The sequence below is a fragment of the Hemitrygon akajei genome, unplaced genomic scaffold (genome assembly GCF_048418815.1).
Source record: "Hemitrygon akajei unplaced genomic scaffold, sHemAka1.3 Scf000059, whole genome shotgun sequence".
NCBI lineage: Eukaryota > Metazoa > Chordata > Chondrichthyes > Myliobatiformes > Dasyatidae > Hemitrygon > Hemitrygon akajei.
This window is the reverse complement of record NW_027331945.1, coordinates 3,099,609-3,243,787: the sequence shown is the minus strand read 5'-3', so window position 1 is coordinate 3,243,787 and position 144,179 is coordinate 3,099,609. Positions and strand designations below refer to the sequence as shown.

Sequence of the window (144,179 nt, the reverse complement as noted above, 5' to 3'; positions counted from 1 at the left end):
CTCATCCCAGAAACCCAGGGGTTCCTTTCAGAAATACAGGACAAGGTGTTTAACAAAAGGGAAAAAAAACGAAAATACATGAAATACAAACAAACAAGGCAGTAAGTACAGTAAATGCCAAGAGAAACCCGACACAATTCAACACATTCCAGGATCCTGCAGCAGTTTAACTCAATCTGATTACTTACAAAGGTACAATCAAGTGGCAAATACCATTCACCAAAACATTGTTTAAAAATAAAAACTCATGAATGCCCTCCATAACTGAATGAAGGCACCATAAATTCAAGCCTGACCCAGTTTTAGAGTCAAGATCTTACAAATTATATGATAATCAATACATTATTTCAAATAGGACAGTCCATAATAACCATCCGGATATCATATTGCAGGATAAACAAACAGGAACAACTCCCTCAATAGACAAAACCATTCCCTACACACACATGTTCCTCAACCTGTGGAGAACCTCACCACAGGCATTGTTTGTGTCATCAGTCAGACAATCAACTGATTGTCTCTGTCAATCAGCTTCCAGATGTTACTATGACATTTGTTGCCACGCCCCGCTGCTGATACCCTTCTCCTCATCATACGTTCGTACCCCGACCATTGCCCAGAGCCCCAAACTCTGCCCTGTGCAGACCCACCTCTGGTGTCTGACCCTACTCCGTTGAACATCCAACTGATGATTTCCCATTCTGCCTTCACTTCAGTCTTTTGAGGACAGTGATGTTCTCTAACAACCCTTTAGAAGCAGGGAAAATGACCCATAATGTGGAAATTAGTCGTGATTAAGGAGGTTAACTACCAATGGTATTCTTCCTCAGCCCAGAGATTTGAGGGGGGAAGAACATCACAGACAGAACTGCAATCAGCTCGACTTCTTCAGTCTACAGAAAATTCAAGGGAAACCTCTTCACCCACAGATGATGACTGTTTGTACCCATCACCAGAGGGAGAGTGAGAGATGAACAAAAGGGGAGGATTTAAATAGACTGTCATGGGACTGAATCACTGGCAGGCTCCAGCTGGGCTGAGTTGACTCTCTACTGTACACTAGGTGTGTTATAAATGCACTAAGTACCGGAGACAGAGTTTAAAATAGAACTGATTTATTTGTCTCAGATCCAGTCCCATTAAAGGTGAATGTGCAGCAGAAGGAACTCCTCCCATGCCCAGTGACCAGGGTGCAGAACTGGGTGTGGTGTGCATCAGCAATAATTGCAGAGTTCAGCACCGACAGTCACTCTCAAAATTGCATTCCACAACGGTGATGGACAAATATCCAGCATGCAGCTTATTGAAACTTACTCCCCAGTGTGAACCCAGTACTGTGTCACAAGGTTAGATTACTGAGTGAATCCCTTCTCACATTCACAGCAGGTGAACGGCCTCTCCCCAGTGTGAACTCAATGATGCACATTTGATGGAGATGGATGAGAAAAACTCTTCCCAATGTCTGAGCAGGTGATCGGCCTTTACCCAAAGTGAACTTGCTGGTGTCTTTGTAGATTGGATGACTGAGTGAATCCCTTCCCACGTTCTGAGCAGGTTAACGGTCTCTACCCACTGTGAACTCGCTGGTGTGCCAGCAGATGAGATGACCGAGTGTATCCCTTCCCACATTCACAGCAGGTGAACGGCCTCTCTCCAGTGTGAACTCGCTGGTGTGCCAATAGTGAGGATGACCGAGTGAATCCCTTCCCACAGTCTGAGCAGGTGAACGGCTTCACCCCAGTGTGAACTCGCTGGTGTCTATGAAGGTTGGATGATTGATGGAACCCCTTCCCACAGACTGAGCAGGTGAATGGTCTCTCCCCAGTGTGAACACGCTGATGTATCTGTAGATCAGATGACCGAGCAAATCCCCTCCCACATTCACAGCAGGTGAATGGCCTCTCCCCGGTGTGAACTCGCTCGTGTGTCAGTAGATCAGATGACCGAGTGAATCCCTTTCCACAGTCTGAGCAGGTGAATGGCCTCTCCCCACTGTGAACTGACTGGTGTGCCAGTAGTTTGGATAACTGTGTGAATCCCTTCCCACATTCTGAGCAGGTGAACCGCCACTCTCCAGTGTGAACTGACTGGTGTCTCTGTAGGTAGGATGACTGTGTGAATTCCTTCCCACAGTCTGAGCAGGTGAAAGGCTTCTCCCCAGTGTGAACTTGCTGGTGTCTCTGTAGGTGGGATGACTGAGTGAATCTCTTCCCACAGACAGAGCAGGTGAACGGCCTCTCCCTGGTGTGAACTGACTGGTGTCTCTGTAGGGTGGAAGAGCGAATGAATCTCTTCCCACAATCTGAGCAGGTGAAATCCCTCTCTGCAGTGTGAACTAACTGATGTCGCAGTAGGTGAGATGACCGAGTGAATCCCTTCCCACAGTCTGAGCAGGTGAATGGCCTCTCCCCGGTGTGAACTCGTTGATGTACCTTCAATTCAGATGATGCAGTGAATCTCTTCCCACAGTCCGAGCAGGTGAACAGCTGCTCACCGGTGTGAACTCGTTGGTGAGCCATTAGGTCAGATGACCGAGAGAATCTTTCCCCACAAATTCAGCAGATGACCAGCCTCTGCCCAGTGTGAACTGACTGGTGTGTCCACAGGTGAGATGACCGACTGAATCCCTTCACACACACAGAACAGGTGAATGGCCTTGTCCCAGTGTGAACTTGCTGATGTACCTTCATTTGAGATGACCGAGTGAATCAATTCCCACTGTCTGAGCAGGTGAATGGCCTCTCCCCTTGTAAAATAACAGGCATGGCGGTCGGTCAGATGACTGAGTCAATCCCTCCCCACAGTCTGAGCAGGAAGGATGGTTGATTGAATCCCTTGTTCCACTGCTTAAATATCTAGACAGAGACAGCGAAACTGGTGTGTTGTGTTTGAGATTCCCGTAGACAAATTCCTTGTCATTTTTAACCTGTAAAAAAATTTACAAAATCCATCAATGGGTGAAGTACAACATTTCAGATGAGATCATTTTAGTTGCTCACGTGTGATCGGATAATCACACTGTTACAGTGAAGCTCAACCCAAGCTGGAGAGAGAAGTCATCTTCTAACTGGGCACAATGCTGGTATCTGGAATGACCATCGAACTCTCTGATGCCCTTCCTGTCTATAAGATTGGGGCATTTTTTGCAATCTCCAATCTGTGACCTGGCTCAGTTTGACTCTCCCCATTGGTATTATTCCCTGTTCCCACTGAGCTGCATGGGTGCCTGGCCCCACAGTAACTGAAACACTCTCACACAAATAGCCTTGTCAAAGTGCAGCTGGGATTTTTTTCATGTACTGTTAATTTAAAGTGCCACAGTTTTAACGCCATGTAAATATGTCCTACTCAGATGTATGGTTGGTCTGAACAGCTGTTAAAAGGAATTACAGCAAATATTAGTATTATTTCAGGTTCTTGTAACAGTCATAGAAAGGTACAACACAGAAACAGACTTTTTGGCCCATCCAGTTTATACTGAACTATTTAAACTGCCCACTCCCGTACACCTGCCATCCAGGTACCTATACAAACCTCTTAAATTTTGAAATCGAGCTTGCATGCACCAGTTGGCTCATTCCACACCCGGATGATAGTCTGCGTGAAGAAGTTTCCCCTCATGTTCCCCTTAACGTTTCACCTTTCACCCTTAACCCATGGCCTCTAGTTGTAGTCCCACCCCATCTCAGTGGTAAAAGCCAGCTGGATTTACCCTATCTATACCCCTCATAATTTTGGTAAACCTTTATCAAATCTCCCCTCAATCTTCTCCGTTTCAAGGAATAAAGCACAGACCTGTTCAATCGCTCCTTATAACCCAAGTCCTCCAGACCTGGCAACATCCTTCTGAATTTTCTCTGAACTCTTTCAACCTCTTTTACACCTTCCTGTAGATTGGTGACCAAAACTGCACACAATACTCCAAATTAGGCCTCACCAATGACAACATAACATCCATCTACTGTACTCAGTACTTTGGTTTATGAAGGCCAATGTGGCAAAATCTTTCTTTCTATTCCCATTGAACTGTGACACCATTTTCAATGAATTATGGACCTGTATTCCCAAATCACTTTCATCTCGAGCACTCCTCAGAGCCCTACCAGTCACTGTGTAAGACATAGGTCCTACTAAATACAACACTTCCCTCTTGTCTCCATTAAATTCCATTTTCCGTTTCTCAACCCATTTTTCCAGCTGGTCCAGATCACACTGCAAGCCATGACAGTCTTCCTCGCCGTCCACTACACCCCAATCTTGGTTTCATCCACAAATTTACTGATCCAGTTAACCACACTATCATCCAGATTACTGATATAGATGACAAACAACAACAGATCCAGCACTGATCCCTGTGGCACACCACTAGTCACAGGCCTCCAGTCAGAGAGGCAACCATCTGCTACCACACTCTGGCTTCTTCCAAAGACAGTGTCTCATCCAATTTACTGTCTTATCTTGAATGCTGAGTAACTGAACCTTTCTGACCCACCCCCATATAAGACTTTGTCAAGTGCCTTGCTAAAGTCCATGTAGACAACATCCACCACCTTGTCTTCATCCACTTTCCAGATAACTTCCTCGAGAGACTCTATAAGATTGGTTAGACATGACCTACCATGCACAACGCCATGCTGCCTATCCTTACTCAATCCACATCTATCCAAATATTTATATATCCAGTTCCTGCGCATATGTCCCAATAACTTTCCTATTACTGATGTCAAGTTCACCAATGTACAATTTTCTCATTTATTTTTAGAGCTTTTCTGGAACAGCAGAACAACATTGGCTGTCCTCCAATCCTCCAGTACCTCACCTGTCACTAAGGATGATTCAAATATCTGTGCTTGAGCCCTGACAATTTCTGAACTTGTCTTCCACAGAGTCCCAGGGAACAACTTGTCAGACCCTGGGGATTTATCCATGGTAATTTGCCTTAGGACAACAAACATCTCCACCTCTGTAATCTGTACAGGGTCCATGGAGTTGATGCTGGTTTGCCTCACTTCTATAGACTGTGTCCATCTCCTGAGTAAATACAAATGCAAAAAAATTGAAAACCTCCCCCATATATTTTGTCTCTTCATATGGATTACCATTCTGAACGTCCAGAGGATTATATTTTTTTCCCTTGCAATCTTTTTGCTCTTAACATATTTGCAAAATCCCCCCGGATTCTCCTTCACCTTGTCTGCTGGGACAACCTCATACCTTCTTTTATTTCTTTCATAAGTGTTCACTTGAATTTCCCGTACTTCATAAGTACCCCATTTGTTCCTATTTGCCTGTACCTGGTATACACCTCCTTTTTATTGATCTGGGATAGGAAAGCCAAAGGGGTGTTAATGATGCTTGGTGGGAGGTGGGGGTAGGGGGTGGGTGTTTAAACTAAAGTTGCAGGGGGAATGGATGCCTGAATAACAGAACAGATAGTGGAGGTGTTGTGGAGACAGGTGTTGCTCAAACCTCAGACAAAGTCAGGAATGAAAAACATTGAGCATGGTGCAATGAATATGCTGAACCCTGTATATTTCAATACAAGGAGCATTGTAGGAAAGGTGGATGTGTTCAGGGAATGGATCAACATAGGAATTATGACACTAGGATCTGGCAGCTGTGGACTGGGACAGGCTGCTTTATGGCAAAGGTGTGCTTGGTAAATGGGAGTCCTTCAAAGTGAAATTTTGAAAGTACAAAGTGGGTATGTGCTTGTCAGAATAAAAGGTAAAGAAAGAAACTGTAGGGAACCTTGGATTTCAAGAGATATTGAGAGCCTGGTGAAGCACAAATTGGAGTTGCATAACAGGGATATCAGGTAGGTTTTTAAGGAGTTTAAGGAATGCAAGAGAACACATAAGAAATAAATCAGGATGGATAAAAGAAGGCATGAATGAGGTTGCCCTCACAGAAAAGATGAAGGATAATCCTCAGGGATTCCAGAGATAGATTAAGACCCAAGAGATTGCAAGACACAAAGTTGGTCCTCTGGAAGACCAGAATGGCAATCCACGTGTGGAACCAAAGCAGATGGGGGAGATGTTAAATATCTTTTTCATCTCTGTTTACTCAGGAGATGGACACAGGGTCTATGTGAGTGTGGGAAAGTGGCATTAAAATCGTGGACCCTGTACAGATAAAAGGAGATGTTTGCTTTCCTTAGGCAGATTAGGGTGGATAAATCTCCAAAGCATGACAAGGTGCTCCCTCGGAACCTATGGGAGGCAAGTGCAGAAATTGTTGGGGCCCTAGCAGAGACAATTAAATCATCCTTGGTGACAGGGGGAGGTACCAAAGGACTGAAGAACAGACAATGATTTTTCGCTGTTTAACATAGAACATAGAAGTCTACAACGTATTACAATGAATGACACAAGGCAAAGAGTGGTTGTGGATGGGTCATATTCTGCATGGAGGTCGGTGACCAGTGGAGTAACTCAGGTATCTGTTTGGACTCTTACTCTTAGTGATTTTTATAAATGACCTGGATGATGAAGTGGAGGGATGGGTTAGTAAGTTTGCTGATGACACAAAGGTGGGAGGTGTTGTGGATAGTGTGGAGGGCTGTCAGAGGTTACAGCGGGACATTGATAGGATGCACACTGGGCCGAGAAGTGGTAGATGGAGTTCAATCCAGAAATGTGTTAAGTGGTTCATTTTTTCAGGTCGAATATGATGGCAGGATATAGTATTAATGGTAAGACTCTTGGCAGTGTGGAGGATCAGAGGGATCTTGGGGTCCGAGTCCATAGGACGCTCAAAGCAGCTGCACAGGTTGTCTCTGTGGTTAAGAAGGCATATGGTGTATTGGCCTTCATCAATCGTGGGATTGAATTTAGGAGCCGAGAGGTAATGTTACAGCTATATAGGACTCTGGTCAGACCCTACTTGGAGTACTGTGCTCAGTTCTGGTCACCTCACTACAGGAAGGATGTGGAAACCATAGAAAGGGTGCAGAGGAGATTTACAAGGTTGTTGCCTGGATTGGAGAGCATGCCTTATGAGAATTGGTTTAGTGAACTCGGCCTTTTCTCCTTGGAGCGAAGATGACCTAATAGAGGTGTATAAGATGATGAGAGGCATTGATCGTGTGGATAGTCAGAGGCTTTTTTCCCAGGGCTGAAATGGTTGCCACAAGAGGACATAGGTTTAAGGTTCTGGGGAGTAGGTACAGAGGAGATATCAGGGGTAATTTTTTTACTCAGAGAGTAGTGACTGCGTGGAATGGGCTGACGACAACAGTGGTGGAGACAGATATGATAGGGTCTTTTAAGAGGCTTTTAGATTGGTACATGGAGCTTAGTAAAATAGAGGGCTATAGCTAAGCCTAAGAATTTCTAAGGGAGGGACATGTACAGCACAACTTTGTGGGCCAAGGGGTCTGTATTGTGCTGTAGGTTTTCTATGTTTCGCTGTTTAACATAGAACAGAGAAATCTACAACATATTACAGGCCCTTCAGCCCACAAAGTTGTGCCGACCATGTAACCTACTCTGGAAACTGCCTGGAATTTCCCCAACGCACAGCCCTCAATTTTTCTAAGCTCCATGTACCTGTCTAAGAGCCTGTTAAAAGAACCTATTGTATCCAACTCCACCACCGACGCTGGCAGTGCATTCCACTCTGTGTGTGGAAAAACTTACCCCTGACATCCCCTTGGCACACATTTTCAAGCAACCTAAAACTCTGTCCCCTTCAGCCCTGGGAAAAAGCCTCTGCCTATCCACATGATCAATGCCCCTCATCATCTTATGCACCTAAACAAGGCTCTAAATGTAAATAAGGAAATTATACAGTGCTTTGAGGATTTGTTAGAGGCATAGAATATTATGAGGGTATACATAGGGTAAATACAAGCAGGCTTTTTGCACTGAGGTTGGGTAGGATGACAACCAGAGGTCATTGGTAAGTGGGGAAAGTGAAAAGTCACGGGGAACATGTGGAAAATCTCTTCACTGAAATGGTCGTGACAGCACAAGTGGTTCCTGCCAGCTCAATTTCACTATTTAAGAGGAGTTTGGATAGGTAACTGGACGGTAAGGGTACGGAGGGCTGTGGTCCCGGTGCAGGACGTTGCATTAGAGATTTAAAATATTTTCAGCACTTTCTGGATGGGCCGAATGGCCTGTTTCACGGAACTTCTCCATGTCCCTATGACAGAGAAACTGGCCAAACTTGATTGGAAGGGGAAACTGGTAAGAATAACGGGTGGCTGGAGTTTCTGGGAGCTATTCGGGAGCTGAGTGATCGATACATCCCAATCTTTAAAGACTTTATCAGTCATGGAAGGGATAAAAAAATAATTAAGGAGAATGGGAGATGATAATGAAAAATTCGCTAAACCAAAAAATTTTCTAAATTGAGACCATATCCTTAAAGTTTGCTTAACAATTATGTTATCTGTTGTTTTATTTGCTGAAAAAGAAGAATATGATCCAAGAAGAGAGACAATAGAGGAATTTTTTACAGAATTAACTTCTAAAGAAACCCATGATGGGCAATCTTTATGATAAATATAATAGGACCAGAAAGTAATATTCCTTATATTAGCAGCCCAATAGTAAAACCTAAAGTTGGGTAGGGCTAATCCACCCATCTTTTTATATCTTTGTAAATAAACTTTACTTAAACGAGCTTGTTTATTATTCCAAATATAAGAGGTTAAAACCGCATCTAAAGAATCAAAGTAAGTCTTAGGAACAAAAATAGGTAAGGCCTGAAAAAGATATAAAAAATTTAGGAAGGATCTTCATTTTAATCAAATTAATTCGGCCAATTAGGAATAAAGAAAGCGTCTTTTTCACATAATTCAATGAGGGGTTTAAGTTTTCTTTGAATAAATTCTTGAAGTTTTTAGTAATTGTTACACCTCGATATGTAAATTGACTTGTAACAACTTTAAACGGAAATTTGGCATTTGATGATATTAGGTCATTTAAAGGAAATAACTCACTTTTATGTAGGTGCAGCTTATATCCTTGAAAAGAACTAAACTGGGAAATTAAAGAAAGAACTAAAGGTAAAGAAGTTTCAGTGCTAGAGATAAAAAGTAAAATATCATCAGCGTATAATGAAATTTTATGAGACATACCTTCCCTTAGTATACCAGAAATGTCCTTAGATTCTCGAAGTGCTATTGCTAAGGGTTCTACAGCTAAAGCAAAAAGTAAAGGACAAAGAGGACATCCTTGTCTAGTTCCCCGCTGTAATTTAAAGGTCTTAGAAATTTGGGAGTTAGTAATAACCTGAGCGGTAGGAGACAAGTAGATTAATTTAACCCAACGAATAAAATTAGGACCAAAATTAAACTTTTCTAAGGTCTGAAAAAGATAATTCCACTCAATCCTGTCAAAGACTTTTTCTGCATCCAAGGATAATATACACTCTGGAATTTTTTTGGATGGTGAGTATATAACATTCAATAACCGACGTATATTAAAATGTGAGTAACGATTTTTAATAAATCCTGTCTGGGCATGTGATAATATTTTCAAGTCTTCGAGTTAAGATTTTGGATAAAATTTTTGCATCAACATTTAATAAAGAAATTGGTCCTTATTAAGAACATCCAGCTGGATTTTCATTTTTTTTTTAAGAATAAGAGAAATAAAAGCTTCATAGAAAGATTGTGGGAGTTTACCTGATTTAAAGGACTCTGATAAAACAGAGGACAAAAATAAGGTGTAAGTAACATAGTGAAAGTTTTATAAAACTCCCCAGGAAAGCCATCAGGTCCTGGGGTCTTACCAGAATGTAAAGCACGTATAGCCTCAGCCACTTCCAAAGAAGTGGAAGCATTGGACAGGTGGGAGGACACAACCATGGCAGAAATGAGAAGCCAAAGCCAATACAAAAGCCAAAGAGAGGGCAAATAATAGAACAACAACTATTGGAAAGTTTTTAGAAACCAACAGAAGACAACTGAAAAAAGATCAGGTATGCTCAGGGCATTGAATTATGATTTGTAGTCATTACTGAGTCTTGGTTGCACCTAATGATCTGAGACATTTAGAGGAATAAAATATCCGGGGCCTCAATATTTCTTGAATATCTTCTACGAGTCTGTGATTGCCAGTGCTATCATGTTTGCTGTTGTCTGCTGGAGGGAACAGGCTGAGGGTAGCAGACACCAACAGAATCAACAAACTCATTCGCAAGGCCAGTGAAGGAAGTCATTCCTGCCTGTGGCCATCAAACTTTACAACTCCTCCCTCGGAGTGTCAGACACACTGAGCCAATAGGCTGGTCCTGGACTCATTTCCACTTGGCATGATTTACTTATTAATATTTAATTATTTCTGGTTTTACTTTGCTATATGTCTACTCTATTCTCGGTTGGTGCAACTGTAACAAAACCCAATTTCCGTTGGGATCAATAAAGTATGTTTGTCTGTCTGTCTGAAAAACGATATTCCCTGCACCAGTTAGCTTTCAACTTTTAACTTGGCAAGCTCATACAAACTCCACACCTTGAAAATTCCACTGCTGAAGGACGCCCATTTCCCAAGTACTCCTTCCACAGAAAACATCCTGTCCCAGTCCACACTTCTTAGACCCGTTCTGATACCATCAAAATTGACCTTGCTCCAATTTAGAATTTTAGCCTGTGTTCCAGACCTCTCTTTTTCTATATTTACTTGGAATCTCATGGCATTATGATCACTAGATACAAAGTGTTCCCATACGCTAATTGCTGTCACTAGCCCTGGATCATTCCCTAATAGCTTATGGCAAACTTCTATGCTGGGAATTCTAGGTGCTGATTAAGGACACATTTGACAAATTCTACCCTAGCTAGTCCTTTTACAGTATGGGAGTCCCAGTCAATATTTGTTAAGTTAAAATTGCTTACCATGTCAAAATTTGTTTCTTGGCACCGTCTGCAATCTCTCTACACATTTGTTTCTCTAAATCCCTCAGAATGTTACATGCAACCAAGTCCCAGTAATGGCGACAATATCATAATTCCCTGTCCTGAGCACATCTGGCTTTCCTACGATGCTTCTTGCATTGTGATATACACAGCTCAGCACATTCATCACACCATGCTCAACCATTTGATTGCTGACTCTATCTGAGGTCTGAACAACATCTGACTGGTGTCCAGAAAGCAACCTCTCCCTCAATGTCACAAAAACAAGGGAACTGGTTGTGGATGACAGAATGAATGGAGACAGGCTAACCCCTCTTGGCATCAATGGATCTGGGGTTGAGAGGGTGAACAGCTTTAAGTTCCTTGGCATAAACATCACCGAGGGTCTCATGTGGTCTGTACATACTGGCTGTGTGGTACGTGACTGTGAGCCTCTTTCACCTCAGAGGGTTTGGTATGGAGTCCCATATCCTAAGAACATTCTACTGGGGCACAATTGAGAGCATCCTGTCTGCCTGCTATAGTAACTGTACTTCCCTCAATCACAGGACTCTGCAGAGAGTGGTACGGACAGCCCAGCACATCTGTGGATGTGGATTTCCCACTGTTCAGACATTTACAAAGACAGGTGTGCATAAAGGCCCGAAGGATCACTGGGGTCACGAGTCGCCCCAACTACAAACTGTTCCATCTGAGAAACGGTACCACAGCATAAAAACCAGCTTCAACAGGCTCCAAGTCAGCTCCTTCCACCAAGTTATCAGACTGATTAGTTTATGCTGATACAATTGTATTGACTGTCCTTACTATAATTACTATATATTACACATTGCACATTTAGATGGAGAAGTAATGTACAGATTTCCACTCCCCATGTATATGAAGGATATAAATCAATTCAATACTCCCTCTCCACTATCTGTTCTGGCACTCTGACTCCAATCCCCCTGCAACTTTAGATTAATCACACAACCCACCCCACCACACACTAACACTAGCAAGCCTTACCACGAGGATATTAGACCTCTGCTGGTTTTAATTCCCTAACAAACAAATCCTTTATCAGCCCTTTGACATTCCTCTGCGAGGTAATCCCCCCTTACCGTTTTTAATGTGGTCTACCTGTTGTTGTTTGGGATAGCCAGAACAGTTCTCTGTGATGGCTATTTAACCTCATTCACCTTCCTAACTCTCAACCAGTTTCCTGTGTCCTGCACCTTGGGTTCAACTCACCTCTCTTCATGTCTTATCTAAAACCTCCTTTGACTTCCAGATGATCTGGATTTCATAGATTTCCAGCTCCAGCTCCCTAATGTGCAGGGCTACAAACTACAGCTGGATGCACATCTTGTAGGTGAGGGTGTCAAGGACACTGGAGGTCTCCCCACCTTCCCACCAATGTCCCCTCTAATTTGTAATGACCAGTGTGCCAAAAAATCTCGTGCTGTGCAATTTTTACCCAGTGACGACAACATGTGCACACTGAATTTTAAATAGAGAGGTACTTATTTTAACAGCTAGCAAATACTGTCAATAAGAACTTTGATATCCTCTGGGTTTGATCAAATTCATCTGCACTCTCATATAACCTCAGTAGCAGGCCTGTAGCGGATAATGAAGGATTTTCTCACTCCAGCATTTCCACACCATCCATATCTGATTTGCTTACTAAATATTGATTTAAAAAGTCAGATTTCCAAATATCACTCCATTTCTTCCCACTTGTCAAATTCTCCAGCAACTTTTGCATCACCACAATACACACAGGTAACACCAGTTGCTGTATTGTACATAAATATTTCCCCTGAACCCTCCACCTGACAGTGGCGAACTCAGTGATGGCAATGCCAATGTATATAAAGGGAAGGGCAGTACTCTGTCTCATTGGAGTCTGACACATTTATGATGTGAAAGCTACTTCTTACCCAGGGCAAAGGTGTTTGATATCATTATGTACCCAAACAGAATGGGTCAGAACATGTTCTCACTGGTAGAAAAGTTTAGAACAAGAGGAGGTAGAACAAGCGACACACACAGAATGCTGGAGGAACTCGGCATTGGTACTGTGTTGCATAGATGCTGCCTGGCCTGCTGAGTTCCTCCAGCATTTTGTGTGTGTTGCTTGGATTTTCAATGTCTGCACATTTTCTCTTGTTTGTGATTGGAGGTAGAACAAAGGTGATTTTCTCAACTGGTGATGGAAAAGATTTTGTTCCCTTTCTCCGAGTTCCCAATCCTTGCATTTAGATAGCTGGAGCTCAGCTCTGTCTGAAAGATCCATCGGTTCCCATTCCCTCATCAGCGAGAAGATCCCCGGGGCCCGTGTAGGGATCATGGGGCTGAGAGAGAGGGGGACGAGAGCAGGACGGTCCCGGGATTACGGGTCACGGTGTCCAGAAGTCACAGCAATGGCCCCGAATTCGCTATTGAAAAAATCCAGACCGCGAACCCTCTCTTACCTGGAGTCGGGTTACCGAGGCCTTTGGGTACTGCGAGTCGGGGAGAATCCGCATCCCTGACGCCTGCGCATTCGATCGGTGCTTCAGCGACGGCGAAAATTGGAACGCGGAGCATTCTGGGTAATCACGGTCCCATTAAAAGTTTCTGCAAGCACTGATTCCATGTTCAGACCTCAGATATTCTTTTGTGTAAAAAACTCTGCAGCTCTTTCAAAGCAGAAAGCAGCTCCTATAAACAATGCACTTAATATCAGCAACCTTTCCACGTGTCAAATGCCAAAGCAGAACCTACTTACAAATGCAGATTGAAAAGTCAGAGAGGAAGAAAGGGAGTGAGAGGGAGGGAGATTTGTTCACCGGAAGGAGAATTCGATATTCTTGCCAACAGGTGGTGGGGGGGTGTTACCCGAACGGAATATAAGGTGCAGGTCCTGGACCCTGAGGGTGACCACAGCTTAGCACAAGAGGAGGCGATGGGTTGACACGTCGGGACGGGAATGGGAATCGGAATCTAATTGAAAATGTTTGGACACCGGGAAGTCCCGCTGGGAGCGGATAGTTCAAAGATCAGTTTATTATGAAAGCAGGTATCCATAAACAATTCTCGCGGTTTTTTTTTTCTTCTCCAGACAACCACAAAACAAAGAAAGAGCATGAAAGTCGTTCAGAGAGAAAAATCAAACTCCCACCCCACCCCCGCATCAAAAAGAACGGCATCCCGATCATCAACCCCCAAAACCCACCCCCAAGCACAAAAGGGAACAATAACATTGATCCGACCCCGCAAAATACAACCCTACCCCGCACAACTGCGGAGGAGCTGGTGTCACCAGTGTAGAGGCGGCCGCATCGGGAGCAGCGGACACAATAGGCGACCCCGGAAGATTCACAGGTGAAGTGTCGCCTCACCTGGAAGGATGTTTGGACAACAGAGAGAGTTCGGCCGTCCGGCCCTTTCACTGTGACACCCCGAACTCCACATCAAATCCGTCCAAACGAATCTGGGCGAACTTTAATGACCAATAAATATAATTCCTCTCAGCGATCAGCTGTCTGAATGAATGACTGACTTTAAAGAGGAAGGGGTGTCTATGGTCCATATTGTCAGGGTGTTGAGTTTACCAGGAGACAAAGACTGCAGGGACGAGAGATTTTGTGTTGACTAATACACTGTGTGTGGACCCCGCTGGCAATTCTGGTGTTGTGACCCGAATCGAGACAAACACCACGCTGCCCACTCCACCAACAACACGGCATACCCGTACACATAACCGGGGACTTTACATCTCACAACACTGGATTCAGTGATGAAACCCGTGATTAATGTTGTTGTCCCACTGAAATCATCACAAACGTCCATTCAGGTGTTTTCAAATGGGAGCGCTCTCCCACAGGTGACGTCACATAGGTGAATCCACGCGACTGACGTCACATATGGGCTCCCCACACCGGGATCTGCCCTCACGTGCGCGGTGTCGACGTCACCCCCGCGCTGGAGAGCTCGAGCTTTATCGGTTTAACGGCTGAGCTACCAATCGCGTGACTATCCCCTCCCCCACCGCTAAAAAACAAAGCTTCAAGAGCTTCGCTTTTTCCATTGGTGCGCAGGAATGTCAATCACTGGTTACACCCAATAGCGAAAGCGGACAAGCCGAGAGGGCGTTACCCCGCTGAGTTCGTCTCTCGCTGCGGTGCCGGAGTCTGGACAGAGCGGAACAAATCTCAATGTAAATGTCCGCTTTCTGATTTCTATTTCCTTCCGTGGGATGGTGGGGCGTTTGTGAAGCGTCTCCTGCGGCCGGAGTCTGATGTATCACTGAGAGGTAGGAAGAGACCGCTCGGCCCGTCGGTTTGATGCCGGCTCCCCGTGGTGAGGGAGGGAGAGGGGTATTTTAATGAAAGGATGAAGATGGTGAGAGACGGGTCGGACAGGATGTTTGTCCCGGTGGGGACAGGAGGGACTCATCTGTGGAAATGTCTGAGCCCACGGTGGTGGCGACCAGAGGGATTCACCACATTGGGGGGCAAACACCGGCAGACTGTTGCCCTGCAAGCGGGGCCAATGGTCCGGGCAAAGTGACAATTATTTGGGATTTGTTGAGATTGTACCTGGAATATGGTGTAAAATCCCGCTCCCCATACTAACACGGGTTATACAGACCAAAGAACAAACTGCCGGAGGAACTCAGTGGGTCGGGCAGCATCTGTGGAGGGAAATGGACCGTCAACATTTCGGGCCGAGACCCTCCCTCTGGACTGAGAGTGGACGAGAAATATTCAGAGAAAAGAGCTGAGGGGTGGGGATGGGGCAAGAGCTGGGGAGTGAGAGGCGGATCCAGGTGAGGGGGGAGGTGGGAAGGTGGAAATACTGACGGGGGGAGGTGAGTGCTTGGGGCAACACAGGGCTGCAGAAGATGTAAATTAATTCCATAGAGGATTAACAAAGAGGTTAGAGAGTATTTGTTATAGAGAGTGCAATGAAGATTCACCAGACTGGTCCCTGGAGTGGTGGGTCATCATATGGAGAAAGATCAAATGTGATAAACCTTTCATTTAGAGAATCGAGGTCTGAGAGGTGAACACATTGAAATGTACAACATCATTACCGGTTGACCCAGGGATCCCAGTCATTGCAAAAGGGGATGGACTGTCCCGGACTGAGCTGAGGGGAAATGTCTCCACTCTGAGGGTGGGAAATGTCTGTAAGTCCCCACCACAGAGGGTGGTGAAGACTCGATGATCGTCCTCACATAAAACAGAGGCCGGCAGATGTGTGGAGATTGAAGGGATCGAGGAATGAGGATCGGGCAGAAACATGTGGCTGAAATGGGAGAGCAGCCGTCATCTTGTTGATGGTTAGAGGGGCTGAATGGCCTCCTCCTGCTGTTTCTCACTTGATGTCTCAGTGTTCCTGTCCCGTGAGGCTGGAGGAATGTGAATAGACTGATTTAAATGAAACCTGCACACTTCCTGTTTGGGTCTGAGTTGTGTGTTGTACCAAGCCCATGTGAATCGAGCCCATGACTTTGTGACCAGGGCGGTGGAGGGAAAGGGATGGGGAAGACATGGAGGGAAAAACTAAATATGTATCTGGTGTAAATATGAAATAATGTGGGAAATGCGACGGATGGGTCGGGCAGTGTGTGAGGGCGAGGAGCAGAGTCACTGGTTCAGGTGGGAGACCCTCCACCCGTCACCTGATCCCAGTTACCGCAGATCGTAATGCGAGATTGAGGCCTTTTCCATTTATATGCATTCCTCAGAAAAGGCAACAGATAGATAGATAGATAGATAGATACTTTATTCATCCCCATGGGGAAATTCAACTTTTTTTCCAATGTCCCATACACTTGTTGTAGCAAAACTAATTACATACAATACTTAACTCAGTACAAAATATGATATGCATCTAAATCACTATCTCAAAAAGCATTAATAATAGCTTTTAAAAAGTTCTTAAGTCCTGGCGATAGAATTGTAAAGCCTAATGGCATTGGGGAGTATTGACCTCTTCATCCTGTCTGAGGGGCATTGCATCGATAGTAACCTGTCGCTGAAACTGCTTCTCTGTCTCTGGATGGTGCTATGTAGAGGATGTTCAGAGTTATCCATAATTGACCGTAGCCTACTCAGCGCCCTTCGCTCAGCTACCGATGTTAAACTCTCCAGTACTTTGCCCACGACAGAGCCCGCCTTCCTTACCAGCTTATTAAGACGTGAGGCGTCCCTCTTCTTAATGCTTCCTCCCCAACACGCCACCACAAAGAAGAGGGCGCTCTCCACAACTGACCTATAGAACATCTTCAGCATCTCACTACAGACATTGAATGACGCCAAACTTCTTAGGAAGTACAGTCAACTCTGTGCCTTCCTGCACAAGGCATCTGTGTTGGCAGTCCAGTCTAGCTTCTCGTCTAACTGTACTCCCAGATACTTGTAGGTCTTAACTTGCTCCACACATTCTCCACTAATGATCACTGGCTCCATATGAGGCCTAGATCTCCTAAAGTCCACCACCATCTCCTTGGTCTTGGTGATATTGAGACGCAGGTAGTTTGAGTTGCACCATATCACAGTCCTGTATCAGTTTCCTATACTCCTCCTCCTGTCCATTCCTGACACACCCCACTATGGCCGTGTCATCAGCGAACTTCTGCACATGGCAGGACTCCGAGTTATATTGGAAGTCTGATGTGTACAGGGTGAACAGGACCGGAGAGAGTACGGTTCCCTGCGGCGCTCCTGTGCTGCTGACCACCGTGTCAGACCTACAGTCTCCCAACCGCACATACTGAGATCAATCTGTCAAGTAGTCCACTATCCAATCCACCATGTGAGAGTCTACTCCCATCTCTGTTAGTTTGTGCCTTACGATCTTGGGCTGGATGGTGTTAAAGGCACTAGAGAAGTCAAGGAATGTAATCCTCACAGCACAACTGACCCCCTCTAGGTGAGAGAGTGATTTGTGCAGCAAATACGTGATAGCATCCTCCACTCCCACCTTCTCCTTATACGCAAACTGAAGAAACAGTTAAGTTTCCTTCTGTGGTTCCAAAGCAGAAGCTCAGTCTGCCTAATGTTTCCACACAATTAAAATGGGGATATTGTTTATTCTTATCACGTACTGAGCTACAGTGAAAATCTTGCCTGACGTACCAGCCACACAGATCAATACATTACGACAGTACATTGAGCTGATATACGACAAGACAATAGCTGTAACAAAGCATTATGGCTGCAGAGAAAGTGTAGTGCAGATAGACATATGGTGCAGTGTCATGTCAAGTTACATTGTGAGCTCGAGTCCATTTTATCATACATTTGGCTTATAACCGCAGACAGGAAGTCGACCTTGAGCCTGGTGGTTCACACTTTAAGGCTTTTGTATAACTTCCTTGAAGGGAGAGCAGGTTTGCAGCAAGAATGTCCAGGTTGTGAGGATCTTTGAGTTCATATCCTGCTTTTCTGAGGTAGGGGAAGAGTAGGAGGAGTCCATGGAGGGGAGGCTTGTTTCTCTGATGTTCTCTGTTCTCCAAAGCTCTCTGCAGTTCCTTTCAGTCATAGGCAGAGCAGTAGCCATACGAAGGCGTGAAGTATCAACAAGATGCTCAGAGACCTCGGCCTTCACCCTGTCTTGTGTAGCTGGATCCTGCACTTCCTGTCAGATCGCCAGCAGGTGCTAAGTGTGGACTCCCTCACTTCTGTCTCTCTGACCCTCAGAACACATACCCCTCAGGGTTGTCTCCTTTACTCTGCCTTGTGTAGCTGGATCCTGCACTTCCTGTCAGATCGCCAGCAGGTGGTAAGTGTGGACTCCCTCACTTCTGTCTCTCTGATCCTCAGAACACATACCCCTCAGGGTTGTCTACTTGGCCCCTCCTTTACTCTCTGTGCACCCATGACTTGTGTCGCCACTCACAGCTCCAATCTGCAAATTAAATTTGTTGACGACACTACATTGATTGGCCTAATCTCAAATAATAATTTTCAATCAATTTTCTGACAAGGCTCGGTCCAAACAAACTTTTCGCCCTTCTTCAGGAGATTAGTCAGTGGAAGAGCAATACCAGCAAAGTTCTTACAGAACTTATGATAATATCCAACTGTTCCCTGAAACCATTCAAGAGCCTTGTTACCAGTCAGAATAGAAACTTCAGAAAATTGTCTGGACTTTTGCCTGAACAGGAACCAATTTGCCTTGACCTACAACATTGCCAAGATAGGTCACAGTGACATGGCCAAATTCACTCTTAGGTAAGTTAACTGTACGGTTGGCCTGGGAAAGCCTGTGAAACAGCTTTTCTACTTCAGAGATATGCTCTTCCCAAGTGTCTCTCCCTGTGACTACGTCATTAGTACAGGTAAATGTGTGTTCCAACCCTCGAATTACAGAATCAATCATTCTCTGCAACGTTCCTAGAGCATTTTTCATTCCAAAGGACAAAACATTGTATTCGTACAACCCAGAAGGTGTCACAAACACAGAAATGTCTCTACCTTTGTCCGTCAATGGAACACACCTATACCCTTTCAACAGGTCAATCTTTGTAAGAAATTTAGCTTTTCCAGCCTTATCGATGTAATCATCCAACCTAGGGATAGGATATGCATCTGTTTTTGTTACTGCATTTGCCTTTCCATAATCAGTGCAAAATCTAGCAGTGTTATATGTTAAAGTGCCGGGGTCAGGACTGAGCTTAAGTTACCATTCGATGTATTTCTTAGTAAACTATTTAAGAACTTTTTAAAAGCTATTTATTAATGCTTTTTGAGAGGGTGATTTTAGATGCATATTTATATTGAGTTAAGTATTGTATGTAATTAGTTTTGCTACAATAAGTGTATGGGACATTGGAAAAATGTTGAATTTCCCCATGGGGACGAATAATGTATCTATCTATCTAGGTGTAAATATATATTTCCCAAACTTAGCTGGTAAATGATGCAGTCTTACGCTGGTGTGGTAAGGATATTTAGTTCAGTTCACGGGATTGAAGTGAGTGAGAGATCTGGCATCCAAACAGGTGTCGTTGACCCTCTTCCGATGTCCTCCAAATCTTCCAAGTTAGCCAAACATGATCAACTTAAGAGCACGGTCTTCAAGTGACAATCTACCAACCCAGGCAAGGGTTTCCAGCAGATTTCACAGGGTCGCTCTTACATGCACTAATAGTCACAGACTGATTCCTCTTAACTGATCCTCAACCCCACCCTCGTGAGCATTTAAAACTTCAGTGACAACTCTTCCCACCAGCCTTTGTGTGTCTGCCTGTCCTAAAAAACAAACAGCAACTCTCCTTTAAATACCATTGTGCTGAACACCAGCTGTCCATCATGCAGGCCCTCCGCTCTATCTGTCTCTGTAACAAGCTGCTTGTGCTCTTCTCTCTCTCTCTCTCTTACAGACATGGTTCTTGGAGGCACAGTCCATAATCACAGGTCTAATAATACCATTGTTCAGCATATATTCAATTTCTTGCTCAGCCAATTTATACTTTTCTACCTTCATGCAATATGGGTGTTGTTTAATCAGTTTGGCTGGACCGAAATCTACGTTGTGTACTGCGACCGTGGTTTGTTTCGGAACATTGGGAAATAAACCTTTAAGCTTCTGAATTAATTTCTTCAGCTGTTGTTGTTGCTTTGGCTGCAGATGAGCCAACTTATTATCAATGTTTTCTTGAACAACTGAGTTCATTAGCCTAACTGGGACCGTGTTTGGCTTGTGAAAAGTCTCAGATGAGTTAATTGTTTCATTCTCAGGGTTGCCAGATTCATACGTTTTGATAACAACACCCACAGATGGTGCCTGCTTGTCAACATAAGTCTGTTTCATATTTATGTGTAGCACCTGTGTTGGTTTGCGTCGGTCGGGTGTCTTAATAACATAATTCACATCATTAACGAGAGACTATTTCATACGGTCCACTGAATTTCGCCTTAACTGGATTCATCCACATTGGAAATAAGGCAAGCACCTTACCCCCCACCTGGTATTTTCTTTCACAAGCCTGCTTATCAAACCAAAACTTCATTTTGCTTTGAGAAATCTATAAGTTTTGTCTTGCTAGGCTACAGGACTGGTGTAGTTTGTTTTTGAACTTCAAAACATAGTCTAAGAAGTTAACATGTACATCCCATCAATCCACTGTTCCTTTAACAAGGTCAAAGGTCCCCTCACGCAGTGACCAAATACAAATTCAAATGGACTAAAGCCCAGTGATTCCTGTACTGACTCTCTTACTGTGAACAAAAAACAAATATATTCCTTCATCCCAGTATTATCCATTTTCAACACAGTATGTCTTATTCATTGTTTTGAGGGTGGAATGAAATCTATCCAAAGCCCCTTGTGATTCCGGATGGTATGCAGATGATGTAATTCATTTAGCTCCCAGTTCATAAACCACCTGCTGGAATAAACCAGATGTAAAATTACTTCCTTGATCAGACTGGATTGCTTTAGGCAAACCAAATAGAGTAAAAATCTTAGTAAGAGCCTTCGTCACGGTTTGAGCTTTAATATTCCTGAGAGGTTTTGCCTCTGGGAATCTGGATGAGGTACTCATAATAGTTAGCAAATACCGATGGCCAGCTTTAGTCTTTGCCAATGGGCCAACACAATCCACAATAACTTTGGAAAAGGGTTCACTGAATGCAGGTATAGGCCGGAGTGGGGCCACTGGGGTGACCTGATTAGGTTTATCCACAACTTGACAAATGTGACAGGCTCTGCAAAAGATCACAACATCTTTCCTCAAATTAGGCCAGTAAAATTCGTTCATAATCCTTTTTACAGTTTAATTCACTCCAAAATGGCCACCTAAGGACATACTGTGGGGCGAAGTTAAATTTTCAGTCCTGTAAACTTTAGGAACTACAACTTGGTGAACATTTGCCCATTCCTCACTCACAGGTGTAGCAGGTGGCCTCCACTTCCTCATTAACACTCCATCCTTGAGATAATACCCGACTGGCACTTTCTTAATCTCATCATCAGAGAGGGCTGTTTCTTTTAAAGCTTCAATCTCAGGGTCTCGGTTCTGTTCTGCTATAAACTCCTTCCTAGACAGGGATAAGTCTTTCTCATCAGACTGTCTACATGAATCCTGTTGAAACAATGAAGACAGAAAAGTCCCTGACAAGTCAGCATAATCTGAATCCCAATTTTGGCTATCACTGGTATCAGAATCATGCTGCACAGAACTGTCTGCGTCGGCAGATTTTTTAGCCATACTGTGAGTTACTGCACAGGAAGGATAAATGATAAAATCCATCTGTGGGTCGTCAGTGGTTGGGTTAGTTGTCAACTGCACTACAGGAACAACTTTACCATCTGCCAGGTCATTCCCTAACAGCAAAGTAACATCTTCCACCAGTAAACTGGAGCACAATCTGATCTTAACAGGTCTGGAAACCAACCCTGACTGTAAAGGTACCTTGGGCAACGGCACAAAAACCACGCCGCCCCCAATGCCTTTAATAAGATTTACCTCACCAGTGTCAGTCTCATCACCAAACTTCAGAACGCTGTCTCATATAAGTGACTGAGAAGCCTCAGCATCTTGAAGAATTTTCACTGGTACCTTCGTAGACCCTTCCTTTACTAATACAAACCCATCAGACATAAAATATTCAAATCCCTTCTTAACTCGGTCATACCTCTCAGTACTTAACTGAGTCTCAACAGAATGTTCAGAACCCTGTGGGGTTATAGGTGCTTCAACATACTGAACACAGGCATTTGGGACTGCCTCCTTTTTCTTTTTCTTCTTCAGGATAGAACAGTTAGCCATCATATGAGCAGCTTCTTACAATCGTAACAAGTAAGACCAGAATATTTCTCCTTCAACTGCTTCCCTACATCCTTACTCGTGTCACTAGTCCCAGCTTTAATTTCTGGTTTACCCTGGTGATCCCTGCTACTCTTTTTGGAAACTCTTATTCTGGGTAAATTTAACATTATGAGTTAAAGCGAACTCATCTGCTAATCTAGCAGACTCCTGCAATGTAGCAGCATCCTTTTCATCTAAATACGTCTTTATGTCATCAGGGACGCACCTTTTGAATTCTTCAATTACAACCAACTCTTTCAAGCTGTTAAAATCATCATTTATATTTTTATATGTGCACCAGCCAAAACACAAACTTCTCACAAGAAAATTCCATATAAGTCTGGTTCACAGATTTCCTTGAATTTCTAAACTTTTGCCTGTATGATTCTGGGACCAACTTGTAAGTTTGAGCATAGCCTGTTTCACTATGTCATAATCAGCTGCTTCATCAACTGTCAAAGCAGAATAGGCTTGCTGAGCCTTCCCCTCAATTACACATTGTAAAAGAATAGGCCAACCATTTTTGGCCACTTTAAACTCTGAGCAACCTTCTCAAAATGCTGAAAGTATTTATCAACCTCTGCCTCGTCAAGTGGAGGTACCAATTTAACTTCCCGACTGTCCTCAAACTTATCACCAGTGTCTAACGCTAGACCCCTTTGCTGCAATCTCTCTATCTTTTCCAGCTCGAACACCCTCTGTCTTTCTGCTTCCTCCCTCTGTTTTTCTGCCTCTCTAGCCTCAAACTGCCTCTGCCTTTCCGCAGCCTCCATCTTTAATTTTTCTAACTTGTAATGGAGCTCAAGCTCACTAGGTTTACTTTCAGGAAACACCTCCAACTCCTCCACTTTAAACACACCTCAGATACATGATGTTCAGCTATAATCCTCTGCATCTGTGCCTTCCTCATTGTCAATTTCACCTTAGCAAGTTTAAACCTTTTCGCAATACACAACAACACGATCCTTCTGGCGTCCTCTAATGCCTCAGAGGTTGGTGCTTCCAGAAATTTATCAACATCCATTGCTGCTGATTTTGCACACACAAATAAATCAAAAGGGATTTCCCCAATGAAATCAATAATTAATTAATCAACACGCCCTCAAATTTGTTCATATCCCAGATGCAGGCCCCAATTTTGTTATGAACAAATATTTAGAAACTAAAGCTTTAGAAATTAACCAGCAGCAATAGACTACTCCTGGAGTCTAGTTTTGATGTTAAAACCACTATCTTTATTAGTATCTACTTATAATAAAGTAAATTAAGCAAGGTAAACAAAAGTTAACAGTGTTATGTGTATATATGTGTGTAAATTGTTACGTACCCCATAACTGGGTCACTTACCAGCAAAGATAGAGAGGTCCGTTGAAGTCTGATGGTACTATTTTTAACAGTATTTATTGATAAAAATACACAAAAATAATATCAATGCAAACATACAGATAATATACGTCGTCAATACTAAATCTAAAAGCGCGGGTATAATAATAATCAATAAGAAATAACTCTATCGTTGTGTAGGGGATAATGTATTGTCCGATGGAAATATAAAAGTCACTCAAGTTCATGCAGGCTGCAGCCTTTTGTTGGAGTCAAGAGAGACAGATATTTTAAACTTGCCGGCTTTCCTTTTTATGATGTCGATCCTTCGAGAGTTCCGTTTTTGTAGTCGGTCCTTTAGCTAAGCCATTCCATGGAAAACTCAATACACAATTCCGTCTCCAAGAGATAATGGCCATTTCCCGTGGCTTTGTATCGCTGAGGGGCCAGGACATTCCAAACCCCATGTGGATTCTGCGTGTCTTTCTCTCATTTCCTGCGTCTCCTGACCTGAATTAATAGCGATCTTACGATTCTCAAAAAGGTGGGGGCTACTTTGTACCCTTCAGCCCCTCAGAGTTGGGGCACAGGCGTAACAAAATATAACTCCCAAACTATTGAGCTCGGGGGAAACAAGGCTTAGAGTCTTGAGATGGTAAAGTATGGAAGCTCAGTTCATCCACGGAATAGGTGATGAGAGAGAGATATTTGTAATCCAGGAGAAATGTCGAGAGAAGGCAATTACGTCGATTTCCAAAGGTTCCATTGTGGTGAAACGAGAGAACAGTTGCTGTAGATTTTATGCTTCATCGTTTCAAATCCACATACGAATTATCACCGAAAGTGACTTGTCACAATGGGTATCGCCTTCAAGTGAATTATCACACCACACCCAGCCAAGCGTTAACACATAAGTAGTCTTCACAGGATACCCCAAATCCGATCCACACCTATGGATCAAATGAGGTGATAACCACACATTCGATGTATGGTGAACTGATACTTAACCCACCCTTGTGGGCATAGGAAAGCTCTAAACAGTGACCCTTGGCCACTAGTTCCCTGGTTTTGATCCTTCCATTTTTCCTCCTTCATCTCCATCTGACTCTGAGTGTCTGAGTCCTCGGTTAAAACTAAACAAGCTGTGAGCGATGTAAACAAGCTGCAAGCCCGACTGATTTGCCTTCTTAATCACTCTCTCTCTTAAAATGAATGTCCTCAGTAAGCAAAAGCAAGGAATTAATAAGAATGTGAACTGACTGGTGTGCCAGTAGTTGGGATGACTGAATGAATCCTTTCCAACATTCTGAGCAGGTGAATAGTTCAAAATGTGTGAACTGACTGGTGTTTCTGTAGGGTGGAGAACTGAGTGAATCCCTTCCCACAGACTGAGCAGGTGAACGGTTTCTCCCCAGTGTGAACTCGCTGATGTACCTTCAGTTTAGATGACCGAGTGAATCCCTTTCCACAGACTGAGCAGGTGAACGGTTTCTCCTCAGTGTGAACTGACTGATGACTCAGCAGGTTGGATGACGAAGTGAATCCCTTCCCACACACTGAGCAGGTGAACGGTTTCTCCCCAGTGTGAACTCGCTGATGTTTCTGAAGGCTGGATGACTGAGTGAATCCCTTCCCACATTCTGAGCAGGTGAATGGCTTCTCCCCAGTGTGAACTCGCTGGTGTGTCAGTAGGCTGGAAGAGTTGATGAATCTCTTCTCACAGACTGAGCAGTTGAACAGCTTCTCCCCAGTGTGAACTCGCTGGTGTGTCAGTAGGCTGGAAGAGTTGATGAATCCCTTCCCACAGTCTGAGCAGGTGAACGGACACTCCCCGGTGTGAACTCGCTGGTGAGCCATTAGGTCAGATGACCGAGTGAATCCCTTCCCACAGTCTGAGCAGATGAACGGTTTCTCCCCAGTGTGAACTCGCTGATGTACCTTCAGTTTAGATGATTCAGTGAATCCCTTCCCACAGACTAAGCAGGTGAACGGCTTCTCCCCAGTGTGAACTTTCTGGTGTCTCTGTAGGTCAAATGACCGAGTGAATCCGATCCCACAGACTGAGCAGGTGAACGGCCTCTCTCCAGTATGAACTCGCTGATGTCTCAGTAGGTGGGATGAGCAAGTGAATCCCTTCCCACAGTCTGAGCAGGTAAACGGCCACTCCCCGGTGTGAACATGCTGGTGGCTCAGTAGGTGACATGACCGAGTGAATCCCTTCCCACAGACTGAGCAGGTGAACGGTTTCTCCCCAGTGTGAACTGACTGATGTCTCTGCAGGCTGGATGACAAAGTGAATTTCTTCCCACAGACTGAGCAGGTGAACGGTTTCTCCCCAGTGTGAACTCGCTGATGTACCTTCAGTTTAGATGATTCAGTGAATCCCTTCCCACAGACTGAGCAGGTGAACGGCTTCTCCCCAGTGTGAACTTTCTGGTGTCTCTGTAGGGTGGATGACCGAGTGAATCTCATCCCACAGTCCGAGCAGTTGAACAGCTTCTCCCCAGTGTGAACTCGCTGGTGTGTCAGTAGGCTGGAAGAGTTGATGAATCCCTTCCCTCAGTCTGAGCAGGTGAACGGTTTCTCCCCAGTGTGAACTGACTGATGTCTCTGCAGGTTGGATGACACAGTGAATTTCTTCCCACAGACTGAGCAGGTGAAAGGTTTCTCCCCAGTGTGAACTCGCTGATGTACCTTCAGTTTAGATGAATCAGTGAATCTCTTCCCACATTCTGAGCAGGTGAATGGCTTCTCCCCAGTGTGAACTCGCTGGTGTGTCAGTAGGCTGGAAGAGTTGATGAATCTCTTCTCACAGACTGAGCAGTTGAACAGCTTCTCCCCAGTGTGAACTCGCTGGTGTGTCAGTAGGCTGGAAGAGTTGATGAATCTCTTCTCACAGACTGAGCAGTTGAACAGCTTCTCCCCAGTGTGAACTCGCTGATGTCTCAGTAGGTCAGATGACCGAGTGAATCCCTTCCCACAGTCTGAGCAGATGAACGGTTTCTCCCCAGTGTGAACTCGCTGATGTACCTTCAGATTAGATGATTCAGTGAATCCCTTCCCACAGACTAAGCAGGTGAACGGCTTCTCCCCAGTGTGAACTTTCTGGTGTCTCTGTAGGTCAAATGACCGAGTGAATCCGATCCCACAGACTGAGCAGGTGAACGGCCTCTCTCCAGTGTGAACTTGCTGATGTCTCAGTAGGTGGGATGAGCAAGTGAATCCCTTCCCACAGTCTGAGCAGGTAAACGGCCACTCCCCGGTGTGAACATGCTGGTGGTTCAGTAGGTGACATGACCGAGTGAATCCCTTCCCACAGACTGAGCAGGTGAACGGTTTCTCCCCAGTGTGAACTGACTGATGTCTCTGCAGGCTGGATGACAAAGTGAATTTCTTCCCACAGACTGAGCAGGTGAACGGTTTCTCCCCAGTGTGAACTCGCTGATGTACCTTCAGTTTAGATGATTCAGTGAATCCCTTCCCACAGACTGAGCAGGTGAACGGCTTCTCCCCAGTGTGAACTTTCTGGTGTCTCTGTAGGGTGGATGACCAAGTGAATCTCATCCCACAGTCCGAGCAAGTGAACGGCCGCACCCCGGTCTGAACTCGCTGGTGTGCCATCAGGTCAGATGACCGAGTGAATCCTTTCCCAGAAATTCAGCAGATGACCAGCTTCTGACTGGTGTGTCCACAGGTGGGATGACAGACTAAGTGCTTTCTTACACACAGAACAGGTGAATGACCTTGTTCAGTGTGAACTTGCTGATGTACCTTCAGTTGAGATGACTGTCTGAATCCATTCCCAATGTCTGAGCAGAAGAATGGGCTCTCCCCTGTGTAAAATGACGGGCGTGCCAGTTGGTCAAATGACTGAGTGAATCCTGCCCCGTTGTCTGATCAGGTAGGATGGTCGATTGAATCCCTTGCTTCACTTCTCAAATATCTAGACAGAGACAGGAAAACTGGTGTGCCATGTTTGAGCTTCCGGGAGACAAATTCCTTCTCGTTTTTAACCTGTAAAAAGATTTACAAAATCCATCACTGGGTGGAGGACAACACTTCGGAAGAGATTACTTGAGTTGCCAAGGTTTGATCCAGCATCACACTGTTACAGTGAGGTTCCACCCAAGTTGCACAGAGAAATCATCTTCTAACTGGGCACAGTGCTGGTATCTGAAATAACCAACAATTCCCTGATGCTCTTCTTGTTTCTATAGGAATGGGGCATTTCTGCGGTCTCCAGTTTGTGCCTTGGCTCAGTTTGGCTCCCTGCATTGGTATTATTCCCTGTTCCTGCTGAGCTGCATGGGTGCCTGGCCACACAGTAACTGAAAAATTCTCACACAAATAGTCTTTCTTGACGTGCAGCTGGGATTTTCTTATATGTATTATTAACTTAAAGTGCCACAATTTTAATGCCTTATAAAAATTTCTTGCTGAGATGAATGGTTGGTCCGCACAGCTGTTAAAGGCTCTTGCAGAAAAGTACCAACAAAGAAACAGGCCCTTTGGGCTATCTAGCTTGTGCTAAACTATTTAAACTCCCCACTCCCACACCCCAACCATTCAGGTACCTACACAAAACTCCTTAAATGTTGAAATCCAGCTCGCATTCACCATTTGTGTTGGCTGCTCATCCCACACCCAGATGACCATCTGTGTGAAGAAGTTTCCCCTCATGTTCCCCTTAAAATTTCACCTTTCACCCTTAACCCATGGCCTCTGGTTGTAGTTCCACACCATCTCCGTGGTAAAAGCCAACTTGCATTTTATCTATGCCCCTCTATCACAATCAAATCTCCCCTCAATCTTCTACATTCCAAGGAATAAAGTCCTAACCTGTTCAATTTTTCCTCGTAATCCAAGTCCTCCAGACCTGGCAAAATCCTTGTGAATTTTCTCTGAACTCTCGGAACCTCTTTTACAACTTTCATCTATCTACTGTTGTCAGTGCTTTGGTTCATGAAGGCCAATGGGCTGAAATCTTTCTTTCCGTCTCTATCTAACTGTGATACCACTTTTAGTGAATTACAGACTTGTATTCCCAGGTCCCTTTCCTCTACAACACTCCTCAGTGCCCAACCAGTCACTGTATAAGACCTACACTGGTAGGTCCTACCAAAGTGCAACACCTCACACTTGTCTGCATTAAATTCCATTTTCCATTTCTCAAACCATTTTTCCAGCTGGTCCAGGTCGCACTGTAAGCCATGATAGTCTTCCTCGCTGTCCACTACACCCCAATCTTGGTGTCATCCACAAATTTACTGATCCAGTTAACCACACTATCATCCAGATTACTGATATAGATGACAAACAACAACAGATCAAGCACTGATCCCTATGACACACAACTAGTCACAGGCCTCCAGTCAGAGAGGCAATCATCTGCTACCACACTCTGGCTTCTCCCAAAGCCAGTGTCTCGTCCAATTTACTATCTCATCTTGAATGCTGAGTGACTGAAACTTCTTGACCAACCTCCCATATGAGACTTTGTCAAGTGCCTTGCCGAAGTCCATGTAGACAACATCCACTGCCTTGCCTTCATCCAATTTCCTGATAACTTCGAGAAACTCTATAAGATTGGTGAGCCATGAACTACCAAGCACAAAGCCATGTTGTCTATCCTTAATCAATTCACATCTATCCAAATACTTATATATCCATTTCCTGCACATAAGTTCCAATAACTTTCCCCCTACTGATGTCAAGCACACCAATGTACAATTTCTTAGTTTATTTTTAGAGCCTTTCTTGAACAGCGGAACAACATTGGTTGTCCTCCAATCCTCCAGTCCCTCACCTGTCACTAAGGATGATTTAAATATCTGTGCTTGGGCCCCGACAACTTCTGCACTTGTCTTCCAAAGGGTCCGAGGGAACAATTTGTCAGGCCCTGGGGATTTATCCATGGCAATTTGCCTTCAGACGGCAAACCTCTGTAATCTGTACGGTGTCCATGAAGTTGATGCTGCTTTGCCTCACTTCTATAGACTCTGTGTCCATCTCCTGAGTAAATACGAATGCAGAAAAAATCTCCCCCATCTATTTTGTCTCCTCATATGGATTACCATTCTGATTTTGTAAAGGATTAATTTTTTCCCTTGCAATCTTTTTGCACTTAACATAAATGCAGAATCCATGAGGATTCTCCTTCACCTTGTCTGCTGGGGCAACTTCATGCCTTCTTTCATCAGTGTTCACTTGAATTTCCTGTATCTCATAAGTAGCCCATTTGTTCCTATCTGCCTGTACCTGGTATGCACCTCCTTTTTATTGATCTGGGAGATGAAAGCCAAAGGGGTGATAGAGCTGCATGGTGGGGGGTGGGGGTAGGGGGGGTTCAACTAACGTCCCAGGGGGAATGACAGAACAGATAGAGGAGGGGTTTTGGAGACAGATGTTGTTCAGACCTCAGACAAGGTCAGGAATGAAAAACGTTGAGCATGGTGCAGTGAATGTGCTGAGCCCTGTATATCTCAATGCAAGGAGCATGATAGGAAAGGTGGATGTGTTCAGGGAATGGATCAACACCTGGAATTATGACACTAGGATCTGGCAGCTGTTGACTGGGACAGGCTGCTTTATGGCAAAGGTGTGCTTGGTAAGTGGGAGGCCTTCAAAGTGAAATTTTGAAAGTGCAAAGTGGGTATGTGCTTCTCAGAATAAAAGATACAGATAGAAACTGTAGGGAACCTTGGATTTCAAGAGATATTGAGACCCTGGTGAAGCACAAAATGGAGTTGCACAACAGGGATAGGCAGGCAGGTTCTTACAGAGTATAAGAAATGCAAGGAGATGGTGGTGGACTTTAGGAGATCTAGGCCTCATATGGAGCCAGTAATCATTAATGGAGAATGTGTGGAGCAGGTTAAGACCTACAAGTATCTGGGAGTACAGTTAGACGAGAAGCTAGACTGGACTGCCAACACAGATGCCTTGTGCAGGAAGGCACAGAGTCGACTGTACTTCCTAAGAAGGTTGGCGTCATTCAATGTCTGTAGTGAGATGCTGAAGATGTTCTATAGGTCAGTTGTGGAGAGCGCCCTCTTCTTTGTGGTGGCGTGTTGGGGAGGAAGCATTAAGAAGAGGGACGCCTCACGTCTTAATAAGCTGGTAAGGAAGGCGGGCTCTGTCGTGGGCAAAGTACTGGAGAGTTTAACATCGGTAGCTGAGCGAAGGGCGCTGAGTAGGCTACGGTCAATTATGGAAAACCCTGAACATCCTCTACATAGCACCATCCAGAGACAGAGAAGCAGTTTCAGCGACAGGTTACTATCGATGCAATGCTCCTCAGACAGGATGAAGAGGTCAATACTCCCCAATGCCATTAGGCTTTACAATTCTACCGCCAGGACTTAAGAACTTTTTAAAAGCTATTATTAATGCTTTTTGAGATAGTGATTTAGATGCATATCATATTTTTTACTGAGTTAAGTATTGTATGTAATTAGTTTTGCTACAACAAGTGTATGGGACATTGGAAAAAAAGTTGAATTTCCCCATGGGGATGAATAAAGTATCTATCTATCTATCTATCTATCTATCTAAATCAGGATGGCTAAAAGAAGGCATGAGATTACCCTCGCAGAAAAGATGGAGGATAATCCTCAGGGATTCCAGATATAGAGTAAGAGCAGAAGGATTGCAAGGCAATCTGGAAGACCGGAATGGTAACCCACGTGTGGAACCAAAGCAGATGGAGGAGATCTTAATTTTTTTTACCTCTATTTACTCAGGAGATGGACACAGGGTCTATGGGTATGTTTGGAAAAGCAGCATTAAAATCCTGGTCCCTGTACAAATTAAAGAACAGGAGATGTTTGCTGTCCTGAGGCAGATGAGAGTGGATAAATTTCCAGGGCATGACAAGGTGCTCCCTCGGACCCTACAGGAGGCAAGTGCAGAAATTGTCGGGATCCCTAGCAGAGATAATTCAATTATCCTTGGTGATGGGGGGATGTACAAAAGGATTGGAGAACAGCCAATGTTGTTTCAATGAATGACACAAGGCAAAGAGTAGTTGTAGGTGGGTCATATTCTGCATGGAGGTCGGTGACCAGTGTTGAGCCTTGGGGATCTGTTCTGGGACCCCTACTCTTTGTGATTTTTATAAATGACCTGGATGAGGAAGTGGAGGGATGGGTTAGTAAGTTTGTTGATGACACAAAGGTTGGAGGTGTTATGGATAGTGTGGAGGGCTGTCAGAGGTTACAGTGCGACATTGATAGGATGCGAAACTGGGCTGAGAAGTGACAGATGGAGTTCAACTCAGAGAAGTGTGCAGTGGTTTATTTTGGCAGGTCAAATATGATGGCAGAATATAGTATTAATGGTAAAACCCTTGGCAGTGTGGAGGATCAGAGGGATCTTGGGGTCGGAGTCCATAGGACACTCAAAGCAGCTGCGCAGGTTGACTGTGTGGTTAAGAATGTGTATGGTGTATTGGCCTTCATCAATCATGGAACTGAATTTGGGAGCCAAGAGGTATTGTTGCAGCTATATAGCACCCTGGTCAGACCCCACTTGGAGTACTGTGCTCAGTTCTGGTCGCCTCACTACAGGAACGATGTTGAAGCCATACAAAGGGTGCAGAGGAGATTTACAAGGATGTTGCCAGGATTGGGGAACAAGCCTTACAAGAACAGGTTGAGTGAACTCGGCCTTTTCTCCTTGGAGCGAAGGAGGATGAGAGGTGACCTGACAGAGTTGTACAAGATGATGAGAGGCATCGATCGTGTGGATAGTCAGAGGCTTTTTGCCAGGTCTGAAATGTGCCACAAGAGGACACAGGTTCAAGATGCTGTGGAGTCGGTACAGAGGAGATGTCAGCGGTAAGTTTTTTACTCAGAGAGTGGTAAGTGTGTGCGACAACAGTGGTGGAGGCGGATACGATAGGGTATATTAAGAGGCTTTTAGATAGTTACATGGAGCTTAGTAAAATAGAGGGCTATAGGTAAGCCTAGTAATTTCTAAGTTAGGCACATGTACGGCACAACTTTGTGGGCCAAAGGCTGTAGGTTTTCTGTTTCGCTGTTTAACATAGAACATAGAAATCTACAACGTATTACAGGCCCTTCAGCCCACAAAGTTGTGCCGACCATGTAACCTACTCTGGAAACTGCCTGGAATTTCCCTAACACATAGACCTCTATTTTTCTAAGCTCCATGTACCTGTCTAAGGGTTTCATAAAAGACCCTATTGTATTCGCTTCCACCCCCGCTGCTGGCAGTGCATTCCACACACCCACCACTCTCTGTGTGAAAAACTTACCCCCGACATCCCCTTGGCACACATTTTCAAGTAACCCAAAATTCTGTCCCCTCGTGTTAGCCACTTCAGCCCTGGGAAAAAGCCTCTGCCTATCCACATGATCAATTCCCCTCATCATCTTATACACCTAAAAACGGTTCTAAACATAAACAAGGAAATTATACATTGCTTTGAGGATTTGTTCAAAGCATACACAATTGTGAGGGTACAGATAGGGTAAAAGCAAGCAATTGTTTCCACCGAGGATGGATGTGATGATAACCAGAGGTCATGGGTAAGTGGGGAATGTGAAAACTCAAGGGGAACATGTGGAAAAACCCTTCACTGAAATGGTTGTGAGAGTGTGGAATGAGATGCCAGCACAAGTGGTTCATGCCATCTCAATTTCAGCATTTAAGTGGAGTTTGGATGGGTACCTGGATGGTAGGGGTATGAAGGGCTGTGATCCCAGTGTAGGATGTTGCATCAGAGAGTTTAAAAATCTTCAGCATTGTCTGGATGGGCCAAATGGCCTGTTGCATGGAACTTCTCCATGTCCCTATGACAGAGAAGCTGGCCAAACTTGATTGGAAGGGGAGACTGGTAGGAATGACGATGGAGCAGTAATGGCTGGAGTTTCTTGGATCAATTCGGGAGCTGAGTGAACGATACATCCCAAAGAAGTGAAAGTAGGAGGACACAACCATGACTGAAATGAGAAGCCAAAGCCAACATAAATGCCAAAGGGAGGGTAAATAATAGTACAAAAACGATTGGAAAGTTTTAGAAACCAACAGAAGACAACAATCTCCGGATCCTGACAGGATATTCCCTGGGACGTTGAGGAAAGTCAGTGTAGAAACAATAGGGGCTCTGACAGAAATATTTCAAATGTTATTAGAAACGGGGATGGTGCCGGAGGATTGGCGTATTGCCCGTGTGGTTCCATTGTTTAAAAAGGGTTCCAAGAGTAAACCTAACAATTATAAGCCTGTCAGTTTGACGTCAGTGGTGGGTAAATTAATGGAAAGTATTCTTAGAGATGGTATATATAATTATCTGAATAGACAGGGTCTGATTAGGAATAGACAGCATGGATTTGAGCGTGGAAGGTCATATTTGACAAATCTTATTGAATTTTTTGAAGAGGTTACGAGGAAAGTTGATGAGGGTAAAGCAGTGGATGTTGTCTATATGGACATCAGTAAGGCCTTTGACAATGTCCCACACGGGAGGTTAGTTAAGAAGGTTTAATCGTTAGGTATCAATATTGAAGTAGTAAAATGGATTCAACAGTGGCTGGATGGGAGATGCCAGAGAGTAGTGGTGGATAACTGTTTGTCAGGTTGGAGGCCGGTGACTAGTGCTGTGCTTCAGGGATCTGTATTGGGTCCAATGTTGTTTGTCATATACACTAATGATCTGGATGATGGGGTGGTAAATTGGATTAGTCAGTATGCAGATGATACTAAGGTAGGTGGCATGAAGTAAGTTTTCAAAGTATGCAGAGAGATTTAGGCCAGGTAGAAGAGTGGGCTGAACAACGGCAGATGGAGTTTAATGCTGATAAGTGTGAGGTGCTACATTTTGGTAGGAATAATCCAAATAGGTCATACAAGGTAAATGGTAGGGCATTGAAGAATGCAGTAGAACAGAGTGATCTAGGAATAATGGTGCATAGTTCCCTGAAGGTGGAATGTCATGTGGATAGGGTGGTGAAGAAAGCTTTTGGTATGCTGGCCTTTATAAATCAGAGCATTGAGTATAGGAGTTGGGATGTAAAGTTAAAGTTGTACAAGGCATTGGTAAGGCCAAATTTGGAGTATTGTGTACAGTTCTGGTCACCAAATTATAGGAAAGATGTCAACAAAATAGAGAGAGTACAGAGAAGATTTACTAGAATGTTACCTGGGTTTCAGCACCTAAGTTACAGGGAAAGGTTTAACAAGTTCGGTCTTTATTCTTTGGAGAGTAGAAGGTTGAGGGGGTACTTGATAGAGGTATTTAAAATAATGAGGGGGATAGATTGAGTTGACGTGGATAGGCTTTTTCCATTGAGGGTAGGACAAATTCAAGCAAGAGGACATGATTTGAGAGTCAGGGGGCAAAAGTTTCAGGGTAACACAAGGGGGAATCTCTTTACTCAGAGAGTGGTAGTTGTGTGGAACAAGCTTCTAGTAGAAGTGGTAGAGGCACATTCGGTATTGTCGTTTAAAGTAAAATTGGATAGGTATATGGACAGGAAAGGGACGGAGGGTTTTGGGCTGAGTGCGGGCCAGTGGGACTAAGTGAGAGTAAGCATTCGGCACAGACTAGAAGGGCCGAGATGGCCTGTTTCCGTGCTGTAATCATTATATGGTTATAACTAAAATAAAGATCAGGTATGCTCAGGGCACTGAATTATGATTTGTAGTCATTAATGAGTCTTGGTTGCACCTTCCAGACTGAGGCATTTACAGGAATAAAATATCCGGGGCCACCATATCTTTTGAAAACCAAAGTTCCCTGCACCAGTTACCTTTCAACTTTTAATTTTGCAGGCACATACAAACTCCACAGATTCAAAATTCCACTGCTGAAGGACTCCCATTTACCAAGTACTCCTTTGACAGAAAACATCCTGACCCAGCCCATACTTCTCAGATCCTTTCTCTTAACATCCAAATTGACCTTTCTCCTATTTAGAATCTCAACCTGTGTCCCAGACCTCTCTTTTTCCATATTTACTTGGAATCTCATGGCATTACGATCACTAGATACAAAGTGTTCCCATACACTAATTTCTGTCACTAGCCCTCGATCATTCCTAATAGCATATTGCACACTTCTATGTTGGGAATTCTACATACTGATTAAGGACACATTTGCCAAATTCTACCCCAGCTAGTGCTTTTGCAGGATGGGAGACACAGTCAATATTTGGAAAGTTAAAATCGCTTACCCTATCAACCTTTGTTTCTTGGCATGGTCTGTGATCTACCTACACATTTGTTCCTCTAGGGGACTCCGCCTCCCAGCTATGGACAGGTCGGACACAGCCACTTCTTGTCCGTCTTTAATCTCTCCCTTTTCCGATTTATACTTAGAAATTTCAACTTTATTCAGTCGGATCAGATATAATTATGGCCACTCTCAGAAGCGCCATAAGAAATACGGACCCGGGCAATGGGAAAATCAAGAAAACTGACGAATTCTCGGAGGAACCCACTCCCGGGTAGAGAGACTAAAATCTCAAATCAGCAATATCAGCATTGAGATAACTCAACTAAAAGAGAAATTCGAAGGAAAAGTCGACTCTTTGAGCCTTGATTTTAAAGAAGTTAGTCGAAGTACTTTAGACCTTTCCTGTCGTTTGGAAAAAGCCCAACAACGGATCATCGATCCGATTGCTGATTTGAAGCTCGATCACATCGGAACAATATTCGAATTGTTGGATTAAAAGAGAAATCAGAATAGGCCGACACACTGGATTATTTCGCAAAAAATGCTTCAGTCTTTATTTCCAGAGGTTTGCTTACAGCCTTCAGATATCAAAATGGCTCACAGAATCGGCACTTTAAAATTTTTGGATCAAGGTAAAAACAGACATATTGTTGTGCGTTTTCTCCGTTTCAGAGACAAAGAACGTATTATTAAGCTTGTGAGAAAAAAAAAGATCTTTTCAGTATCTGAATTCAGACACTCGCTTTTTTGAAGATTTTCCACGTGAAGTTGTATTTTTCTATTTATTAAAATTTTAGAAAATTACAAAGAATAAATGTGATGATAAAATAGTGAGAAAAATAATATTAACCCTCCCCTTAACCCTCCCCCTCTTAACCCTTATCTAAAGAAAGAAAAAAAAGAGAAAGATTGCCTGGATATCGGAGGATCCCCACATGCTCCAGGAGTTCAAAATAATTTTAATATTTATTTTTACTTTCCCCAATTACTTTATAATTTTATCTTCAAAGGACCTATGTATTTAATCCTATCTTTTGTAGGTATGGGAGCCAAATTTTCAAAAATATATCATATTCATTTCTTAGATTGTATGTAATTTTTTCAAGTGGAATACAACTATGTATTTCATTATTCCAACAATCAGATTAAATCAGTTAAATATAAATCAGATTTCCAAGTAACTGCGATAACTTTTTTGGCTACTGCCAATGCAATTTTTATAAATTTTTTCTGACACTTATTCAATTTAAGTTTCGGTATTGTCCCTTCAATGTCTCCTAATAAAAATAATACTGGACTATGTGGGAGTTGTACTCCAATAATTTGTTCCAATAAAAGTCTTAGATTTATCCAAAATGGTTGAATTTTAAAACAAGACCAAGTAGAATGTAAAAAAGTACCAATTCCTTGATTACATCGAAAACATTGGTCAGACATATTTGAATTTAATCTATTTATTTTCTGTGGTGTTATATATAATTGATGTAAAAAATTATATTGTATTAATCTGTCGAACATTTATTGTATTTCTCATACTATCAGAACATAATCTTGACCAGATTTTTCCATCAATTTTAACATTCAAATCAGATTCCCATTTTTGTCTTGATTTATGAATTCCTGATTTAATTTTCTGTTTTTGAATCAAATTATACATACAAGATGTAATTTTTTTAATTTTTCCTTTTTGAATTAATATTTCTATTTCACTAGATTTTGGCATCAACATTGTTTGACCCGACTTTTCTCGTAAATAAGCCTTTAATTGAAAATAACAGAAAAGAGTGTTATTTGATATTTTATATTTATTTTTTAATTGATCAAACGACATCAATATACCTCCTTCAAAACAATCATCTATATATTTAATCCCCTTTTGGAACCAATTATGTAAAAGTTTATTATCCATTGTAAAAGGAATAAGCCTATTTTGAATTAAAGTTCTTTTTGCTAATAGAGATTTCTTTATCTCATTGTCCATATTTACCTTATTCCATAAATCAATCAAGTGTCTTAATATAGGAGATTTTTTTCCCCCGTATCCATTTGGATTCCCATTTATATATAAAATCTTCTGGTATGTTTTCTCCTATCTTATCTAATTCTATTCAAATCCATGCCGGTTTTTCTTCATCAAAAAAAGACTCAATAAATCAAAGTTGATTTGCTTTATAATAATTTTTTTTAAATTTGGAAGTTGTAACCCTCCTAAATCAAATTTACATGTCAATTTTTCCAATGATATTCTTGACATCTTTCTTTTCCAAAGAAATTTCCTTACATATTTATTCAGTTCTTGAAAATACTTCTGAGGAAATTGTATTGGTAAAGTTCGAAATAAATATTGCAATCTAGGAAATATATTCATTTTTACAGCATTAACTCTACCTATTAATGTTATTGGTAACATCATCCATTTATCAAGATCCTCTTTTATTTTTTTTAATAATGGAAAATAATTTTGTTTATCTAATTTTTTTACATCATTATCAACTCTAATACCTAAATATTTTATCCCATTTATTGACCATCAAAATTGAGTTACTAATCAACATTGATTATAATTTCCTTTGGTAAGGGATAAAATTTCACTTTTATCCCAATTTACTTTATACCCTGATACTTTCCCATATTCTTCCAATCTAAAAGATAATCTGTGCAAAGATTGCAATGGGTTTGTTAAAGAAATCAAAACATCATCAGCAAATACATTAATCTTATATTCCTCTTGATCAACTGTAAAGCCCCCAATGTCTAATTCTGTTCTAATTAATTCAGCTAATGGTTCTATTGCCAATACAAATAAAGCAGGTGATAATGGGCAGCCTTGTCCAGTTGACTTTGTTAAGCAAAATGGTGTTGAAATCTGACCATTTGTAACTACTTTAGCTTGAGGATTAGTATTTAAGGTTTTAATCCATTGTATAAAAGATTTTCCTAACTCATATTTTTCCAATACCTTAAATAAAAAATCCCATTCCAATCTATCAAATGCTTTTTCTGCATCCAAAGCAACTGCCACACTCATTTCCTCTCTTTTTTGTGCCAAATGAATTATACTAAGTAACCGGGTTATATTATCCATTGATAATATAACAGGAACATAAAGATTCTGTACCCTCAAAATTTTACTTTTAAATGTAGATGTGAACTTTCCACTATTCAGAACATTTACAAAGACAGCTGCGCAAAAAGGCCTGAAGGATCACCCCAACCACAAACTGTTCCAGCTGCCACCATCCGGGAAACGGTATCACAACATAAAAGCCAGGCCCTACAGGCTCTGGGACAGCTCCTTCCACCAAGTTATCAGACTGATTAGTTTATGCTAATACAATTGTATTGACTGTCCTTACTATAATTACTATATATTACACATTGCACATTTAGATAGAGAAGTAACATAAAGATTTCTACTCCTCAGGTATACGAAGGGTATCAGTCATTTCAATTCACCCTCTCCACTGTCTGTTCTGGCATTCTGACTCCACTTTAGTTTAAGCCCCCCCCCCCCCCAGCACACACTAGCACGAGCAAGCCTTACCACCAGGATCTTAATCCTCTGTTAGTTTTAATTCCCTAACAAGCAAATCAGCTATCAGCCCTTTGACATTCCTCTGTGAGGTAATCCCCCTTAACAGTTTCTAAAGTGTTCTACCTGTTGTTACAGGGGATGGCCAGAAGAGTACTCCGTGACGGCTATTTAACCTCTATCCCCTTCCTGACTGTCACGCAGTTCCCTGTGTCCTGCACCTTGGGTGCAACTCATCTCTCTTCTTGTCATATCTATCACCCCCTCCAACTCCCGGATGATCTGGAATTCATGCATTTCAACTTCCAACTCCCTAACGTGCAGGTTACAAGCTGCAGCTGGATGCACAATTTGTAGGTGAGGGCATCAGGGACACTGGAGGTCTCCCCACCTTCCCACCAATGTCCCCTCTAATTTGTAATGACCGGTGTGTTGAAAAATCATGTGCTGTGCAATTTTTACCCACAGACAACATGTGTACACTGAATTTTAAATAGAGAGGTATTTATTTTAACAGCTAGCAAAACACTGTTAATCAGAACTTTGATCTCCTCTAGGTTTGATTGAGTTCATCTGCACTCCCACACAGCCTGTGTAGCAGGACTGCAGAGGATAATGAAGGATTTTCTCACTCCAGCTTTTGCACACCATCCATATCTGATTTGCTTGCTAAATGATGATTTAAAAAGTCAGATTTCCAAGTATCACTCCACTTCCCCCCACTTGCAAATTCTCCAGCAACTTCTGCATCGCCACAATACTCACAGGTAACCCCAGTTTCTGTATTGTACATAATTATTTCCCCTGAACCATCCACCTGACGGTGTTGAACTCATTGTTGGCAATGCCAGTGAATATGAAGTGAAGGGCACTGACTGGAGTCTGGCAGCTTTGTGATGTGAAAGATACTTGTTGCCCAGGGCAAAAGTGTTTGATATCATTATGTACCCAGACAGAATGGATCAAAACATGTTCTCACCGGTACAAAAGTTCAAAACAACAGGAGATAGAACAAGCAACACACATAAAATGCTGGAGGAACTCAGCAGGCCGGACAACATCTATGGGAAAGAATACTAATGCTGAGTTCCTCCAGCATTTTGGATGTGTTGCTTGGATTTTCAATGTCTGCACATTTTCTCTTGTTTGTGATTGGAGGTAGAACAAAGGAGATTTTCTCAATTGGTGATGGAAACGATTTTGTTCCCTTTCTCCGAGTTCCCAATCCTTGCATTCAGATAGCTGGAGCTCAGCTCATCGGTTCCCATTCCCTCATCAACTGGAAGCTCCCCGGGGCTCGTGTACGGATCGTTGGGCTGAGAGAGAGGGAAAAGAACAGAACTGTCCCGGGGTTACGGTGGTCCGAAATCCAGAGCAATTGCCCCGAATTCGGGGCAGAAAGAACACGCCACGATTTCTTCCTTACCTGGAGCCGAAATCCTGAGGCCTTTTGTGTACTGCGCATGCGCGATATTCGGGAGCACCCGCAATCCTGACGCCTGCGCATTCGATCGGTGCTTCAGTGACGGCGAAAATTGTGACGCAGAGCATTCTGGGTAATCACGGTGCCATTAAAAGTTTCTGCAAGCTCCGGTTCCATGCCTATACCTCAGGTTTTTTATTGTGTAGAAAACTCAGCAGCTCTTTTAACGCAAAAATACAGCTCCCATAAACAATGTACTTAATAACAGCAACCTTTCCGCATGTCTAATGCCGAAGGAGAACATGCTTACAAATGCAGTTTGGAAACACAGGAGATTCTGCTGTTGCTGGAAATATAGAAACGCACACACACAAAATGCAGGAGGAACTCTGCAGTTCAGGCAGCAGGTAAGCAGAGGAGTACACAGTCTAGACATGCTAAAGGGGGTCAGCCTAAACGTTGTCTATTTATTCCTCTCTGCACTTGATGCCTGATCTGATAATTTCCACCAATATTTTGCAGAAATTAACCATCCTTTTGCTTTTCGATCGACCAGTTTCAAAATGTTTCGGATCTTTCATTTGTAGTCACATCCTGCTGGTCTGATTCCTCTTCTTCCTACTCCTTGTAAATCCTAAGCCCCATCTCTTTCTGGAGCCCCAAAGCCCTGACTCAAGCTGGCAACTCTTTGGTTTCTGACTCTGTTCCATTGAAAATTCACTCTCTCGTCTGCTGTCAGAGTTTGGAGGCGCATTGCAACAACCCAGCTGTCTGAGGCACAATCTTTTGAAATGAGTGAAAATGACACAAAACTTTGAAAAGAGCAGGGAAGGAGTTTAACCACCTTAGTCCAGAGCTCTGAAGAACGTTAAAACCACAGTAAGCTCATCTGAAATGGCTAAATGAGGGGGCATGGTTTTAAGGTGCTTGGAAGAAGTTGCAAAGGATATGTCAGAGGTAAGTTTTTCCACACAAAGTGTGGTGGGTGTGTGAAATGCACTGCCGGTGACAGTGTTGGAGTTGGATACAATAGGGTACTTTAAGAGATTCCTAGATTGTTACATGGACCCTAAAAAAATTAGAGGGCTACGCGGTAGTGTAATTGTAGGCAGTTTCTGGTTGGCACAACATTATGGGCTGAAGGGCTTGTGATGTGTTCTAGATTTATATAATTCCTTGAAATTCAAGGGAAATCTTTTCTCTGACCGAGTTTTGACTAGTTGCAACCTGTCATCACAGAGGGAGTGAGGGGGGAGCGGCAGGGATAGATTTTAAAATACTGATATGGAACAGAAACATGGGCAGGGACAAGATGGGCCGAGTGGCCTCATTAGTATAAATTGTAAGTACCTGAGAAACGGGATTTGATACAGAACCGATTTATCTTTCACAGATCCACAGTATTAAACACCAGTCTAGTTTAAGGCTAACATCAGCAGAACAGACTCCTCCAAGGCTCACAGACCAGGGTTCAGTCCTGGTTGCGATGAGCAGCCACAAGAACTGCAGAATCTGACAGTAACAGTCCCTCGTGATCCTGCAGCTGCCTTCAGTCACCGTGATGGTTAAACATTTAACACGGAGCTGATTTGAACTCCCTCCCTGATGTGAAGTTGATGGTGTTGCAGCAGCTGGGATGACTGAGTAAAACTCTTTGCTCACTCCGGACAGAAATTTATTGTCAAATCACTGGAGCATCACAAGGTGGGTTAACTGACTGACTCTCTTCACCCACACGGAGCAAGTGAACGGCCGACTGAATCCCTTCCAAAATGAGACCCAGTGAATGATGTCACAATGCTGCAACGTCATGGAAATGTATCCAATCAGATCACGGACATGGACACGTGTTCGGTTTCTCCTTGTAGCGAGTGGGGCGCTGTCTTCTCCAGCATCTCCGCCTCCACAATGAAGGATCGGTGGTATTCAAACGCTGGTAAACTGGCAGATACAGTGGAACCAACGTGCTGTTGTGTTTGAGATTCCCATACACAAAAAGTGTACAGAGGTTTCTGCACTTTTAAAAGTTTACAACGCACGTTAGTGGGTGAAGGACAACATTTCAACTCAGATAATTTTAGTCTCCATGGTGCCTTCAGAAAGAAAACAGTCACAGTTCAAAACAATTTGGAGGAACAAGACTTCACCTTCTAACTGGCCACAGTTCCGGCATCAGGCACAATATCAAACTCTCTGCTTCCCTCTGAATCAAAATGATCATTCCTCCCCTTCATCAGTCTGTGGCCTGGCTCAGTTTGTCTATCTCCTTCCCATTCTGAGCATGCGCCACACACTCACTGAGATCACATTTTATTTACACGGCTGCGACTAGAGACTTTCTGATTATTGTGTCCCTCCTGGCATTTGACGGTGGTAAACTCAGAGTCAGCAATGCTACTGAACCTCAGGAGTAGGTGATTAGGATTTTTCGTTGGAGATCGATAGACTGCCGGTAGTGTGTGTGTGGTCGTTTTCAGACTGGAAGGAGGTAGCGTTTGGAGTTCCCCAGAGATCAGTCCCTGACCACAGTTGTTCACAGTTTAATGTCCTGGCGGAGGCAGCGAGATGTGAGATGTCCCAGTCTGCTGGTGACGCAGAAAAAGTGGGAGTTGGGGGAGGGGAGGCTATTCGCATTCAATTTCGTAGCTTTGCAATCAGTACATAGTGTTTTGTTGAGACTGTACCTGGAATATGGTGTAAAATCCGGCTCCCCATACTAACACGGGTTATACAGACCAAAGAACAAACTGCCGGAGGAACTCAGTGGGTCGGGCAGCATCTGCGGAGGGAAATGGACCGTCAGCATTTCGGGCCGAGACCCTCCCTCTGGACTGAGAGTGGACGGGAAATAGTCGGAGAAAAGAGGTGAGGGGTGGAGATGGGGCAAGAGCTGGGGAGTGAGAGGTGGGTCCAGGTGAGGGGGAGGTGGAAGTTGGAAATACTGACAGGGGTGGGAGGTGAGTGTTTGGGGCAACACCGGGCTGCAGAAGATGTAAATTAATTCCATAGAGGATTAACAAAGAGGTTAGAGCGTATTTGTTATAGAGAGTGCAATGAAGATTCACCAGACTGATCCCTGGAGTGGTGTGTCATCATATGAAGAAAAATCAAATGCGATAACCCTTTCATTTAGAGAATCGAGAACTGAGAGGTGAACACATTGAAATGCACAACATCATTACCGGTTGAACCAGTAATCCCAGTCTCTGAAAACGGGGGTGGACTGTCTGGGATTAAGATGAGGGGAAATGTCTCTACACCGAGGGTGATGAATGTCTGTAAATCCCCACTACAGAGGGCGGTGAAGACTCGGTGACCTTCCTCGCATAAAACAGAGGCCGGCAGATGTGTGGGGACTGGAGGAAACGAGGATCGGGCCGAAAGATATGGCTGAGATGGGAGATCAGTCGCCATCTTGTTGCTAGTTAGAGGGGCTGAATTGTCTCCTCGTGCTGTTTCTCACTTGATGTTTCAGTTCCAGTCCAGTGAGGCTCCGGAGAAATGTGAATAGAAATGAGTGTTTATAAACAAAACTGATTTAAATGAAACCTGCATATTTCCGGTTTGGGTCTGAATTTTGTGTCTGGGGTGGGAATGGAATGCCTAACTCTGTAACCAGTAGGGTGGAGGGGTGGGGACGGGGAAGATATAGAGGGAAAATTAAAAATGTATCTGACGTAAACATGAAATAATGTGGGAAATAATGAATTAACGTGGGGAAATGCAGCATGGGTCGGGCAGAGTGTGAGGGAAGAGGAGCAGAGTCACTGGGTCACATGGGCGACCCTCCACCGTCACCTGAACCCGTTTTACCGCGTATCCGCAGTATCTGCGGGTTTGTTTCCGAGGCTCCGCCCGTTTGACGCGCTGACGACATCGCGCAAGCTCAGTCCTTGATGGTCGGTGTTTCTCTCGTTCTTTGTGGAAGCGGGTCGGTGGAGTGATCGGAATCGGGAGTGGGTCTTTGCTCTTCGGGGCGTGGAGCCGGGGACGGATTATTCTCTGCCGGGCGACACCAACAATTTCCCTTCGGTGAGTACTGGAGCCGGTCTCGAGAGCGGAGTTCTGATGTCCCGTAAACTTTCCCCAACTCAAACAAGAGAAAATCTGCAGATGCTGGAAATCCGAGCAACACGTACAAAATGCTGGGGGAGCTCAGCAGGCCGGGTAGCATCTAGGAAAAGAGTACAGTCAACGTTACCGGCCGAAACCCTTCGGCGGGACTGGAGAATAAAAGGTGGGGGTGGGGAAGGGAGAAGGAAACACAAGGTGATCAGTGAAACCTGAAGGGGGAGGGGATGAACTTTCCCGAACTGGCGGCCTCGCCTCGCTTCCTTCACAGAATCTGCCGGGGTCGGTCCGGGTTGTGAGACCTTCACACCGAACCGTCTGAGATGAGCCGCCGCTCAGCCCCTGTTGTTCCGGTCCGATTAGCAGGATGACGTTAAACATGTTTCTATATTGTTACTGACAGAGAATTGCATATTTACGTTCCGTGTGTTATCTGAATGTACTTGCCTGTGATGCTGCTACACGTCAGTGTTTCTCTGTGCCTGTACCTACCCGTACTTTCTCACTTGGCAACAAATTCTACTGGACTTGAGAAAGCGCAGTGAGATTTGATTAGTGATGATCACCTTGGCAGCTCGGTGAGTGGAATGTCGGGAGACAGGACTCTGTTAAATGCAAAACCCTGAGCAGTGTCGATGATCAGAGGGATCTTCAGACTCATCGCTGCCTGAAAGATCTGCACAGATTGATCGGGTGGTTAAGAAGGCAAATGGCATGATAGTCTTTATTAGTTGAAGCATTGAGTTCAAAAGTCGGGAAGTTGTGTTGCAGCTTTATAAAACTAGTTAGACCACATCTGGAGTGTTTCATACAGTTCTGGGCGCCCCCACTCTCGGAAGGATGTCGGGGCTTTGGAGAGAGTGTGGAAGAGGTTTACCAGGATACTGCCTGGATTAGAGGGCATGAGCTATAATGAGAGTTTGGACAAATTTGTTTTGTTTTCCCCAGAGCGGCGCTGGCTGGGGTGAGACTGGATGGGCGTTTATACGATTGCCAGAGGAACAGATAGAGTGAAATACGAAATCTTTACCTAGGGGTTGAAATGTCCAATACATTTAAGGTGAGAGGAGATGTGAGGGGCAAGTTTGTGGCAGACATCCTACCCTGCAAAAACTAATTTCAGGGATGTAGCACCACCACCCCCACCCCTCACAACCCCATAAGTCCTCACCTCCCCCCATCGACCTCCAAGTGTGTATGCATACAGGAGATTTGATTATGAAAGAGCACAACAATTTATTAGATCACATATTGAATCTATTTACACACACACACACACACATATATATGTATATATGTGTATATATATGTATATATGTGTGTATATATGTATGTGTATATATATATATGTTCCTTGTAGAGTATTTTGTAGGCAGTCTCAATGCTAATAACTAAATACTAATGCAAAGAGCTTTTCTATTTTGCAAACATTCCTTACACTGTGATGTGGCTTGCATGGCAAATTAGAGCATTTTGCCAGAAGTTTTAACCTCACAGCATTCTGTATTAATGAAATTGTTAATTTTGCAAGACATCAGATTCGCAAGTGTTTTGTGAGACAGCAGACTTCTGAATTCTGTCTTAATGTGACACGCCATTCTGAGTGCAATTTCTACTTCACAATCAGAATTTGGCAGCACCAAAATCAGCTTCATCAACTGGCAGAGCTCTTTGAATCTCAACTGTCCTGTGCTCACAGATTTTACTTTGGACAGCTTCCGTCAGAACTAATCAACTGGCAAACTTTTGTAGTTTGGCACCAGTCCTTCAAGGTTAGTTGAGACACTGAACAGAACCGATGGACAATAAAAGAGAGAGAGAGGTCGACTGTAAAGCCCACCCACAGAGAAAACTGATAGGTCTACTTAGCACAAAGAGAGACTAATCAGGATGTCTCTCTCCCTCTTGCTGGCTCACTCTCAAAAAGATAATTTCCCGGATATTATATATAATTTCTGGGCATCAGGGAGCCGCTGTCAATATGTGGGAGACTCCCAGAACTTCTGGGATAGGTGAGATGTCTAGAGTGGGAGGTTAGTTGGGGTGATCTGCTTGGGTTGGGAGTCCCCACCGGTTATGTGTTCACATTTGCCCCTCCCATTTAACTGCAGATGGGCAGCATCTGCGTGTCTGTTTCTGCCCCGCCCTCTGGATGATGTAACAATCATTGCACACATGCTCACAGTCTTCGGATGGATGGTGATTTCCTTTCCGCTCAGTGCTGAAGTGGATCGTCTGCGGGATCGGGAGGGATCCTCACTTCTTGGATCACGGTCTGTGGGTTGAAGATATCACTTTCCCATCGGTGAGTATTGAGACCGATCCCGAGCGGGGAGATCCGATGTTGGCCGTGAGCCCCAAACTGAGGGCGAGTTACGCATTTATTTTCCAGTTATCTGGGCTCATCAAAAATATGTCGGCTTCACTGAATCTGCATTGAATGATCCAAACCAGGAGCCCAGGTTGTCTTTTTCTGCAGAGTTGAAATGGAAGTCCTGCCGACAGGTCACGTGAGGCTGTTTACTGCAGATCTGCCCCACCCTCTGCTTTGTGACATAAGATCATGTGGTGTGTGCACACAGTTCCCAGATGGGTGGTGATGCTTCCTCCATGTTGTGTTGGGGAGATCTGATGTTGGCCACTGAGTCCTGTTAACTTCCCCAAACTCACCTCGCTTCCTGAGGCTCCTTGCATTTGTCCTGAGCTTTATGGCTGTTGTGTCTTCTCCCTGATTGGGGTGGGTGAAAAAGGAGAACATCCCAAATTGTGGGGATCGTGTGAATAGTCAGAAGCATTTTCCCAGGGCTGAAATGGTTGCCACAAGAAGACACAGGTTTATGGTGCTGGGGAGTAGGTATAGAGGAGATGTCAGGGGTAAGTTTTTTGCTCAGAGAGTGGTGAGTGCTTGGAATGGGCTGCCAGCAACGGTGGTGGAGGTGGATACGATAGGGTCTTTTAAGAGACTTTTGGATAGGTACATGGAGCTTTGAAAAATGGAGGGCTATGGGTAAGCCTAGCAATTAATGTAGGGACATGTTTGGCACAACTTTGAGGTCCGAAGTGCCTGTATTGTGCTGTAAAATTTCTATGATACTATGTTTCTATTTTTGATTTCAATGCCTGCTTTACCAAGGGACTAGGAAGTCTAGAAAGATTTCTTTGAGGGGAGAATGGTTTCTGTAATATGTTGTTTAGTATCCAAAGGTCTCTGCTGTTCCTCACAGTCATGGGCAGAGCTGTTACCATGCAGAGCATGAAGTGTCCGGATGGGAAACTTTCTATGGTGTGTTGATAAAAATTTGGTGAGGGTCAAAGTATATATGGCAAAGTTCTTGCTGTTTGTTTAAACTTTGTCATTTTAGAATATTTTATACAGTACTATTCATTCAGTATCTGTGTATTGCTGGAGGATCATCAGTGATTGTCCTTGAACCCTTCTCCCACCTGGTTCCATCTGCTCATTCCCAGCCCATCTTGTTCAACCTCTGTCCAGTCTCTCTCTCCCCCAGCTTCAGTGATGTATATCAAGCATCTGGGGCAAACTTGGTCCACCCTATATCCCACTATCTCAATGTTATATATCAGCAATCTTTCTTCTAACCCTTGTCTTCATTGTGAAATGTACTTTTGCACCTTTGGCCTCGCTGAGTTATTTCCAGAATTGGTTTTTGTTAGCTGGAATGCCAGATGGTCATCAGGTACCAGTTCTGTTGTGCATTGTTTTCAAACTGTGACTGTCAGCAAAGAGTACTAGAAGAGTTGGTACTTGGGCTATAATCCCGTGATCGCATTCCCAGCATATGGAACTGTCGGTGTTTTGGCTTTGAGATTGGTTAGTGCTTCTATAGATGGCGCTGGATGGTCATCCTTCTGAAATGAAGCAGAAATTTTGAGCAGCTGGATATTGGTTGTAGGAAAATCCCTGATTGCACTACCCAGTGTGAGATGCAGGGACATTGTGTGAGAATCTCAGGGTCGGAGAGTGGCAGATTCAGTTGTGTGACTCTGTGAGGATGGGTCCTGGGATATCACAGTTTTTGATCCAGGTAAAATGGACCTGGGGATCGAGCTGCTTGGGCTTATGAGGTGTTGAATGAGTATTTCTTGTTGGGATCAAGTGTTTGTTACTGGAGTTCCTTTGGAAGCAATGACTGCTAATCTGAGGAGAGGATTAGTTCCCATTCCATTCTCACAGGGACAGGCTGTGAGTAAATGGGCTGTTTCATGTTTACAACAGTAGAAAAAGACCATGAGTATTGTGTTCAATCTATGTTTGGAAATCTCCCCCCCTCCCCCCCCCCCCCCCCCCCCCCACTGTCACAAGTCTGTCACTCAGTGGAAGTCAAGTTGCTGGAGATCTGCACTAAAAACTGAAAATGTTTTGAAGTCATTCAGACAAAATGTTATTAACCTGAATTGTAAAGACTGCTCCTCTCCCCACAGCTGTTCCTTACCTGCTGAGCGTCTCTGGTAATTCCAGTTTCTTTTTATTACACTCACCCTGGAATGGTTTATATTTCCTGAAATGGACCTGTTTTAACCTGGAAATGGATCATTCTGTGATAGTAGAACAGTAAAGAAAACACAGCTTTTACCTGTAACATAATCCTGGTACCAATCCGTCTGTTCTTCCGGGAAATGTGTTCAGTACAGTTGTTGCTAATGAGGTTTAGAAGAGTAATCTCAGGAATGACTGGCTTTATGTATGAGGAGTATTTGATGGTTCTGGACCTGTGCTCAATGGAGTTCAGAGGGACAGTGGGGGTGATTGGGGAATGTATGGTTAAGTAAACCTACCAAATGCTGAAAAGCCTGGATACAGTGGACACAGAGAGGATGTTTCCATTAGATGGAGAGCCTGTGATCTGGCAGCACAGTCTCAGAATAAAGTTGTTCCCTTTAAAACTGAGAATTATTGTTTTGTTGAAAAGATGTCTGATCTATGTAATTTGTTGCTGCAGAGGTTGGTTGAGGCTGCCATTTGGGTATATTTATGACAGAGAGTAATATACTCATGATTGCTAAGTAGTTTCAGGGTTACAAATATGGTGTTGGAATGAAAATCAGCCATGTTTTCATCTGCCCAGTGGTGGGGCAGACCAGCTGGATCGAATCACCTAATTCTGTTCCTGTGTCTTATGTCTTACCATACTGAATGATGGCTCCTTCTTATCCCATATCATTTTGTGACGTGTGAGGGACAGTGAAAGATTGTTCACTGAGATCATTATATCTGCCTTCAACGTTTAAATTTCAGTGAGTTTTGTTGTTAGTAACATTAAGCAGAAACGTTTGGTTCTCTTTTCTATTGTTAAAGTGCTTCATTATCTTTCATGTTAAAGTTAGACCTGCGGTGAGAGATTTATTGGAAGAAAAACCACAACTGGAAGCAAACCACGACTGAAGACGAGGGAACATCAACAAGTGAACCAGCCTGAGGATTGAGAGCATCAACTGGAGAGAACCCATCTGACTCAGAGAATCCAGTGATTCAGTCAGGAGAAAGTTTGGTGAGTCTCATTTACTCAAACACTGGTCCTTTAGACATTACATACCTGTAAATGGAAGGTAGGAAACAGTTGGAGTGAGACTGAATGTGCCCAGAAGAACCAGTTATGCCTCTGTCAGATCCAGTTGCAATTACTCCAGGTCTGGTAATGTGCTTCCAGCAGCCCAGCCCTTTTAAAACCACTCCCATTCTGTGGAAGTCGAATCTGGAAAAAGTCACTCAGAGACCGTATAACTACAAACTCTTTACTCCAAGCATCTGGGGCTTACTCAGTTAGTCACTCAAACAGGAACAGTCTATGACTGTTCCCACCCAATCCACTAACTGACTAACAATTCCCCTTACACCACAGATATATCTGTCCAGATACCCACCACACAAGGCAGGCTGGAGCCAAAGTTATTTACTATATTAAAGATAAATTACAAAATAGTCATAATGGCTTACACACATAGAACAGACTGAAGCTGTCCTATCTCTACACATGAGTGCACAATTCAGATAAACATCCAGAAACCCTAGCTAGCTACCCTCAAGAAGAAATATGGCTCAGCATGGCTTAGTACATCGGTTGATCATCAGCAATTTCTTTCAGAAGAACAGGCGCTATTGTTTAAGGAAGTGTTAACCCTTTTACATACTTTACCACTCCCTCCTTTTGATCATTACATGATCAACAAAGCAGTAATTTTTTCACAGAGAAAGCAACAGTGTACAGCATTGACTTATCAATGGATAAAAACAGTGCACAACAGTAATTATAACAATGATATGCACAACTATTAAGCCATAATGCAATATCATGCCTCACATATTACCAAACAGGCCTTCAAATACTACCATTTCGACCCTTCGGTGAACCTGTGTAAATCCTACCCTACTTTCTTGATGCTGTCAATCTCCGTGGCAGTGTGCTTGGAGAGGGATGTAATGTTAGTAGACTCATCAGGGATATAGGTGCAGCATTCTGTGTCAATAATAACACAGGTTCCCCCTTTCTCAGCTAGGATAAAATCTAAAGCCATGCGATTCTGTACGACTGTTTGCCGGATTGCAATCATTTCAGTGGATATTTCTGTTACTTGGGCCTGCGTTTCTGTCAGGGCCCCTGCAGTATTGTGGCCAGCTCAAGTGCTGTAGCCAAATTGATTATCTTTGGTGGATTCCTGGCTACTCCATAGGAGAGAAAAGTGATCATCCAAAATTGCTCAGTCTCAGTTGTTCCTCTCCGCTGCTGGGCACCTGCAAGTATGGCCAGGATGCATGTTTCCCAGTCTGGGAATTTGCGTTTGGTGGGAGCCTGAGATACCATCCCTCAAAACACTGACAGCCACAGTCATCTCTGACTGGACCCCAGTTCCGCATTTCTCTTCCCCGGGTGTTATTTGAGAAAGCCCAGGCTGAGAGTTCCTCACTCTGGTTGAGCGGGATTACTGACATTGGAAGCATAGTTTTACTATGCTGCGGAATTTCGGCACAAACCCAGCAGGCCCCTAGTTCTACCTGTTTGGCATCGGTGTGACAGAGACACAGAAATGTGTTAACATGGGGACCCCGGATACTGGGGTGATCCCTCTCAAAGACATAAACATGAACACCACTGTTACATACCTGTAACAATTTAAATGAACCAGCAGCAATAGACCACACATGGAGTCTGGTTTTGATGTTAACACCACTATCTTTATTTGTATCTACTTATAATATAACAACTTAAGCAAAACAATCAAAAGGGACCTTGGGGTTCAAATCCATACATCCCTCAAGGTTGCTGCACAGGTTGATAGGGTGGTTAAGAAGGCCTATGGTATGCTAGGCTTCATTAACAGGGGGATTGAGTTCAAGAGTAGAGAGGTCATGTTGCAACTCTGCAAATCTCTGGTGAGACTGCACTTAGAGTATTATGTTCAATTCTGGTCACCTCATTATAGGAAGGATGTGGACGCTATGGAGAGGGTGCAGAGGAGATTTACCAGGATGTTGCCTGGTTTGGAGAACAAGTCATATGAATCAAGGTTAGCAGAGCTGGGACTTTTCTCTTTGGAGAGTAGAAGAATGAGAGGGGACGATAGAGGTCTACAAGATTATGAGAAGCATAGACAGGGCGGATAGTCAGTATCTGTGTCCCAGGGCAGCAATAGCAAATACCAGAGGGCATATGTACAAAATTAAGGGAGGGAAGTCTAGGGGAGACATCAGTGGTATGTTTTTTTACACAGAAGGTTGTGGGTGCCTGGAATGACTTGCCGGGGATGGTGGTGGAGGCTATAACATTAGGGCTATTTAAGAGCCTCTTGGACAGGCACATGGATGAAAGAAAAATAGAGGGTTATGTGGTAGTGTGGATTTAGTACATTTTTTTAAGGGTTATATGGGTCAGCACAACATGGAGGGCTGAAGGGCCTGTACTGTGCTGTAGTGTTCTATGGTTAACAGTGTTATGTGTGTACATATGTGTAAATATAACTCCCAAACCATTGAGCTCAGGGAATACCAAGCTTAGAGTCTTAAGATGGTAAAGTATGAAAGTTCAGCTCATCCACGGAATAAATGATGAGAGAGAGATATTTGTAATCGAAGGTGAATGTCGAAAGTAGGCAATTGCTTCCAATTCCACAAGTTCCACGGTGGTAAAACAGGATAACAGTCGCCGAAGATCTTATCCGTCTTCGTTCCAAATCCACATATGAATTATCACCAAAACTAGCTTATAACATGTGTACCATCTTCAAAGGGAACTTCCACCCAGGCAAGCGTTAACACACAGGTAGATTCCACAAGGTACTCCCAATCCAGATCCAACACACAAAGTATAACTGACAGTGATTTCCACAGAATACCTTTCTCACAAGTGGTTACCACATAACACACCCAAATCCAGTTAAGGGTTAACAAAAGTGGTAGCCACGGGATACTCCATCAAAATCCCCATATGGATTATAGGAATTATCACCAACAGTGATTTGTCACGGGGTACCCTGTACAAGTGAATTACCACCCCCAGGCAAGGGTTAGCACAAGTGGTCTTCACAGGTTACTGCCAAATGTAAAGATCCACTCGAGTGGATCAAACAAAGTGACAATCACACATTCAACAGACAATAGACAATAGGTGCAGAAGTGGACCATTCAGCCCTTCGAGCCTGCACCGCCATTTTGAGATCATGGATGATCAATTCCTTATCAATTCCCAGTTCCTGCCTTGTCCCCATATCCCTTGATTCCCCTATCCATAAGATACCGATCTATCTCCTTCTTGAAAGCATCTGGAGAATTGGCCTCTACTACCTTCCGAGGCAATGCATTCCAGACCCCCCCCCAACTCTCTAGGAGAAGAAGTTTTTCCCTTATTCTCAAACCATGCCCTCTGGTACTGGACTCTCCCAGCATCTGGAACATATTTCCTGCCTCTATCTTGTCCAATCCCTTAATAATCTTATATGTTTCAATCAGATCCCCTCTCAATCTCCTTAATTCCAGCGTGTACAAGCCCAGTCTCTCTAACCTCACTGCGTAAGACAGTCCAGACATCCCAGGAATTAACCTCGTGAATCTACGCTGCACTTCCTCTACAGCCAGGATGACCTTCCTTAACCCTGGAGACCAAAACTGTACACAATACTCCAGGTGTGGTCTCACCAGGGCTCTGTAAAAATGCAAGAGGATTTCCTTGCTCTTGTACTCAATTCCCTTTGTAATAAAGGCCAACATTCCATTAGCCTTCTTCACTGCCTGCTGCACTTGCTTATTCACCTTCAGTGACTGATGAACAAGGACTCCGAGATCTCTTTGTATTACTCCCTTACCCAACTCTATACCGTTCAGATAATAATCTGCCTTCCTGTTCTTACTCCCAAAGTGGATAACCTCACACTTATTCACATTAAACGCCATCTGCCAAGTATCTGCCCACTCATCCAGCCTATCCTGAATTCTCCTAACATCCTCATCACATGTCACACTGCCACCCAGCTTAGTAACATCAGCAAATTTGCTGATGCTATTCTCTATGCCTTCATCTAAATCGTTAACGTAAATGGTAAACAGCTGTGGTCCCAATACCGAGCCCTGTGGCACCCCACTAGTCACCACCTGCCATTCCGAGAAACACCCATTCACCGCTACCCTTTGCTTTGTTGGGCTCAGGTTATGTCCTGTGTTCGTTTGGAAGAGAGACAACCAACACCTGATTATAGTGAAACGTGGCTTTATTGCAGAATCGTAACTGGCACAGCGAGTACACAAGCATCGCTGGAGAAGGCGCGTTCTGCCTTCCCCTTACATTCTGTTCTTATTTATACCCCTTTTCCCCATTCCAACCCCTCGCTACACATATTTGGTAAGGCCGAACTTTGTTGTACATATTTGGTAATATCGGGCACTTGTGTCCTCCTTATTGGCCCGATGCCATTCACCCACGAGTTACCTGTTTCTTTTGTTTACTGAATCGCGTGACACTAGCAGTTTCGGTGTAGCGGAATCCTCAGTTTCGCTTCCTCCCTCCCTTGTACTCCTGTCTCCTAATATCACGCGAGCCACTCCTGACCTGTAGTGGCAGTCTCGAATTAACCCTAACATTAACCCTAACATTCCCTCCCTTGGCCTCCCTGAGGCCACATCCCTTACAAGCTTTTTCCGCGGCTGTCGGGATCAGGCAGGGAGGTGAGCATCCCCCGGCACTCTTTGGCGTGTCCTCCCTCTTTGCATATCCTGATTTGTCCGACCTAGGGTCACAAAATATGGGTAGGGGTTCCCTAAACATCAGCAATTTTTACAAGTAGCATGCAACATTTCAGAAGACTTATTCAAAAGCAACTCTCAATTTCCCCCTTTGCATGGCCCATTCCAGTCCGTGTTTTCCCGTAGTGCGTCCGTTTCCGGGAGGGCCATGTCCTCCCTCTCCACCGGGAACAAGGGTGCCTGGTACGCCGGTGGAGGTCCATCCTTTCCGGTCAAGGCTCGATCTATAGTTTGGACGACTAGGGTCCTGATACAGGGTATGCAACAACAACCACACGTGATAAATATAGCAATTGAAATAGACAGTCCTAGAGCCAACTGTCCCAGGAACGCTCCCCACTTACCAAAGGTCTTATTCAGCCAATCTACCACTGGGTTGTTTACCCCGGACTGCTCTTTCAGCTCGTTGGCCAACGCCCGGAGTTCTATCAGGCTCCTGGTCAGCTTTCCGTCTGGTCCACCCCATTCCCCACCAAACATCATCCCAAGAGGCACACCACTGCCCTCCCGCCGTTCGTTTATTGGGATAGATGGGTGGATACCCTAGTCCGAGTGCCGCAAAGGGATACATGTAGACTTCGTATCCTTTCCATCCGGCTTCTGAACCTCCCCAGCAGTCAATCACATCACAAAGGTTAAATAGAAAAACTTTATCCCTCTTTGGGTCGGCGTCTAATATCACTCTGGCCCCGCAGGGGTCCGGCGCTCCCTGAACGAGATGTCCCAGGAGAGCGGCAATACTTATCCACCCCAACATCCAGTTACTCATCCTTGCCCGTTTCCTCCTCCGAGCCCTCTTCGTCAATCGTTTCAATTAGATTAATTTGGCTTCCTTTTGTGGATCTGGAGCAGTGAGAAAATTATGCCAGTTATTGTCACCCTCCCTTCTTACCTTTTAATGCCCTGTTGGAGACCTCGGTTACAGGGTATGGACCATGCCACCGTTTTTCGTTCCAGGTGAGCTTCCCCGGGCCTCGGAGGAACACTTCCACTCCTACCTTGATGGTGTCCGACCCCTGCGGCTGCTCACTGTTAGATTATTGAACTCGCACAGTTATCAATTTTACCATATTTCTAAAAACTCTCATATACTCTGTTACTCAACACGCAAATGTCTGAGTTTTGGTAACTTGAAGTTGAAGTGCTCCATGGCTCCCTAGTACACGGAGAGGATCAAATGTGGGACAGTCGCCTTTTAAAACCTGACCTTCGCGTGGGAGATTTCTCCTCTTAACAACCAGTCTAAGGTAGGCGCCGTCAGTATCTCCGTGCACTACGGTGTACCGCGTAACTTTTCTCCTCCTCACTTCTGAGACTTTTATGCCCTTCGTGGGCGGCGGGGTACTCAACTCCCCTCACTCAGAAGACTTTTCCACGGGCGGAGGATCCTGCTAAAATGGATAAGAAAAAATAAGTACTTACCAGTCACGATTCCGCACCTGGAATGAACTTTCCCAAGGTAATTTGGGGTTGGTGAGGTTCCGTCAGCAGACAAGATCTAACTCAGTAATTTAACTATCTAGTGGAAGTCTTCGATATAACAGGCACTTCCTGACCTTAATCGAGGTGCGGCCGCAAGTTGTCTGCCGTCGGACCCGCCAGCCTGTGTTGTCTCTTCCCTCCCCACGTCGGGGTCACCAATTGCTGGGCTCAGGTTATGCCCTGTGGTCGTTTGGAAGAGAGACAACCAACACCTGATTATAGTGAAACGTGGCTTTATCGCAGAATCGTAACTGGCACAGCGAGTACACAAGCATCGCTGGAGAAGGCGCGTTCTGCCTTCCCCTTACATTCTGTTCTTATTTATACCCCTTTTCCCCATTCCAACCCCTCGCTACACATATTTGGTAAGGCCGAACTTTGTTGTACATATTTGGTAATATCGGGCACTTGTGTCCTCCTTATTGGCCCGATGCCATTCACCCACGAGTTACCTGTTTCTTTTGTTTACTGAATCGCGTGACACTAGCAGTTTCGGTGCAGCGGAATCCTCAGTTTCGCTTCCTCCCTCCCTTGTACTCCTGTCTCCTAATATCACGCGAGCCACTCCTGACCTGTAGTGGCAGTCTCGAATTAACCCTAACATTAACCCTAACACTTGCTATCTGCCAACCAGTTTTCTATCCATGTCAATGCCTTCCCCCCGATGCCCTGAGCTTTGATTTTATCCACCAATCTTCTATGTGGGACCTTATCAAATGCCTTCTGAAAATCGAGGTACACTACATCCACTGGATCTCCCCCGTCTAACTTCCTGGTTACATCCTCGAAAAACTCCAACAGATTAGTCAAGCATGATTTACCCTTGGTAAATCCATGCTGGCTTGGCCCAATCCTATCACTGCTATCTAGATATGCCTCTATTTCATCCTTAATAATGGACTCTAGCATCTCTCCCACCACCGATGTCAGGCTGACAGGTCGAGAGTTCTCTGTTTTCTCCCTCCCTCCTTTCTTAAAAAGTGGGATAACATTAGCCATTCTCCAATCCTCAGGAACTGACCCTGAATCTTAGGAACATTGGAAAATGATTACCAATGCATCCGCAATTTCCAGAGCCACCTTCTTAGTACCCTAGGGTGCAGACCATCTGGACCTGGGGATTTGTCAGCCTTCAGTCCCATCAGTCTACTCATCACCGTTTCCTTCCAAATGTCAATCTGTTTCATTTCCTCTGTTACCCTATGTCCTTGGCCCATCCAGACATCTGGGAGATTGCTTATGTCTTCCTTAGTGAAAACAGATCTAAAGTACTCATTAAATTCTTCTGCCATTTCTCTGTTTCCCATAACAATTTCACCCAATTCATTCTTCAGGGGCCCAACATTGTTCTTAACTATCTTCTTTCTCTTCACATACCTAAAAAAAGCTTTTGCTATCTTCCTTTATATTCCTGGCTAGCTTGCGTTCGTACCTCATTTTTTCTCCCCGTATTGTCTTTTTAGTTAAGTTCTGTTGTTCCTTAAAAACTTCCCAATCATCTATCCACCCACTCACCTTAGCTCTGTCATATTTCCTTTTTTTTAATGCTATGCAGTCTCTGACTTCCTTTGTCAACCACTGAGGCCCCTTTCCCCCCTTTGAATCCTTCCTTTTCTGGGGGATAAACTGATTTTGCACCTTCTGCATTATTCCCAAGAATACCTGCCATTGTTATTCCACTGTCTTTTCTGCTAGGCTATCCATCCAGTCAACTTTGGCCAGCTCCTCCCTCATGGCTCCATGGTTTCCCCTGTTCATCTGCAACACTGACACCTCCGAGCTGCCCTTATCCTTCTCAAATTGCAGATAAAAGCTTATCATATTGTGATCACTACCTCCTAATGGCTCCTTTTCTGCTAGATCGCTTATCAAATCCTGTTCATTACATAACACTAAATCCAGAATAGTCTTGTCCCTGGTCGGCTCTGGTACAAGCTGTTCCAAGAATGCATCCCGTAGGCACTCTACAAACTCCCTATCCTGTGGTCCAGCACCAACCTGATTCTCCCAGTTCACCTGCATGTTGAAATCCCCCATAACTACTGCGACATTAGCTTTGCCACATGCACGTATACCCTTGTACATTCATTTCCCAGGTCTGATCTCCCTGCAGCCATGTCTCAGTTATCCCAACAACATCATAGTTACCCATTCGCACCTGGGCTTCAAGCTCATCCGCCTTATTCCTGACACTTCGTGCATTCAGATATAGAAATTTTAACCCATTTCTCCTCTCTCTGTTTGAATCGCTGCCTATTGTGCTTAACCCAGCTCCCCGAACTCCCATCAGGCTATACGCCCCTAGAATTTTGTTGTCCTTCCTACATTTACTTATTCTTGCAACACATTGAACTCCATGTTCCTTCAGACCATCCCTCTCTACACGAGTCCTCCTTATCACTTGTTCCGCCCCACCTTCCTCTACTACACACTTAATATTCCAGAACCGTGTAGTCCCCACCTGTCCTTTATTCATCCTCTCGCTATCCTCTCTCACATTCTGGATCCCCGCCCATTGCAAATTTAGTTTAAACCCCCCCCCAAGAAGCTCTAGCAAACTTCCCTGCAAGAATGTTAGTACCGCTCCAGTTCAGGTGTAAACCGTCCCTTCGGAACAGATCCCACCTTCCCTGGAATAAGGCCCAATTATCCACAAACCTGAATCCCTCCCTCCTGCACCATCCTCTCAGCCACGTATTAATTTTTATAATCCTCCTGTTCCTTGCCTCACTCGCACGTGGCACAGGTAGCAATCCTGAGATTGTTACCCTGGAGGTCCTGCTCTTCAACTTCGCACCTAACTCCCTGAACTCCCTACGCAGGACCCCCTCACTCATCCTACCCACGTCATTGGTCCCTACATGGACCACAACATTTAGATCCTTGCCCTCCCTCTTGAGAATAAACTGCACCCGATCTGAGATATCTCGGACCCCGGCACCAGGGAAGCAACATACCATCCGAGACTCCCGATCTTCCCCACAAAATCTCCTGTCCGCCCCCCTGACTATAGAATCCCCTATCACTACTGCTCTCTTCTCTTCCCTCCTCCCCTTCCTAGTCGCGGGTCCAACTTCAGTGCCAGAGACAGGACCACTGCAGCTTGTTCCTGGTAGGTCATCCCCACCAACAGTGTCCAAAACGGTATACTTATTTTTGATGGGAACGGCCACAGGGGTGCTCTTCTCTCTCTGTCTGCTCCCCCTGCCTCTCTTGACTGTCACCCATTTGCCTACCTCCTGTCTTTTCGGTGTGACTGCCTCCCGATAACTCTTATCTATCTCTGCCTCTGCCTCCCGAATGATCCGTAGTTTATCCAGCTCCTGCTCCAATTCCCTAACTCGGTCTGATAGGAGCTGCAGCTGGATGCACCTATTGCAGGTGTGGTCATCAGGGACAACTGTGTTGACCCTGACCTCCCACATACTGCATACGGAGCACACCACTGCTCTAACCGTCTCCCCCATTACCTGATCCCAGATTAGTCAGAATAAATGAAAAGCAGGCTTCTTGCCGAAGTCCTCTTGCGCCGAAGCCCGCTGAGCCAAAGCCCAGCACTCTGCTCCCACGCACTCCGCTGCCCGCTCCTGAAAGTGGGTCGCTTTTTAAAGCCCGCGCTCGCCGCTGATGTCACCCGCGCTCACGCAGCTTTACCTTCCTCCTCAGGTATTTTCCAGGTATTTGCTGGATCAATAATCAACCCACCCTTGTGGGCACAGGAGAGTTCAAACAGCGAACTTCGGCCACTAGGTCCTTTTGTTTCGAACCTTCCATCTTCTTTCTTTCTCTCCATCTGACTGTCTGTCTCTGACTGTCCTTGCTTAAATAAAACAAACTGCGAGCTATGTAAACACAAGCTGTGAGCAAGTGTAAGCACGCTGCAGAGTCAAATAGTTCCACCCCTCCCTCTCTCTCAGTAAGAATCAAACAGGAGCTGAGAAAGCCGGCGGCTGACGTCACTCAGGCACTCTCTGAGTGACAAGAAACCTAGAGGTTCATCACACCACGATCAACCAATACTTTTTCCCTTTAGTCCGAGAGAGTCCTTCTACTCAGTTCCTTCAGTAACACGTTTGTAGTCTGTTCAATGTATCCACTGAGATTGCCCCTTCAGTCTCAGAGCCGTGGAGTGGTCAGTAACACCTAATATGGTCCTCTCCACCGAGGTCTGAGTTTCCCTCAATCCCAGTTCTTGGTCAGGACAAAATTCCCAGTTTCTTGGGTGGGATAGTCACTGCTCTCTGCAGGGTGGTTCTCTTCCTTGTAAGCCTGTCATACCTGTGAATGTAATGCTTGGAAAATTTTGTTTAGTTGGCATATGTATTTCCCCATCTCTTCCCCGAGGGTATGCATATCCAATTTACCTGGTAGACTTTCTGGGAACAATGTTACACAAGGTCTTGGTCCACAGGGTGTCCTCATGGGCCGTCCATAAATGATTTCAGCTGGTGACAACACTGTTTTCCCCTGTGGGGTGACCGTCATGTAGAATAAGTCTAACAGTGGGACCTTCAACCAAGTGAGTCCAGTCTCCGCTGTTAGTTTGGCCAATTTACTCTTCAGAGTGCCATTGACACTTTCCACTAAGCCAGCGGCCCGTGGGTGGTGTACACAGTGGAATTGTTGCTTGATAGTTAGTTTGTTACACACCCCTTCGCTTGCTTTCGCCACAAAATGTGGGCCATTGTCAGAGCTCAGCATCTCTGGCAGGCCGTACCTGGGAATTATATCCCGTAATAATACCTTCACAACAGTCATAACAGTATTATTGGTAGTTGGAATAGCTTCAATCCATCTATTAAATGCATCTATAATAACTAAGCAGTATCTATAGCAATGTACTCTAGGCAATTCAGTAACATCAACTTGTAGACACGAAAATGGTCAAGGGAGTCGTACCCGGTGTGCAGGTTAACAACCATTCCCTCCTTTTCCAGGTGTGTGCATAATTGACCAATATAGGTAAAAACTGTGTAGGAACACAAACCTGTCCCGCTGGGGTGATCCAGAAACCTCGGTCGGGGTCTTTCTGGCACCCCACCTGGAACTACAGCTTGCACTCCTCCTCAGAGGCGTCCCCCTGAAAAGTACGTACCTCCCACATGTCTGGCAAACTCGTTCTGCTTCAGTCACGGAGGATTCCTTGATGGGAACCCGAGGAGACTACAACTATCGAGGATTGTGCAGCACTTTTCGCTGTCTAATCTGCTAAAGCATTGAGTTTAGTGACCTGGTTGGTCATGCGGGTGTGGGCCGCACATTTAATAATAGCCAAACCTCGAGGTAGCTGTTGAGTGGTGAGTAAGTTGTTTACAAAGGAGGCATTACTAATGGGGTGGCCAGAGCAAATCAGGAATCCCCATGTTCCCAGAGAGCCCGGTAGTCATGTACAACTCCAAATGCATAACGGGAGTCCGTGTAATTGTTCGCACTTTTAACTGTTGCAAGGATACAGGCACGAGTCAGAGCAAACGGCTCAGCCTTCTGGATGAGACAGCTGCTTCAAAAGAGGCCTGCTCAATTACTTCACTGTCAGTTACTATCGCATCGCCAGAATATTGTTTCCCTGCTGGATCCACAAAAGGGCTTCCATTCTCATAAAACATTGCCTCGGGCTTGAGGGGATATTGCAGAATGGATGGGAAAGTCTGTCCTTCTTTCATGGTGATCCGGATGGGGGGCAGTTTTAGAAATTAACAAGCAAGGCCAATTTCATGGCCTGAGATTGCCCAGAGATGGGGTACAGCCTCTTGGGTTCGGTCAATATTAAAAGAGTGTCTTACCAGATGTCCTGTCTTCACCCGAGTCCTTCTAGTATCAGAGTTGGCATGCGGCCAAGTCTGGCCAGCCTCCCTCGGTGCTGGAGGCTTGTTTCATCAGGGTGTAGGCAAGGAACCCTAGGCTCTTTGGCTTGAACCCAAGGCAAACCCTCACGGTGGTATGGGGAACCACCTGTCCTGTCTGTCGCCAAAGGAAATCCGGAACTTCGGCCAGTAATGCACTGTTCTCTCTTCCTTTAACCTCTCTAATGTGACTGGGAACTTTGTCCCTAGAGGGGTGCATAATACTGGCTTTTCTCAATCCCCCTGGAATTACACCTGTAGTGGCTGTGTATGTGAATACGTGCGTTCCGTGCCTTCGAACCCAGACAGAGTGATTGTAGTGTTTGATAGCTGGAATCCATTTTCCGATATAATTTCCTGATTGAGAGTGGTTGTGGTTGCCGGCATATCAATCATAAATGGAATTGGAATTCCAGCAACTTGCAATATTACATTGGGCTCTTCCTGAGGGGTGGTACTCACGGCAGGAAGCAGCCTTGCTTGTTAATTTGAAAACGGGTTGTTGTCCCCACCTGTCCCTTGGTAGGTTTTTGTTCCCATCTCTGATCCCCAGATATCGCCCTCTCGCGTTCTTCTTCCCACTGAACATCTTCATCTTTAATATTAGTTCCCTTCAGGGTTGATTGGGATTTGAAAGTCAGGTCCCAACAATATGTCAAAGCTCGTCACATTCGATTTTGGTCATTGTCAGGCCAATCCATATTATTTGTTTTAATCATGTTGGCTATCTGTTCTGTTATTCAGGCATCCATTCCCCCTGAGACATTAGTTGAACCCCCCCTTACCCCCACCCCCCACCATGCAGCTCTATCACCCCTTTGGTTTTCATCTCCCAGATCAATAAAAAGGAGGTGCATACAGGCAGATAGGAACAAATGGGCTACTTATGAGATACAGGAGATTCAAGTGAACACTGATGAAAGAAGGCATGAGCTTGCCCCAGCAGAAAAGGTGAAGGAGAATCCTCATGGATTCTGCAGATATGTTCAGTGCAAAAAGATTTCAAGGGAAAAAATTAATCCTTTACAAAATCAGAATGGTAATCCATATGAGGAGACAAAATAGATGGGGGAGATTTTTTCTGCATTCGTATTTACTCAGGAGGTGGACACAGAGTCTATAGAAGTGAGGCAAAGCAGCATCAACTTCATGGACACTGTACAGATTACAGAGGTGGAGGTGTTTGCCGTCTGAAGGCAAATTGCCATGGATAAATCCCCAGGGCCTGACAAATTGTTCCCTGGGACCCTTTGGAAGACAAGTGCAGAAGTTGTCGGGGCCCAAGCACAGATATTTAAATCATCCTTAGTGACAGGTGAGGTAGTGGAGGATTGGAGGACAACCAATGTTGTTCCGCTGTTCAAGAAAGGCTCTAAAAATAAACCAAGAAATTGTACATTGGTGTGCTTGACATCAGTAGGGGGAAAGTTATTGGAACTTATGTGCAGGAACTGGATATATAAGTATTTGGATAGATGTGAATTGATTAAGGATAGACAACATGGCTTTGTGCTTGGTAGTTCATGGCTCACCAATCTTATAGAGTTTCTCAAAGTTATCAGGAAATTGGATGAAGGCAAGGCAGTGGATGTTGTCTACATGGACTTCGGCAAGGCACTTGACAAAGTCTCATATGGGAGGTTGGTCAAGAAGGTTCAGTCACTCAGCATTCAAGATGAGATAGTAAATTGGACGAGACACTGGCTTTGGGAGAAGCCAGAGTGTGGTAGCAGATGGTTGCCTCTCTGACTGGAGGCCTGTGACTAGTTGTGTGTCATAGGGATCAGTGCTTGATCTGTTGTTGTTTGTCATCTATATCAGTAATCTGGATGATAGTGTGGTTAACTGGATCAGTAAATTTGTGGATGACACCAAGATTGGGGTGTAGAGGACAGCGAGGAAGACTATCATGGCTTACAGTGCGATCTGGACCAGCTGGAAAAATGGTTTGAGAAATGGAAAATGGAATTTAATGCAGACAAGTGTGAGGTGTTGCACTTTGGTAGGACCTACCAGTGTAGGTCTTACACAGTGACTGGTTGAGCACTGAGGAGTGTTGTAGAGGAAAGGGACCTGGGAATACAAGTCTGTAATTCACTGAAAGTGGTATCACAGTTAGATAGAGACGGAAAGAAAGATTTCAGCCCATTGGCCTTCATGAACCAAAGCACTGACAACAGTAGATAGATGAAAGTTGTAAAAGAGGTTCCGAGAGTTCAGAGAAAATTCACAAGGATTTTGCCAGGTCTGGAGGACTTGGGTTACGAGGAAAAATTGAACAGGTTAGGACTTTATTCCTTGGAATGTAGAAGATTGAGGGGAGATTTGATTGTGATAGAGGGGCATAGATAAAATGCAAGCTGGCTTTAACCACGGAGATGGTGTGGAACTACAACCAGAGGCCATGGGTTAAGGGTGAAAGGTGAAATGTTAAGGGGAACATGAGGGGAAACTTCTTCACACAGATGGTCATCTGGGTGTGGAATGAGCAGCCAACACAAATGGTGAATGCGAGCTGGATTTCAACATTTAAGGAGTTTTGTTTAGGTACCTGAATGGTAGGGGTGTGAGAGTGGGGAGTTTAAATAGTTTAGCACAAGCTAGATAGCCCAAAGGGCCTGTTTCTTTGTTGGTACTTTTCTGCAAGAGCCTTTAACAGCTGTGCGGACCAACCATTCATCTCAGCAAGAAATTTTTATAAGGCATTAAAACTGTGGCACTTTAAGTTAATAATACATATAAGAAAATCCCAGCTGCACATCAAGAAAGACTATTTGTGTGAGAATTTTTCAGTTACTGTGTGGCCAGGCACCCATGCAGCTCAGCAGGAACAGGGAATAATACAAATGGAGGGAGCCAAACTGAGCCAAGGCACAAACTGGAGACCGCAGAAATGCCCCATTCCTATAGAAACAAGAAGAGCATCAGGGAATTGATGGTTATTTCAGATACCAGCACTGTGCCCAGTTAGAAGATGATTTCTCTGTCCAACTTGGGTGGAACCTCACTGTAACAGTGTGATGCTGGATCAGACCTTGACAACTCAAGTAATCTCATCCGAAGTGTTGTCCTACACCCAGTGATGGATTTTGTAAATCTCTTTACAGGTTAAAAATGAGAAGGAATTTGTCTCCCGGAAGCTCAGACATGGCACACCAGTTTTGCTCTCTCTGTCTAGATATTTAAGAAGTGAAGCAAGGGGTCCAATCGACCATCCTACCTGATCAGACTACGGGGCAGGATTCACTCAGTCATTTGACCAACTGGCACGCCCGTCATTTTACACAGGGGAGAGCCCATTCTTCTGCTCAGACATTTGGAATGGATTCAATCAGTCATCTCAACTGAAGGTACATCAGCAAGTTCACACTGGGCAAGGTCATTCACCTGTTCTGTGTGTAAGAAAGCATTTAGTCTGTCAACCCACCTGTGGACCCACCAGTCAGAAGCTGGTCATCTGCTGAATTTCTGGGAAAGGATTCACTCGGTCATCTGACCTGATGGCACACAAGCGAGTTCACACTGGGGAGAAGCCATTCACCTGCTCAGACTGTGGGAAGGGATTCACTTTGTCATCTCACCTACTGACACACCAGCGAGTTCACACTGGGGAGAAGCCGTTCACCTGCTCAGTCTGTGGGAAGAGATTCACTCAGTCATCCCACCTACAGATACATCAGCGAGTTCACACTGGGGAGAAGCCATTCATCTGCTCAGAATGTGGGAAGAGATTCACTGATTCATCCACCCTACAGAGACACCAGCGAGTTCACACTGGGGAGAGGCCGTTCACCTGCTCAGTCTGTGGGAAGGGATTCATCAACTCTTCCAGCCTACTGACACACCAGCGAGTTCACACTGGGGAGAAGCCGTTCACCTGCTCAGAATGTGGGAAGGGATTCACTCGGTTATCCAGCCTGCAGTGTCATCAGCATGTTCACACTGGGGAGAAGCCGTTCATCTGCTCAGACTGTGGGAAGGGATTCACTCGGTCATTTGACCTAATGGCTCACCAGCGAGTTCACACCGGGGAGCGTCCGTTTACCTGCTCAGACTGTGGGAAGGGATTCACTTTGGCATCGAAACTAGTGAGACACCCGCGAGTTCACACTGGGGAGAAGCCGTTCAACTGCTCAGTCTGTGAGAAGAGATTCATCAACTCTGCCAGCCTACTGACACACCAGCGAGTTCACACTGGGGAGAAGCCATTCACCTGCTCAGTCTGCGGGAGGGGATTTACTCAGTCATCCCACCTACAGAGACACCAGCGTGTTCACACTGGAGAGAAGCCATTCACCTGCTCAGAATGTGGGAAGAGATTCACTGATTCATCCACCCTACAGAGTCACCAGAAAGTTCACACTGGAGAGAAGCCATTCACCTGCTCAGAATGTGGGAAGAGATTCACTGATTCATCCATCCTACAGAGTCACCAGAAAGTTCACACTGGGGAGAAGCCATTCACCTGCTCAGTCTGTGGGAAGGGATTCACTCGGTCATCTCACCTACTGACACACCAGCGAGTTCACACTGGGGAGAAGCCATTCACCTGCTCAGTCTGTGGGAAGAAATTCACTTCATCATCCAGCCTGCAGAGACATCAGTCAGTTCACACCGGGGAGAAACCGTTCACCTGCTCAGTCTGTGGGAAGGGATTCACTCAATCATCTAAACTGAAGGTACATCAGCGAGTTCACACTGGGGAGAAACCGTTCACCTGCTCAGTCTGTGGGAAGGGATTCACTCGGTCATTTCACCTACTGACACACCAGCGAGTTCACACTGGGGAGAAGCCATTCACCTGCTCAGTCTGTGGGAAGAGATTCACTGATTCATCCAACCTGCAGAGACATCAGTCAGTTCACACTGGGGAGAAACCATTCACCTGCTCAGTCTGTGGGAAGGGATTCACTCAATCATCTAAACTGAAGGTACATCAGCGAGTTCACACTGGGGAGAAACCGTTCACCTGCTCAGTCTGTGGGAAGGGATTCACTCAGTCCTCCACCCTACAGAAACACCAGTCAGTTCACACATTCTGAACTATTCACCTGCTCAGAATGTTGGAAAGGATTCATTCAGTCATCCCAACTACTGGCACACCAGTCAGTTCACGTTCTTATTAATTCCTTGCTTTTGCTTGCTGAGGACATTCATTTTAAGAGAGAGAGTGATTAAGAAGGCAAATCAGTCGGGCTTGCAGCTTGTTTACATCGCTCACAGCTTGTTTAGTTTTAACCGAGGACTCACACTCAGAGTCAGGCGGAGATGAAGGAGGAAAAATGGAAGGATCGAAACCAGGGAACTAGTGGCCAAGGGTCACTGTTTAGAGCTTTCCTATGCCCACAAAGGTGGGTTAAGTGTTGATTCACCATACATCGAATGTGTGGTTATCACCTCATTTGATCCATAGGTGTGGATCAGATTTGGGGTATCCTGTGAAGACTACTTATGTGTTAACGCTTGGCTGGGTGTGGTGTGATAATTCACTTGAAGGCGATACCCCTTGTGACAAGTCACTTTCGGTGATAATTCGTATGTGGATTTGAAACGATGAAGCATAAAATCTACAGCAACTGTTCTCTCGTTTCACCACAATGGAACCTTTGGAATTCGACGTAATTGCCTTCTCTCGACATTTACCCTGGATTACAAATATCTCTCTCTCATCACCTATTCCGTGGATGAACTGAACTTCCATACTTTACCATCTCAAGACTCTAAGCCTTGTTTTCCCCGAGCTCAATAGTTTGGGAGTTATATTTTGTTACGCCTGTGCCCCAACTCTGAGGGGCTGAAGGGTACAAAGTAGCCCCCACCTTTTTGAGAATCGCAAGATCGCTATTAATTCAGGTCAGGAGACGCAGGAAATGAGAGAAAGACACGCAGAATCCACATGTGGTTTGGAACGTCCTGGCCCCTCAGCGATACAAAGCCACGGGAAACGGCCATTGTCTCTTGGAGACGGAATTGTGTATTGAGTACTGTACTATTTATTTGAAGCCCTCAGGGAATGAGCCGAGGGGGCTGGCTGAGGGATTGCATCATCCCAACCTGATTGACATCTGAGACCCCGTGAGTAAGGATAAAAGAGGGTCTGGGGAACAACCCCTTTCGACGCACCAGGAGAAACGATAGAAATCCCGTGACAGTGTTTAATAGCGACTGCCGGTGGTGACTCGTGTGTGTGTCCATCCTTGCCCGGATGATGAGTTTTCCACGGAACGGCTTAGCTAAAGGACCGACTACAAAAACGGAACTCTCGAAGGATCGACATCATAAAAAGGAAAGCAGGCAAGTTTAAAACATCTGTCTCTCTTGACTCCAACAAAAGGCTGCAGCCTGCATGAACTTGAGTGACTTTTATATTTCCATCGGACAATACATTATCCCCTACACAACGATAGAGTTATTTCTTATTGATTATTATTATACCCGCGCTTTTAGATTTAGTATTGATGACGTATATATCTGTATGTTTGCATTGAGATTATTTTTGTGTATTTTTATCAATAAATACTGTTAAAAATAGTACCATCAGACTTCAACGGACCTCTCTATCTTTGCTGGTAAGTGACCCAGTTTTGGGGTACATAACAATTTACACACATATATACACATAAAACTGTTAACTTTTGTTTATCTTGCTTGATTTACTTTATTATAAGTAAATACTAATAAAGATAGTGGTTTTAACATCAAAACTAGGCTCCAGGAGTAGTCTATTGTTGCTGGTTAATTTCTAAAGCTTTAGTTTCTAAATATTTGTTCATAACAAAATTGGGGCCTGCATCTGGGATATGAACAAATTTGAGGGCGTGTTGATTAATTAATTATTGATTTCATTGGGGAAATCCCTTTTGATTTATTTGTGTGTGCAAAATCAGCAGCAATGGATGTTGATAAATGTCTGGAAGCACCAACCTCTGAGGCATTAGAGGATGCCAGAAGGAGCGTGTTGTTGTGTATTGTGAAAAGGTTTAAACTTGCTAAGGTGAAATTGACAATGAGGAAGGCACAGATGCAGAGGATTATAGCTGAACATCATGTATCTGAGGTGTGTTTAAAGTGGAGGAGTTGGAGGTGTTTCCTGAAAGTAAACCTAGTGAGCTTGAGCTCCATTACAAGTTAGAAAAGTTAAAGATGGAGGCTGCGGAAAGGCAGAGGCAGTTTGAGGCTAGAGAGGCAGAAAAACAGAGGGAGGAAGCAGAAAGACAGAGGGTGTTCGAGCTGGAAAAGATAGAGAGATTGCAACAAAGGGGTCTAGCGTTAGACACTGGTGATAAGTTTGAGGACAGTCGGGAAGTTAAATTGGTACCTCCACTTGATGAGGCAGAGGTTGATAAATACTTTCAGCATTTTGAGAAGTTGCTCAGAGTTTAAAGTGGCCAAAAAGGGTTGGCCTATTCTCTTACAATGTGTAATTGAGGGGAAGGCTCAGCAAGCCTATTCTGCTTTGACAGTTGATGAAGCAGCTGATTATGACATAGTGAAACAGTCTGTGCTCAAACTTACAAGTTGGTCCCAGAATCATACAGGCAAAAGTTTAGAAATTCAAGGAAATCTGTGAACCAGACTTATATGGAATTTTCTTGTGAGAAGTTTGTGTTTTGGCTGGTGCAGATATTAAAATATAAATGATGATTTTAACAGCTTGAAAGAGTTGGTTGTAATTGAAGAATTCAAAAGGTGCATCCCTGATGACATAAAGACGTATTTAGATGAAAAGGATGCTGCTACATTGCAAGAGTCTGCTAGATTAGCAGATGAGTTCGCTTTAACTCATAATGTTAAATTTACCCAGTATAAGAGTTTCCAAAAAGAGTAGCAGGGATCACCAGGGTAAACCAGAAATTAAAGCTGGGACCAGTGACACGAGTAAGGATGTAGGGAAGCAGTTGAAGGAGAAATATTCTGGTCTTACTTGTTACTATTGCAAGAAGCTGCTCATATGATGGCTAACTGTTCTATCCTGAATAAGAAAAAGAAAAAGGAGGCAGTCCCAAATGCCTGTATTCAATATGTTGAAGCACCTATAAACCCACAGGGTTCTGAACATTCTGTTGAGGCTCAGTTAAGGACTGAGAGGTCTGACCGAGTTAAGAAGGGATTCGATCATTTTATGTCAGATGGGTTTGTATTAGTAAAGGAAGGGTCAACCCCAGTACCAGTGAAAATTCTTTGAGTTACTGGGGCTTCTCAGTCACTTATATGAGACAGCGTTCTAAAGTTTGGTGATGAGACTAACACTGGTGAGGTAAATCTTATTAAAGGCATTGGGAGCGGCATTTTATTAAAGGCATTGGGGCTTCTGTGCCATTGCACAAGGTAACTTTACAGTCAGGGTTGGTTTCCAGACCTGTTAAGATCAGATTGTGCTCCAGTTTACCAGTGGAAGATGTTTGCTGTTAGGGAATGACCTGGCAGATGGTAAAGTAGTTCCTGCAGTGCAGTTGACAACTAAGCCAACCACTGACGACCCAGAGATGGATTTTAACATTTATCCTTCCTGCGCAGTAACTCCAAGTATGGCTAAAAAGTCTGCCGACGCAGACAGTTCTGTGCAGCATGATTCTGATACCCATGATAGCCAAAATCGGGATTCAGGTTATGCTGACTTGTCAGGGACTTTTCTGCCTTCATTGTTTCAACAGGATTCAGGTAGTAAGTCTGATGAGAAAGACTTATCCCTGTCTAGGAAGGAGTTTATAGCAGAATAGAACCGGGACCCTGAGATTGAAGTTTTAAAAGAAACAGCTCTCTCAGATGATGAGATTAAGAAAATGCAAGTCGGGTATTATCTCAAGGATGGAGTGTTAATGAGGAAGTGGAGGCCACCTGCCATACCTGTGAGTGAGGAACGGACAGTTGTTCACCGAGTTGTAGTTCCTAAAGTGTATAGGATAGAAATGTTAACTTTGGCCCACAGTATGCCCTCAGGTGGCCATTTTGGAGTGAGTAAAACTAAACAGGATTATGAAGGAATTTTACTGGCCTAATTTGAGGAAAGATGTTGTGACCTTTTGCAGAGCCTGTCACACTTGTCAAGTTGTGGATAAACCTAATCAGGTCACCCCAGTGGCCCCACTCCGGCCTATACCTGCATTCGGTGAACCCTTTTCCAAAGTTATAGTGGATTGTGTTGGCCCATTGGCAAAGACTAAAGCTGGCCATCGGTATTTGCTAACTATTATGAGTACCTCATCCAGATTCCCAGAGGCAAAACCTCTCAGGAATATTAAAGCTCAAACTGTGACGAAGGCTCTTACTAAGATTTTTACTCTATTTGGTTTGCCTAAAGCAGTCCAGTCTGATCAAGGAAGTAATTTTACATCTGGTTTATTCCAGCAGGTGGTTTATGAACTGGGAGCTAAATGAATTACATCATCTGCATACCATCCGGAATCACAAGCGGCTTTAGATAGATTTCATTCTACCCTCAAAACAATGAATAAGACATACTGTGTTGAAAATGGAAAATACTGGGATGAAGGAATATATTTGTTTTTGTTCACAGTAAGAGAGTCAGTACAGGAATCACTGGGCTTTAGTCCATTTGAATTTGTATTTGGTCACAGCGTGAGGGACCTTTGACCTTGTTAAAGGAACAGTGGATTGATGGGATGTACATGTTAACTTCTTAGACTATGTTTTGAAGTTCAAAAACAAACTAAACCAGTCCTGTAGCCTAGCAAGACAGAACTTATAGGTTTCTCAAAGCAAAATGAAGTTTTGTTTTGATAAGCAGGCTTGTGAAAGAAAATACCAGGTGGGGGGTAAGGTGCTTGCCTTATTTCCAATGTGGATGAATCCACTTAAGGCGAAACTCAATGGACCATATGAAATAGTCTCTCAAGTTAATGATGTGAATTATGTTATTAAGACATCCGACCGACGTAAACCAACACAGGTGCTACACATAAATATGATACAGACTTATTTTGTCAAGCAGGCACCATCTGTGAGTGTTGTTGTCAAAACATATGAATCTGGCAACCCTGAGAATGAAAGAATTGACTCGTCTGAGACTTTTCACAAGCCAAACATGGTCTCAGTTAGGCTAATGAACTCAGTTGTTCAAGAAAACATTGATAATAAGTTGGCTCATCTGCAGCCAAAGCAACAACAACAGCTGAAGAAATTAATTCTGAAGTTTAAAGGTTTATTTCCCAATGTTCCCAAACAAACCACGGTCGCAGTACACAACGTAGATTTCGGTCCAGCCAAACTGATTAATCAACACCCATATTGCATGAAGGTAGAAAAATGTAAATTGGCTGAGCAAGAAATTGAATATATGCTGAACAATGATATTATTAGAGCTGTGATTATGGACTGTGCCTCTAAGAACCATGTCTGTGAGAGCGAGAGAGCGAGAGAGAGAGAGAGAGAGAGAGAGAGTGCGGAGGGCCTGCATGATGGACAGCTGGTGTTCAGCACAATGGTATTTAAAGGAGTGTTGCTGTTTGTTTCATAGGACAGGCAGACACACAAAGGCTAGTGGGAAGAGTTGTCACTGAAGTTTTAAATGCCCACGAGGGTGGGGTTGAGGATCAGTTAAGAGGAATCAGTCTGTGACTATTAGTGCGTGTAAGAGCGAACCCTGTGAAATCTGCTAGAAACCCTTGCCTGGGTTGGTAGATTGTCACTTGAAGACGGTGCTCTTAAGTTGGTCATGTTTGGCTAACTTGGAAGATTTGGAGGACATCGGAAGAGGGTCGACGACACCTGTTTGGATGCCAAATCTCTCACTCACTTCAATCCCGTGAACTGAAGTAAATATCCTTACCACACCAGCGTAAGACTGCATCATTTACCAGCTAAGTTTGGGAAATATATATTTACACCTATATATGCATAACACTGTTAGATTTTGCACTGATTATGGAAAGGTAAATGCAGTAACAAAAACAGATGCATATCCTATCCCTAGGTTGGATGATTATATCGATAAGGCTGGAAAAGCTAAATTTCTTACAAACATTGATCTGTTGAAAGGGTATAGGTATGTTCCATTGACGGACAGAGGTAGAGAAATTTCTGTGTTTGTGACACCTGGGTTGTACGAATACAATGTTTTGCCATTTGGAATGAAAAATGCTCTAGGAACATTGCAGAGAATGATTGATTCTGTAATTCGAGGGTTGGAACACACAGATACCTGTACTAATGATGTAGTCACAGGGAGTGACACTTGGGAAGAGCATATCTCTGCAGTAGAAAAGCTGTTTGACAGGCTTTCCCAGGCCAGACTTACAGTTAACTTACCTAAGAGTGAATTATGCCATGTCACTGTGACCTATCTTGGCAATGTTGTAGGTCAAGGCAAATTGGTTCCTGTTCAGGCAAAAGTCCAGGCAATTTTCTGAATTTTCTATTCCGACTGGTAACAAGGCTCTTGGAAGGTTTCTGGGAATGGTTGGATATTATCGTAAGTTCTTTAAGAACTTTGCTGATATCGCTCTTCCGCTAACTAATCTGAAGAAGGGCGAAAAGTTTGTTTGGACCGAGCCTTGTCAGAAGATTGATTGAAAGTTATGATTTGAGATTAGGCCAATCAATGCAGTGTCGTCAACAAATTTAATTTGCAGATTGGAGCTTTGAGTGGCGACACAAGTCATGGGTGCACAGAGAGTAAAGGAGGGGCCAAGGAGACAACCCTGAGGGGTATGTGTGCTGAGGGTCAGAGAGACAGAAGTGAGGGAGTCCACACTTAGCACCTGCTGGCGATCTGACAGGAAGACCAGGATCCAGCTACACAAGACAGGGTGAAGGCCGAGGTCTCTGAGCTTCTTGTCGATACTTCACGCCTTCGTATGGCTACTGCTCTGCCCATGACTGCAAGGAACTGCAGAGAACTTTGGAGAGCGGAGAACATCAGAGAAACAAGCCTCCCCTCCATGGACTCTTCCTACACTTCCCCTGCCTCGGAAAAGCAGGATAAGAACTCAAAGATCCTCACAATCTGGACATTCTTGCAGCCAACCTGCTCTCCCTTCAAGGAAGCTATACAAAAGCCTTAAAGTGCATACAGAAGGCTCAAGATCGGCTTCCTGTCTGTGGTTATTAGCCAAATGAATGATAAAATGTACTCAACCTCACAATGTAACTCGACGTGATCCTGCACAATATGTCTATCTGCACTGCACTTTCTCTGCAGCCATAATGCTTTGTTACAGTTATTGTTTTGTCGTATATCAACTCAATGTACTGTCATAATGTATTGATCTGTGTGGATGGTACATCAGGCAAATTTTTCACTGTAGCTCAGTACATGATGATAATAAACAATAGCCCCATTTTAATTGTGTGGAAATATTAGACAGACTGAGCTTCTGCTTTGGAATCACAGAAGGAAACTTAACTGTTGCCTTTTCTGAGGAATGCAAATAAATAGAAAAGGCTTCAATCTTGCATTATGATCTGCGGTAACTGGGATCAGGTGACCGGTTGTGGGTCTCCCATATCAATATCAGAATCGGGTTTAATAGCACCAGCATATGTCTTGAAATTTGTTGTCTCTGCGGCAGCAGTAGAACCTAACTCATAACAATAGATATTGACAATTGTGATTTAAAATAAGAATATACATATTAAATAGTTAAATTATATAAGTAGTACAAAAAATGTAATAAACTATTTTAATAGTGTGGAACTATTTGACTGACTGGGTTGTTGCTTTGGAAATTCTAGAGTGAAGCTTAGCTGAACTGTACACATTTATGAGAAGCTGAGATAAATCAAAAGGCTAAATTCTCACATAAATGGGTCACACATCCAGAAATATTGGCTGCACTTCAGCAGGTAAAGCAGTGGAATGAAACATGCTGAAAATATTGCAGAAAAAAACATTGTCCACTCACTATGAGAGGAAGTGACAGATCCGGATCTCACTGCCTTGTCTGTACGGGTGAAAGATGAAGCTACACGTACACGTAGAGCAGTGACCCGCAGACGCTGCAGATCTGCAGAGAAACCTGAATATGAAACGGGATCAGGTGGCGGGTGGAGGGTCTCCCACCTGAACCTCTAACTCCGCTCCTCACCCTCACACGCTGCCCGACCCATTGGCCGCATTTCCCACATTATTTCATATTTACACCAGATACATATTTAGTTTTTCCCTCCATATCTTCCCCGTCCCTTTCCCTCCACCGCCCTGGTCACAAAGTCATGGGCTCGATTCACATCCCGGTACAACACACAATTCAGACCCATACAGGAAGTGCGCAGGTTTCATTTAAATCAGTTTATTCACATTCCTCCAGCCTCACTGGACAGGAACACTGAGACATCAAGTGAGAAACAGCAGGAAGAGGCCATTCAGCCCCTCTAACCATCAATGAGATGGTGTCTGCTCTCCCATCTCAGACACATGTTTCTGCACGATGCTCATTTCCTCGATCCCTTTGGTCTCCACACATCTGCTGGCTTCGGTTTTATGTGAGGACAGTCACTGAGGGTGGTAATTTACAGACTTTCGCCTCCCTCAGAGGGGAGACATTTCCCCTCATCTCAGTCCCGGACAGTCCATCCCATTTTTCAGAGACTCAGATCCCTGGTTCAACCGGTAATGATGTTGTGCATTTCAATGTGTTCACCTCTCAGTCCTCGATTCTCTAAATGAAAGGTTTATCACATTTGATCTTTCATGTGATGACCCACCTCTCCAGGGGTCAGTCTGGTGAATCTTCATTGCACTCTCTATAACAAATACTCTCTAACCTCTGTGTTAATCCTCTGTGGCATTAATTACCACCTTCTGCAGCCCGGTGTTGCCCCAAACACTCACCTCCCACCCCTGTCACTATTTCCACCTTCCCACCTCCCCCCTCACCCGGATCCACCTCACACTCCCCAGCTCTTGCCCCATCCCCACCCCTCACCTCTTTTCTCTGACTATTTCCCGTCCACTCTCAGTCCAGAGGGAGGGTCTCGGCCCGAAATGTTGACGGTCCATTTCCCTCCACAGATGCTGCCCGACCCACTGAGTTCCTCCGGCAGTTTGTTCTTTGGTCTGTATAACCCGTGTTAGTGTGGGGAGCGGGATTTTACCCCATATTCCAGGTACAGTCTCAACAAATCTCAAATAATTGTCACTTTGCCTCGGACCATTGGCCCCGCTTGCAGGGCAACAGTCTGCCGGTGTTTGCCCCCCAATGTGGTGAATCCCTCTGCTCGCCACCACTGTGGGCTCAGACATTTCCACAGATGAGCCCCTCTGTCCCCACCGGAACAAACATCCTGTCCGACCCGTCTCTCACCATCTTCATCCTTTCATTAAAATCCCCCTCTCCCTCCCTCACCCCGGGGAGCCGGCATCAAACCGACGGGCCGAGCGGTCTCCTCCTACCTCTCAGTGATACATCAGACTCCGGCCGCAGGAGACGCTGCACAAACGCCCCACCATCCCTCGGAAGGAAATAGAAATCAGAAAGCGGACATTTACATTGAGATTTGTTCCGCTCTGTCCAGACTCCGGCACCGCAGCGAGAGACGAACTCAGCGGGGTAACGCCCTCTCGGCTTGTCCGCTTTCGCTATTGGGTGTAACCAGTGATTGACATTCCTGCGCTCCAATGGAAAAAGCGAAGCTCTTGAAGCTTTGTTTTTCAGCGGTGGGGGAGGGGATGGCCACGCGATTGGTAGCTCAGCCGTTAAACCGATAAAGCTCGAGCTCTCCAGCGCGCGGGTGACGTAAACACCGCGCACGCGAGGGCAGGTCCCGGTGTGGGGACCTATGTGTGACGTCAGTCGCGTGGATTCACCTATGTGACGTCACCCGTGGGAGAGCGCTCCCATTTGAAAACACCTGAATGGACGTTTCTGATTATTTCAGTGGGACAACAACATTAATCACGGGTTTCATCAATGAATCCAGTGTTGTCTGATGTAAAGTCCCTGTTATGTGTCCGGTTATGTGGAGTGGGCAGCGTGGTGTTTGCCTCGATACGGGTCACACCACCAGAATTGCCAGCGGGGTCCACACACAGTGTATTAGTCAACAGAAAATCTCGCGTCCCTGCAGTCTTTGTCTCCTGGTAAACTCAACACCCTGACAATGTGGACCATAGACACCCCTTCCTCTTTAAAGTCAGTCATTCATTCAGACAGCTGATCGCTGAGAGGAATTATATTTATTGGTCATTAAAGTTCGCCCAGATTCGTTTGGACGGATTTGATGTGGAGTTCGGGGTGTCACAGTGAAAGGGCCGGACGGCCGAACTCTCTCTGTTGTCCAAACATGCTTCCAGGTGAGGCGACACTTCACCTGTGAATCTTCCGGAGTCGCCTATTGTGTCCGCTGCTCCCGATGCGGCCGTCTCTGCACTGGTGACACCAGCTCCTCCGCAGTTGTGCGGGGTAGGGTTGTATTTTGGGGGGTCGGATCAATGTTATTGTTCCCTTTTGTGCTTGGGGGTGGGTTTTGGGGGTTGATGATCGGGATGCCGTTCTTTTTGATGCGGGGGGTGGGGTGGGAGTTTGATTTTTCTCTCTGAACGACTTTCATGCTCTTTCTTTGTTTTGTGGTTGTCTGGAGAAGAAAAAAAAACCGCGAGAATTGTTTATGGATACCTACTTTCATAATAAACTGATCTTTGAACTATCCGCTCCCAGCGGGACTTCCCGGTGTCCAAACATTTTCAATTAGATTCCGATTCCCATTCCCGTCCCGACGTGTCAACCCATCGCCTCCTCTTGTGCTAAGCTGTGGTCACCCTCAGGGTCCAGGACCTGCACCTTATATTCCGTTCGGGTAACACCCCCCCCCCCCCCCCCACCACCACCTGTTGGCAAGAATATCGATTTCTCCTTCCGGTGAACAAATCTCCCTCCCTCTCACTCCCTTTCTTCCTCTCTGACTTTTCACGTCCTCTCACGTGCTTATCACGTCTCTCTGGGGCCACTGCTCCTATTCTCCACTCTCCTTTCCTATTAGATTCTATTTTCTTCTGCTCGAGCTTTCCCACCTACCTGGCTTCACCTATCACCTTTCAGCTAGATATTTCCTCGCCTGCCCCGATTTTTTCACATAAATCCCCCATTCCATTTCAATCCTGAAGGAGGGTTCACTTTTCGATAGATGCTGCCCGGCCTGCTGAGTTCCGCCAGCATTTTTGTGTGTGTTGCTCTGTATTTCCAGCATCTGCAGACTTCGTCGTTTGTGATTTACCTCTCCGTTGTCCCTCCGCCCTCCGGCCACAGGTGGTGATGTACAGCCACTGGTGGCGCCATACAGACCTCCGGCCACTATTGGCGCTACGGTGAACCTCCTGCTAAACATAGGCGTCTTGCCGACCGCAGCGTTTGCCGGTGTGTTTCCCATTCGGGCGGTGGCCAGCTCCGTGTTAAATGTTTAACCTTCACGGTGACTGAAGGAAGCTGCAGGTTCATGAGGGACTGTTACTGTCAGATTCGGCAGTTCTTGCGGCTGCTCATCGGACCCAGGACTGATGTTTAATATTGTGGATCTGTGAATGTTGAATCAGTTCTGTATCAAATCCCCTGTCTCAGGTACTTACTGTCTCTACCACACTCACAATGTACACTAGAAAGACCACTCGGCCAATCTGGTCCCAGCCCATATTTCTGTTCCGTATCAGTATATCAAAATCTATTCCTGCTGTTCACCTCTCACTCTCCCTGTGATGACAGGTTGCAACTGGTCACCAGTCCGTCGGAGAAGAGATTTCCCTTGAATTTCAGAGAATCACAGAAATCTACAACACATTACATGACCTTCGGCCCACAATGTTGTGCCGACCATGTAACCTACTCTAGAAACTGCCTAGAATTACTGTGCTGCCTTTATGGCAGTTATTTAGTTTATAATATTTTCGCGTAGTAATTTGTTAGCATTTTTTAGTTAAAGTTAGGATTGTTTAAATCAATTGATTTGTCTGTAATACATCGCGGCTGCGATGACGTCACATCCGGGTTCGCCGCGTCTTGTGGGGAATTACCGGTTTGAGATTCACGCAAGGGTGGGGGTCACTCACATGTGCGACCATAACGCTGACTAGGGTCTCTCTATGCACCAAAGACACAGTGAAAGCAACGCTGTAAGTCATTAGATAATCGGTATTTTGAGTTAAAATGTTAACGCCGATTCTGTTAAAAGTAACGACGGTCGGTAAGGTTTACCTTTTCGTCAGTTAAAGAGTCGGGATAGTTTGTATTGAAGTGTATCTAAAGCAGCCAATGGAGCAGCTAGATTCTGACTGTATGCTGCACTTTAATGTAATGTAGTTATTGTAGTTTTACCTTTGCAAGTATTCACAATGTAAATGTGATATTTAGAAGGGAACAAACACTGTACCAATCTTGTATTGTTTTTCAACAGTTTTCACCATGCGTTAATGTGAAGAGTGAACAGTAAATGGTTAATCTTACTGCGGTCTCGTTTGCATTGATTCTGGTTTATCTCGACGTTTACCTCGGCGTTACTTCACACCCGAGCGAGAACGTTACAGTGAAAAAGCGGCATTATCAGGTGTTTAAAGTGCAGCCATGTCAACCCGATCCAGCATCAAGTCGTTGTCAAAGTCATCGTCATCCTGCGATAGGGGCAGTAGGGCATCAAGTAAGGCCACCCAAGCAAGAGCGAAAGCAGAAGCCGCCAAGGTGCGAGCGCGCTTTGCCAAAGAAGAATTAGAAGTAAAGATGAAAGCGGCTGCCAGAGAAGCCGAAAACCAGAAGGAAAAGGCTGCCAGAGAAGCCGAAAACCAGAAGGAAAAGGCTGCCAGAGAAGCCGAAAACCAGAAGGAAGCGGCTGCCAGAGAAGCCGAAAACCAGAAGGAAGCGGCTGCCAGAGAAGCCGAAAACGAATTGGAAAGGAAAAGGGTAGAGGCACGGTTAGAAGCGCTGAAGCTAGAACGAGAAGCAGCAGCCGCCGAGGTGGAAGCAGAGTTAATAGAAGACGCCGAAGAAATGCATGATCCGAAGGACGGAAAATCTACCTCAGAAAAGATCGGATTGGAACGTACAAGGGACTATGTCCAATCTCAAATGGAATGGAAGACTCTTTCTTCCTCTCCTTACTTATTCGATAACGTCCCACTTCACGAGGAGTCTTGGAGAGGCCCGACGGCATCACGTCCATCCGAGGAAGATAATTTACCCTCGCAACTCCGCGATGAACCCAGGAATGCAAGGGCTCACGACAAGTACTTCTCGACACCGAACTTACCGGATTTGGGGAGAAGAGAGGCAAAGACTGAGTCCAGACCAGCAAATCCCATAACAGATGTACGCCCTCAGTCATGTACCTGTGGACATGTTCCCTCAGCCCGCATGCCACCTGCAGACGAATCCGCAGCACGGTATTTCGCACGACGGGATCTCGTCACTTCAGGACTATACCGGTTCGACGATAAACCTGAAAATTACCGTGCATGGTACTCCACTTTCACCAACGCTATCGACGGAGTCCAGCTCAGAGCAACCCAGGAGTTGGATCTTATGGCAAAATGGCTGGGAAAAGAATCATGCGAACAGGTGAGACGCATGCGTTCAGTGTACATCAACAAACCCGAGCTAGCATTGAAGAAAGCATGGGAGAGACTTCAGGAGGGCTACGGAGCCCCCGAAATTATTGAGGTGGCGCTATGCCAACGTTTGGGAAATTTTCCTAAGGTGTCAGCCAAGGACCACACCAAGCTAAGAGAATTTGGAGATTTACTCTTGGAGATTCAAGGCGCCAAAGAAGATGGCCACTCAGCTGGTCTAGTATACCTAGACACTCCAACCGGGATTAGACAACTCGTGGACAAACTTCCATTTGGGCTGCAGGACTGGTGGTTGTCCGTTGCCTCAGATTACAAGGAAGAACACAAAGGTCAATTCCCTCCCTTCGAGTATTTCACCAGGTTCGTGTGCAAGGAGGCGAAGAAGCGAAACGATCCTAGCCTCATAGGTCCAGGCAGCAGTACAATTTACACCAAGCCAGATAAATCCTCTTCGAATAATTCCAACATTACTAAACCAGTCTCAGCGCTTAAGACTGAAGTCCTTACAACTAACAACGACCCTAGCAAGAATTGTCCATTGCATAACAAACCCCACCCTCTCAAAAGATGCAGAACGTTTAGGGAAAAACCCCTCGAAGAGAGGAAGGCCCTTCTCAAGGAGAAAGGAATATGTTTTAGATGCTGTTCCTCGACCTCTCACTGTGCGAGAGAGTGCACGATCGCCATGAAGTGCCTGGAATGTGATAGCACTAATCACGACTGGGCCATGCATCCTGGCCCGTTACCGCAAACCGACGAAGCTCCTTCACCCCCACAACAGGACGGCGGGGAGGGAGAAGCTCACTCCAGGACACCTGTTGTCAGCTCGAGCTGTACGGAAGTTTGCGGTCAAGCTCAGGCAAGCCGTTCTTGTTCAAAGATCTGTCTCACTAAGGTGTACCCTAAGGGAGCCAAAGACAAGGCCACCAAAGCCTACGTAATTCTGGACGATCAGAGTAACCGCTCGCTAGTCAGTCCAAAGTTCTTTAACTTGTTCAACATTGAGAGTGAGCTGTTCCCATACTACCTTAGAACTTGCTCAGGCAACATGAAAACTTACGGAAGGAGGGCCGAAGGCTTCCAGATCGAGTCCCTGGATGGTAAAGTCCTCATCTGTCTCCCCCCACTCGTAGAGTGCGAGAAAATCTTGAATAACCGCACTGAGATCCCGACGCCAAGTGCGGTGCTACACCAACCACATCTCCACCACATCGCCAAACACATCCCAGAGCTGGATCCAGAAGCAGAAATACTCCTGCTATTAGGGAGGGATGTTCTCCGGGTACACAAGGTTAGGCAGCAGGTCAATGGACCACACGACGCCCCCTTTGCCCAACGCCTGGATCTGGGCTGGGTGGTGATAGGAGAGGTGTGCCCTGGCAACGAACACAAATCAACGGCTAACACACTCAAGACCAATGTACTAGAGAGTAGCCGCCATATGATTCTTCAACCCCGCACAAGTTCCATGTGCGTCCAGGAAGCACCACAAGGCTTTAACAAGCGCAAAGTAACTGACGAGACGCTCGGTCAGTCTGTCTTTGCTCAAAAGGAGCATGATAATAAACTCGCTCCATCGGCTCAAGACGCCACCATCTTAAAAACGGAGGACACCAAGGTCTTCAGAGACAAAGCAAATAGTGGGGTCGCCCCACTACCTTTCAGAGAACCACGCCAGTGCTTGCCAAACAACAAAGAGCAGGCAGTCAAGCGGTTCACGCCCTTGCAAAAAAACCACGAAAAGGAGACCTGAGATGCAGCAAAGCATCCGATCGACCCACGAGGTACTGGGCACACCAATGGCAGAGGTCACAGCCATTATGAATGCACGACCACTGCTACCCGTGTCTTCTGACCCGGAAAAACCCTTCATACTGTCGCCATCAATGCTCCTTACGCAGAAGGCAGGAGCTGCCTCTCCACCAGGGGACTTCTCCGATAAGGACCTGTACACAAAGCAATGGAGAAGGGACCTTCAAGTTGGAGATTTAGTCCTGCTCAAGGACAAGCCAATCGCCGGCAACTGCTGGCCAATGGCCAGAATCACTGCCACATTCCCTAGTAGGGATGGACATGTCAGGGAAGTCGAGTTGAAAACTACCGACCAAGGCGATGGGAAAATTTACCAAAGGCCTGTTACAGAAGTCATTCTACTTCTACCTAACGACTGATTTAGAGACTGAAGTTTGTATTATGTTCATTGTGACCTTACGAAGGCCAAGCGGGGAGTGTGCTGCCTTTATGGCAGTTATTTAGTTTATAATATTTTCGCGTAGTAATTTGTTAGCATTTTTTAGTTAAAGTTAGGATTGTTTAAATCAATTGATTTGTCTGTAATACATCGCGGCTGCAATGACATCACATCCGGGTTCGCCGCGTCTTGTGGGGAATTACCGGTTTGAGATTCACGCAAGGGTGGGGGTCACTCACATGTGCGACCATAACGCTGACTAGGGTCTCTCTATGCACCAAAGACACAGTGAAAGCAACGCTGTAAGTCATTAGATAATCGGTATTTTGAGTTAAAATGTTAACGCCGATTCTGTTAAAAGTAACGACGGTCGGTAAGGTTTACCTTTTCGTCAGTTAAAGAGTCGGGATAGTTTGTATTGAAGTGTATCTAAAGCAGCCAATGGAGCAGCTAGATTCTGACTGTATGCTGCACTTTAATGTAATGTAGTTATTGTAGTTTTACCTTTGCAAGTATTCACAATGTAAATGTGATATTTAGAAGGGAACAAACACTGTACCAATCTTGTATTGTTTTTCAACAGTTTTCACCATGCGTTAATGTGAAGAGTGAACAGTAAATGGTTAATCTTACTGCGGTCTCGTTTGCATTGATTCTGGTTTATCTCGACGTTTACCTCGGCGTTACTTCACACCCGAGCGAGAACGTTACAATTACCCTACCTCATAGCCCTCTATTTTTCAAGGCTCTATGTACCAATCTAAGAATCTCTTAAAAGACCCTATTGTATTAGTATCTACCACCGTCGCTGGCAGCGTATTCCGCACACAGACACCACTCTTTGTTTAAAAAACTTGGTTCTGACGTCTCCCCTGAGCCTACTTCCAAGCAGCTTAAAACCATGCCCACTCGTGTTAGCCATTTCCGTCCTGGGAAAAAAGCCTCTGGCTATCTGATGCGCCATCAATAACTCTCAGAGACATGAGTCAAGGTAGGCTTTTACTGGCTGGAAGAAAGCACCGTCAGCAGCAAGCAACCACCACACAACATCCTGGAGACTGAACGAGGAGCAGTGCCTCCAATCGCCTTTATACAGGGGTTTGTGGGAGGATATATGTCAAACTCAAGGCCCGCGGGCCAAATCCGGCCCGCGGTGGAATTATCTTTGGCCCGCGAGATAATATCTAATTACTATTAAAACTGGCCCCAGTAATCGAAGCGCCTATGGCGTATGATATGGCTAATACTGAGTTTATTCAGGTACCAGGTTTTCAGGGTTTTTAGTGTTTATTCGGCAGTCTTGCTCGGCAGTCTTCTTCATAAGAAACGGAATTTGTAAAGTGAAACACTTTGTAGTTATAGCAGAGACTGAGACACATGAGAGCAGGCTGAAAAAACCGACTGATCCGGCCCGCATGAAGCTGCATTTTGCTCAATCCGGCCCGTGACCTAAAATGAATTTGACACCCCTGAAGTAGAGCATAGAATTCAACAAACTGTGCAAATGCAAATATAATTAAATATCAATGAATAATGAAAGCAATGGGTGTAACCCTGGGGATCCTCACTAGGCTGGGCCTCGAGTCCAATAAACAGCCTCCCACCATCACTCTCTGCTTCGTACCATCAAGCCAACTGTGCATCCAGTGAGCCAGCTCTCCCTGGATCCCATGTGATCTAACTTTCCACAGCAACTTACCATGCTGAACCGTATCAAAGGCCTCACCAATGCCCATATCAGCCTCGATCCTGGGACAGACGTGTCACAGCTCAGCGAGCATAGATTTAAGCAGAGGATGAAGAGGTTTAGAGGGATCTGAGGAAGAGATTTTTCACTCAGAGGGTAGCTGAAATCTGAAACACACTGCCCGAGGTGGTGGTGGAGGCAGGTCCCTTCACAACATTAACGAAGAGGATGAGCATTGAAACTGCCGAGATACAGTCGGCTATGAACCAAGTGTTGATCAATGGGACCAGTCTAGACAGTGAGTGGATGTTCAGAACAGGTATGGCCGGCCAAAGGCCTGTTTCCGTGCTGTGTGACCCTCCACTCTGGACACACTAAATTAACGATGGTGGCACCACAAGGGATTGATCTCAAAACTCCACACCCCTGTCCAACCTGAAATAAACCAGACTGCATCCCTTTGTCGCCACTGCAAGTATCTGTTTCTCTCAAGGTAACATAGATTGGTCACTTCTGCTGAACAACTGGCAATTGATGAAGTTCCTGTGTCTTCTTCCATTAATATTGCTTCCTCACAGCAAAACTAACCCTCTCACTGTGACAGAATCAGTGACTAAATCTGCCCCCAAACACTATGCTTTCATCCCTGCACATTGTAACTTGAACCATCTCACTGAGGGTCTGATGGAGACACAACCCCTGCCCCTGCTTCTGACATTTTAAATACCCCCAGAATGGTTTTCTGATTCACTCTGAAGGTGATGGTACGTTCAGCCCGTCATCAGACCTGACAAACCATGTCTTCCCACAGCTGGTTCCACCTGTTGGTGTGTCCTCTTTCCTCCACCTCCGGTGAAGCTGCATCTCCACACAAACTCCTCACTTGAGACGACAGTCTGTACCCGTGACACAGGAAATCACATCACTGTCACTATTCCAGCTGCCACCATGCAGGAAGTGGTACCGCAACTTAAAGGCCGGACCGACAGGCTCTGGGACAGCTTCTTCACCAGGACATCAGACTGATGAACACATGCTGATTTGAGTGTACTCTATATTACATTGTCGGTTTTATTTATTATAAACTATTATAAATTACTATGATTGCACGTTGCACATTTCGATGGAGACAACGTAAAGATTTTTACTCTTCATGGATGTAAGAAATAAAGTCAATTCAATTCAATTTCTGATTCTGTGTCTGACCTACTCGCCTCTGGGTATCCTCCGTCAACAAGACTGTGAGATTACACACAAAAAAACAATCAAAACGATCTATTAGACAGCTCCTGTACCCCTCCACCCCTGAACAGGTTCCCCTGTTAAAACTCTCTCCTCAGCCCCTTCCCTATTACCTTTCCCTTTCAGACTCCCGATGTGCCAGCAGATCTCATAGGAGGCTGTACAAACCCGTGACCTTCTCTGATGTACAATTCAGTGACCTCGTTCCCTATCCACACTCGCAGCCCATGACGACTGTCCTAGATTCTGGGGATCTGTAACACACATTTTTGTAAAATGTAATCTTATTAGCAGTGTTATGATCCCAGCCCCCTCCTTTGTGAGAATCGCCAGAGCCCTAGTGAAGGGGGGGGGGGGCTGTCAATAACCCAAGAGAAGAAAGAGATACGTGCGGTGTCCCTCGTTTCACGGTGAGGCAAAGCTGGCGACTGTGGTCATTGTCTCGTGGAGACACCTTTGTGAATTGGGAACTGTACTACGTGTACAGGGCAACGTGCGTGGAGAGATGGAGAGAGATTGCATCATCCCAACCTGATTGACATCTGAGACCCCGTGAGTTCAGATAAAAGAGGGGTTGTAAAGACGGCCCCCCAGACGCACCAGAAGACACGCTAGAAATCCTGCGACAGCATTTAATAGCGACAGCCGGTGGGGGGGGTTCGTGTGCGTCTTTTCCTTGCCTGGGATTGGCGACCTCACCACGAAAGAACGGCTTAGCTACAGGGGAGGCCACAAGTGAGCGTCCATTCCCCAACGAGACTCCGACGAATCGAACTCCTAAAGGTTGGAAAAACCCGCCGGGTAACTGTTTCATTTAATCTCTATCTCTCTCTCTCTTTAACAAAGTGCACCAACGCGACACCACCAAAATACGGCAGCTGGTGGAACTGCAGTGACCGCAAGAGACTTTCAGATAAACAGCGGACAATATATACCTTACCCCTAGACAACGATAGAGTTAATTTCTTATTGGTTATTACTATACCTGCGCTTTAGATTGAGTATTGACGACTTATGGTATCTGAATGTTTGTATTAACCTTACTTTTGTGCCCCTTTATAGATAAAAACGTTTGAAAATGGTACCATCGGACTTCAGCGGACCTCTCTATCTTTGCTGGTAAGTGATCCAGTTACGGGATACGTAACAGCAGCAAGATTAGACAGTCATTAATATGAAGAGAGAATTGTTTCCCGAAAGGACACGCGAGCTAAGCTGTCTGATCCAATTCACGATATCCTCCCTTGTTTACAACTTAATTCGTCTCGTGACCCAGACCCATACCCACACTCTACTCATAACCTCTACCCACACAGAGACTGAGCAGTCCCTTCACCACAACCCCCTCGGAGAACCACAAGGGACTGATCCCACAGCCGGGAGGGGGGAGGTGGGAAGGTGGAAATAGTGACAGGGGGGAGGTGAGTGGTTGGGGCAACATGGCAACATCGTCCATTGCTGCAGACGATGGAAATAAATTCCATAAAGGATTAACAAAGAGGTTAGAGAGTATTTGTTATAGAGAGTGCAATGAAGATTTACCAGACTGGCCCCTGGAGTGGTGGGTCATCAACAGATGGAGAAAGATCAAATGTGATAACCCTTTCATTTAGAGAATCGAGGACTGAGAGGTGAACACATTGAAATGCACAACATCATTGCTAGTTGAACCAGGGATCCCAGTCTCTGAAAACAGGGGTGGACTGTCCGGGACTGAGATGAGTCTGTAAATCCCCACCACAGAGGGCGGTAAAGACTTGGTGACTGTCCTCACATAAAACAGAGGCTGGCAGATGTGTGGAGACCGAAGGGATCGAGGAAATGAGGGCCGGGGAGGAACATGTAGCTGAGATGGGAGAGCAGCCGTCATCTTGTTGATGGTTAGAATGTCCTACCTATTTCTCACTTGATGTTTCAGTGTTCCTGTCCAGTGAGGCCAGAGGAATGTGAATAGAAATTAGTGTTTATAAGCATAGAGTGATTTAAATAAAACCAGCACATTTCCTGTGTGGTCTGAATTGTGTGTCTGCCCGGGATGGGAATCGAAACTATAACTCTGAGAACTCTGTGACCTGGCGGTGGAGGGAAAGGGATCGGGGAAGATATGGAGGGAAAATGCTAAATACGTACCCGGTGTACGTATGAAAATAGGATAGGGAAATAATGAAATGATGTGGGAAATGTGGCGGTGGACTGGGCAGCGTGTGCGGAGAGGAGCGGAGTCTCCGGGTCATGTGACCATGTCTCACCGCGGATCCGCAACACCTGTGGGTTTGTTTCTGTGGCCCCGCCCACTGCCTGATGACGCTATTCCAGGTTGCGCATGCTCAGTCCGGGATGGGCCCCGTTTTCTCGTTCTTTGTGGAAGCGGGGCGGCGGAGGGATCGGGATCGGGAGGGGTCCTTCCCCCCCTAGGGCGGGGAGCCAGGAACGGATTATTCTCTGCGGGGTAACATCAACAATTTCCCTTCGGTGAGTACTGAAGCCGGTCCCGAGCGGGGAGGTCTGACGTCGGGCAGTGAGTTAAACTCAAACAAGAGAAAATCTGCAGATTCTGGAAATGCGAGCAACGCGCACAAAATGCTGGGGGAACTCAGCAGTCCGGGTAACAGCTAGGAAAAGAGTACGGTCAACGTTACCGGCCGAAACCCTTCGGCGGGACTGGAGATAAAAAGATGGTGGGTGGGGGGCGGAGAGAAACACAAGGCGATCGGTGAAACCTGAAGGGGGAGGGGATGAACTTTCCCGAACTGGCGGCCTCGCCTCGCTTCCTTCACAGAATCTGCCGGGGTCGGTCCGGGTTGTGAGACCTTCACACCGAACCGTCTGAGATGAGTCGCCGCTCAGCGCCTGTTGCTCTGGTCCGATTAGCAGGATGACGTTAAACATTTCTATATTGTTACTGACAGAGAATTGTATAACTTATGTTCGCTGTGTTATCTGAATGTACTTGCCTGTGATACTGCCATAAGTCAGTGTTTCTCTGTACCTGTACCTTCCCGTACTTGTGCACTTGGCAATAAATTCAACAGGACCTGAGAAATCTCAGTGAGATTTGATCATCTCGGCAGCTCGGTAGGTCGAATGTATGAGACAGTACACTGTTAAATGCAAACCCCTGAACAGTGTTGATGATCAGAGGGATCTCAGACTCCAAGTTCATCGCTCCCTGAAAGAGATTGATCGGGTGGTTAAGAAGGCAAATGGCGTGGTTGTCTTTATTAGTTGAAGCATTGAGTTCAAAAGTCGGGAAGTTGTGTTGCAGCTTTATAAAAGTCGTTAGACCGCACCTGGAGTGCCCTCATTTTCGGAAGGATGTCGGGGCTTTGGAGAAGGTGCAGAAGAGGTTTACTAGAATATTCCATGGATTAGACGGCATGAGCTATAATAAAAGGTTGGACAAAATTGTGTTGTTTTCTCCGGAGCTGTGCTGGCTGGAGTGAGACTAGATAGACGTTTATAAGATTACCAGAGGATTAGAAAGGCAGTGTCCATTATTAAGGACGTCCAGCACCCAGGCCTTGCCCTTTTCTCAATCTTACTATCAGATAGAGAGGTACAGAAGCTTGAAGGCACACACTAAGTGATTCAGGAACTGTTTCTTCTCCTCTGCCATCCAATTGCTAAATGGACGTTGAACCCCTAAACACTACCTCACTTTTAAAATATATAGTTTTTCTGTTTCTTGCACGATTTTTAATCTGTTCACAGAAACATAGAAAACCTACAGCACAATACAGTCACTTTGGCCCACAAAGTTGTGCCGACATGTCCCGACCGTAGAAATTTCTAAGGTTACCCATAGCCCTCTAGTTTTCTAAGCTAGTTTTTCTCTTTTTTTCTCTGATGTCTCTAGGTACCTATCCAAAAGTCTCTTAAAAGATCCTATCATATCCGCCTCCACCTCCATTGCCGGCAACCCATTCCACACACTCACCACTCTCTGAGTAAAAGACTTGTCCCTGACATCCCTCTGTACCTATTCCCCAGCACCTTAAACCTGTGCCCTCTTGTGGCAACAATTTCAGCCCCAGGTAAAAGCCCCTGACTATCCACACGATCAATACCACTCATTACTTTATGCACTTCTGTCAGGTCACCTCTCATCCTCTGTCGCTCCAAGGAGAAAAGGTCGAGTTCACTCAACCTTTTTCCATCAGGCATGCTCCCCAATCCAGGTAACATCCTTATAAATCTCCTCTGCACCCTTTCTAAGGCTTCCACATCATTCCTGTAGTGAGGCGACCAGAACTGAGCACAGAGGGGTGTATCAAGGGTCCTATATAGCTGTGACTTTACCTCTCATCTCCTGAATTCAATCCCACGATTGATGAAGGTCGATACACTGTATACCGCCTTAACCACAGTGTCAATCTGCATAGCAGCTTTGAGTATCCTATGGACTCAGACCCCAAGATCCCTCTGATCCTCCGCACTGCCAAGTCTTACCGTTAATGCTATATTCTGCCATCATGTTTGACTTTACAAAATGAATCACTTTACACTTAACTGGGTTGAACTCTATTTGCCAGTTCACAGCCCAGCCGTAACCTCTGACAGCCCTCAACACTATCCACAACACCCCCAACCATTGTGTCGTCAGCAGATTTACTAACCATCCCTCACTTCCTCATCTAGGTTATTTATAAACATCACGATGAGCAAGTGTCCCAGATATACATATACTGCATATATGTCAAACTCAAGGCCCGCGGGCCAAATCCGGCCCGCGGTGGAATTATCTTTGGCCCGCGAGATAATATCTAATTACTATTAAAGCTGGCCCCAGTAATCGAAGCGCCTACCGCGTATGATATTGCTAATGCTGAGTTTATTCAGGTACCAGGTTTTCAGGGTTTTTAGTGTTTATTCGGCAGTCTTCTTCATAAGAAACGGAATTTGTAAAGTGAAACACTTTGTAGTTATAGCAGAGACTGAGACACATGAGAGCAGGCTGAAAAAACGGAGGCAACGAAAGCTGCGTTCGCACGCGTCCGACTGATCCGGCTCTCATGAAGCTGCATTTTGCTCAATCTGGCCCGTGATCTCAAATGAGTTTGACACCCCTGAAGTAGAGCATAGAATTCAACAAACTCTGCAAATGCAAATATAATTAAATATCAATGAATAATGAAAGCAATGGGTGTAACCCTGGGGATCCTCACTAGGCTGGGCCTCGAGTCCAATTAACAGCCTCCCACCATCACTCTCTGCTTCCTACCATCAAGCCAACTGTGCATCCAGTGAGCCAGCTCTCCCTGGATCCCATGTGATCTAACTTTCCACAGCAACTTCCCATGCTGAACCTTAGCAAAGGCCTCACTAATGCCCATATCAGCCTCGATCCTGGGACAGACGTGTCACAGCTCAGCGAGCATAGATTGAAGCAGAGGATGAAGAGGTTTAGAGGGATCTGAGGAAGAGATTTTTCACTCAGAGGGTAGCTGAAATCTGGAACACACTGCCCGAGGTGGTGGTGGTGGCAGGTCCCTTCACAACATTAACGAAGTGGATGAGCATTGAAACTGCCAAGATACAGTCGGCTATGAACCAAGTGCTGATAAATGAGACCAGTGTAGACAGTGAGTGGATGGTCAGAACAGGTATGGCCGGCCAAAGGCCTGTTTCTGTGCTGTGTGACCCTCCACTCTGGACACACTAAATTAACGATGGTGGCACCACAAGGGATTGATCTCAAAACTCCACACCCCTGTCCAACCTGAAATAAACCAGACTGCACCCCTTTGTCGCCACTGCAAGTATCTGTTTCTCTCAAGGTAACATAGATTGGTCACTTCTGCTGAACAACTGGCAATTGATGAAGTTCCTGTGTCTTCTTCCATTAATATTGCTTCCTTACAGCAAAACTAACCCTCTCACTGTGACAGAATCAGTGACTAAATCTGCCCCCAAACACTGTGCTTTCATCCCTGCACATTGTAACTTGAACCATCTCACTGAGGGTCTGATGGAGACACAACACCTGCCCCTGCTTCTGACATTTTAAATACCCCCAGAATGGTTTTCTGATTCAGTCTGAAGGTGAAGGTACAGTCAGCTCATCATCAGACCTGACAAACCATGTCTTCCCACAGCTGGTCCCACCTGTTGGTGTGTCCTCTTTCCTCCACCTCCGGGGAAGCTGCATCTCCACACAAACTCCTCACTTGAGTCGACAGTCTGTACCCGTGACACAGGAAATCACATCACTGTCACTATTCCAGCTGCCACCATGCAGGAAGTGGTACCGCAACATAAAAGGCCGGACCGACAGGCTCTGGGACAGCTTCTTCACCAGGACATCAGACTGATGAACGCATGCTGATTTGAGTGTACTCTATATTACATTGTCGGTTTTATTTATTATAAACTATTATAAGTTACTATCATTGCACGTTGCACATTTCGATGGAGACATAACGTAAAGATTTTTACTCTTCATGGATGTAAGAAATAAAGTCAATTCAATTCAATTCCTGATTCTGTGTCTGACCTACTCGCCTCTGGGTATCCTCCGTCAAGAAGCTTCTTCCTCAGTCACCACCTGTGAGATTACACACAAAAAACAATCAAAACGATCTATTAGACAGCTCCTGTACACCTCCACCCCTGAACATGTTTAAACTCTCTCCTCAGCCCCTTCCCTATTACCTTTCCCATTCAGACTCCCGATGTGCCAGCAGATCTCATAGGAGGCTGTACAAACCCGTGACAGCAGAGACTGAGACACATGAGAGCAGGCTGAAAAAACGGAGGCAACAAAAGCTGCGTTCGCACGCGTCCGACTGATCCGGCCCGCATGAAGCTGCATTTTTTTTCTGTGCACTTCTCTCACCGAATCACCTACTGCAAGTTCTAATCTGTGATTAAGACAGTGCGAAATTGTCACATCAGGGTAATGTTCCTTGAGAATTGTAGCAACACCAGATTTGACACTATGCATTACACTCACTCCGTCACTAGCAAAAGCTACAAGGTTCTGTTTCAGGTAAGAGTCATCAAACGCATGGTTATTGAGACAGTTCAATAGATGCTTAGCAATAGTTACAGCTTTCTGATCAGGCAGTTCAATTAGATCTAAAAACATAAAATGGGGACCACCTGCCTTATCACTTTCACATTTCAAACCACCTGCCTTATCACTTTCACATTTCAAATAATCTATTAGGGTGGTCTTAATGCTTGTTGATTCATCCATGAGAACAGAAAATTTGACATTTATCTGCTTGATATACTGGCAAATTTTCTTTTTCATGTTAATGGCCACAGTTAAAATGCAGAAGTTTACACACATTGTAGCCAATTACATTTAAACTCAGTTTTTCACAATTCCTGACATTTAATCCTAGAAAACATTCCCTGTATTAGGTCAGTTAGCATCACTATTTTAAGAATGTGAAATGTCATAATAATAGTAGAGGGTGTAAAAGAGGTTTACAGGATAATGTCTAGATTAGAGTACATGAGCTATAACGAGAGGTTGGACAAACTTGTGTTGTTTTCTCCAGTTACCCGGGCTCATCAAAAATGTGTAGACTTCTCTTCATTTGCATTCAGTGATCCAAACCAGGAGTCCGGGCTGTCTATTTCCGCAGAATTGAAAAGGAAGTCCCGCCAGCAGGTCACTTGAGGCTTTTTACCGCAGATCTGGCCTGCCCTCTGTTTTGTGATGCAAGATCACGTGGTGTGTTCGTACAGTCCCCGGATGGGTGGTGATGCTTCCTCTGTGTTGTGTTGGGACATCTGATGTTGGCCACTGAGTCCCGTTAACTTCCCTCAACTGGCCTCGCTTCCTTCAGCTTTATGGCTGTTGTTTCTCCCCAGTTGTGGTGGGTGAGAAAGAAGAACGTCCCAGGTTGTGGGGATCTTTGATTTCACTGCCTGCTTTACCGAGGGACTGGGAGGCCTAGGGGGGAGAATGGTTTCTGTGATGTGCTGATCCAAAGGTCTCTGTAGTTCCTCGCAGTCACGGGCAGAGCAGTTACCATGCAAAACCTGAACTGTTCAGATGGGAAAGTTTCTATGGTGTGTTGATAAAAATGTGGTGAGGGTCAAAGTATATATGGCAAAGTTCTTGTTGTTTGTTCTAACTTTGTCATTTTAGAATCTTTCATAAGGTAGTGTATGCTGTTAATTCAGTATCTGTGTATTGATCACTGATTGTCCTTGATCCCTTCTCCCACCTGGTTCCATCTGCTCATTCCCTGCCTATCTTGTTCAACCTCTGTCCAGTCTCCTCACTCCTGCTTCAGTGATATACATCAACCATCTGGGTCAACCTCGGTCCACCCTGTATCCCACCTCCGCAATGTTATATATCAGCAATCTTTCTTTTAACCTTTGTCTTCATTGTGAAGTGTTCTTTTGCACCTTTGGCCTTGCTGAGTTATTTCCAGATTGGTTTTTGTTAGCTGGAATGACAGAGGGTCATCAGGTACCAGTTGTGTTGTGCATTGGTGTGGAGGTGCCAGTTTTTGAATAATGACTGGCTGACACACTATAGCATTTTACTGGCAGCAAGGAGTACTGGGAGAGTTGGTGCTTGGGCTATAATCCTGCGATTGGCATTCCAGGCATATGGAACTGTTGGTGTTTTGGCTTTGACTTTGGTTAGTGCTTCTACAGATGGGGCTGGATGCTCGTCCTTCTGCAATGAAGAAGATATCTCGAGAAGCTGGACATTGGTTGTGGGGAAATCCCGGATTGCACTACCCAGTCTGAGATGTGCTGACGATGTGTGAGACTCTGAGGGTGGGTAAGTGGCAGGTTCAGCTGTGTGACTCTGTGAGGTTGGATATCACAGTTTTAGATCCAAGTAAAATGCCCTTGGGGATCAACCTGTCAGACAGTGGGAATCAAACAGAAACTCAAGATACTGGACATCTGTACTAAAAACTGAAAATATTTGAAGCCATTCTCATGAAACGTTATTAACCTGAATTGCAAGGATTGTTCCTCTCCCCACAGCTGTTCCTTACCTGCTGAGTGTTTCTGGTAATTCCAGCTTCTGTTTATTACATTCACCCTGGAATGGTTTATATTTCCTGAAATGGACCTGTTTGAACCTGGAAATGGAAATGGCTCGTTCTGTGATAGTAGTACAGTGAAGAAAGCACAACTTTCCCTGTAAATTATCCTAGTACCAATTTGTCTCTTATTCCTGGAAATGTGTGCAGTACAGTTATTGCTAACAAGGTTTGCAAGAATAATATCAGCAATGATTGGCTTTATGTATGAGGAGCATTTGATGGTTCTGGACCTGTGCTCATTCGAGTTCAGAGGGACAGTGGGGGTGGTGGAGGGATGTATGGTTAAGTAAACCTACCGAATGCTGAAAAGCCTGGATACAGTGGACATGGAGAGGATGTTTCCATTAGACAGATAATCTGTGATCTGATAGCACAGTCTCGAAATAGAGATGTTTCTCTTTAAAACTGAGATGTGAAAAAATATTTGGCCAAAGAATGTCTGATCTGTGGAATTTGTTGCCACAAAGGATGGTTGAGGCTGCCATTTGGGTATGTTTATGAGAGAGATTAATATATTGATGATTGCTAAGTCACTTCAGGGTCACAGTGGGAAGGCAGGAATATGGTGTTGGAATAAAAATCAGCCATGGTTGAGTGGTTGGGCAGACCAGATGGACTGAATCACCTAATTCTGTTCTGGTGTCTTATGTCTAACCATGACTGAATGATGGCTCCTTCTTATCCCTTATCGTTTTGTGACGTGTGAGCGGCAATAAAAGATTGTTCATTGAGATCATTCTATCTGCCTTCAATGTTTACATTTCAGTGAATTTTGCTCTTAGTAACATTAAGCAGAAATGTTTGGTTCTCCTTTTTATTGTTATTGTTAACTTTATCTTCCATGTTAACGTTAGACCTACGGTGAGAGATTTATTGGCAGAAAAACTCCAAATAGAAGCAAACCACGACTGAAGACAAGGTAACATCAACAAGCGAACCTGCCCGAGGATTGTGAGCATCAACTGGAGAGAATCCATCTGACTCAGAGATTCCAGTCAGGAGAAAGTTTGGTGAGTCTCATTTACTCAATCACTGGTCCTTTAGAGATTGCATACCTGTTCAAGGGAAGGTAGGAAATAGTTGGAGTGAAACTGAATGTGCCCAGAAGAACCAGTTATGCCTCTGTCAGATCCAGTTGCAATCACTCCAGGTCTGGTAATGTGCTTCCAGCAGCCCAGTCCTTTAAAACCACTCCCATTCTGTGGAGGGCGAATCCAGATAAAGTCACTCAGAAACTGTATAAATACAAACTCTTTACTCCAAGCACCCAGGGCTTACTCAGTTAGACGCTCAAACAGGAACAGTCTATGACTGTTACCGCTCAATCCACTAACTGACTAACAATTCCCCTTACACCACAGATATATCCGTCCGGATACTCCCCACACAAGACAGGCTGGAGCCAAAGTTATTTACTACGTGACAGCCCCTAAAGACTATTTACAAAATAGTCATAATGGCTTACACACACAGACCAGACTGTAGCTGTCCTATCTCTACGCATGTGCTGAAGGAGATAACCATCTTGAACCCCTTGCTAGCTTACCTCAAGAAGAAATATGGCTCAGCATGGCTTAGCACATCTGTTGATCATCAGCAGTTTCTTTCTTGTTTAACAGGCTGCTCTTGTTTAACAAAGTGTTAACCCTTTTACATACATTATCATTCCCTCCGTTTGATCATTATGTACAACTATTGGGCCATAATGCAATATCATGCCCGACATATTACCTAACAGGTCTTCAACCCTTTGGTGAACCCCTGTAAATCCTGCCCTACTTTCTGGATGCTGTCAATCTCCTTGGCAGTGTGCTCAGAGAGGGATGTAATGTTAGTAGACTCATCAGGGATATAGGTGCAGCATTCTGTGTCAATAATAACACAGGTTCCCCCTTTCTCAGCAAAGATAAACTCTAAAGCCAAATGATTCTGTAGGACTGTTTGCCGGATTGCAATCATTTCAGTGGATATTTCTGTTACTTGGGCCTGTGTTTCTGTCAGGGCCCCTGCAGTATTGTGGCCGGCTCCTCAAGTGCTGTAGCCAAATTGATTATCTTTGGTGAATTCCTGGCTACTCCATAGGAGAGAAAAGTGATCATCCAAAATCACTCAGTCTCAGTTATTCCTCTCCGCTGCTGGGCACCTGCAAGTCTGGCTAGGATGCATGCTTCCCAGTCTAGAAAGTTGTGTTTGGTGGGGGCCTGAGGTACCATCCCTCAGAACACTGACAGCCACAGTCATCTCTGACTGGACCACAGTTCCTCACCTCACTTCCACGGGTATCATTTGTGAAAGCCCAGGCTGAGAGTTCCTCACTCTGGTTGTGCGGGATTACTAACATTGGAATCATAGTTTTACCATGCTGTGGAATTTTGACACAAACCCAGCAGGACCCTAGTTCTACCTGTTTGGCATCGGTGTGACAGAGAGACAGAAAGGTGTTAACATGGGGGGCCCCGGATGTTGAGGTGAGCCCTCTCAAAGACATAAACACGAACACCACAATCAACCAATACATTTTCCTTTAGTCCGAGAGAGTCCTTCTACTCAGTTCCTTCAGTAACACATTTGTAGTCTGTTCGATGTATCCACTGAGATTGCTCTTCAGTCTCAGAGCCGTGGAGTGGTCAGTAACACCTGATATGGTTGTCTCCACAGAGGTGCGAGTTTCCCACAATCCCAGTTCTTGATCAGGACAATATTCCTAGGTCCTATGGTGGGATAGTCACTCCTCTGTGCAGGGTAGTTCTCTTCCTTGTAAGCCTGTTGTACCTGTGAATGTAATGCTTGGAGAATCTTGGTTGGTTGGCATATATATTTCCCCATCACTTCCCCACAGGTATGCAGATCCAATTTTGCTGGTAGACTTTCTGGGAGCAATGGTACTCAAGTCCCCAGAGTGTCCTCATGGGCTGTCCATAAATGATTTCAGCTGGTGACAACCCTGTTTTCCCTTGTGGGGTAACCCTCATGTAGAATAGGCTAGCAGTATGATCTTCAACTGAGTGAGTCCAGTCTCCAGATGTTGGTTTGGCTAATTTACTCTTCAGAGTGCCATTGGTTCTTTCCACTATGCCAGTGGCCCATGGGAGTTGTACACAGTGGAATTGTTGCTCGATAGCTAGTTTGTTACATATCTCTTCATTTACTTTCGCCACAAAGCGTGGGCCATTGTCAGAGCTCAGCATCTGCGGCATGCCATACCTGGGAGTTATTTCCCATAATAATACCTTCACAACAGTCATAGCAGTATTATTGGTAGTTGGAATAGCTACAATCCATCTACTAAACACATCTATAATAACTAAGCAGTATCTATAGCAATGTACTCTAGGCAATTCAGTAAAATCAACTTGTAGACACGAAAAAGGTCCACCTGTCAAGGGAGTCGTACCCAGTGTGCAGGGTACAGTTTACCAACCATTCCCTGCTTTCCCAGATGTGTACAATTACATATATTATCAACTAATATTGGTAAAAGCTGTGTAGGAACACATACCTATCCCGCTGGGGTGATCCAAAAACCTAGTTCAGGGTCTTTCTGGCACCCCATCTCGGACCACAGTTTGCGCTCCGCCTCAGAGGCGTCCCCTGAAAAGTACGTACCTCCCATATGTCTGGCAAACCCTTTCTGCTTAAGTCACGGAAGGTTGATTGACTGGAACCCTTGTTTCGTCCAGGTGTAAGCGAGGAACCCTAGGGTTTTGGCTTGAACCCAGGACAAACCCAAACGGTGGTATGGGGAACCACCAGTCCTTTCTGTTGCCAAAGGAAATCCGGAACTTTGGCCAGAAATGCACTGCCCTCTCTTCCTTTAACCTCTCCGAACACCGTGACTGGGTTCTAACGGCCCTCGAGGGGTGCATAGTATTGGCTTACCTCAGTTGAGCACCCCATAAGGTCATACCACAGAGTCAAATGATAGTTGGCTGCTGCCAGAAGGGGTTCAAACGCAGTGGAGTCCAGATTAAGTGCCCACCACTGGGTGGTCAGAAACTAGGGAAGATGTCGGGTGTTCGCTAGTTCCAGGGTGATACCCTTGTCCGTGCATAGAATCTCGAGTTTCAAAGGATAGAGCATGCTTTTTCCTGGTGGATTACACCCCCGACTGATGGTGACTGTAAGTGAAACCTCACGTCGGTTCTCCTGGAATTCCACCTGTAGTGGCTGTGTATGTGAATTCGTACGTTCCGTGCCTTCGAACCCAGACAGACTGATTGTAGCGTCTGATACCTGGAATCCCTTTTCCGATACTATTTCCTGATTGAGAGTGTTTGTGGTTGCCCCACATCAATCAGAAACAGAATTGGAATTCCAGCAACTTGCAATATTACATTGGGCTCTTCCTGCGGGGTGGTAATCACGGTAGGAAGCATAATTGATTGTCAATTTCTAAACAGGTTGTTGCCCCCACCTGTCCCTTGGTAGGTTTTTGTTCCCATTTCTGATCCTCAAATATAGCCCGCTCACGTCCTTCTTCCCACTGAACATATTTGCCTTTAATATTAGTTCCCTTCGGGGTTGATCAGGATTCGAAGGTTGTGTCCCAATAATTTGTCCAGGCTCATCACATTTGATTTCAGTCATTGTCTTGACAATCCATATCATTTGTTTCAATCATGTTGGCTAACTTCATTGGTAAGCGTTGGAGCAGTAAGGCATTAAACTGAGGGGACGGATTTCCACCATTAAAGGCTTGATCTCCTGCGAAAGTGCCGTAGCAGGCCACAAGTCACTCCTGATGGTCCTGATTCCCCAGGCTAAAGTTTGCATTCAAGTACTTTAGTGATGTTTACAGGTTGCTGGAGAGCCCTTTTGAAGGCTTGAATAATCTGGTCTGTCTGTTCATTCTCATTATGGTTTCCCATCTGTAACTCCTGATAGGTTTGGTATCTCAATTCTGCCTTCCATTTCCGCCCCTCATCAGCTGAGAGAATCATGCAGCAGAGACCGAATAATTCTTGCGGGGTGGTATTACACATTTGTATAGTACTGTGGACACACTGAACAAACTGTGTTGGTTTTTCTTTTCTATCTGGGGGCTGATTCATGATCATTATCATTTCTTGAGGCTTCCAGGGTGCAAACACAGGAATCACTAAGGGCTGTCCCTCCTTCTCGTGGATTGGGCAGCATTCAGGTGGGCAATTGTCTTTGTAGAGCCATTAACTCTGGAGTTTTTTGGATTCTTCCCTCCCTGTCTCGGAGTAATCCTTGGTATTCCCTTTCTGGATCTCAGGGTGTAGGGACCGCCCCTTCCCCATGCCGCTGTTTTACCCGGGTGGCCACCATATCTGAGTACTGGGAGGATTGGGGTTCGGGGGCACTGGCAAGGTGGAGGAGTACGGTGGGTGCCCGCTCCTCATCATAGTCACTGTCCTCAAAGAGGGTCGGTATGCCAGACACGAGGAAATCTGCAGATGCTGGAAATTCAAGAAACACACACAAAATGCTGGTGGAACGCAGCAGGCCAGGCAGTATCTATTGGGAGAAGCACTGTTGATGTTTCCTGCCGAGACCCTTCGTCAGGACAGCCAGACGGGTTCGGGATCCCTTGTTTCCCTATCAGTTTGAACTTCAGACTGACTTTCCAGCCCTGCTGTCCTATCTAGACCGGCTCTGGTTTGCTTATGTTGTTTTTCCTGCTCTTGTTTTTGGTGCCCATCCACCTATTCACGTTCTGCTGTTAGCGTCTCTCAACCTTTGGCCTTCTGCAGTACATACTTCTATCCCTTTGTCACATGCATTATTCCACCAACTTGCTAATAATATACTGTTCCACTTTGCATCTGCCTTTTCTTCCATTCCCTTTTCAACAATTTCCACTTCTTTCCACAGTTCCTTTTTCCATATCAAATTTACTGCCTGTTCTCATGAGGTAATATTGCTGGTTCCTCCGCCACATTTTCCCCCAAATTTCGCAAATCATTTTCCTTGTCTGGTAAACTCTCACACATATTGTGTAGGGCTGCTCCTGGCCCACTCGTATCAATCGACTGCAATTGACCCATGTTCTCTATCTATTTTACCCGGCACAAAGCCTCCTGCTCAATTAGCAATCGGATAAATTTACTTGACTTGCACTTCCTGCCCACTTAATAAATTTACCCGGCTGGAACCTCCTGCACAATTGATACATTTACCTGGCACATCTTCCTCCTGCCCACCTCATAAAATTTACCCAGTACTGCCTCCTGCCCATTTAGTAAAATTTACCTGATACCGTGTCCTTTCCACTTCATAAAATGTTGCCTACTTTATAGGAGTCTTCCAATAGATTCTACCCAATCCTGTCAAGGTATGTGATTAGCCTTGGGCGAGGGACTAATGGAGAGCAACAAAATGTAATATACTTATTGGGTGACAGACAGATGTTCATTCCTGTCCTTATCAGTGAGTCCTCCTCTCTTTATTCAAACGAGGATACAATGTATAATGTTATCAACTCTCAGTGTGTTTCTCTGCAAGTTGCAGTGAACTGGTAGTGAGCCTGTCTTGTTCATCATCGTCATCATCGATGAAGACCTCGACGCCATTATGATGATGATGGTGTCGAGACTAGAGCATGATTTGGATTTAAGTGAAGGAGAGTTGCGCAGTGTCAGCCTCACTCTGTCTTCCCAATTCCCATCTGGATCCAGTGGCAAGACAAGAGTTGAGACGACTGGAGATGAGAGTAGGCACAGTGGATGACCAGGATGTCTTCTGTGTCTTGTCCTAGTCTACAGGTTCCACAATGTGTGCAGAGACCGCCTTTTTGACTGTTGGACCTTCCATTGGTCTCGTACCCTCAATCCGCCAGAGTCTGTCTTCACTCCCTATCCCACTGTGCATTTGAGACCCGTCGGCTACCCTCACCTGGTTTAGCTGGCTTGTTGTAGCCATTGCCCGGGGTGTAGCCACTGTCGCTTGCAAACAGCTTTGGGGAGCCACAGGTGAGATCTGAGTGCCAGGTGGGGACGAAAGATGGGCTAACCACCTTGAAAAGAACGTGACATGTTCCCCCACCAGAGGTGTTTCCTCTCCCTGAAACCCCATACACCCCAATGATCCTGTCTTAGCTAACTGCTGAAGACAGAGTTTACATCAGTTCAAAAATTCCAATTCAGTCCAATTATTCTTTGTAACCAGAAGTTACATTGGTTCAAAATGATTTTGATATATCCTCAATTCCTCAGGAGGGTTCAAGGGAAATATTTATGTCCGTTTAGAAACTGGTGTTACCTGTGTGTATTGTGGCGATGCAAAATTTACTGGAGAATTTGCAAGTGGGAGGAAGAGGAGTGATACTTGGAAATCTGACTTTTGAAAGCATAATTTAGCAAGCAAACCACATGGACAAAGTGCAAAAGCTCTGTTAAGAAAATATTTCATTACCAGTTACAAGCCTGGGGAACAGAACAAGAAGGGGACTAATATCTTAGTGGTAAGGCTTGCTAGAGCTAGTGTGGGAGTGGGGGTGATGTGGTTAATATAAGTTGTAGGGGAAATGGGAGCCAGAATGACAGAACAGATAGTGGAGAGGGTGAATTGAATTGACTTTATTACATACATCCTTCATGAACATGAGGGATCGAAACCTTTACATTATGTCTCCGTCTAAATGTGCAATGTGTAAATTATAATAGTTTGTACATAGGACAGTCAATATAACATAGAAATGCAACAGTATCAGCATGAATTAATCAGTCTGATCACCTGGTTGAAGATGATGTCCCGGAGCCTGTTGGTCCTTTTGCTGTGGTACCGTTTCCTGGATGGTAGCAGCTGGATCAGTTTGTGGTTGTGGTGAATTGGGTCCTCAATATACTTTGGGCCACTTTTAAACAACTATATCTGTAAATGTCCTGAATCATGGGAAGTTCACATCTACAGATGTGCTGGGCTGTCTGCACCACTCTCTGCAGGTTCCTGTGATTAAGGGAAGTACAGTTCAGATACCAGGCAGTGATGCAGCCAGTCAGGATGCTCTCAATTGTCTCCCTGCAGAAAGCTCTTAGGATTTGAGGCCCATACAAAACTTCTTCAACCATCTGAGGTGAAAAAGGGGTTGCTATACTCTTTTCACAACACAGCCAGTATATACAGACAATATGAGATCCTTGGTGATGTTTGTGCTGAGGATCTAAAAGCTATTTACCCTCTCAACCTCAGATCCATTGATGTAAATAGGGGCTAGCTTTTCTCCATTTCTCCTGTAATCCACCATCAGCTCCTTTTTTTTTTGTGCCAATGAGGGAGAATTTGTTTACTTGACACCAGTGAGATGTTGTTCAGACCTCAGATAGAGTCAGCAATCAAATGGCTGAGCATGGTGTGATGAATGTGCTGAGCTGTGTATATCACAATGCAAGAAGCATCGTAGGAAAGCCGGATGAGCTCAGGACAGGGAATTATGATATTGTAGCCATTACTGGGACTTGTTTGCACCCAACAGTCTGAGGGATTTAGAGGAACAAATTTGTAGAGAGATCGCAGACTATGCCAAGAAACAAAGATTGATTCAGTAAGTGATTTTAACTTTCCATATATTGACTGGGTCTCCCATAATGTAAAAGGACTAGATGGGGTAGAGTTTGTCAAATGTGCCCTGGATTATTATGTAGAATTCCCGATGTAGGAGCGTGCAATAAGCTGTTAGGAAATGATCCAGGGCTGGTGAAAGAAATTAGTGATCATAGTGACGTAAGATTCAAAGTAAATATGGAAAAAGAGAGGTCTGGCCAACGGAATGAGATTCTAAATTGGAGGAAGGTCAATTGTGTGTTGCAAGGACGTGGCGATGGATTGAACCCAAGTGCTGAACACGGGTGCAAAGGCCGAGGAGGGAGACGCTGTCGTTGTAGCGAGCGTGGAAAGGGTTCCAAGGGGGTTTTACCCGGAGTCTTGCTCTTGGTAGATAATTGAGGAACAAGGTTAGACTTAGAACTGATAGTACTAAACACCATGGAGCGAGGTTACTCGTACACGAGTCGACCAACGAATTGGCACCTTCTAATAGTGGTCACAGGATACTTATACTACTCTGGTTGATCGAATGCAGGTGTTTGTAATTATTGGATCCTGGGAATAGATTGGGAACTGAACGAGGTGTTAAAGGCCCAATTTCTGAGTAAGACAGCCATGTGCCAGAAGGGACCATGACAGTACCCACCCCCTCAATGCGAGCCTCCCGGCAATACTCCATGCCTGTCTGGATGGTCCCGATGGAAGTCCTGGATGAGGGAAGGGTCTAGGATGAAGGAGTGGGGGACCCATGAACACTCTTCAGGACCGTACCCTTCCCAGTCCACCAGGTATTGGAGGCCCCTGCCCCAACGGCACACATCTAGCAGTTGTCGGACGGTGTATGCCGGATGGTTGTCGATGAGCCTGGCTGAGAGGGAGGAGTCTCAGCTGGGGGAAAGAAATGGCTGACAGATACTGGTTTTAACTGAGACAACATGAAAGGTTGGGCGAATACGCATGGGCTTTGGCAGCCTGAGGTGGAATGCTGTGGGATTGATAATCCTTTCGACCTTGAATGTTCCCAGGAAGCTGGGGGCGAGTTTCCTAGGTTCACGTTTGAGCGGGATGTCCTTGGAGGAAAGCCAGACCATCTGCGCTGATTAGTACTCCGGTGCTGGAGTTCAGTGTCGGTTGGCCGTTCTCTTATTCCTATTGGTTGATCTGAGTAGGGCCGTGCGAGTCTCCTCCCAAACCTTCCGGCACCAATCAACATGGTCCCGAACCAACGGTACAACGATCTCTAAGCGGGGAACAGCGGGGGTTGGTACCCAAGGGAGCACTCGAACGGGGGCCTCCCAATGGCAGAGCTCACCAGGGAGTTGTGGGCGTACTGAACCCACGGGAGATGGTCGCTCCACGTTGATGGGTGGTTTGCCATTACACAGCGTAACATCGCCTCCAGGTCTTGGTTGACCCGTTCCGTCTGCCCTTTCATCTGGGGCTGGAAGCCGGATGACAGGCTGACCATTGCACCTAAGGCTTGACAGAAGGCCTTCCATACCTGTGAGATGACTGGGGCCGTCGATCGGAGATGCTGTCTGCAGGGATTCCGTGGAGGCCGAAGACGTGGCGGACGAGCAGATCTGCGGTTTCTTGAGAGGATGGGAGTTTAGGGAGGGCCACAAAGTGCACCGCCTTGGAGAATCGGTCTACCATGGTGAGGACAGTTGTGTTTCTGTAGGAAGGGGGTAGACCGGTGATGAAGTCTAGGGTGATGTGCGACCAGGGACAGGGTGAGGATGAAGTAGACCCGCCGGTGGTCGATGAGAGGCCGTTCCCCGGGCACAGATGGGAGGAGCCGAGACATAAGAGTGGGTGTCCCCCTCCATGGACGGCCACCAAAAGTACCTCCTCAGGAGAGCCAGGGTCCACTCTCTCCCGGGGTGGCAGGCAAACCAGGATGTGTGCTCCCATTGAAGGACCTGGGGCCTGACGGAGGCGGGCACGTACAGGCGATCGCCGGGTTCACTTCCAGGATCGGGGTTGTCCCACTGGGCTTCTCTTACTTTCGCCTCAATCTCCCAGGAGAGGGTGACCACCACGCAGGTTGGAGGGAGGATCGTCTTGGGACTGGAGGTGTTCTCCTTGGAGTCATGCTGGCGGGATAGTGTGTTCGGCTTCCCGTTGTTGGATCCTGGACGGTACGTGAGGACAAACTGGAACCGTCCAGAAAACAATGACCAACGGGCCTGATGGGAGTTCAATCGCTTGGCGGTCTTAATGTACTCCAGGTTCTTATGGTCCGTCCATACCACAAACGAGTGTTCTGCCCCCTCCAACCAGTGCCTCCATTCTTCCAGTGCTAATTTGACCGCCAGTAGTTCCCGATTCCCCACATCGTAATTCCGCTCGGCGGGAGACGGTCGGCGAGAGTAGGAGGCGCAGGGGTGAAGCTTTTCGTCCGAACTTGGGATACGACTGCTGCTGCCCCGGAGTCGGAGGTGTCCACCTCCACGCTGAATTGACAGGATGGGTCTGGATGAACCAGAATGGGGGCAGTGGTGAAATGCCCCTTCAGGTTTGTGAATGCTGAGTCTGCTTCGGAGTCCCAACAAAACGGTGTGGTAGGTGAGCTAAGCCGGGTAAGGGGAGCCGCCACCTGACTTTAGTTTCTAATGAACCGGCGATAGAAGTTCGCAAACCCCAGGATCCGCTGGAGTTGCTTGCGGTCCGTGGGTTTGGGCCACTCCGACACAGCCCGGATCTTCTCGTGATCAGCTCTCACCTGTCCCCTCTCGATGACGTACCCTAGGAAGCTAACTGAGGGGACGTGGAATTCGCATTTCTCCACCTTTATGAATCATTTATTCTCCCACAGCCTCTGCAGGACTTGACGGACGTGGCACACGTGTTGCTGGGGCTTGCTGGAAAAGATCAGGATGTCTTCCAGGTAAACAAACACGAAGCGGTTAATGAAGTCTCTTCGTACATCATTAATCAAGGCTTGAAAAACTGCAGGGGCATTGCTGAGGCCAAAAGGCAGAACTAAGTACTCAAAGTGGTCTAAAGGGGTATTGAAAACCATCTTCCACTCGTCTCCCTCCCTTATCCGGACCAAATGGTAGGCGTTTCAGAGGCGTTTCGAGAAGATGGTGGCTCCGTGAAGTGGCTCGAACGCAGAACTTAGAAGAGGCAGTAGGTACTTGTTCTTAATGGTTATATGATATAGGCCTCGGTAGTCGATGCAGGGACAGAGAGAGCCATCTTTCCCCTGCGCTCCCCTGGGGAGGATGAGGGTCGAATAATGCCCGCCGTGAGAGATTCACTATGTAACATTCCATTGATTGCTTCTCTGGCCGGGGCAAGTTATATAGGCGACTGGTGGGTAGCGGGGCCCCCGGGAGAAGGTCGATTGCACAATCGTATGGGTGGTGCCGGGGCAGGGAAAAGGGCCCGCTGTTTACTGAACATCTGTCCTAAGTCATGGCACTCCTTGGGGATGCAGGACAAGTCAAGGGGTTCCAAAACAGGTGGTGTCACGGTAGCTTCTTTGGGAGACAGGGCCGACCTCAGACAGTTGGTATGGCAGGATGGGCTCCATTTGGCTATCCTCCCGGTAGACCAGTCAATACAGGGATTGTGTTGGTTCATCCATGGGTATCCTAGGACTACCGGGGCTTGAGGTGATTGAATGAGGCTGAATCGTACTTCCTCCCGATGGTTGCCAGATAGAATGAAGGGCAGTGGTGGCGTACTGTGGGTCACCCGAGGCAGCAGATTTCTGTCCAGAACCCGGGCCTCTGGGGGGTGGTTAATGGCTCGCGGAGTATTCCGGCATGGGCGGCTATCTCTTCGACCAGCAGGTTGCTCTCAGCACCGGAATCCACCAAAGTAGATAGGGATAGGGACAATTGTTGGCAGCTCACGGTTGCTGGAACCTGCATCCGAGTCTGGGAGGCTGAGGGGAGTGTCGTCGGACCCACCAGAACAGTAGGAGCGGGAGCTCTGTGAGCAGCGGTGAGGGAGAGAGGTTAGGGCTGGTTGGAGAAGGTAAGGTGGACCGTGGGGTGGCCCGAGGAACGATAGTGGGAGAGAGGTTAGGGCTGGTTGGAGAAGGTAAGGTGGACCTTGGGGTGGCCCGAGGAACGGAAGTGGGAGAGAGGTTAGGGCTGGTTGGAGAAGGTAAGGTGGACCGTGGGATGGCCCGAGGAACGGAAGTGGGAGAGAGGTTAGGGCTGGTTGGAGAAGGTAAGGTGGACCGTGGGATGGCCCGAGGAACGGAAGTGGGAGAGAGGTTAGGGCTGGTTGGAGAAGGTAAGGTGGACCGTGGGGTGGCCCGACGAACGGGGTAACCGGTCTTCTCTCTCAAACGTTCGATAATCTAATCCGATTGCTAGCAAGATCAGAGAGTCCAGACCGTCCGTGACATCCCTCGTGGCCAACTCATCCTTTATCTGATCTGAGAGGCCCTGTCGAAACACTTCTCGTAGAGCCTCGTCATTCACCCGGAGTCTGCGGTCAACGTCAATGGAATACTTGGCTGCACTTCGGGAAGCCTGGTGAAGAGTATGCAGCCGTCTTGCGGCATCCTTGCCGTGAATGTATTGTTGGAAAACCCTCCTCATTTCTGCAATAGAGGAGGAGTAAGAGGAACAAACTTCCGGCCAGTTATTGTGGTTGCCCAAGCCAGGGCATCCCCTCGTAGCAGCCCCATGATGTACGCGATCTTCGATTTGTCGGAAGCGTGGGTACGTGGCTGCAGCTCGAAAACGAGGGAGCATTGTAGCAGGAAGGCCCGGCACCTCCCTAGGTCCCCGGCGTAGGGTTCAGGCTCGGGCACAGACAGTTCTCGAGGGGATGGGCTTGCGGACTCCGAGGGCGAAGCCATCCCGAGCAGTGCAGTTTGGGTAGCTGGGGTTCTTGGAGGGGGTGGGGAGGCAAAAGCGGAGACCTAGTCCATTCGTTTAGTCACCTTCTGCACATTCATGGTTAGCATCCGAAGGATGTCTGTGGTCTCTCGAAGTAGGTGGTCGTGGGCACCCAACAGGTAGCCCAGGCTGGTCAGGGCCTCTTGTACGGGATCCGTGTCTGCTGGGTTCATCGTGGCCAGTTCGTTCTGTCGCAAGGACGTGGCGCTGGATTCAACCCAAGTGCTGAACACGGGCGCGGAGGCTGAGGAGGGAGACGCTGCCATCGTAGCGAGCATGGGAAGGGTTTCAAGGGAGGTTTTACCCGGAGTCTTGGTCTTGGTAGATAATTCAGGAACAAGGTTAGACTGAGAACTGATAGTCCTAAACACCATGGAGTGAGATTACTCGTACACGAGTCGACCAACGAATTGGCACCTTCTAATAGTGGTCACAGGATTCTGATACTACTCTGGTTGATCGAATGCAGGTGTTTGTAATTATTGGAACCTGGGAATAGATTGGGAACTAAACGAGGTTTTAAAGGCCCAATTCCTGAGTAAGACAGCCAGGTGTCAGGCGGGACCATGACATTGTGATGGTATCAGAAAAGATTTGATGTGTGGTTTGGGACAGGCTGTTTTCTGGCAAAGGAGTACTTGCTAAGTTGAAGGCCTTCAGAAGTGAAATTTTGAGGGTGTAGAGTTTGTATGTGCCTGTCACAATAAAAGTTCAAAGGTGACGGTTGCTGGGTACCTTCATTTTCAAGAGATATTGAGGCCCCAGCTATCTTGTTCCTCTAAATGCCTCAGACTGCTGGGTGCTACCGACTCATTAATGACTACAATATCAGAATTCCATGCCGTGTGCTCATCTGACTTTTTTAAATCATCTTCTATTGGTTTCTGAAAGCTTCCCAATAGCTTTTGCTCTTTTGTTTGCCCTCTCTTTTGCTTTTATGTGGGCTTTGGCTTCTCATTTCAGCCATGACTGTGTCCTCCTGCCTTTCCAATGCTTTCACTTGTTTGGGATGTATCAATCACTCAGGTCCTGAATTGATCCCAGAAACTCCAGCCATTGCTGCTCCATTGTCACTCCTACCTTTTCCCTTCCAAACAAGCTTGGCCAGCTTTGTCATAGAATCATGGAGAAGTTCGGTTTGGAAATAGGCTATTTGGCCCATCTAGTCAATGCTGAAAAAACATTTTAGCTGTCTAATGCATCTACCTGCACTAGGACCATTGCCCACCTAACCCTGCCATCCAGGCTCCCATCCAAACTTCTTTTAAATGGTGTGTTACGGATTCAGCAACAATAAATATATGAGTGAGGCAGGGTTTTTATAACAAACAAAACGTTTATTAAAACACTGAAAAACAAACCCCCAAAAGTAAACAAACAACTAACGTAACCGGAAAACAGCTGTTGTGCGGCAGCTTAAACAGTTCTTAAAGCAATGAAGCTTAAGCAGTTCTTAAAGCGATGTTGCAAAAACAGTTCTTCAAAGTAGTACTGCAAAAGTTCAAAATGCTTGCAGTCCATTTAAGGAGAGACTTTGTAAGACGATTTAAATTCTCTTTCACGTCATGCTGCTGCGATTCCCAGTCGAATTATACTTTTCCCATGAAGAATTTACGAAGATGGAAAATGAAATTGCTTAAAGGTTCTGACCTTTCCTTTACAACACTGTACTCAATCCTTTCTGCTATTTCACAAGGATTAACACGAACACAGTCAACAAATTCCTTCCGAATAAGCATCAAACAAGGTCGAACCTGTTTTACCGTCGAAATCGACTTTCCTTGATCTTTTAACTCCTGAACTCCGATCTTCAGTCTCCACTCATTCTCAACTAGCAGTATTATAAAGAAACTGCTGACAATGACCTTTTAAACTTTAGGCATTAAATAAAACTCCACTTTTCAACTAAACTGCATCATAACATTAAATCACGCAGTGGCATGAAGTCAGCATGGCAAATCTAGCCACGAACTGCCTCTCCTCACAGGGAGGGGTCCTCCTCTTATACCCTGTAAAAAAAAAAACACCACCTGTCACATGACCTCTACTGGCAGGAAAATGACGTCACTCCACCATCACAAGACCATTACCTCAAGTCCACTATAGTTTCAACACCAGTCACGTGACAAGTACACCACTGTCACGTGTCATGGGTATGTAACACATCCCTCCAAAACATATTTTTTTGTCTGTCAAGAACAAAAATTTTGACAATTATTTACAGGAAAAACAAATGTATAAATTTTATAACATACACAATATACAATACAGTATCATCATATAACATCTTACAACTCACAATACAGTAGGAGTGTTACAATTGTAAAAAAAAACTCCATAAAAAATTGTTGTACATTCAACATCGAGATAGACAATTAGCTACCACATTATCTTTACCTTTAATATGAGTTATCACAATATTGTACTCTTGTAACATCAAACTCCAATTTAATAACCTGTTTTTGTTTTTCATCCTACTCAGAAAAACTAACAGATTATGATCAGTATAAACAATAAGTGGTTTTTGAGTTGTACCAACATATACGTCAAAATCACTCTCTCACCTCACCTCATATGGCTCATATGGAGCCAATGATCATTAATGGAGAATGTGTGGAGCAGGTTAAGACCTACAAGTATCTGGGAGTACAGTTAGACGAGAAGCTAGACTGGACTGCCAACACAGATGCCTTGTGCAGGAAGGCACAGAGTCGACTGTACTTCCTAAGAAGGTTGGCGTCATTCAATGTCTGTAGTGAGATGCTGAAGATGTTCTATAGGTCAGTTGTGGAGAGCGCCCTCTTCTTTGTGGTGGCGTGTTGGGGAGGAAGCATTAAGAAGAAGGACGCCTCACGTCTTAATAAGCTGGTAAGGAAGGCGGGCTCTGTTGTGGGAAAAGTACTGGAGAGTTTAACATTGGTAGCTGAGCGAAGGGCGCTGAGTAGGCTACGGTCAATTATGGATAACTCTGAACATCCTCTACATAGCACCATCCAGAGACAGAGAAGCAGTTTCAGCGACAGGTTACTATCGATACAATGCTCCTCAGACAGGATGAAGAGGTCAATACTCCCCAATGCCATTAGGCTTTACAATTCTACCGCCAGGACTTAAGAACTTTTTAAAAGCTATTATTAATGCTTTTTGAGATAGTGATTTAGATGCATATCATATTTTTTACTGAGTTAAGTATTGTATGTAATTAGTTTTGCTACAACAAGTGTATGGGACATTGGAAAAAAAGTTGAATTTCCCCATGGGGATGAATAAAGTATCTATCTATCTATCTATCTATCTATCTATCTAAATGTCCTAAAGCTAAAACAAGAGATAACAATTCCTTCTCTACTGTCGAATAGTTTCTTTGATGCTTATTAAATTTCTTAGAAAAGTAAGCTACTGGATGATCAACCTCATCACCCTCATTCCTTTGCATTAATATTGTTCCTGCAGCCTCATCACTAGCATCTACAGCTAATGAAAAAGGTTTTTCAAAATCAGGTGCCTTGAGCACAGGTTGTTGACGTGTCATAGATTTCAGTTTTTCAAATGCTTCTTGACAAGGCACTATCCACACAAACTTCACATTCTTCTGCAAAAGGTTAGTTAGTGGAAGGGCAACATTAGCAAAATTCTTACAAAATTTTTGATAATATCCTACCATTTCCAAGAATCTTCTGAGAGTTTTTTTCCCCGTTTGAGTGGGAATCTCTAAAATTGCCTGAACAGGAGCTACCTTACCTTGACCCACAACATAACCAAGGTAAGTCACAGTGGCATGTCCAAATTCAATCTTAGCTAAATTAATAGTTAAGTTAGCTTTTGAAAGCCTTTCAAACAATTTCTCCACCGCAATAATGTGTACTTCCCAAGTATCATTTCCTGTCACTAAATCATCAATATAAGCATCAGAATCTTTCAATCCCTGAATCACTGAGTTAATCATCCTCTGGAAAGTACCTGGGGCATTCTTCATCCCAAATGGAAGAACATTATATTCATATAACCCAGCTGGAGTTACAAATGCAGAAATCTCTCTATTTCTGTCCGTTAGTGGAACACACCAATACCCTTTTAATAAATCAATCCTTGTAAGGAACCTTGCTTTTCCAACTTTATGTACACAATCATCTACTCTAGGAATTGGATATGCATCTTTTTTCATTACAGCATATACCTTCCTATAGTCCATACAAAACCTAATACTACCATCTGCTTTTGGCACAATAACACAGGGTGAACAATTTGAGTTAGAAGGTCTAATAATATTATTCTCTAACATATATTTAATTTCTTTCTCAGCAAGTTCACATTTTTCTATGTTCATTCTATATGGGTGCTGTTTAATCGGTTTGGCATCTCCAACATCTACATCATGTGAAGCTATAGTAGTCCTTCTCGGAACATCTGGAAACAAATACTGATATTTAAAAATTAATTCCTTCATCTGCTGTTACTGCTCTGGCTGTAAATGTGCTAGTTTCTCATCAATATTTTCATATCAATATGCTCGTTAAATCAAACTCATTATCATTAACCACAACAGTCACAGTATCAGATTGTTTCTCAAAATATTGTTTTGTCATATTTATATGGCAAAGTTGTGTTGATCTTCTATAATCTGGAGTTTTTAATCACATAATCCACATCATTGATTTTAGACACAATTTCATAAGGACCATGAAATCTAGCTTGTAAAGGATTTGTTTGCACTGGGAAAAGAACCAATACCTTATCTCCAGGCTTAAACATCCTCATCCTAGCTTCTTTATCATACCAAATTTTCATTTTCTCCTGAGCCAATTTTAAATTTTCCTTGGCTAAACTACAAGCTTTATGTAACCTGTCCTTAAATTTCAAAACATAGTCCCACAAATCAGTGTGTATTTCCTTACTAATCAACTGTTCTGTTAATAAAGCTAAAGGTCCTCTAACTCTATGCCCAAACACGTTCAAAAGGACTGAGACCTTAAATTTCTTGTACCAATTCCCTTACTGCAAATAAAAGTAAGTTTATACCCTCATCCCAATGACTTACATTTTCCACACAATATGTCCTAATCATGTTCTTGAGGATAAAATGAAACCTTTCCAAGGCATCTTGCGATTCTGGATGGTATGCAGATGAAGTGATTTGCTTAGTTCCCTATTTATAAACTATTTGTTGAAACAATCCAGACCTAAAATTTCTGCCTTGATCAGTTTGTATTTCCTTAGGTAATCCAAAATAAGTAAATAATTTTATAAGAGCCTTTGTCACAGTTTTAGCTGTTATATTCCTAAGTGGTAGTGCCTCTGGAAACCTAGACGAAGTACACGTAATAGTCAACAAGTGCTGATAACCAGTTTTTGTCTTTGGTAGTGGACCAACACAATCTATAATAACTTTAGAAAATGGTTCACCAAATGCTGGAATAGGTTGTAATGGAGCCACTGGTGTAACTTGATTTGGTTTACTCACAATTTGACAAGTATGGCACGTTTTACAAAACATCGCCACATCTTTTCTTAGACCAGGCCAGTAAAAATGTTTTAAAATCTTGCCACTGTTTTCCTTACCCCTTGATGTCCACCTAAAGGCAAACTTTCAGCTAAAGTCAAAATCTCATTTCGATAAACTTTAGGGACAACTACCTGGTAAACAATATTCCATTCCTCACGTGCAGGAATTGTAGGGGACCTCCACTTCTTCATCAACACTCCTTTTTCAAAGTAATATCCTACTGACACTTTCTCAATTTCACTATCTAGTAGAACTTGTTCTCTTAATTTTATAATCTCAGGGTCTCTATTCTGCTCTGCTATCATCTCCTTTCGAGACAGAGATAAATCTTCATAGTCAGACTTACTCCAAGAATCTTGTTCAAACACTGAAGATAAGAAAGTCTCTGACACAACCTCAAAACTCGAATCCTGAGTTGAACAGTCATGAGTAACAATCTCATTCTGCGCATCAATCTTTTTAGCCGTAGCTCTAGTCACAACACAGAAAGAATCTGTGTTAGAATTTATCTCTGGTTCCTCTGACTCCATTGTCAAATGCACTTCAGGAAAAAGTTGTCCACCTGCCAAGTCATTGCCTAACAATAAAGAAATATCCTTCACAGGTAAGTTAGGCTATAATTCAACTTTAACAAATCCTGTAACTAACTCTGACTTTAAAATTACTTTATGTAAATGTACAGGCATAAAATCACTCCCAACACCTCATATATAATTTACCTCACCAGTATCAGACTCTTCATTAAACTTCAATACACTGTCTAACATCAGTGATTGAGAAGCTCCAGTATCCCTAAGGATTTTTATTGGCACCAGAGTATCCTTCTTTCAAGGATACAAACCCTTCAGTTATAAAATGATCATATCCCTTTTTAACTTGGTCAGACTCTAACAAAACCTCATTTGTGTTTATCGAACCCAGTAATTTTACAGGTGCTTCAGTATGTTGCACACAAGCACCTGGAACTGCTTCTTTCTCTTTCTTTTTCAATCGGAAACAGTTAGCTATTACATGGCCAGGTTTCTTACAATAGTTACAAATAAGACCAAACTGGTTTTCCTTCACAGGTTTTCCTTCCTCCTTACCTTTCTCATTAACTTCTGATTTAATTTCTGATTTACCTTGAGTCTCCGTGTTATTTTTCCTCTTAAAAATTCTGCCCTGAGGAAATTTATTCTTATGGATTAAAACATACTCATCAGCTAATCTAGCAGAGTCCTGCAATGTATCAGTATCACTTTCATTTAAGTAGGTCCTTACATCAACAGGGATGCTTCTTTTAAATTCCTCCATTAAAATCAGCTCTTTCAATGTATTATAGTCCCCATTTACATTTTTGAAGAAACCCATCACTCAAAACACATAGCTTTATCATAGGCAAATTCCACATAAGTTTTTTTCCACAGACTTCTCAAACTTCTGAATCTTTCCCTATAATGTTCTGGGACCAATTTGTATGCTTTCAATGTATGCTTTTTCACAATATCATAATCAAGTGCTTGCGCAGCAGATAAAGCTGTATAAACTTCTTGTGCTTTGACTTTAATTACACTCTGTAACAACACTGACCATTTATCTTTCGGCCACTCTAAAATCTGAGCAATTGTTTCAAAATGTTGCAAATATCTTTCCACTTCTGTTACACTAAATGGAGGGACCAATTTAATTTCTTGACTAGCAACAAACGGTTTTCTAGAACCAGAAGACTGATTCCCAGACCTTAATTCCATCATCGCATATTCAAATTCCCTTTTTTATTATCAGCTTCTAACCTACAACGCTCCAATTCCGCTTTACTTTGTTCCAAGTTCATTTGTTCGATTTGCAACTGCATCTCTATATTACTTATTGGAAACGACTCTAAAATTGATTCATCAAAATCACCCGAATCCACATAATGTGATAAGATATTTCTCTGTATTAGAGCCTTTGATGTAGCCTTCAAAATACCTTTAAGTTGCAATCTACTAGCTATCTCAGACACCTCAGTTTTTTTCGCCTTCGCTAACACTCCACGTCTGGCTAAGCCAGAAACTCATCAATATTCATTGTTGCCGAATACCACTCACAAGCCAATCAAACAAAAGAATCGAGTATTCCCCTTTTCCAAAACACCGATACAAACTCTAACAAGCATTTAAACTCAATGATTCATCCCGGACGAGCCCCCATATTTATGTTACGGATTCAGCAACAATAAATATATGAGTGAGGCAGGGTTTTTATAACAAACAAAACGTTTATTAAAACACTGAAAAACAAACCCCCAAAAGTAAACAAACAACTAACGTAACCGGAAAACAGCTGTTGTGTGGCAGCTTAAACAGTTCTTAAAGCAATGAAGCTTAAGCAGTTCTTAAAGCAATGTTGCAAAAACAGTTCTTCAAAGTAGTATTGCAAAAGTTCAAAATGCTTACAGTCCATTTAAGGAGAGACTTTGTAAGAGGATATAAATTCTCTTTCACGTCGTGTTCCTGCGATTCCCAGTCGAACTATACTTTTCCCACGAAGAATTTACGAAGATGGAAAATGAAATGGCCTAAAGGCACTGACCTTCCCTTTACAACACTGTACTCAATCCTTTCTGCTATTTCACAGGGATTAACACGAGCACAGTCAACGAATTCCTTCTGAATGAGGATCACACAAGGTCGAACCTGTTTCACTGTCGAAATCGGCTTTCCTCGATCTTTTAACTCCCGAACTCTGATCTTCACTCTCCACTGATTCTCAACTAGCAGTATTATAAAGAAACTGCTGGCAATGACCTTTTAAACTTTAGGCATTAAATAAAACTCCACCTTCCAACTAAATTGCATCATAACATTAAATCACGCAGTGGCATGAAGTCAGCATGGCAAATCTAGCCACGAACTGCCTCTCCTCACAGGGTGGGGTCCTCCTCTTATACCCTGTAAAAAAAAACTGTCACATGACCTCTACTGGCGGGAAAATGACGTCACTCCACCATCACAAGACCATTACCTCAAGTCCAGTATAGTTTCAACACCAGTCACGTGACAAGTACACCACTGTCACGTGTCACGGGTACGTAACAGGTGAAACCGAGCTCATATTCACCACTTGTGCTGGCATCTCATTCTGCACATTCACAACCATTTAATTGAAGATCTTTTCCAAATGTTCCCATTAAGTTTTCACCTTCCCCACTTCCATAACCTCTGGTTGGCATCCCGCACAACCTCAGTGGAAAAAAACTGCATGTACCTATCTATACCCTCATAATTTTGTATACTTGAAACAAATCCTCAAAGTGATGTATAATTTCCTTGTTTATGTTTGGAGCCTTTTTGAGGTGTATAAGATTGTGAGGGGCATTGATCCTTCGTGCTTAAGGTATTTACCTCTGTATTCACCTTTGTATTTAAGGTGCTTGGAAATACATACCGAAGGGATGTCAGGGTTAAGCTTTTTTAGACAGAGAGTGGTTGGTGCGTGGAGAGTATTTCAGTTCCTGTGGGACCAGGCATCTATGCAGCTCAGTGGGAACAGGGAAAAATATCAATGGAGAGTGTCAAACTGAGCCTGGTCACAGATTGGTGATGGCAGAAATGATCTCATCTGAAATGTTGCCCTACACCCATTGATGGATTTTATAAATCTTTTTGCAGGTTAAAATGACAATGAAGTTGTCTCCGGGAATCTCGAAGAAAACACGCCAGTTTTGCTGTCTCTATCCAGATATTTAAAAAGTGGAGCATGGGATTCAGTTGATCATCCTTCCTGCTCAGACTGTGAGGAGGGATTCTCTCATTCACCTGACCGACTGGCACACCCGTCATTTTACAGAGGGGAAAGGCCATTCACCTACTCAGACAGTGGGAATGGATTCACTCGGTCATCTCAACTGAAAGTACATCAGCACGTACACACTGGGCAAGGTTATTGACCTATTCTGTGTGTGAGAAGGGATTCAGCAAGTCTTCCTACCTGTGGCCACACCAGTCAGTTCACACTGGGCAGAGGCTGGTCAGCTGCTGAATTTGTGGGGAAGGATTCACTCAGTCATCTGACCTAATGGCTCACCGGAGAGTTCACACTGGGGAGAGGCCGTTCACCTGCTCGGACTGTGGGAAGGGATTCAATTCCTCATCCCAACTGAAGGTACATCAGCGAGTTCACACTGGGGAGAGGCCATTCACCTGCTCAGTCTGTGGGAAGGGATTCACTCAGTCATCCCAACTGAAGATACATCTGCGAGTTCACACTGGGGAGAGGCCATTCACCTGCTCGGACTGTGGGAAGGGATTCTCTTGCTCATCCCAACTGAAGGTACATCAGAGAGTTCACACTGGAGAGAGGCCGTTCACTTGCTCAGTCTGTGGGAAGGGATTCACTCAGTCATCCCAAATGAAGATACATCTGCAAGTTCACACTAGAGGGAGGCCATTCACCTGCTCAGACTGTGGGAAGGGATTCACTCGATCATCTAACCTGAAGGTACATCAGCGAGTTCACACTGGGGAGAGGCCGTTCACATGCTCAGACTGTGGGAAGGGATTCACACAGTCATCCCATCTATTAGCACATCAGTCAGTTCACAGTGGGGAATGGCTATTCACCTGCTCAGACTGTGGGAAGGGATTCACTTTCTCCTCACACCTGAAGATACATCAGCGAGTTCACACAGGGGAGAGGCCATTCACCTGCTCAGAGTGTGGGAAGGGATTCACTTTGTCAGCTCAGTTACTGAGACACCAGTCAGTTCACACTAGGGAGAGGACATTCACCTGCTCAGACTGTGGGAAGGAATTCACTCAATCATCTGATCTACAGATGCACCAGCGAGTTCACAATGGGGAGAGGCCATTCACCTGCTCAGTCTGTGGGAAGGGATTCACCCAGTCATCTCATCTGAAGGTACATCAGCGAGTTCACACCGGAGAGAGGCCATTCACCTGCTCAGACTGTGGGAAGGGATTCACTCAGTCATGCCACCTAATGTCTCACCAGCGAGTTCACACTGGGGTGAGGCCAGTCACTTGCTCAGACTGTGGGAAGGGATTCACTTGCTCATCTCAACTGAAGGTACATCAGCGAGTTCACACTGGGGAGAGGCCGTTCACCTGCTCAGTCTGTGGGAAGGGATTCACTCAGTCATCCCAACTGAAGGTACATCAGAGAGTTCACACTAGGGAGAGGCCGTTTACCTGCTCAGACTGTGGGAAGGGATTCACTTGCTCATCCACCCTACGGAGACACCAGTCAGTTCACACTGGGGAGAGGCAGTTCGCCTGTTCAGACTGTGGGAAGGGATTTACTCAGTCATCTGACCTAATGTTTCACCAGCGTGTTCACACTGAGGAGCGGCCGTTCACCTGCTCAGACTGTGGGAAGGGATTCACTCGCTCATCTGAACTGAAGGTACATCAGCGAGTTCACACCGGGGAGAGGCCGTTCACCTGCTCAGTCTGTGGGAAGGGGTTCACTCAGTCATCCCAACTGAAGGTACATCAGCGAGTTCACACTCGGGAGAAGCCATTTACCTGCTTAGACTGTGGGAAGAGATTCACTTATTCATCTACCCTACTGAGACACCAGTCAGTTCACACTGGTTAGAGGCTATTCACCTGCTCAGTTTGTGGGAAGGGATTCACTCAATCATCTAAACTAAAGGTACATCAGCGAGTTCACACTGAGGAGAGGCAGTTCATCTGCTCAGATTGTGGGAAAGGATTCACTTGCTCATGTAAATTGAAGGTACATCAGTGAGGTCACACCGGGGAGAGGCCGTTCACCTGCTCAGACTGTGGGAAGCCATTCACTCAGTCATCTAACCTTATGTAACTCTCACTTCAGCTAGCAGCTTAATAATGGAGGTGATTGCCCCCCTCCCCCCCCCCCCCCCCCCCCGAGCCTGGCCAAACTTAAGAAATCTCATTTGGGTGGATTCTGCGTGATGTGTCCCCTGCTACAAATCAGTACCCCGAAACAACAAACAGTACACAATATGTGATTAAACGATTGGGCTTTTAAATCTTACTTTGACTTTAGGGTTAGTAAAGAAAATGAAAATAAAAGAAAAAGGGCCCAATCTCTCCATTCACATCTTCTCATCTCTCCCTGGCAAAAGACCACGAAAATCTCTCTTCCAGACTCACAAGAAAGAACAACATTTCTGTCATTGGATAGTCCCACACTCCAAAACCCTGTTATATCTAGTCGTACCCTAAACATTGCTGCTGCAGTGAAACCATTACGTCAGCAGTGAAACATTACCGAGAGGCCATTACATTAGCAGTGAAACCATACAGTATGTTACACTTGTGACACACTACCATGTTCACACTGGGAAGAAAGTTTCATAAGCTTCATGCTGGATATTTGTCCATCAGCATTGCTGAATGCAATTTCGAGAGTGACTGTCAGTGCTGAACTCTGCAATTATTGCTGTTGCTCACCACACCCAATTCTGCACCCTGGTCACTGGGCATGTATGGAGTTTCTTCTGCTGCATATTCCAATTTAATGTGACTGGAGTTTAATATTCTGGATCTCAGACAAATAAATCAGTTTATTTTAAACTCTGTCTCTGGTTTTTGTTTAATTTATAACACACCTAGTGTATAGTGGAGAGTAAATTCAGGCCGGCTGGACCCCGTCAGTTATTCTGTTCCTTGACAGTCCATTTAAATCCTCCCCTGTTGTTCCCTTTCGCTCTCCCTGTTATGATAGGTTCCAAACAGTCACCACTCTGTTGGTGAAGAAGTTTCCCTTGATTTTTCTTTCTTTCTTTTTACAGTATTTTTATTCAGAAGAAGAAAAAACAAGACTTACAGAGTGCAACACATAGATACATCTCAACATGAAGTGTGTACATTCATATATTGTAATAAAATGCTATAGCACATCACATACCACTCCGTAATCAAAAACTTAAAGATAAGTCATACATCATAAAAGAAACTTTTATGTACAAAAAATCAACGCCCTACCAACTACCAAAGAAAAAAGCTGATAGATGATAATGGATAATTAGAAAAAAACATATTCGCTTAAGAAGAAAAGATAGAAATATACATAAAAGTTGTGCACTTTTAAGCTTTATAAATTGGAAAAATATTTAAGGAAAGGTCCCCAGATATCATAAAAAGCTTGTTTCGAATTTAAGGCTGAGCAGTGGATCTTCCTTAAATTTAAAGAAGACATAATATCACGTAGCCATTGAAGATGTGTAGGAGGGGAAGACTCCTTCCATTTAAGCACGATTGCTCTCCTTGCTAAAAGAGAGGTAAAAACTAAAACCTGTAGATTAAAAGTAAAGGTATATCTTCATTTGCAATAATACCAAACAAGACATTATGGGGATTTGGGTCAAATTGAGCCCTAAAAAGTTGTGAGAAGGTATGAAATACTTCCTGCCAAAACCTTTCAATTTTAGGACAAAGCCAAAACATATGAATTAAAGAGGCATCAGCAGAGTTGCATTTATTACAAAGTGGAGAAACGCTCGGGTAAAAACTGGATAGCTTCTGTTTAGAGATGTAAACTCTATGAACCACTTTGAATTGTAGAAGAGATAGACGAGCACAGAAATATGATTTATCTTTTTTTATTTTATCTAAAAAATATTGTCTAGAATCAAAAAGTTATAAATATCGGTAATAAAACCATTAATAAAAGGTTTTAAATTTAAAAGATCGTCCAGTAACTTTTTAACAGGACCTATAGGAAAAGTAGTTAATTGGGAACGTAAGAAATCTCTAATTTTGAAGGTATGTGTAAAATTGTGTTTTGGCAGTGCAAATTTAGTTGACAATTGGTCAAATGAAGCAAAAGACCCTGAGATAAACAGGTCCCAAAAACACTTAATACCTAATTCTTTGCAATCCTTGTAAGTCATGGAAGGGATAAAAAGAATAATTAAGGAGACTGGGAGATGATTGGGAAATGTTTTTTTCTGCAGACTGGAGAAGTCGATCTGCCTGCAGTTCTGTCTGAGATGTTCTTCGCCCCTCATATCTCTGGGCTGAAGAAGAATGGAGGAAAAATGGAGTCAAGTTAGGAAAAGGGGAAGTACAACAAGATCTAGGTGTTTTTCTACATCAGGCAAATAAAGCAAGCATGTAGGTATAGCTGAAGAAAGCTAATGGCATGCTGTCCTTTATAACGAGGAATTGAGTATAGGAGTAAAGAGGTCCTTCTGCAGCTGTCCAGGGCCCTGGTGAGACCCCACCTGGAGTAATGTGTGCAGTTTTGGTCTCCAAATTTGACAAAGGACATTCCTGCTGTTGAAGGAGTGCAGCTTTGGTTCACAAGGTTAATTCCCGGAATGGCGGGACAGTCATATGTTGAAAGATTGGAGCGACTGGGCTTGTATACACTGGAATAGAAAGATGAGAGATGATCTGATTGAAACATATAAGATCATTAAGGGATTGGACGCGCTGGAGGCAGGAAGCATGTTCCCGCTGATGGGTGAGTCCAGAACTAGAGGCCACGGTTTAAGAATAAGGGGTAGGCCATTTAGAACAGAGAAGTGGAAAAACTATTTCACCCAGAGAGTGGTGATATGTGGAATGCTCTGCCCCAGAGGGATTCTGGATGCTTTGAAGAAAGAGTTAGATAGAGCTCATAGATAGCGGGGTCAAGGGATATGGGGAGAGGGCAGGAACGGGGTACAGATTGTGTATGATCAGCCGTGATCACAGTGAATGGCGGTGCTGGCTAGAAGGGTCGAATGGCCTACTCCTGCACCTACTGTCTATTGTCTATTGAATGACATTGGTAGTTAACCTCCTTATGCACAGCTCATTTCCACATTATGAGTCATTTTGCCTGCTTCTAAAGGGTTGTTAGAAAAAACAACTGTCCTCTAAAGACTGAAAGCAGAATGGGAAACCATTAGTTGGATGTTCAACAGAGCAGGGTCAGACACAAGAGGTGGGTCTGCACAAGGCAGAGTTTGGGGCACTGGACGATGGTCAGGATAAGAACGTATGATGAAGAGAGGGGAATCAGCAAAGGGGCGTGACTACAAATGACAGAATAGCAACATTTGGATGCTAATTGGCAGAGAAAATAATTTGCTTGTCTGACTGATGACACGAACAATGCCTGTAGTGAGGCGCCCCATTGGTGGAGGCACATGTGTGTGTTGAGAATGATTATATCTATTGAGGGAACTGTTCCTGCTTGTTTATACTGTAATATTATATCCGAATGTTTCTTTTAGATTATCCTATCTGTACTAATGTATTGATTATCATATAAATTGTGAGATTCTGTCCCTTACTGCAGCAGGCTTGAATTTATGGTGCCGTATTGAAGTTACTGTAGTCATTCATGAGTTTGTAATTTCAAGCAAGATTTTGGTGAATGATATTTGCCACTTGATTGTACCTGCATAAGTAATCAGATTGAGTTAAACTGCTGCAGGATCCCAGAATGTGTTGGATTGTGTCTGGTTTCTCTTTGCATTTTCTGCTTGTATTGCCTTGTTTGTTTGTATTGTATGTATTTTTTCTTTTTTTTTTCTTTTTTGTTCATCATCTTGTTCTGTATTTCTGCAAGGAACCCCTCTGTTTTTAGGAAGAGGTCTCCAAATCTCAGTCAGGTGCTCGATGCTTCCTTGTCAACATCTAGTTTGCTCAGATTGTTGGGATGTCTCCCATGGGGGGGGGGGGGGGGGGTCACAGTCATTGTTAATGTTTTCTTGCCTATAAATGATTTATTTTTCTGTGTTAGCCTCTCATTTAAGTTTTCTGGTCTGTATCTCTTATCACAATTGCATTCACACACATGGAGCGTTGAATCCTACTAATTTTTTATGAAAATATGCACTGAGTTTTATCTGACTGTTGTGTGATTTTTTTTCATGTGTGTTATTCAGCTTCCTCCTTCTGTCTATTTAAATAGAGTTTGAGTTTAAATAGGCTTTTCTAAAGTTGTCATTTCAGTTCTTACTTATCTTTGTATTATTTTTTTCTGACTGAAATGGGACCAAGATATTTTCATTTTAAAAAGCCATTGATGGAAGTGTTTATTTCCTTTGTTGTATTTGTTAACTATTGAACTCTGTTTGGCAGGGTTTTTTTTTTAAGCCTTGAACTAAATTTTGTCAAAGGTTCTCCTCATTTTTGCACTACTTTCTATTGTCTTTGCTTGTTCATTTTCCAGATACGTGAGTATCAAGAGTCCTGATCAAGGTTCTTGGCCCGAAATGTTGATTCCCATCCATAGATGCTACCTGACATGCTGAGCTCCTCCAGCAATTTGTGTGTATTTCTCTAGATTTCTAGTATCTGCCGGTCCTCTTGTTTCCCAAGTATTTATAAGTTTCTTGAAAGAACAAGCTGGTAATGGGGTTGTGTAGCTCTGTTTCTAAAATATTAAATAAAATCATTAGAAATAGGTATCATAGGGTTGGAAGGTGTAGAATTTGTGGCCAGAATTAAGGAACAGCAAATGTAAAAAAAAAGTCCCTGATGGGAATTGTATAGAGACCACCCAAGTAGTAGTAGAGTATGTGGTACACAAATTACAATGGCAGATAGAGGGTAATGTTACAATAGTCATGGGGGATTGTCATGCAGTTGATTAGGAAAATTAGAAAGATCCATCAACAAGGCAGTATCCATTATTAAGGATTCCCAGCACCAAGGATATGCCCTCTGTTCAATAACACCATCAGGGAGGTGGAACAGGAGCGCGAGAACACACATCAACATTTTAGTAGTAGCTGCTTCCTCTCTTCCATCTGATTTCTGAACGGAGCATTAACTCATTGACACTACCTCAATATTTTGATCACTTTTTGCAGTATTTATTTTACAGCATATTTCTTCATGTAGTTATTTTCCTGGGCACTTCGATCCTTGTGGAGCACAGACCATTAACGAAATCCGATCTCTATCGTTCTCTGAAGTCGTGACATGGCTGAGGTTCATCAACGCTTCTGCAATGCATTCCATCGGCTTTACAGGCGTATAAGAGCCCTGTGGTCCGGCCTTGCCCGCTTCCACCCCTCACGACGCAGACGTAGGATATTTCTTATTGCAGTGAATAATGTAATATTGCTGTGAACTGCTGCACAAAACAAGACCTTTCACGACATATGTCAGGGGAAATAATCCTGATTTTGAATGTGAGATCTTCAGTATTCACGCGTGGAAATCATAGACAGGGTGCAGAGGAGATTTACAGGGATGTTGCCTGGATTGGGGAGCAATCTTGTGAAAGCAGATTGGATGAACTCGGCCTTTTCTCCTTGGAGCGACGAAGGATGAGAGGTGACCCGATGGAGGTGTACCTGAGGGAGGTGTACAAGATGATAGAGGCATTGAAATTGTGGCTTCTTCCCAGGGCTGAAATGGTTGCCACAAGAGGACACAGGTTTAAGGTGCTAGGGAGTTGGCACCGAGGAGATGTCAGGGGTACGTTTTTCACTCAGAGAGTGGTGAGTGCGTGGAATGGGCTGCCGGAAACGTTGGTGGAGGCAATACGATGGGGTCGTTTAAGAGACTTTTGGATCGGTACATGAAGCTTAGAAAAATAGGGGGCTACGGATAAGCGGCGAATCTGGTATAAAAAGAGAGCTTTGGGGACATTCCATAGACCCAGTCAGTGTAGGAACAGAGCTCTTCGAATTAAATAAAAGTATGGAAGGGGCAAGCGTGATGGCATTGTCTTGTGTAGGCCCCCGGTGAGACTAGGGGCTTCATACTTTGTCTCATGAGGCGTGGACGAAAGGAAACAGAAGCCAAAGAAATACATTAGAGAACTTGGTCGTGGTTGCCCATTGTACAAAGCAGGCAGGATGGTAGTGGAATGCTCCTCCTGTAGGATGTGGAAAATCATGGAACCTCAGGATCTCCCCGATGACTACACACGCGAGAAGAGCAGCCAACTCCAGCTCATGAAATACCGCATAAAGAATCTGGAGCTGGTGTTGGGTGAGCTTAGGACCATCCGGGAGACAGAGCATTTAATAGACAGGACTATTAGCCAGGTGGTTACACCCAGAGGGCAGAATTCGGGCAATCGATGTATGAACACCGAGAAAGGAAAAGGAAGAAGTAAGTGCAAGGTCTTTCTGTAGACCTTTGGATACTGCTGAGGGCGATGACATAGCTGGACACTGTGGTCAGCTCTGATCCTCAGAACTGTAAGGTGGATTCAAGCGGAGCAATAGACATAGGGGATTAGATAATTAGTGGGTCTGATAGGAGATTCTGCGGCAGCAAAAGGGAAGCCGGAGTAATGTGTTGCCTCCAGGATGTCTCCGGAAGTTTGCAGAATAGTCTTGAAAATGAGCGTGAGCAGCCAGAGGTCGCGGTAGATGTTGGTACCAATGACATAGACAGGAGAGAGGTAGAGGCCTGGGCAGTAAGTTTAGAGAGTTAGGAGGGAGGCTGAAGAGCAGGACCTCCAAGGTGGTAATCTCCGGATTACTCCTGGTGCCAGGAGCTGGAGAAGGTCACAACAGGAATATAGGCAGATGAGTATGTGACTGAGGAGATGGTGCAGTGTTTCATGTTCTCAGATCATTGGAATCCTCTCTGGGAAAGGAGTGGCCTGTACAAGTGTGACGCGAGGCATGTGAACTGGAAGGGAATCAATATCCTGGAAGGGAAGTTTGCTGACGCTGAAGTGAAGAGGCAGAGGATGGGGCGGTTGCCGCACAAGGAATAACAAGTAATGAAGCACTGAGCCCGATGGTTGGAAATGTGACTATTTTAATGCAGGTCGTACCATAAACAAGGCAGGGCGGATGAACCTGGATCAATACGTTAAACTATGATAATTTGGCCATTACCGAATGTTGGATCTCTCGGGGCAGGAATGACTGCTGAGTGTTCCGGGAGTCAGATGTTTCAAAAGGGGCAGAGAGGGAGGAGAAGAGGTGGGACAGTGGTACTACTAATCAAGGCTATTACCACGGCTGCAGAAAAGCTGGAAGTCATGAAGGGACTGTCCACTGAGTCATTGTGAATGGAAGTCAGAAACGGGAATGGGAAAATAACACTACTAGTTGTTTTTGTAGTTAACACCCTAACCCCGCAATCGTAACAGAAGCATTGAGGAACGGGGAGGCAGACTCTGAAACGCTGCAATAACAATAGGGTTGTTGTGATGGATGATCTTAACTTTCATAATATTGACAGTCATCTCCTTAGAGCAAGCAGTTTTGATGTAATGGAGTTTGCTAAGAGTATTCCGAAAGGTTTCCTGACACGATATGTAGGTAAACCAATTACAGGAGGGGCTGTATCTGATCTGGTATTGGAAAATTAACGTCGTCTCGGTGGAAGAGCATTTTGGAGGTATTGATCGCAACTCTAACTCCTTTATCATGGTGCATGAGCGAAATAGAAGCAAACAATTTGCGAAAAGTTGTAGAAAATCTAGTTAAGAAGAGAAGAAATGCTTGTGAAAGTTTCAAGAAACTAGGTACTGTTTGAACTCTAGAAAATTATAAGGGTGCCAGGAAGCAGCCCAAAAATGAAATTAGGAGAACTAGAGGAGAAGGATCCACGAGAAGGCCTTGGCGAGCAGGATTAAGGAAAACCCAAGGTACTCTACAATTATGTGAGGAGCAAGTCGGTGAGCCTTGTGAGTGTAGGACCAATCAGGAGTGAAAGTGGAAACATGCGCATGGAGCTGGAGGAGATAGCAGAGGCCCTTTAAGAATACTTTGCTTCAGTAGTTACCAGTGAAAACGACCTTGGCACTTGTGGGGAGGACTTACAGCAGACTGAAACGCTTGAGTGTATAAACATTAGGAAAGAGGATGCACTAGAAATTTTGAAGTTATTAAGTTAGATAAGTCGCCGGGACCGGATGAGTTGTACACCAGGCTACTGTGGGAAGCGAGCGAAGGGATTGCTGAGACACTGGCGGTGATTTATCGTCAGCAGGAACGGGACAGGAGCCATAGGATTGAATGCTTGTAACCGTTGTTCTTGTGTACAAGAAAGAGAGAAGAGATCATAAATTATAGACCAATGAGCCCTGCTTCAGTGGTGGGCAAGTGATTGAAAAGGATACTGAAAGCCAGGATTGATGAGCATTTGGAGAGACATAATCTGCTTCAGCATAGTCAGCATGGCCTTTTCAAGGGCAGGTGCCTAATGAAACTGTCTGAATTATTTTGATGATGTAACAAAGTATATTGATAAAGGTAGAGCAGTGGATACTCTAAGGATTATAATGATTTCAGTAACGCACTTACTATGGTCCCCCATGCGAGGCTCATTCAGAAAGTAATGAGGCGTAGGATCAAGGAGATATTGATTTGTGGATCCAGAATTAGCTTTCCCAAAAAAGGGAAGTGACGATTGTCCATGGTTCATATTCTGCATGGAGGACGGTGACCAGTAGAGATCCGCAGTGATCTTTTCAGGAACCTCTCCTCTTTGTAATTATTGTAAATGACCTGGATGAGCAAGTCGAAGTGTGTGTGTGTGTGTGTGTGTGTGTGGGGGGGGGGGGGGTTTAGCAAGTTTACTGATGATACAAAAGTTGGTGTTGTTGTGGATAGTCCGGAGGTTTGTCAGAAGTTACAGCGGGGCATTGATAGGATGCAGAATTGGGCTGGGAAGTGGAAGGTGAAGTTCAGCTCAGATGTGTGAAGCAGTTCATAATGGTAGGTCATATTTTACGAAAACGTTTTATTAATAATAAGAGTCTTGGCAGCGTTGCGGATCAACACGAGCTTGGGCTCCGTCCCCATAGGATAGGCAAAGCTGCTGCGAATGCTGGCAGTGTTGTCAAGAAGGCGCATAGAGTGATGGTCCTCATCAGCCGTGGGACTGAGTGAATGCAAGAGCCTTGCGGTAATGTTACAGCAAGGGAAGACCATGGTTAGACCCCACTTTGAGTACTATGTTCAATTCTGATCACCTCGCTACAGGAAAGATGTGGATACGATGGAGAGAGTGTAGAGGAAGTTTACAAGGAAGTTGCGGGAGTGGAGTGAATACCTTACGAGAACAGGTTGAATTAACTTGGCCTTTTCACCTTGAAGCGAGGGAGGAGGAGAGGTGACCTGACGGAGGTGTAAAAGATGGTGAGAGGAATTGATCGTGTCGATAGCCAGAGGCTTTTTCTCACCCAGAGCTTAAATGGCTACCATGAGTTGGCATAGTTTTAAGGTGCTTAGAAGAAGGTAGACAGGAAATTTCAGAGGTATATTTTTCACACAGAGAGTGGCGGGTGAGTAGAAAGCACTGCCAACAAAGGTGGGAGATGCTGATTAAATAGGTTGCGTTAAGAGAGATAAGTAGATGAAGCTCGGAAAATAGGGAGCCATGCTGTAGGGAAATTCTCGGCAGTTTCCTGAGCAGTTTATATGATGGGTACAACACTCTATGCCAAAGACCCTATAATGTGCCGTAGATTTCCGAGTTCCTATGTTTTCATCAATATGTCCGTTAGTGGGAACAGAGCAATAGAAAATAACAATCTGAAAACCAGCATATTCATCTTTCTGGATTGGAGGAAAGGACATGCTGTCAGTGTACTACATTTTATTTGATGTGAAATCAATACTGTAAATAATAAAAGAAGTTGTGCACTTGTTTATAAATTTGGCCTGCCAAATAAATCAAAGTTATTTCTTGTTGTATAAAAGGGATTGCAATTAAATTCTGATACCGATAAGAATAATATTTTCGTGAATATATTAAAGTGTCCAGATTTTAAGAGTGCAATGTAATCGCACTGACAGTGACATTAACTTTAAAATGGATTACAAGCATCGCTAAGGTATGCTACCTCAATAGAAATGTGCAATTTAATTCAAAAGCATCATATGGAATTCTTCCCTCATTTATTATAGCAGTTCCAGAGCTTGTCGCTAATATTTGACTACGGCACACTTGATTGTGCCTATATTGAACAACTCTACAACAGCGTACTTCACAGACAATAACATATAGAAAGTGCAAGCAAAAGAGTTTGTTTTTCGGTCTTCATCGGGCTGATGTGAAGGATGGGAATAAACAGTTGACGATTCGAGCTGCAAGTGACTTGGAAATCCTGAACTGTTGTCGTTCATTTCATCGTTGTTGTCAGTCGAAGAGAAAACACGGAAAGCCAGATGTAAGTGAACCTAGGACTTGGGCTCTGTTATAGAGAAAATTACTGGCGTCAAATTGAGCACAAAACACAGTTTCACCAAACAAACAGCACACACAAACTGCTTGTGGAACGCAGCAGACCAGGCAGCATCTATAGGGAGAAGCAGTGTCTACGTTTCGGGCCAAGACCCTTCGTCAGGACTAATTAAAAGGAATGATAGTAAGAGATTCGAAAGTAGGAAGGGGAGAGGGAAATGAGAAATGATAGGAGAAGACCGGAGTGGGTGGGGTGAAGCTGAGAGCCGGAAAGGTGATGGGCAAAAGGCATACAGAGCTGGAGAAGGGAAAGGATCATAGGACGGGAGCCCTAGGGAGAAAGAAAGCGGGAGGGGTGCACCAGTGGGAGATGGAGAACAGGCAGAGTGATGGGCAGAAACAGAGAAAAAAAGAGGGTGGGGGAATCTAAATATATCAGGGATAGGGTACGAAGGGGAGGAGGGGCATTAACTGAAGTTGGAGAAGTCAATGTTCATGCCATCAGTTTGAAGGCTACCCAGCGGTATATAAGGAGTTGTTCCTCCAACCTGAGTGTGCTTTCATCTTGACAGTAGAGGAGGCCATGGATAGAAATATCAAATTGGGATTTGTCTATCTGATATCTGATATCTGATATGTCTATCCATGGCTTCCTCTACTGTCCATTCCCATTCTGATTTGTCTATCCATGGCCTCCTCTACTGTCCATTCCCATTCTGATATGTCTATCCATGGCCTCCTCTACTGTCCATTCCCATTCTGATATGTCTATCCATGGCCTCCTCTACTGCCCATTCCCATTCTGATATGTCTATCCATGGCTTCCTCTACTGTCCATTCCCATTCTGATATGTCTATCCATGGCCTCCTCTACTGTCCATTCCCATTCTGATTTGTCTATCCATGGCCTCCTCTACTGTCAAAATGAATCCACACTCAGCTTGGATACCAGCTGGGTGTCCTCCAACCTAATGGCGTGAGCATTGCCTTCTCTGAGCTTCCGTTAATGCCCCTCCTCCTCTTCTTAACCCATCCCTGACATATTTAGTTTTTCCCCGCCTAGCAGAAAATCAGGACAACCACTGTCCGTCATTTTCACACAGTCTAAGGAATAACTTATGGCACTCACAACATCATTGCGATCGTCAGGAACCAGGTCAGGGAGCGATTATATATAAAGCGTTATTTCTGACGATTGCCGCTGTGCAGCAAATTACTTGGGATGATGACCTATTTTGTCATACTCCAAACATGCTCGTTTATTTCATATTTAAAGGCCTATAATTCAAAGTGATTTAAAAGGGGTAATTCAGACCTTTGTTAAATTGAATGCTGACTACAGGCTTTAATAACACGCTTCTTGTAACGCAAGACCCTCATAAAACCACGAGATTGTTCAATCACATCAATACGCACATGTGACGACAATTTTCTTTGCCGGTTTATGATCACAGACAGATTGAACTAAAGTACGGCAAAATGAAAATAAGTGTACCGACCGTGAATATTGTAAAACAAACCTTCAGGGTCTTGTGGAGCATGACATGTACTATATAGATCGTCGTCGGTGTGACATTCGACTTCATTAATGGAATGACTGGATCCAGTAACTAAAATTCAAAGAAATAGATATTCAAGGTATTTACTTGGTATTTTTATTGTTTTTGTAATGAACACATCATTCGATCATTACATCAATGACAGTATCATCATTACCATACATGGCATAATCCTTGAATACTCTTCAATGGAAGATAAAAGGAAGATGTGTGTTCCGCCTTGAATTGATAATAAAATAATCTAAATGTGTACATGGAATCGATTTTATTGCGAACTCGTGTGCGTATTGCTTTTGGAAACGCTATCATTGACGAATGAAGATAACTACGGCAATCCTGCAGCAGGTGAATGAGAACAATATATAGAATGAAAGATAGATAGACTGATAAAGTAATACGATGAAAGGGTACTTATCACGGCTTTTCTTTAAGTGGGGACAGTTAATGTTCGGTTACAGTTCAGTCGATATACTAAGTAGAAGTAAAATGAGCTAAAGTGACTGAAGTCGTCATCCAGTTAGCAGAACATGTTCAGAGGGAGAATGAGTTCACGTTTCTAGTTAATGTCTTCGTACTAGAATGTGAGTAGGCATGACCCTGGAAAGTTTGGAAGAGTGAGCCATAGTTCGTGGTGGGTAAATTATTCCGGAGGATAGTCTGTGAAATAATTTACCTGATTAAATCACGCTTAGAATATCACATTCACTTCTGGTCAGCTCATTTTTAGAACGGCATGAATCCTCAGAGACGGTGTAGAAGAGATTTAACAGAATGATGCCCGAAGTAGGGCACACAGTTTTTAATTACAGATTGTTCGGTATAGAGTGCTCCTCCTCAGAGCCTTTTCCAAGATCGGAAATGGCTGATATGAGGGAGCTACCTTTAATCTGATTCGAAGAAATAATGCAGTGTTGTCAGTGGTAATTTTGCTAGGGGTGAAAGCGGGGAACGCCCTTTCGAGGCTGGTATTGGAGATAGATATATTAGGGCCATTTAGAAAACTTTTTATGTGGCCACGTGTGGTCAATTGCTTTATGTGAAAGCAACTAAAGAATGTGTAGGATGGGAGAGCAAAATTGATCCCGTGTAAGTTAACAGGTCGGCCCAACATCGTGAGCGTAATGAACCGTACTGTGCCATTTTGCTCCATGTTCAGTGTTCTCTGTTCTACATTCTATTGCCGAACAGAGAAAAGTTTAGAAAGAAGGCTCTTTGAAATTGCTGAAAAAATCCTAGTTGTTTCAGGAAAGAGGAAAGGAAATGCCTCTAATACTCTGAGGATTATATCAGCAGATGCTGGCAGTGTATGCTTCAGATTTGTATTATTAATTGAGGTTCCGTACAATGATCGTGAGTGATATCATACCACTCCAGACTCCAGACTGAGATAGCTGAAACCTGGTTCACAGCATCCCTCACAATTCATATCTATTGTGCTACGGAACAATAGATATGCATTTTCATCGTCTATTTACCACACGTCTTTATGCCCTCGAAGCTTCTGACTTAATTTCCCATGTTCTATAAGGGTTCCTTGCCTCTCATCCGATCTCGCCAACCAACCAACCTACCCTCCTGTCCCATGCTCCAGCTCCTTATTTTGGCTTCTGTAACTCCTTCACAGAGCCAATAAAATGTTTTGGTTCTAAATGTTGACCGTTCATTCTCTACCATAGGTGCACCTTGATCTGCTGAGTTCCATTAGAATACTGTGTGCTTTGCTCAAGATTTTCAGCATCCGCAGAATCTCTTGTTTTTATTGTATGATACCCCATTATTATTTTTGTTACAATTTCATTTCTGAAGTACCTACAGAGCCGTGAGTTTTTGTTGTTCCTTGATTTTGATAACAATATTGGATGAATTGAGACGGTATCAATTTGTACATCACGGACTTTGTGTCATAATACAGACCTGAATCTTGCATCTCAGAAAAATTCTTGAATGGTGGAATATTCTCAATTTCCTCATAAATTGCTTGGTAAAAGTCAATAGGTAATCCTTGGCCACTCATTAGTGTACCTAATGAAGAGGGAGTTGAGATGAACATCGGCATCAACGAATTTGTACACGAATATTATGATTAAATTAAAATAAATTAAAATGATCTTAGTCAATTTGAAGAGTCAGGGAACGTGATCGTTGAATCGGACTGATGTGTGCATCATATCCCTGGCCAATCAACCGAATAAATTTGACATCAGAAGGACGAAGGGAAAGGTACAGAAGAACGAGTATATTTCCGATCTTTGTTTCATAATGAATACACATCACATTTGAATCGAAGACGAGTTTAATATTATTATTAGATAGATGTAGATGCCATCAGTATGGCAGCGGATGAAGACAGGATGGAAATTCACACGTCACTCCAGCACCTAACAGAGAAAGTTTGGCTGTGTCAAAGAAATTTAAAAGCATCGCGAATATTCAATGATAAAATCATAAGAAGAAAAGGAATGGGGAAAATGCATTCTCTTACTTCGATTGGGAGAACCGAATCAGAATATTCGAGAATACACAGCAGATTTTTAAAACTTATACGTCCAGATGTTCAATGCATGGATGTATTACAGTGAAATAAACAGTGAAGCAGCCACTTACCAAATCAGATTTAACCTTCAATTTCCATTACTGCATAATGAAAAGTTATCATTAATCCACGAACAGTAAGGGACAGTGAAAGCCACCATTATAAATGTCTCACAGAAGTCAAATTAATTTCGAACTAAAGCGGTGAAAACATATTTAATTTAGTCTTTTCTGCACAAAAATATTTTTTGGGAAGACCTCAACAAACTGAAAGCGTCACAATAAAAGGTCGATATAAAGATTGCCCCTCACCACTGATTGCTGATTGTCTCCACGTTATCGTGAACAGTATTAAAAACTCAATGATGAATATAAATCCAAGAATTATGCAGACAGTAACCATGATGGATGGGGTCCAGTTTCCAAAAGCTTTAAACGAAACGTAAAAACATCTATTTCAATAAACAGAAAACAAACACTATAGATCCAATGCATCGAAATTTTGAGCGATGTTTAATGAATTTAATCATATATTCAGTTATCACGATTTTTGAAAGTTATATCCCTATACATTTCATGAGAGAAAGAGCGGAGCGGAAACAAAAGGACTATTTCACAATAAAGCCGGATATGTCAGAAGTATTTCCCAGAGCAATAAACGTTCTCTCCAGCCACCTGGTATCAAATCAGGATAAACACCCCAAGCAACGTCGTGTTCAAATTCTATTTTCCCTCACATTGCTGGATTGGAACAGCAAGAAGGGAAGTGAGTTTAATTTTATGAAAACAATTCCAGGAAGAAATTATTTCAACGTACTTATCTATGGGTTTTTTTCTCTTATCCGCCTCTAATCAGCAAACAGAGATTTAGCTAATAATTAGCTAATAATTTAAATAATAATTTTAAAGATAGTGTCACTCTTGGACCTCCGTTACTCTCCTTTCTTCCATCACCTACCACATTCCCCTCAGCTGTGGCGAAGAGGGAGGGCCACAGGGGTTAGGAGGGAACTGTGGAAGGGGAGTGAGGTAGGACATTGTGGGAGTGCTGAGGAGAGAATGCTGTGGGAGTGGAGTGAGCTATCTCGATGAAGTCAACCCATACGACACGCAATGGATCCAGAAAATGTTGGTAAGCTGCTGATTATTACTGCTGGCAGTCTGTATGTAACTAGCAGTAGTGCAATTGATTTCATTCCAAATATGCATTTATAGGCCAGGTCCACATGCGATGTTGGTCTTTGTGAAGTCAGAGCAAAACAGAGGAAATAGGACCTCATAGCCTTGATACTTCTTCCTCAACGCATGCATTAAGGGTTCAAAAATAAGACTGAGCACTTGCACTCTTACAGATCGTCACCAAATCTTGAATATTATTTCGGGTCCAAAATATTATTCAACTATACTGCCGTTGAGCACACATTACATGCTGCGCTGTCGCAGGATGACTAAATACTCATCAGGCCATGCACTCTTAGCGCTGATGTCATCAGGAAGGATATACCGGAGCCTTGGGTCCACACAACTGGGCTCAGGAATAGGTATTATCTATCAACTGCTATGATCCTGCTAGGGTGCGTAACTTCAATTATTCCAGTGTGTGAACAGATTCCACAACCTGTATTTTCTTTCAAGGGTTACACAACTCTTGTTCTCAGTATTAATTTTTACTGATCCATTTGTTGACATTTTTGCTGGTTTTCCATTTGCGTACTTCGTTGCCTTTTGGTGTTTGTTATTTTTCCGCGCTTGTTTTTGAGAATTTCTTTAGAATTTCTGTTATGTCTCTATGTATGTACACTGAATGCCGTACGAAAATGAATCTCAAGGCAGTATATGACGATATATGGATATCTGATAACAAATTTCCTTTTAACTTTAATTTTTACTATCTGCAAAAATCAAAACTTTCTCAAGAGTATCGAATGTGCTACAATTTGAGTCACAAAAAATGTTTGAACGGGAGTGGAGTTCAAGTTTTTAAGAATTCTGCATATTCCTGCTTAAAATTATTGGCGAGACAATCAAGGTCCCATGCAGTTTCCAAATCATCTCTTGTGAACTTAGCAGTTAGGAAATACGAATAATCAATTCTTGATATCTGCAGCATAAATGCGATATTTAAGCGTCAAAATCCATACCTGAATTGTTGCGTTCAGCAGGAGTCACTCTGGAACCTGTGTACAGATTGAAAAGAAGTTTCAACAAACGCATCTCTGTTGGTGTTTATATTTGATGTTTCTAATTACGAAATTTACAAATCAGTTGGAGAGAAATTGAAATGTCAGACAAAGCCCAAAGCATACCAGAACAAAGAACGATGACATCTTCCTTGTGATCACAGTCGTGTTGACCAAATGATGAGGAACGACAGCTGGACAGAAACGATTCACTTCCGGTGCATTTTACTTCATCAAGCCAGACAGCAGCGGCTACCTGGGTCATTTTAACATCTTCTGGAGGCCAGAGAGCAAGGCCACACCCTAGCTGTCTGCAGACTACATTGGCATCGGCCAGATCCCAAGAGTCGTCACACACCGTGCCCCAACTTTTATTAAACCGTATCTCAAGCTTTCCGGAGCAGTTGTGACTGCCGCCAACAAGTTGCAATGGAACATCTAGGTATGAAAGAATAAAATGAAAATGTATTTAATACTTAACCTGGGAATCTGAAGTTCGTCAGAGAGAAAATAGAACTAATTATAGAACGCAAGGGCAGGCACCTCGGCACACCATTTCTTAATCCAACACTATGCAAATTATGCCACCTCTCTTCCGCCTCATATAATCGATATCGGTCAAATATTTACACTTGCCTACTCCAGCGGAAAGCCTATCAAAGACGGTAATTGTAAATATTTCTATATCACTCCTCAAAGCCCGTTCCAAGCAACATCATGCTCAATTTACGAATAAAGATTTTCCTCTAACACTTCATTTAAGCCGTCGTCTGTCACCTTAAATACGTCCGTTAATATTTGGTATTTTTTTTACAATGATTCAGACTCTCTACCTGACCTGTCTCACCTAATATTATGCATCTATTAGGACTAATTTTAGGTCCGCAGAATGAGTCTGAAGTGTTTCCGTCCTTTCGTATCCAGGCAGACTCTGAGTACGTCTCATTTATAGCCCCCACATGCTTCTTGAAATGCAACGAATGGCAATATAAATAATGTGAAATCATTGCCTTACATATCCACAAACACTTTTTGCAGTCAATTCCTTGCTGAATGAACACGCATCATATCTTATTCTTACCATCAGTGTCCGATTAATGAAGGCAAGTCACAGACCTTCCTCTTCAATTCATACTTCATCACGAAATGCTCAACCAGACCATGAAGACACTATCAGCCGCCGTTTTTCTGTCTTTAGTTCATGCCGGCGAAGAAAATAGTCGAATACAGCTCATGCATATCTTTCAACTCCAACCATAAATTGTGGGCTTTGAACATACGTCGTCCTATGTTCCATTTAGTTAACCACTTGTGTTAGTTTGGTAATGTAACACAAAATGCCTTGATGTTTCCTTTTCTCATATTTCCAACCAAATAGATATCTTTATCTATTGATCGCAGCCTTTATTCATCTCTCTATATTGCCTGTAGCCCGACCGCATTTATGAATCCCTCGGTTTACATATATTTGCTTCATTTATTTTGATCAAACCAGCAATGTCTCTCACCTTTTAATATCCCCATACATTCCATCGTTCACTTCCCTCCTTCCCAGGTAATACCGATTCCCAAGTCCGTCCAGCTGGCCATAAGACAATTCCGGCATGTCATTTATAATCTTGCCAGATAACAAATGCTCCCAATTATTTCCAATTAACTCCCTCTATCTTCTGTCTGGGAATGGAATTTTTCACTAGACACTCCCATTTGGCAATGCTGAACAGAGTCAAGGGAAACCAGGATTCTAGTCAATGCGGGCACAATTTCGTAGAGGGCAAAAGGAACGAAATTCATTTTTCTAATAGCGACGTTTATACAAGGTTTTCTGATTTCAGCAAAGGCGTTTCGAATTCGTTACCTTCTGAAGGAAAAGAGGAGAATGTGTTTTCTTGCAAGCAGGCTTTTTCGGTGAATCCTTCCGTCATGTTGGTTTCTGTTGGCAAAATAGATATTTTGACGATTTTATACAAAAAGATGTAAAACGTAAATAGATATAAGACTCTCTTATTTACCCTCACATACAACTCCTCCGTCATCCGAATGGTCACACTGGTGTTTTCCCCACGGTTGTGACTGACACTGCCAAAGGGTCGATTCGTGTGCAGTACATTCAATCTCATCCAACCATATAGGTCCAAGTCCCTTTCCAAATTGATATGAGCCAGGATAAAAAAATTTTATTGGTCCACATTTCATTTGTTTGCAAATCACATCTGCAGATTTGGCATCAAGATCCGTGGAGCACACTGTTCCCCAGGTCCCGTTGTACCACACTTCAATTCTTCCTTCGCATCGACTACCTGCGCTCTGCAGGCGCAACTTTTTGTGCTCTGATAAGGATGCATTTGAAACAAAGGTTTTCGAAAATTAGAATACAATGGTAATCGCGTTTTTTCTACTACAGCAAGAGAAATTAGCCGTCTTTGTGTGTGTGTGTGTGTGTGTGTAGAGCTAGGACAATCAAATAAAATGTGCATATTCAGTAGGAAGTGCTAGATTAGCAAAATTAAGCGAAACCAGGACTCACGGAGTGATATATTGTGCTGAATTACTTAAAGGAGAGAAGTGGTTTGTGACGGAAAATTAAGGAATAGCTGATACTGGAATCTCATCGGATTCGCCAACAATTGAGAAAGGTAAATATTTGAATTCCTTAAGGGAAGAAGTTGAAGAGCAAGGAGAAACTGTTCGTCCTCAGTCCTTAACGAAAAGTGTGAATTGAGTCGTTGGAAATAAGTGTACCGAGACAAACCGTCACTTGCTCTTCGGGGCAAAAGCGGTACGTGGTTAAATGTGTTGACTGTACCTCAGTACCTTATTCTTAAGACTGCACCAACTAAATCCAGACTAATAGCAGACTGTGATGAAATAAAGGTGAAATTACAATATTATTTTCATTTATTCTATCCCCCGATTCAATAACAGTATTTGAAACAGATTTTAGGATTGATTTAAAAAAAAAACATTTTATATGTATTCCAGGCATTATCTTTGGAGATTCTAATGTGATCACCTGCACTATTTTGAAAAGAAAATAGTGTTTTGAGTTCAGAAAAGCTGACCTCACATGAGCTTCTGGCTTTTTGGCACTTTACTTCATTATGCCACAACTACACTGATCGTCTTATCTCACGTTTATTCTTCTCTGCTGCATTAAAACTCAATAGAAAATTTGTCTTCTCTGGACACATTACAACCTTCCAGTCTCAGTATCAAATTTCTAACGTTGGCTCCTCTAGTTGATTTTGTTTCGAGAGGTACTTTTACTTCAGATTTTTTTTTTTACCAATTGCTTTAATAAGTGAGAAGCAGAGGTAAAGAAACATGGGGAGAAAGGATCAGTTGAAATTGAAAAAACAACAACGGCATGGTTTTGAATTCAATTAGTTGTTTTTTTTTTGGATTTTATTACGTGAAATTTGGATTTTCCAGTTTGATAAATTGTATTATTCCGTCTCTCCTGGTTTGGATTGCTATGTTACTTCTCGTCACCAGCTGGCTCTGCTTACTTGTATGTTCACAGCTACTACCTAGTGCATGGCTAAGTAATTGAATTTCCTCAGGAGATCGGGCATTTAAGAGTCGCTTGCATATTTTAGTCAGGCGCACTTTTCTATGGGTCGAAAGAATTTGAATCAACATCTGGATTCAACATTTGAATCTATCTTTTGTAAGAACGCCTCACAGTGCAGTCTTTCTCACAGCTCCTTGAGTAGTGTAAAGAGTTGGTGAATAATCAGTCGACCATCAAACTGTATCGATGCATAGACTGGTGATTCTTTACTTGCCTAGCTTGAGTAAAGAAAACGGGGAAACACTGGATCGAGGGCAGAAGAGTTATTAGGCAGAATCAATACTGAACTCAGGGTGATTAATGTTATGACATTAGTAATGGGAAATATGAACATTCCAGATACGTAGGGAATAGGTTGATTGTTTCTGCGTAGGTGTGCTCTCACGCATTATCAACATTTTGACAGTTCATCCTGGCCCAATGGTCTCCTTTCCTGCTTTGTTTATTTATTACAATTCCGTAGTCACCGCGTGCTGCAAAATTTTAACAAATTGAAATTTTCTTTACCAGAGCAAGTCAATGTCACAGCTTCTTTTTGACTGCAGTCATGTTCGCCCCATGGTGCTGATGGACATTCCCAGAGAAACGTTTCGTTACCCGAGCATCTCACTTCATCTAACAAAACTGGGAGAGAGCGTCTTCCGCAGTAAACATGAGTTTTATCCTCCAAAGCATATCCACAACCCAGTTGTCTGCAGACCACGTTAGCGTCAACCAGATCCCAGGAGTCATCGCAAACCACGCCCCAAGATCCACGGTAATAAACCTCTAGCTGACCAGCACATGAATCTTCACTTCCGGAGAGCCGTAACTGCAAGTGGCCTATCGAACAGAAACATGGAACGTAAATCAATATATTGGAAATTATAAACATCACCAGTTTGTCGTTTCTAAAGATGTTTCTGGAATTATTAGTATTACTCTTAAAAAGTATTGTGCCGGGATGTAACAATTATTCTGGAATTTAAAAATGTTTGAAATCTAAACATAAGATGTAAAAGTTTGGAAGAATAGAACATATCGAGAAGTGTAGAGTTGCTTCTCTCATTAAGGACGGAACTCAGCGGCTGGTATTTGGACGTTTTACCACATCCGCTGCCTTTCCATTTCCCTGCCTTTTGCACAAACGAGGAAACTACACGCCAGTTAGCCTGATCTCAGTGTTTGGAAATATATTGAAGTCTATTATCAATGAGAATGCAGAAGATAAACAAATGTCTGACAAATCTGTTGTAATTATTTTGAAGAAATAATAAGCAGGATAGTCAGAGGAGAATGGGTTGATTTTGTGGTACTTGGATCTTCAAACGGCCATCGTCAACTGGCCACACATGTGGCTGCTTAACGAGTTAAAGCCCATTGTATTAAAGGAAATATCCTAGGATGGGTAGAGCTGTCGCTAATTGGCAGTAGGCAAGGATCGGGAATGAAGGGACTCTTTTCTCGTTGGCCGCCGGCGACACGTGGTGATTTTAGTGATTTTGGACCAATTCATTTTATGTTCTGTGTCAATGATTCGGATGATTGTGTTGATGACTTTGTTCAGAAGTTTGCAGACAATATGAAGGTAGCTGGAGGGTCAGTTAGATTTGAGGAGGTGACAGGCCACAGAATTACAAATTTTTCTTAAGAGAGCGGACAAAAAATTACAGATGCAGTACAGTTTCGGGTTGTGTATGGTCATGCTCTTTACTAGAAAAAAAAAATGAAAGGTTTGACTGTTTCCTAACTGGAGAGAAAATACAAAAAAGAAAAGAAGCGCAAAGGGGCTTGGGAGCACTTGTGCAGGATTCTCCAAACGATAGTGAGCTTGTGGATATTAAGGCAAGTGCAATGGATGTAATTCTGAGATTATTTGAAGCTCTGGTGAGACCTCACTTGTAATATTCTGTGCCGTTTTGGGCCACTTATCTCAGAATGGATCTGCTGAAAATGGAGTGGGTTCACTAGAATGTCATTTCATAAGAAGAGCGTTTGATGGCTCTGGGTTGTGTTCACCAGAATGACGGGTGACCTCATTGAAACCTATCGGATGATGAAAGGCTTTGACAGAGTGGATGTCCAGAGCATGTTTCCAATGTTGTTCGTGTCTGAGACCAAAGGACACTGCTTGAGAATATAGGACAATACAGCTGTGTCATTGTTGATTATCAGCGAAGAGGAGATTTTGTTTTCGATCCTACCTGTTGTCCCCGATGAGGAAGTCAATAATCCAGTTGCAGAGGGAGGAACAGAGACCCAGGTTATTGATCTTGTTTATTAGTTCTGGGTTTTTAGTACAAAATTAATCTATTATCAAGGTACGTATATGTCACCAAAAACGACGCTGAAATTCGCATATTTAGTAAATTGATTTCCACTTCCTTTTGTAGGATTTCCCTTCAGTAGAATTGAGGTTTCCATACCTAGCTGTGATATAGCTTGTTAATATACTTTCTACTACAATTCTTTCGATTGTTTTTTGTTTTTTTTTTAAATACCATGCCGAGTCTTCGAAGTCTCCCAAGAAACTCGGGACTCTGTGTGCTGTCGCTGTAATTGCAGTTATGTGTTGCGTCTCCGACAGGTCCTCCGAAAAAATAACAGGGTGTAATTGAAATTTCTGACCATCTCCGCATCTGATGCTCTGTTGAGGCCTGACTCATGGACCGCTGGTTTCCTCCTCCTGAACTGAATACCTCCAGTTTGTCATGCTGACTTTGAGGAGGAGGTTAGAGCTGTGGCACCACTACTCCTGCTTTTCTAATATCCATTTAAAATGCTGTTGTGTCATCAACTTTGATTCGGTGTACGTCAGTAGGGTCGTCAGCAAATTTGAGAATGGCAGAGGTGTAGTTTAAAGCGAATGAAACACGAAGATGTGCTCACAAACTTTTGGATCACCAGTGGTGATGGAGATTTTAGACCAGACGTTGTTGTCATTCAGAACATATTGTCTGGGTCTGCAGTGCAGGATACAATTGTACAGGTAGTTATTGGGATACCGACTTCAATTTTTTGATCAGTTGTAAGGGGATGGTGGCATTTTATGCTGAACTGCAGTGAAGAAACAACCCTATAATGTGTGTATCTTTCCTTCCCAGGTGTCCCTGGATAATATGAAGAGCCAATAAGATGGCATCTTTAGTGAACCTATTGCTCTAATAGACAAATATGGGATGTCATGGTCCTTTCTGTCAAACCTCACCTTGCTATTTACCTCCGGAATTGGGCCTCACTCCCCTCGTTTAACTTCCAATCATTCCCAGATTCCACTAACCATGCCCTCCTGCTTTCCATCAGAAAATGCAGGATAAAGACAACAAAGAGCTGCTAGTTCGTTGGTCGTCTCCGGTGTGAGTAACCTCGTTTCATGGTTCTTAGGACTGTCAGTTCTAAGTCTAACATCGCTCCTGGATTTTCTCCAAACCCAGAACTCCGGGTAAAGACTCTCCCGGATAACGATACAGACTCTTCTCGATACGTCAATAACGCCTCCCAAATCTGCCTCCGCGCCCGTGTTCTGTACTTGGGTTCGTCCACCGACACGCTCGTGTAACACGGACATGTCTCCTCTGAGGCAGAGGTTGATATGTTCCATTAACAAATTCTCAAAACACTTCCTCATTGTTGCTGCCATTGTAACTGACCGATAGTTCTTCAAGCAGATCATCAGGTTCTCATAAGAAATCGGTATGTGACGTTTACTGGTACCTGTATCAGACTGCCGAAGCAAGATGCTGACGATCTCCCTGAGCACGCCAGGCAGTTGATCAGCTCAGGTCTGAACTACATGTCCAGATATCCCTTCTAGGCCGGATGCTTTTGGTGACTTTGCCCTCATGAACGGTAAATGCATGTCAGCCTCACAGACTTAAATCACAGAATTATCGGGGGCTTCGGGAATTCTTGATGTCTCGTCCAGATTTTGACAGTCAAAGTGGGGATAAA

At 44.3% G+C, this 144,179-nt stretch overlaps 5 protein-coding genes across 10 annotated transcripts; 3 read left to right on the top strand and 2 right to left on the bottom strand.

The window, feature by feature from the left end:
- Positions 1 to 1,372: 1,372 nt before the first annotated feature.
- On the bottom strand, positions 1,373 to 41,176 carry LOC140721656 (uncharacterized). Its single transcript, XM_073036459.1, is given in 6 exon segments — positions 1,373 to 2,582; positions 13,333 to 13,448; positions 19,330 to 19,424; positions 25,318 to 25,701; positions 26,197 to 28,004; positions 41,148 to 41,176. Coding segments are annotated over 5 exon segments (3,027 nt in total). The 5' UTR covers positions 27,612 to 28,004; positions 41,148 to 41,176; the 3' UTR covers positions 1,373 to 1,565.
- A 24,813-nt stretch (positions 41,177 to 65,989) lies between these two features.
- LOC140721655 (uncharacterized) lies at positions 65,990 to 79,149 on the top strand. Its single transcript, XM_073036458.1, has 2 exons — positions 65,990 to 67,769; positions 78,995 to 79,149. The coding sequence occupies exons 1-2, from the start codon at positions 66,290 to 66,292 to the stop codon at positions 79,147 to 79,149; spliced, it is 1,635 nt and encodes a 544-aa protein (XP_072892559.1). The 5' UTR covers positions 65,990 to 66,289.
- A 616-nt stretch (positions 79,150 to 79,765) lies between these two features.
- LOC140721654 (uncharacterized) lies at positions 79,766 to 86,571 on the top strand. Its single transcript, XM_073036457.1, has 3 exons — positions 79,766 to 79,851; positions 80,133 to 81,111; positions 86,544 to 86,571. Exons 2-3 carry the CDS (start codon positions 80,300 to 80,302, stop codon positions 86,569 to 86,571), a joined length of 840 nt encoding a protein of 279 aa, XP_072892558.1. The 5' UTR covers positions 79,766 to 79,851; positions 80,133 to 80,299.
- A 908-nt stretch (positions 86,572 to 87,479) lies between these two features.
- On the top strand, positions 87,480 to 141,104 carry LOC140721667 (uncharacterized). 6 transcript variants are annotated; one of them, XM_073036466.1, is made up of 4 exons: positions 88,745 to 88,889; positions 96,301 to 96,456; positions 106,773 to 106,844; positions 117,958 to 120,870. In XM_073036466.1, the coding sequence occupies exon 4, from the start codon at positions 118,364 to 118,366 to the stop codon at positions 119,903 to 119,905; it is 1,542 nt and encodes a 513-aa protein (XP_072892567.1). In that variant the 5' UTR covers positions 88,745 to 88,889; positions 96,301 to 96,456; positions 106,773 to 106,844; positions 117,958 to 118,363; the 3' UTR covers positions 119,906 to 120,870. The 6 variants fall into 6 exon arrangements, 3 of the variants coding, with proteins under 3 accessions (XP_072892568.1, XP_072892567.1, XP_072892566.1); XM_073036467.1 differs by lacking the exons at positions 88,745 to 88,889; positions 106,773 to 106,844 and adding an exon at positions 87,480 to 87,536; XR_012097426.1 differs by lacking the exons at positions 106,773 to 106,844; positions 117,958 to 120,870 and adding an exon at positions 140,795 to 141,104.
- On the bottom strand, positions 130,209 to 138,832 carry LOC140721671 (antigen WC1.1-like). The gene is made up of 8 exons (XM_073036470.1): positions 138,688 to 138,832; positions 138,534 to 138,608; positions 136,802 to 137,113; positions 136,637 to 136,672; positions 134,808 to 134,924; positions 133,878 to 133,985; positions 131,925 to 132,014; positions 130,209 to 130,414 (listed from the first exon to the last, which is right to left on the bottom strand). The coding sequence occupies exons 2-8, from the start codon at positions 138,598 to 138,600 to the stop codon at positions 130,401 to 130,403; spliced, it is 744 nt and encodes a 247-aa protein (XP_072892571.1). The 5' UTR covers positions 138,601 to 138,608; positions 138,688 to 138,832; the 3' UTR covers positions 130,209 to 130,400.
- Positions 141,105 to 144,179: the final 3,075 nt, after the last annotated feature.

What these genes read in the sequence shown, in the direction of transcription:
- LOC140721671 (XM_073036470.1), bottom strand. Translation starts at nt 138,600, where the DNA reads ATGACGGAAGGATTCACCGAAAAAGCCTGCTTGCAAGAAAACACATTC. An exon ending in TGCTGAACGCAACAATTCAG is followed by an intron (nt 134,925 to 136,636) that starts GTATGGATTTTG and finishes TTTCGTTTAAAG; the next exon opens with CTTTTGGAAACTGGACCCCA. An exon ending in GAGACAATCAGCAATCAGTG is followed by an intron (nt 133,986 to 134,807) that starts GTGAGGGGCAAT and finishes CCTCTTCATTAG; the next exon opens with GTACACTAATGAGTGGCCAA.
- LOC140721655 (XM_073036458.1), top strand. Translation starts at nt 66,290, where the DNA reads ATGGCACACAAGCGAGTTCACACTGGGGAGAAGCCATTCACCTGCTCA. An exon ending in ACCGTTCACCTGCTCAGTCT is followed by an intron (nt 67,770 to 78,994) that starts GTGGGAAGGGAT and finishes CTCCGGCCACAG; the next exon opens with GTGGTGATGTACAGCCACTG.
- LOC140721654 (XM_073036457.1), top strand. Translation starts at nt 80,300, where the DNA reads ATGTCAACCCGATCCAGCATCAAGTCGTTGTCAAAGTCATCGTCATCC. An exon ending in GCAGACGAATCCGCAGCACG is followed by an intron (nt 81,112 to 86,543) that starts GTATTTCGCACG and finishes TTTCCCTTTCAG; the next exon opens with ACTCCCGATGTGCCAGCAGA.
- LOC140721667 (XM_073036467.1), top strand. Translation starts at nt 118,364, where the DNA reads ATGGCTCACCGGAGAGTTCACACTGGGGAGAGGCCGTTCACCTGCTCG.